This window comes from Pygocentrus nattereri, chromosome 22 (genome assembly GCF_015220715.1).
Source record: "Pygocentrus nattereri isolate fPygNat1 chromosome 22, fPygNat1.pri, whole genome shotgun sequence".
Taxonomy (NCBI): domain Eukaryota; kingdom Metazoa; phylum Chordata; class Actinopteri; order Characiformes; family Serrasalmidae; genus Pygocentrus; species Pygocentrus nattereri.
Window position 1 is genome coordinate 15,079,770 of NC_051232.1, and position 144,179 is coordinate 15,223,948.

The window sequence follows — 144,179 nt, forward strand, 5'->3', positions numbered from 1 at the left end:
ATGGTTTAAAATAAGAGAGAAGTTCACTCAGGTACTGAGGGGTGAAGCCTTTTAGAGCTGTATATATCAGTAAAAGAATCTAACTGAAAAAAAGTGTAGGTTTGATAAAACTGGGCTGATATGGTGAAAGTTTCTGGTTCTGGTGTTCTGGACTAGCTGAAGCTTGTTAAGGCTTTTGCTGGAACAGCAGGGCATTACATTGATCTAGCCTTGAAGTAATAAATGCATGAACTAGCTTTAGAGAGCATTTCTTAATTTAGCAGAACTGTGGAGGTGCAGGAAAGTTTAATAATATTTGCTATATGTACAAAAAAGGACAGATCGGGATCTATCGTGAAACCAAGATTTTTTGCAGATGTACCTCATGCAACTGAGAAACTAAGTTTGTGTTAAATTAGTTTTTGTAGCAGCTTTTAGACCATGAAGAAGAACCTCTGTTTTATCTGAGTTGAGTAGGAGAAAGCTACTCAACATCCAGGCTTTTATGTCTTTTATACAGTTGTCAATCTTGCTGTTTCATTTTGTCATCCTGTTCGTTTGATATATATAGCAGTGTGTCATCAACGTAGCAGTGAAACTCGATGCAGTGTTTACTGATAATGGTGCCCAGTGGTAGCATATATAATGTGAATAATATAGGTCCTAAAACAGAGCCTTGTGGAACACCATACTTTACTTTTGCAAGAACAGATGATGCACCATTTACATTTACCATCTTATAGTGTTCAGTGAGGTAGGACCTGAACCAGGAAAGAGCTGTTCCTGTTACCCCTACAAGGTTTTCTAGTCTATCTAGTAAGATAGAATGGTCTATTGTTAGATCAAGGAGTATCTAGCGTAGAAAAATTTTCTTGGTCAGAAAATAATAAGAGATTGTTTCACTAATTTCACTAGTGCGGTGTCTGTATTATGTTAAACCACTCTGCCTAAAACCACACTGAATTATTTCATGTATATGATTCTTATGTAAATATCAAATCAAATCAAATTTATTTGTATAGTGCTTTTTACAACGGATGTTGTCACAAAGCAGCTTCACAGAACTCCAGAAAAGACAAAGTTTTAACAAAAATGTAAAAAATGTAAAGACCCCCTGGCGGGCAAGCCAGGGGCAACAGTGGCAAGGAAAAACTCCCTCAGAACTGAGGAAGAAATCTTGGGAGGAACCAGGCTCACCAGGGGGACCTATCCTCCTCTGTTCAAACTACCTACAAGTATTTTTAATAGCAGTAGTATTGGTAGTAGGAATAGGAGTCTATGAGAACATCAGTGTAGGGTGGGCAGCTAGTCCAAAGCAGGTGGTGGTGCTGGGGCGTGGGCAGCTGGTCTGAAGTGGGTAGCAGGAGGGCTCAACAGTCAGTCGTCCTTCAGTGTCCGGCTGGACATGTGGGCGATTGTATACTCGGAAAAAATAGCAGGGAGAGGGAATTAGTTATATTCTTTCTGTTTGTACGTAAAACAGGGGATGTAAACATTTACAGAGTGTGGCTAATGACTCCGGCAGATCTAACTATGACAGTTTAGCTAAAAGGAGAGAACCAGAAGGACACACAGACACGGCAGCATTCTGAAACAGTTTGGGATCCCTCCGCTCCACCGTCCACAGACCTGAGTGACCGCGTGCAAGCAGCGGGGACGACAGCACCAGCGTCTCAGTTTACTATAATTCCCTGTGTCCATGGACCCCTGGATCTGCTGCCTTTATCTAAGGGGGAACATTACCTACCAAAAGCTAAACTGAACAAGTGAGTTTTCAGCCTAACTTTAAAGATTGATACTGTGTCTGAGTCCCAAACATTTTCTGGAAGATCATTCCAGAGTTTGGGGGCTTTATAAGAAAAAGCTCTTCCCCCAGCTGCAGCCTTCTGAATTCTGGGAACTATTAATAAGCAAGCACTCTGGGATCTGAGTAGTCATGATGGCTCATAAGGGGAAATAAGGTCTTGTAAGTACTCAGGAGCAAGCCCATGTAGGGCTTTATATGTCAATAAAAGAATTTTATAATCAATACGGAATTTAACAGGCAGCCAATGAAGTGATGATAGCACTGGACTGATATGATCAAATTTTCTAGTTTTAGTGAGGACCCTGGCTGCGACGTTTTGGACTAGTTGAATTTTGCTTAAATTCCTGCTCGTACATCCTGACAGTAGTGCGTTGCAGTAGTCTAGCCTGGAAGTAATAAAGGCATGTACTAGTGTTTTTTTTGGTTTCCAAACCAAGATTTGGTTTCTTGATCAGGGGTTTGATAACTGCTAGTTTAAAAGCTTTGGGAACATGGCCCAGACTAAGGGACATGTTTACTATAGTTAAAATAGGGTTTATAATAACTGGCAGTACTTCTTTGAGTAATTTTGAGGGAATTGCATCGAGTATGCAGGTTGTGCAATTTGCAGAGGAAATAATCTTCTCTAGCTCTAGCTGTGGGAGTGGGTAAAAAGTTTCCAGACTCTTTTCTACAACTGTGTTTTGTTTTATATCAGCCACGTCAGATGACAGCCAAGTTGGGTTTAATAATGTGGGTTGAATTTGTTGTCTAATATTTTCAATTTTATTATTAAAGAAGTCCATAAAAACCTCACTGGTGAGAGTTGCTGAGATTTCTGGTTCAGTACCTGCCTGATTTTTTGTGATTTGGGAAATCACACTAAACAGAACTCTAGGGTTATATTTATTATTCTCAATCAGCGAGGCCAGATATGCTGAGTGAGCTTTTGTGAGAGCATTTCTATACTCTATAAGGCTGTCCTTCCAGGCAGAGTGGAACACTTCCAACTTGGTTTGTCGCCATTTCCGCTCTAGTTTCCGAGCTGTTTGTTTTAAGGTACAGGTTTTATCGTTGTACTATGGGGCAAGCTTTTTCTGCCTTATTCTTTTTATTTTAAGTGGCGCCACATGTTGTAAACGTGGATCTGGCAGATTTTCTATAAATTGTTGGGCGGTAAATGGTTTTATTGAGCGCTTTGTAGAATAACGAGGGCACGTACATATATTATGGCTAAGACGTAGTTCATATGAAATTAAGTAATGGTTGGAGATTGCTGAGGTTTGCGGTAGGATATTAAGCTTGTCTATGTTAAGACCTAGTGTCAAAACTAAATCTAACGTGTGACTGCAGTAGTGTGCAGGCCCTGTTACATTTTGGGTAAAACCAACAGAGTCTAGAATTGAGGTAAATGCCTTTTTTAGTGGGTCATCTACCTTCTCAAAGTGAATGTTAAAATCTCCTACAATTATTATTTAATTTTGGTGAATTACACATACTCCACCTCCCTTGCCTGATAATCTTGGCCTATGTGTATAATTATAGCCTACAGGCGTGGCTTCATTTAAAGCTGAATATTCATCTGGTCTAACCCACGTTTCAGTAAGACAGAAAATGTCAAATTTATGATCGCTTATAATTTCATTTACGATGACTGCTTTGAGTTTAGTGATCTTATATTGAGCAGTCCAAATTTTAGATCTAAGGCGTTAGTGCTAACACGGATATATGTTGATTAGGTTGTTTAAACGGGCTAATTGAGTTTTTCTATGATTAAATTTAGTTTTAATTCAGGGCAAAGACACAGTCTCAATAGAGTTGAACTTGGGTGACGCCTCAAGACGAATCACAGACGGTTGGTTTAGCCTGTCTGTCTGCAGCCTGGTCCCAGCTCTGGACTATTAGCAGCTGTTTACACTACTCTGCCGACTAACTAAAAGACTATGAGCTATGCTGCACGAAAGTAAGGCAGCACCCTCCCGCGTGGGGTGGATCCCTACCTATAAGACCAGGCTTGCCCTCAAAACGCAACCAATTATCTATAAAGCCCACTTGATTTTCGAAACACCACTTGGACATCCAGCAGTTTAACGCCGAAAGCCTGCTGTAGGCTTCAGCGCCGCGCCGCATTGGGATGGGGCCATAGCAGATTTAGGCATCGGACATCGTCTGGGCCTGTTTAATCACCTCTCTAATATTAGCCTTAGTTATCTCAGACTGCTGCAGACGGATATCATTGGCCCCTACATGAATAACTATCCTCGAATATCTCTTATCAGCTAACAGTCTAAGGTTGCCACTAATGTCCGGCGATCTGGCTCCCGATAAACATCTAACAGTTACTGCTGGCGCCCCTAAAGGAGTAGCTAATTTCGGACAATAGAGTCTCCTATAAACAGAGTACTTTTTAAAAGGGGGTTAAACTAAACATGCCACACTCTGAGCAGACGAAACAACCAGTAGAAGCCATGATATTTCAGCTATTTACCGCTTTTGTTCGATTTAGAAGCTAATAGCACAAAACGTTGCCGCAGTCCTCAGCCGCTCGCAGTGACGCGCTCTCAGTCGTTCGCAGTGACGCGCTAAATAGGAACTTAATTGTTTTGCCGCAACTTTTTCCAAGGAATGAAGATTAGCTTTCTTAATCAGAGTCTAAGTAATGCTAGTTTAAGAGTTATTGTAATATAGCCAAGGCTAAGAGAGGAGTTTATTATTGACAAAATAGGCCTGGTTATTTCTGGTAAAAAAAAATTTCGAGTAAACCTGTAAGAATCTAATATGCAAGTAGAAGATTTTGATGAGTTTGTTGAAACAATTCTGGCCTCTCTGCAGTAGTTACAATATTCTCAAGATCTGGATTGGCATTGTAAGCCAGCAGGTTTGTAAAGTTTAACTTAGTCAATTTAGAAATTGCACTAAATAATAATCTAGGATTATTCTTATTGTTTTCTATGAGAGAGGAGAGAGGCTGAGCTGCAATAAGTGCCCTTCTGTAGTCTATAGGGCTCTCCTTCCATGCAGCCTGGAATACTTCTAGTTCAGTCAGGCACCATTTTCGCTCAAGTTGTCTGGCAGTCTGTTTTAAAGCTTGAGTTTGATCACTGTACCACAGGACAAGCTTTTTTGCCTTATTACTTTACTTTTTAATGGAGCCACATTAGAGTAGAATGAAAAGTATCATCTTAGCACTTGGCCATAATATTTAATTTCGTAGCAATAGAATAGAATTTGCAACCATTTGTCACTGTGTTTGCACACTGTAAAATTATACCTTTGCATTTAACCCATCTGTGCAGTGAAACACCCACATACATGCACGCTAGTGAGCACACACACTAGGGGGCAGTGAGCACACTTGCCCAGAGCAGTGGGCAGCCATATCTATGGCGCAGTATGCCCAATATTGCAACATGGCCCAATAACTGAAATGGAGACTTTAATTGGTTTTGCCTCTAAATTTGACCATATCTTTGTGCATATATGTCAGTGCTCCATAAAGAGAATATAGTTCTTATTTCCAATATAAGCTGTCTCTATCAAAAAGTGCTAGAATATCAAAGTACTGTGTCATTTGCCAGCTTGCTTCTGTTCCATATTATTGGCCAACCAACTTCTTAGTCAAGCCCTAATTTGTATTGGCTGTTGTTTGTACTGAACATTGTTTTAGCCCTTTGTCACTGAGCCTTTCTTGGGAAGATCAACCAACAGGTCTGCTATGTGCCTAGTTCTTTACAAACGGACTCAAACACATGAGTGAGAGGTTTTAGTGGGAGAGAGTTAGAGCAGAAGAGGTCTGGCTTTAATGAGAGCCTGGAATGGCTGGCTTTAATTTACAACCCCCCAACACAGAGTAGAACAGCACATAATTCAGATTCTCAGAAACTGTCCCCCACATCAGTAATTTCAAGGAAACAGTTGCGAGTGTGAGTGTGTCTGTGCTTATCTTACTATGTGTCTCACCTTTGCTGTTGTACTACATGTCAGTGTTTGATAAATTGTTCACAAGTGAATGGATACATTTAACATTTGGTCATATTTAAAGGTATGATTGCCACTACTATTTAGTTAAATTCAAGTTTTATGAATGTAGTGCTTTTATGTAGTACTATATGAGACATTCTGTCCACCTACTGTCCACTCTCGTAGACACTCCTACTTTGTGGGTCCACCTTGTAGATGAAGTCCGAGACAATCGCTCATCTGTTCCTGCACACTTTGTATTGGTCGTCTAGTTCATCAGTGGTCACAGGACGCTGCACATGAGACGCTATTTGCTGGTTATTTTTGGGTGGTGGAGTCCAGCAGTGACAATGTGGTGTTAATGTCCATTCGTACCAGCACAACACTAATACACCACCAACACGTTAGTGTCACAGTTCTGAGAATGATCCACCACCCAAATAATACCTGCTCTTTGGTGCTGTCTGGGTCCTGACCACTGAGAACAGGGTAAAAGGGGGGTAACAAAGCATGCAGAGAAACAGATAAACTACAGTCTGTAATTGTAGAACTACGAAGTGCACCTATATGTTAAGTGGAACTGATGAAATGGACAGTGGGTGTAGATACATGGTGATGTACTTAATGAAGTCAATGGTTGGTGTAGATTAAATTATGAACTTATTTTAAAACGCAAAACATTGGTCACTGGTTATTAATATCAGGTGTTATAAACAAGGTTTTAATTATTGGTTGTCAGCACAGAAATTCTTTATTGGTGCACCTCAAATGGCCACTGATTTCTGTATTTATCTCATGATGCAAGAGGGGCTAATTTTACAGCAACTGCAGTACTTTAAAATGTAAGATCGTTTACTCTCTCTGGCCAAAGAAAACAGTGTCTGCAGTGGTGCACATTAAGCTCTCATTGCTTTGATTAGAGAGCGCATATAGAGTGGAGAGTGTCATGCCCTGCTTATGCTTGTCATGTTCTCCTGCAGGATAAAAGACTTCTTTGATACTGTGTTTGTGAAGATGCAGACAGAGTTGTACAGATTAGAGGAGATTAAATGTTCTCACTTTTCATAAGCATGCTGAAGTCATTCCTGACTGAAGCGATGTTTATGTTCATGTAGGTATGGGCTTATCGGATTAATATGATTACACCAATAAAAGTGAATTATTTTGTAGACAGAAAGTTAACAGGAAGTGAATGAGGCTGTTGTTTTGAAATACTTTTTTTTTTTTTTTAATAATTCTTGAAAGTAGATATTTATGCCAGAAGCATTTTAAGCCATCAAATGTGTGTAGACATGCTTTAATTTGTTTATTACTGTTAAATTCTGTAAGGCATCATTATATATATATCTATAATTATAAGGCAGTTCCGCAGGGCAATGCGATGACAAGCTTTCCTGGAAAAAATAAATTTAAGGTGGTGGATAGAAGCAGTTTCATTTGTCATCAAGTGTACAAAGCATTTAATTTACAGTTTTTGTGATGTTGATGTTTGTTTTACAGTTATAGGTACATCCGAAGTATTGATAGATTCTCATGCTCGCTAACCATTGCCTCAAGTTATTGTTTAAAATGTGTTGATGGCTAGCTTACCTATTGGGTAGCAAGTTCTTGTTGTTATTATCAGATCATAAGCTATGTAATGTTACCTATTGTTAGCGTGCTGACTTGGCATTAAGATAACCCCAAAGCAAAAAAAAAAAAAAAAAAAAGCTCCCAGTTCATTTCCTCTGCTTCAGGGTCATCCTCGTGATAATGTTATGTTGTCTTGTTGGGCCATGCCGCTACATTTCATAACCACTTAGAAAAGGTCACCCAGATGTTAAATAGATCAGTCATGTGCAAATATTGTTTCAGGTGGACAATGAATAGAACGATAAGACACACTGCCGGCTTGGCCTGAGCTACAGTTATGTATCAAAGTGCTTCCAGGAAAGCCCAACTCTCGGTTTTCATGTGGCCACACACACTCCACTCCCCCTGCAATCTTACCTGGCCTAGTTAAAGCAGAACACAATGGAACATATTTCCTCAGCAATAATGTAACTTTTTAAAAAGGTTGTTTATTATTTATTTTTTAAAGAAGTCTTTGCTTTCAGAAGCTCTGGAGATACAAAAAGAACCTGTATTAATTGGTTCAAAGTCAAATTGAATAGTCCATTTTAAATGACTATAAACTATAATCTATATAAGCTATAATCCTTTTGCAATGGAAAGTTAATTATTTTCATTACTTTAAACATTACGTAAATGGAAGGAATGTCTGCCGCTTTTTAAGACTCTCCTTGTATGTTTCATTTCAGATTGTCCTCTGCATTCTTTTGGTTTGTCCTCGTTTATATATATATATATATATATATATATATATATATATATATACATATATACATATATATATACATATATATAAACAGATGTATAGCGGCATAGATTTCAGCTCTGGCAGTGTATCTGGATAGCCTGTGGGGCGACATGTTGTGGTGATGTCTTGTGGTGGATTATGATGGAGCAACATATTTCAAGGTCAGACAGTTCATCTCCCATGTCTCTTCTATGAACATTTTTTGTCTTTCTCACAGTGGCAAAATGATGTGATGGCTATACACATAAACGACCATGTTGTGCTTTTGCTTAGCAAACTGCGTGGGTCTGTTACAATGACATTGTGGTGGACCACATTAATATTCCAACCTGCATGACACTGCCAAAGCAGACCTGACTGAAGTAAACAATCTATATATCCTCAGCTGATTAAGTGTAGTGTAGGCACTTATTTTTGTTAAAATAGAGACTACTTGCTCTCAAAGAAAGCATTAGGTATACCAATAAAAAGAAGGCCAAAAGATAGATCATTGATTACAGAGGAAAGAGGAAAGTCATTGCAAACATTTATATAATTAGCAGGTACTCTTGTTAAGAGGAACTTGCAGTGACGGAGGAATGTTGCCTTAGGAGTTGTGCCTGTGGCTTTCCCGTCTTAACAGGGAATCAGACCTTCAAGCTTCTGCATGAGGAAGTATGGGGTTATCCACTGTGCTTTTTAGTGGGTGAGTTGAAAGGAGATGTTCTGTGGTACAATGCTACTAGTTTATTTCTCTCTTTTTATTTTTGTGATGACCCTAATCCCTGACATGGTAAATATGATTTATTTTTCTCCATTCTAGTGACAAGCCAGCAGTATGCAGATGGACAGTATTATAGTGCTTTGTTGAAAAAAGGCTTTTGGGCTCAGAATTTGATGAGTCAGAGGTATTTTATGAAATTGAGATGAAACTATAATTTTTAATTGTTAGTAGGAAATGAGTAGTTGCATTTGCATTTGAAATGTTTTGCAGTTACTTGACAATCGTTAGATTATTATTTAATTTTAATAATTAGTTCTAAGTTTGTATATTTGTGTCCAAGTTTATAAAACTCTGAAATGTAACCATGTTGCTGAAACTCTGCCTGACTCCTTGCAGTTGTTTAAAAAGTCTTATTGTGTTAGAGTTTATAAATATTAAGCCTTAAAGGTAATTAAATAGTGAACATTTGAATTGATGGGGTCTTAACTACCACATAAACGCTGATTTAATACCTTCATCTGGCTTTTTTCCCCTTCTTTCTCCCCAAACAGAACTTTCTTGTTTATTATTTGGCTTATTATTATTATACTTAAACAGCAATGCTTCTTGAATAAGAAAAAGATAATTTGTCCTAAAACATAAAAAAAATAAATAAATGACATAAAAATATCATTAAGGCATTAAATTTAATGTTCTGTCTAAATTTAATTTAGACATTCTGCAACAACACTATTTATCATTTTAAAACAGATTTTGAGTAACCTGTTTGTGATCCTTGAAAATCATTGCTTCTTTTCATGTTTGGTCAGATAGAACCTTATAATTCCAAGTAGGAAATGAGTTCTTAGGATTAGAAGGTTCTACCTGCAATCGACCTGTTTGAAAAAGTCATTTTCATGTATGACACAGACTTGTTCTATATAGTTTTGCTATTTAGAAATCTTTGAACCTCAATATCTCAAAACTGCTCAGAACGCAGATAGAACCTTATAATTCCAAGAGGATGATTTCCCATTTATATTTATATTCACAAATATATTGACTGTCCATGGATCATGCGTACCTAAAGAGCACCAACAATCCTTCAAGGAGCATAAGATGTGAATGCTAACACTTGCCTAGCATAAGAGCCTGGGCCAGAGTCCAAGAGCAATTCACAATTTTTTTCCCCCTTTAAGGTCGAACAACAGCTGATGTCTCAAGTTGTGCCTTTCTGTGGTTCCCAACACTGCAGCCAGACATCCTAGTCAGCCTGCCCTCGGAATTGGCTTGCTTAACTCACTGGGGGGTGGGGCTTTATTGGAGGAGAGAATAAGGCTAGGGAGGGAAGAGTGTAGAAAAGTTCAGCAAGTCTGACCAAGAGAGTTTTCAGAAACATAGACATGATTAACAATGAAAAGAAGCTATTTCCTCCCTTTCTGGTGACCTCAAACAAGGGTACAACAAACGACGGATTGATGCCAATCTGCTTTCGTCTGAGGGAAGGCATCCAGAATGGGTTATTAGAAGAGAGCAAGTGAGAGAGGGGAAAAGTGCCTCTGGCTCTGGCTCGCTCAAGAAAAAGACAAATGTTATGACTGAGGAGTTTCATTTTTCCCATAACTTTTAAAAGCCCTGTTTCTGGTAGCAGAGCCGAAGAGATAAGGCCATTGATGTATAGCTATGTACACTCTCCTTTTGTTTTTTTTTACATCTTTTTTATTGACCCTAAAGTCATTGCTATCTTATCTATAACCTGGTGTTGCATTTCTGTCCCCAAAAACAAACCTTTCTCAATGAATCCCTGAATTTGATATTAAAACCTTATCCACTCTCACTGACCTTTTTCATTTGACGGAATCGGTGAGGAGTAACACCTGAGGGTTCATTTGATTCACAGTAATCTTAATCTATGCCTGTCACAATGCTCCAGGCCGCAGTCTTGGGTAGAAAATTCTGGGAAGGTCTTTTGTTGTCATCCCTAATGCTATCTGGAGCATGTGGGAACTTTCTTTAGCAGAAAAACACCCATCAGCTGGAACCAGGACATAAATATCTACTGCAGAAGCCCGTTTGCCAAGTTAATTACTTTCGCAAGATAATTACTCTTTCTATTATTCTCTTGGAAAAATACTCATACATGCTTATTATGTAGTATCTTATCTACATTGACTGCAGTTTGAAGTTTCATCCCTACAGGCCTTAGTTTTAACGGTTTTCCTTGCAAATGTTTTTCAGCTTGCTAATAAGTAAAGTCTTGTATAGAGAAAACGTTTTGAATGGAATAGTAGAAGTGCAAGAGAATACAAGTGCTTGGGTGCAGCATTCTAATCAAAATCCTTTCTTTATCTTGAGAAATTTAATCATGGTTTTTATAGTGTAGAATTCTCATGCACTATACACTGCAAGAATAATTAAAGCTTCATAAATATTTTGTTGAGCTGCAGCTTGGAGATGACGTTTGGGGCTGCTAGAAGCTAGAAGCCACTTGTCAGCAGACTGAAATAATTATAGCCATTTCAAGTCATTTTGTGGTGTAGAACTCAAATTGAAAATGAAAATTGAACAGTCTGCACACTGCAGCAGTCTTTCAGGATAAGATACACACTATGGATGCATCCACTCTTCAAAAGTTATTCTTAGTTTCTTTTTGTTGTTTTTTGTAAGTTGGTAGCAAATGGCATATTTAAATGTGCATTAAGAAACACCGTATTCTGAATGTTAACCACAAGTATGCAAATGTTTGTTACCTATTAATGCCACATTTTTCTTTTTCATTTAAACTTGACAACAAAATAAACAACAGAACGTGAATTTTGAACATTTTAAAACAGTGAATAGTTATGTCACGTAAAATGAAGAGGAAATATTTGAAATACATCAGATTAATTTAAAGTAAGTAGTTAATTTCTCCTGCCCCCCCCCAGACTGAATGTAATATTTTTGTCTTTTCACTATCCCCTAGTGTCAGTGTTACATCAGTTTAGTACATAGATTTATTTTTCTTTCTTTAAATCATTGAGATATGAACAGTCATTCAGAGTGGTTTGATGTGAAATGCTCAGTTCCAGAGAGACTTACTGAGTCAGAATCATTCACATTAGTGGTGTTGGGAACCAGGGGCCATATTCCAGAAACGTCCTGTCCTTTTAGGAAGATCTGACAGGTCAAGATAATATTTTTTTTCACAAATCTGTATTACAGAAGCCAATCTTGTCTTGATTTAAGAATCTTATCTCAAGTTAAGAAATCTTAACTTACTCAATCGAAATCTACAATCAACTGTCATGTCTATTGCCTAGCAACCGGCCATATGCAGACAGCTGAAACCATAGATATGAAGCTGAACCATTTAAGGTGGAACGGGAAAATTTGAACAAGATGCTGGCAAATAAGCTAACTCCAGCTTCATATGAGGTGCTAACATTGATCTATTATGAATACACAAATTAAGGAATCCTATAATTTACTGAGCTACAAAGTAATAACCATTATCGTAAATAAATTACTACTACATACACGTGGGTTAAGATCCCTGAATAGACTATTAAATGAAATAAGCTTAATATAAAACCAGAGGAAGAACGATCCAACAGGTTCTCTGTGCATCACCATCCACACGGCCATATCTACACACAAACATCACACAAACATCAGGAAGGATCCCTGCGTTTGCTCTATCCCTTTTTCTGAGGGATAATATTCTTGAAATAGTTATAGTTAACACATAATTAAACTAGTCAAAAAGGCAGCTAGCTACTGTTACTGATGTACAAAATGTCAAACAAACAAATAAAGTGCAATAAACAAAGTTAGTAATATTGTGTCAGCACTTTGGAGGTTAGGGAACAAGCCCTGTGACCAGAACGTCGCCGGTTCGATCCCCTTGACTGACAGTCCACGACTGAAGTGCCCTTAAGAGACACCTAACCCCCAATTGCTCCCCGGGTGCTATGGATAGGGATGCCCACTGCTCTGGGCAAATGTGCTCACTGCCCCCTAGTGTGGGTGTTCACTAGTGTGCATGCATGTGGGTGTTTCACTGGACAGATGGGTTAAATGCGGAGGTCTGATTACACAGTTGGCAAATGGTTCTAAATTCTAATTCTAAAAAGGTCAAACGAAACTAAAGTGTGAGGAAGCGAAAGTTAAGTATATTGTTCCAACCGCTTTAGCCGAGCACGTTATTCCTCCTAATGAATAGTTACCCATTCATCTATGTCTCCTCATTATTCACCACCATCACTGTAATATCCGGAATATTTTGGCAACTTAGGATGTTTCGGTAATACCGTTTTCTTACCTGGAAATAAGATTATAGACTTAAGAACTGTTGTTCTGCAATAGCTTGCGTACTAGCTTCAGTCTTAACTGAGGTTGCCATGACAAAAAAGCAATTCTCAGACTTTAGAATGTTCTGTAATATGGCCCCAGACATCTGAAGGGCCTCTAAAAGCTACATCACCAAAAACTCTTACACAAAATGAGCATGAATACGCTGCCTGGTGCTTTGTTTGATGATGACATTTTGGCGTGGGTTTAATCCATCCCTTTCGAAAGCCTGTATAATGAGTACTTGGCTAGTCGATTACTCCTGCCCCTCACTAAACTGAATCTAATATTTTAGTGTTTTCAGTATCCCCTAGTGTCAGTATTTTATCAGCTCCTTACTGTACATACTTCTCATGCAATCAAATATGAAGATTCCTTGTGATTCACAACCTGTTACTACTTCACTTTTACCAATAAGTTTCAGGACATAATTTATACTGGTACATGGTGGGTTTGTATGTATGTTTGGGGCATTATTGATGCCTTTATGGTTTGTTACAGTTTTTCGCAGTAGACAGAGTGTCTGGGGAAGTGTTCAAGGCAACTGGGCTGATGGATTCCCATACCTCTTTGCTTGTTTACAGCAGCACCAGCAGATAGCTTGCATGGTTCACCAGGGCCCTTTTCTTGCAGACAGATTCCACTCAGATTAGTCAACACTAGTCTGTCTTTGTCCCAGTTTGCCTTGCATTCCTAGCACAATGACAAACAGAGCCTGGTTAGAAGATTCTTCTCTCTCTGCCTGGTGCCTCTTAAATTAAAACCGAATGAGTGCATAGTTCCTCCTACAACAGCAGGCTGAATGAAGTCATTTTGCAGGCCTCCTCACAGAGTCAGTGGTTCAGGGAACATAATGAGCAAAGCACCCTTCTGGTTGCCAGGTGGATGAATACCTTACTGAAGAAAGTTTCATGTTCATCTGAAACAAAAGTACAAATAATAATATGAAAAAATAGTGTTTACTTACTTAATATCACTATGTGTAAATGAACCAGTGTGAATGTGTGTTTTGTTTTTTCACTAGAGGCATTCGATGATTCAGTTGTGGATGTTCACAGTATTCTAATTCAGTTTGTTTTGATATCCATATACACAAATGTATAGTACAACAAAGTTTTTGATATTCTTGGGTATATAAAACATTTACAAAATATGTTTAGTCTTTTTAATTCACATACAGCATCATGGGGGCAAAAGGTGGCCTTACCTCTGTAGTGGCTTGTTTACAGCAGCACCAGTAACATTTTCTTTATTCCAATAATGATGCCTATACTGAAACCTTGAGTGTTACTTAAATCTTCTAAACTTATGTTTAGAAGATTCTGTGTACTTCAATGATTAAGTTACGAAATCAGTGAGAGATGTCTGATGTGAAATGCTCCATGAATGCTCCTAGAGAAACCTACCACGTCAGACCTCTTTATATATAAGATGTCCAAAGTGTTTAATGGCTCTAAAAGCTACATCACAGAAAGTTTTTACATGAAATGTTTAAAAATACACTGCATAATGTCCCGGCCATAATTTTAAGATAGTTTTGAGAAGATTTTGGCCTAAATTGCATTTTTAAAAGCTTTTAAAGGCAGAGAGTTACATGTAGGGTCTTACAAGGCCAAATAGTCCCCAAAGAAATCTTGAGTTGCAAAATTTATCCAATTAAACCATTTCACTTCAAACCATTCGACTTTTGAAAAATCAGGGGAATTCTTCTTTAAGATTCTGAAAGTAGACTATCAAGCTTAAACTTCTTAAACACTTCACTACTCCAACGGAATAAATTCACAACTATCATATCACACATTGTGAGGATGAAGTCTTACAGGCTAGATTTGTTACAGGACTGAACTGGATTGCACCCCCCCCCCCCCCCCCCCCCCCGCCCCAATAAAACAAGCGTTTCTGCTGGTATGAATCTGATATTTTTACCTGGTCATGAATCACACCTCCATCTCTAGTAATAAAAGTACTAGTAAAAATTTTTGATTGAAGTTATTTAAAGTGTCATGTTCCTCAGTTTTAATTAGTGTTACACATAACAAAAGTATTTATTGTATTTATCCAATGTTCATTGTCACATTGGACTTTGTGCAAAGTATAGTGTCATGAGTTCATAAAACACTCTCTGGGGGTGGGGGGGGGGGGGGGGGGGGGGGGGGGGGGGGGGGGGGGGGGGGGGTTGTAAGTACTTGAAGTGTTCAGTCAGCCTTACGGTAGAGTTCAGAAGGCAGGCTGTCCCAGGAATATCTGAGTTCTTGCTGGAGCTTGTGAGGCCTCTTCTCTCATTTATTTAAATGTTATTTTTTTCTCTACACCATGTTGCCTTTGTGCACTGTATGCCACTTGTGAGATCCACTTCTTTGAAGAAGCTGTATTTATGTATAATATTGACCTGCTTTGCATTTGATATCTTACCTGTCCCTCATAGCACTCTCTCTGTTTCTTCATGCGCAAGTGAAGATCATTTGAATGCCGTATTCTATCCTACCACAACTGTTATCGGTTTTTGGAAAAGTATGCTATGAAAATATAACTTTTCCTAGGATTGTTAGTCTTCTGGTTGTTTGAAGAATCCTGTGCAGAATGAAATTTGAATGCCACAGACTTGTGTCTTTAGGTCTTGACAAATATGTTGAATTTGACAGGGCAAACCCTTCGCCTGGCAGCATATTTCATGAAGCGGCATGTCAATCTCCGATGTGTTATCAGACAACACTACCAAGGTGAGTTAACTCACAGTAATGTGGACAGCTCATTGAGACTTGGGTTCATCAATTTTGACAGAAGTTAGCCAAAGCTAAAGTCAACAGCCAAACCAATCCAGTCCCTCCTTTCAGTGTTCTCACCAAAGCCTCATCCCCAGAGCATGTGCACACGTTACATAGGACAGAATGCCTGAATGCTGGTGTTAAAGCATTTGTGATGGATTTTGTCATTTTTTTCTTAGAAGAACTGTGTAAGTGAAAAATCATAGAATATAAATAGCCTGTATTAATAAAACATAAGAGAGGCCTGTCTCTAAGAATACTCCATCAGTTATTTGCAACAGCAATAATAAACTGATAAAAATACAGTATAAAATACAATAGAGTGCTAGCCTTGCACTTCCCAGGGGTAGGTATCAGGAAGAGTATAATTTCAACAGGTGTTAACATAGCATTGCCAAATTTCTACTACCTTTGATATAATTCTTCCTGTTGAACTTCATACACGCTAAGCACACCAAGATAAGTCACCAGAATAAGTTTGATTTGAATAAGACCGTTCACCCCAGAGATAAGGGGGGAGGGAGTATTATTTTGGCAGGTGTAAAATACTGACTATGTAAAATCTGATATTTTAGAAATAATTAGGGTAATTTTGTTCAGTATGACATTTTCAAAGAATCTGAAGAGAAACAAAAGTCATGTGTCAATAATTATGAGGAAAACAATGATACTGTAGTGTCACAAGATCAGAAGTGAACTTTGTTCTATGTAAGGGCTCTTAATACTTATAGTTAGGAATGAAAGGCATTCAGTCCCCCAAGTGCTGTGCCAGCAGCCAACATATTTAGTTAATGAAGGAAAATTAAAGTTGTTTACGTAGAAAACACTGAAATCGCAAATGGAATCTGTAGCATCTATATGCCTGAACATGCACGCAAATGGAGAGGGATACCCCTGGTGTGAAGACCAGTCTCACCCCCCCCCCCCCCCCCGCATTCTCTGTTAATTTTTCAAAAACCTTCAGCAAGTTAGCACGTTTCACTGTTATGCAGTCCTGTAGAGAAAACTGTAAATCGTGTCACCATTTTAAGTTGTGTGCTGATTTTGTTGCGTGAATATATTTGAATATATTTATATTGTATAGTTTAAATACAAGCATGATTCTCTTGCCCTCTGTTGCACACTGTGGCCACTACCAGACAGAAGCTTTGCTGTGTTTAAATATGTTCTGCATATATGCAAATTTATTTGTGGTTCTTTCCCTCCCATCTGTGCAGAACTGCGTGTTTTTCCTGAGCGATTTATTGTGTGCGTGAGCCTTCCCGAGAATGACATGGCACTCTTTGGAAACTTGAAGATGGTAGGAACTGTTTATAATATCCACTTGCCTAGTAGCACAAAATATAGAATGTCTTTCTGAGCACTGTTCAAAAGCCAAAGTGATGCCACTAAATGCCATATTTGCATGAATGTTCATGTGGCCTCAATCCAAAGTTTTACTCTTTTATCTCAAAGTTTTACTCTACTTTTATCTACTTACAGAGTGTGAGAAATAATGTGAGAATGTGAGCACAGTACCACTCTTTCTTTTCTGATAGAAACGTGTCTATTGACTTATTTACTGATACCAACTGATCTGATATTTATTCCTTTAAAATCTTTTAAGCACTTCACTTAAAATGGCCATTTGAAAGTATTGCTCAAACACTCTACATGAAGATTGACACAGCCAACCACATCACATAGCATCACATTTCTTCAGTTCAGTCATAGTAATTCATACATGCAAAACAGATATCACCATGTAATGCACACGCACACACCTCTTCTATGCTGCTTGTCCTTCTGGGACGCGGGGGAGCTGGAGCCTATCCCAGCAGTCATTGGCGGAAGGCAGGATACACCCTGGACAGACCACCAGTCCATCGCAGGGCAGACAGACAGACAGTCAGACATATATATTCACATCATACTCAGAGTAAACCAACTCAGACACAGGGAGAACATGCAAACTCAACACAGAAAGGATATTGGTCAGTGGGGTGCTGGAGTCACTCCCAGCGGTCATTGGGCGGAAGGTATAATACAAAATGAGCCAATTTTAGAATAAAAGAATTGTAATTTTAGTATACTTAGATAGCTACTTACTGTTCTTATGCTATGATTGACTGAAGCTTATAACTTTAAATGTTGAGTAGGGAAAAAAGGAAAACACTTCATCAACTGGGAATTCCTACTCGGAATGTCGGAAAAGGCATTCACAAAGCAGAGTTCAGCATTAGATTGTTTTTTTCAATATAACTGTTCACACTGTCAAAACAGTAAAGAGCTGGTACAACAATTATGAGGTACCTTTTAAATGAGATTGTTGTAGTATTTGCTTTTGATCAGTCAACATAACCACTGTAGTTTTTTTAAATCTATAACATTGATCTTCAACTTTAATGTTTTTTAGAATGTAGACGGATCACAAATGTTGAATTTATCACTCATATCACTAATGTTGCTATCTAGTTACTAACAGCCCTTGTGGTTATGGAGACATGTTTTTCCCATTCAGATAGGATTTTTTTAATTTTTCTTCTAATATTCAATGTTTGATATATTGTGCAACAATTGACTGAACTCTTTGTAATTGAAGAAAAAACACTGCCCCCCTAGGACTGGAGACCTGGTTTCTGTGGTAGCCCTCAAACCTTAGCCTTAATCTGTTCATTTGCTGAAAGTCAAATACACTGTGCTCACTGCCTATGGCTGTGGTGATGTTCATTTTCTTGCATGGAGCCTGGATTTTCTCAGCAGGATGTTTAATTGTATAATTGGCTACCTAGGTGAACAGTGTAGTTCAGTCAAGCGGCAGACATGGGGTCTGTATCACATCCCTCCCTTAGACACCCTGTTGTTTCCTTGTGTCCTTAAACTAATGTTAACATTAAGGTCTTTTCAAATCCTGCCCTTCTATTAAATCTGTGAGGAGCCACCCAAGAAGTACAAAATACATGTCTCCCATTGATCCCGGTACTTTTTCTGTTAAATCATTTGTTATTGTTTTTCTTCAAGGCATTTTCTTTCTTTCCCTCTTTTTTCCATGTCTTGCTCTGGCTTTCAATGAAAGCAGCAATTGTCATAATTTGAGTAGAGAGATCCAGTTTGAGAGTGCAAAGTTCAGATTGTGTAACCAAATTTTCCAGTGGAGAGAAGCAAGGCTCTAGTTTTCTTGTTCTCCTCCCCAGGATGTGGTTCTCTGGGCTCGTATGTGTCGTGGGGACTGGCTGGTTGGAGGCTTGTGGTGGCTTTTTCGCTCACTCATCCTCTCTGGTGGTTTGGAGGAAAGAGAGAGTGTTAGCTGGACGTTCTCACATGACAAAACACATTTGTTTACCTTCATTTCTCTGCTCTTATTTGTCAGCAGGCCTGTTTTCTACTTCGCTTTCTACTTGTCCAGAAACACACACACATACACACACACACACACACACACACATACACACACTTCTAAACTTATCCTTCTGGATCAAAGGGGGGAGCTGGAGCGTATCATTGGCACTATCATTAGTAGGCATCATGACACCCATGGCCAAGAGAGCATATATGGTCTGGCTTTCCTTGGCCCCCTTCTTTCATCATTACTGAGCAGGATGCTAGTCTATGCAGAAGTCTATGTAGATGTATCAGAATTTAGCTGTCTCCTCTAAATGTGTTAAGCTGTCCAGTTTCATTGTATTAGTTGCAGTTTGAAAAGATGCAGTGGCTGACTTTCAGACTATGGGGAAACATCTGTCAGCTTCATGGCATTTTGGGATAGGGCGAGACCTGGCTATCAGGTGTAATTGGTCATGACTATGTTGGGGACCAAATTGGGTATACAATAAAACTAATAAAAATACATTAAGATGCCTCTTGCTGCCACTGTATTTAAAGCAGGTGATTGTCGAACTAAGCAGCCTAAAAAGGAATCGTAGCATTGTTATTGCATTTGTACTGTGAGTAAAGCACAATATACGGTATTTTGTAAGTGTAAGTATACCCTTCTCTTTATTTTTTTTTAAGACCTCATCAGCAATTAATCGATGTTGACTCAACTTTCATCATTTAATTGTGTCATGACTCATCATGACAAATAAAAGGGAAGCACACTGAATAAATAAAAAAATATATTTTAATAATAAATAAACTTAAGGTTCTGATGCAAAAATCTCAAGGACAAAAACCTAAAATCCACAATAACTCCAAAATAAACAAACAAACTGAACCATAATACCCAGAAGAACAAAAGAAAATGGCCCAGGACACAAACCACAAAACAAAAGAGAAGCTGTCCCACAAGCACACCACACAGGTGTAAATAGTGTTCTTGATTAGGCCTTCAGCCGCACCCACTACAACACCACCTGTAATGGCACAGGCCTGTAATGGCACAGGTCTGTCACAATTGTAAAATTTTGCAAACTCCTACATTCAAAAAACTGTAAACTCCTACATTCAACTAATTATCTATTCATCTGAATTTTCTCAAACCCTAAACCTTAAGCTAACCATAACCTCAAACCCGAACCTAACCCTCACCCCTGACCTAAGCCTAACTCTGGTACTAAACTGAGCATGTATAAATAATCCAGTGGTGGCTAATAATCCAGTATGAATAATCCAGTGGTGACCTCAAATACACCTTTTCTGTATGCATGTTAATTTTTCATTTTTGAGTAATCGATTACTGGTCTTTACTTTGGGGAACTACACCACAAAATTACTCTGTCACTAGTGGGTGGTTTGCAAAATGTTAATAGTAGCCATAGAGTTCGGTCATGAGGCCAAAAGATCCAAAGGTCATAATTTGACAGCAAATGGTGACATAATGTGTGGTTTCTTTGTGCAGCCATAGCTATTGTGACACTCCAAAACATCAGTATGTTTGCCATCTATACTGTGGGTTGTAAGATTAGTCACATCCTGAGTTGTGGTCTACAGAATGCGGTTATAGGAGAAATGCAGTCATTGCTAATGTATGATTGATTCTGGTCTGTTTCTCAAGCCACAGAGGGACGGAAAAAATTATCATAAAAAACATTCTAGTAGAGATGCACTGACATGAAATTTCTGGGCAGATACGTAACACCTAGTTGTGATCAGTAGTGATACACATAACTAGTTTTTATTTTTTTATTCTGCATATTAGTGCTCACTGGACCATAATTCATACAAAGTGCAGGGAGAATAAGACAGTTTAAAACTCTTGATCACTGATTTGTTTTACATACATTGTGACAAAAGTATGTAAACACCCAAATATCATGCCCTTACACGTCATTCCATGATTTGGTTCCATTAGTGTGTTCCTCTGCTGCTGCTGTAGCAGCCTCCACTCTTCTAGGAAAGTTTCCGCTAGGTTTTGGAGTATTGCTGCAGGGAGCATTAGAAAGTGCATTAGTAGGATTGTGTACTGATGTTGGCTGGCACTGTGCAGGCCAGTGAAGTTATTATCCCTCTTCCCAACTTCATTGTAGGCTCCTAAGCATTTGGGCAGGGGGTGTTCTACTGGTATGCACCAAAACCAGATTTGTTTGTCAGACTGCCGGGTACCGAAGTGTGATTCATTAATCCATAGATCATGTTTCCACTGCTCCAAAGAAGTGTGCCTTATGCCACTTAAGATGACATTTGGCATTACCAAAGTTGATATTAGGCTTCTGTGCAACTATTTGGCAACAGTAACTCAGTCCATGAAGTTCTTTTTGCTGACTTTGCTGCCAAGCAGTTTGGAACTGATGATTTTATTGCTTACATATTGCTTACATAAGCAGACTTTTCTGACATTATCATTAATGGTTGATGGCAGCTTAACTGCTGAGTGAAAACGACATTTGTTTCATCAGAGTATCCATAAATGCTAATTGGTGTGAAGTGTATTCATATACTTTTTTTCTTGCTCAAAATGGCAGTCTGTGACAAAGTCTAAAATTGGTCATGTTCTATCAAAGTAATCATGTGTATCAAAGTAAATGCATTCATTCCCCCCAAAACAAGTACTGTATTTGCATGATGTTGGGGACAGTCCTACTTGCATCAGCCAATCACTTGAAGTTCTATCTATAATCCGATATCTCACTCATTTTTCCACAACTTTTGCCACAAAAACAATAAACGAATGGCTTAACTTGCTTTTTGTTAAAGTTACTGACATGATGCATATATCAGACCACTCAACGTCATTGAGCTCTGATGACAGCATCAGTAGATAATTCAACTCAGAAAATCACCCAAAATCCTGATAATATTGCTCAGATTTTTGGCCTTCATATTCCAACAAAGGGTTAAAAAAGCGATGTGTTTCACACACCAGATCACTCATCTGACTGTCCTCACCATCCAGAGTGATTTCATCTACCTGTGATCATCCAGCCAGCAATCCAGCTCCAAAATCACACAAAACCCATTTGCTATTGCTATATCTCTGCTTTTAGTCTTCATTTATAAGCAAAGGGTTGAAAATGGCAACATGATTTACGCACCAGAACACTCAGAGGAACCTGCCATTACTAACAGAGAAACCAGCTCTAACATCCCACAACCCAGAAATACAGCACAAACTCACCAGATTACTGTAAAACCTGCAATTAGCTCTCTGCTTTAGCCTTCATATAGCAACAAAAGGATTAAAACAGCGATGCAGTTCACACATCACAATGACCATTAGGGCGTGCCCTGTGTCCAGAGTGACTCTGTAAAGATTTGATGATTCGGTCAATGACCTGGTTCAGAAATAACACTGTTCAGATCCTGTGTTTACGTCCATTTAAATGCCCATTTAAATGTCTAAACTCTACATGTACGACCTAAAGCTTCTCCTTGTGTCTCAAAACAGTCCTTTCAGTCTTCAGTTTACATTGATTTTGAGTGTTACAAATATCTATCAAATATGCTATTCAATTTGTAATTAAAAATGAAGCCTGTCTGTGTATCAGAGTTTAAGCACTCAGCATGAATCCAAGAGGACTTCAATAAAAAATCAGTAAAAAACATGGCCACCTTGTGCACCTTTATTTTTACTCATAATAACCAATAGAATGAATCACAATCAAAATTATTGCACTTTCAGCTCACAGACACTCCAGACTAACAATTTCTGAAAAGATATTTGAGGTGTCACTTGTTTTCAAAATCTCTATAAGCAAAAAATAACAAAATTATTCAGGCACTACGTACATTTTGATCAAAAATTACCCAAATTCATAAATATATCAACTTTCTGTTAGCATTTACATGTCAATAATGGCATATCTGTGTAGCCCAAGGCATATCTGTGTAGCTCCTGAAAATGACTGGCCTTGTAAATACTTTATATTTATAATTGTAGTTTACACAAAATAACAAACAGTTCCCCTGTATTACTGAATGCTTGAGTCTGTGGGTACATGCTTCTTTCCTACACAGCTTTTCACTGTTAAGGTCTTCAGCTAGTGTTAAGATTTATACAAGGTTTCCACTGTGCTATAATCATGATGATAAAGCTATGGTCTAGGCCAGAATGTCCAGTCTTAACCTGCAACCACACTGGCCCTTTGCGGATTTCATTGCAAGAAAGCAAGAGCACACATGATCAGTTGTTTAAAGACTGAGACTGACTGAGTAAACAAGTGGAATCAGGTGTGCTCTTTTTTGTTTGGATAAAAACCTGGGCCTTTGAGGATAAGATTGGACACCCCAGGTCTATGCGAACTTAACCCCAGGAATTTGCGGTTCTTGGAATCATCAACTGAAAGAAAGTGCAAGAGTAAGCTATGGTATCTTTCTGAAAAATACTGAATGGAATAATGTCTCTGGTAATGTCGCTTGGCACTCACAGTTTAGAAAAATCGAATTAATCAGCTAACATTAACCATTACTGAACTAACGTTACCTCCAACACAACCTCAAATCAGGACTGCCCATACTCTTCTGATTATTTTGCTCCACCGCACAAACAAAATAAAGGCTGTTGCAGGAAAAAATCACAAATAATGAACAAATTCTCTCAGTTAAATAACATTTCGAAAACTTTCAGCCCAATTTGACCAAATTTTGTTGCAGCCAACAAATTTCATGTACTGGGCCCGAATAGAGCGTTGGGAATAATGAACAGGTATTGCAGTGTGAAATAATCAGAGAACAGTGATGTGGCATCTGGTGCGTCCCACGCCAGGCTGACAGCATTTTTGCATGTAGATGTAAACACAGCGAAGAGAAAGATGGACGCTGCTGTTGCAGTTGTAGAATGGAACAGTGAAACAAAGGTTTGTTGAGCAATGTTACGTGCAGCAAACCTGGTATCTGGTACATTTATATAAGGTTCTTGATATATTAGCACATTTGTTATCTCAGGTTCTCTTTGAAGGAACAGACATAATAGTGTGTACTGTCCTCTTTTTGACACACAGGAATGGGTCCACAATTGCTCACTTTGTTTTCTTTTTCTCTTCAGAACACAAAACTGGCAGCATCACACTTCTGTAGCCAAGACTGACTGACAGTTTCTTGTAATGTATAATGTTGCCAGTCTCCTGATCAAAACACAGCACCAATTTATGGCCTAATCTGACATAGTGACCATGTGTGTGTGAGAGGGGGATAAGGTATCTGTTGATCACAAGTTTAAGAATACTACCTTATGTTATTGTTCTCGGGATATCAGCCCTCAATTCACATATAGAGTGCCCTGCAGTGAAATAGCAGAGCTGGCTACCACATAGTGGACAGAAAAATTAGCCTACTGACCAAGTTCATTCCATGTGCCCCTTTCCCAAGCGCTGAACAGTTTGAAGTCTCTTTTGTAGCCTTTTTTTTCTTCCCTAGACAGTGGATTGCCACTACCATGCAGAGTTTTTTCCCATGCGTGGGCATAATTTTTGGCAAAAAAAAAGAAAGAACATGCTGAATGTTGGTAAATCTGTCAGGGAATATATATATCTTTATAAATGATTGGTTTACAAAAAAGGAAAAAGAGCATTAAAACAATAAAATAATTTACAAAATCAGCTAAACAGTTGAAAGTTCACTGGAGGTGGGTAGAGATAAGAACTTTAAAATAGTGGTTTATATGAGCAAACAGAGCTTTAGAGTGTCCTGTGATAAATTCCATTTAGGTCACTGTTACTAAAAAGATTTTTCTAGTTTTGTGCAGCTATAAGCACCTGAAGGGTGATCCTATGACTGGAGTCTGATCATTTACATTATTTTCATTCTCTTGCAATATAATTGGGTCTCAATAAAAGTGTCTGCCAAATAATATAAAATGTTTGCAAAAAATAATGAAGCGATTACTCATAGTAAAACGTCTTATAGTGGAATCCTGTTTTTGAATGTATAAATAAATACATTTTTAAAATGACCAATTATTGGTATTAGTATTGGCCACAAGGTGTAACTTATTGTTTGTTAGGCTCCAGAAACGTCCTTATTAGAAGCTGTGTTTTGTTCCCACTTTTGTACTGGACTGTAGCTGTAAGTTTTAGATATTTTAACCATAGGCCATCTATGTGCCAGATGTTATTGTTGAATTTCTAGAGTATTTCATGTTTTGAATGTTCCAGTTTCCTTACTATTTGCTTTAGGACAAACAGTGAAAGAGCATGTAAACTCTTAAATAAGTTAATCAAATGATTTTTCAAATAAAAGTAATATTGAAAGCTTGTATGACTTGATATACAATGTAAAGTATGTATGTGTAATGTAATGTAAAATGTAGAGAATATTACATACTTCTGTTTAACCAAGTGATCTGTACTGCTTAAATGCTTAAATACATGAAACTTTAGATTTACTGGACTCTGCCTATCAAAGTCTAACAGATCTTGTACTGATCTAGGTATTTAATTCTACAATAAATAGTCTGTCTTTACCCTATCATTAGCGTAGCCCTTTAGTCTAGTCTTTTATGAAATCAAATATGTTTGGGCTTGGGAGCTTGTTTTTGTATGGGTTAAATGCTGCCCAATGATCCTATACCTGTAGAGATTGCTGTCTTAAGGACCTGCTCTGTTCTTGCTCAGTCAAGTATTAGGCTGTTGATAGGGCTTCATTAGCTTTGTTGAAGGCACATTCAGTAAGATTCAATAAGCTGCTTTTATCTTTGTGTTCTGTCCTTCTTCTCTTTCACCTTCTTATGGCTGCTTTTCCTTTAGGATGGGGAAAAATGAATGACAACTTCAAAGCATTGTATTTGTGTGTATTTTTGTTTTTTCGTAAAGCTAGCAGGGAATTTGTTTCAGTGGATTTGTCGGCATTGGAAATCCCATGAATAAAACATAAAAACACATAGTAAAATAATCTAATATAATTCAAGAATATCTTGTTAATTTGAAGCATGGATAGCTTGTGAAAAAAACATTCACTATTCTAAAAATGGAGATTTATCTAAGCCATTGTTGACTTCATTGCTGAAAGGGAATTACAACTTACTCATTTGTAATGTTTAGACAGAACAGTGCCACTGGCCCACACCTGGAAGAGCAGAGTTCAAGTTTTTTACCTTTTAGGATATGCAGTATCACCTGTGCTCACGGTGTGTGCATTTTCCAAACATGCATCAATTATATATGCATGAAATACGATTGCTTTTCTCAACTTATATCTGTTTCTCAATTTGACTGAGCACTTCTAGGCTTCCTTTAGAACTTTCCATGTGAACCAGACCTTTTAACACTTCCAAGTCAATGGGTGTAAGATGTCAGCATCAGATGTTTGCAACACTGATGACTCTGAATTGTCAACCCCAGATTACAATATTAAGAACTAAAGTAGGACTTGATACTTTTCCTAGTTCCTCTATGCATGACTACATATGCATGTGACAGTTATACTTTTTAATATATATATATATATATATATATATATATACATATATATGTGTGTGTGTTACTTCAGAGTGACTTATTAAGAGCAAGAAAAAACAACTGCTTAACTCATGCAAGCATATCACATTAAATATGATGTTTTAGGCTGAGAGAGCAATGAAATCATTATCATTTTTTAAGTGCAGGCAAATAAAAAGAGGGATTTGCCTTTTTGTTTTAAAGGCAGTGCTGTACAATCCCCATGGCCTGTTCTCATGACTACACCAAATGTCTCCAAGTATTAACAAGTCAGTACAATGGATTTTGTTTAGGGCAATTTCTATCCTTTTCCCTCCTTGCTTTTTCTCCCTTCCTTCTTCTTTTTTTTCTTTGCTTCTTGGGGCAGTCATGGGCTGGAGGTTAGGGAACTGGCCCTGTGACCGGAAGGTTGCCGGTTTGATCCCCAGAGCCAACAGTCTGTGACTGAGGTGCCCTTGAGCAAGACACCTAACCCCCAACTGCTCCCTGGGCGCTGCGGATAGGGCTGCCCACCGTTCCAGGTAAATGTGCTCACTGCCCCCTTGTATGTATGTGGTGCTTCTCTTCACAGATGGGCTAAATGCGGAGGTGAAATTTCCCTGTTGTGGGACTAATAAGGGTCACTTAACTTCTACTTCCTTGTTTTTCATGGCAAATCTAGTTTGTAAGCTGCATGAAACTTACTTTCTGTGAAACTTTTTAGTTTTACAATGCAATTCAATAACAAAGTTGCAGGCAATGTATTTGATTACTCCACTAGTTCACAAGATCAGTAGTGTGCATGATTAGATATGTGTGTGTGTGTATGTGTGTGTGTGTGTGTGTGTGTGTGTGTGTATTTTTGGCAATACACACACACAGACACTATATTGCCAAAAGTATTCAATCACCCATCCAGATCATTAAATTCAGGTGTTCCAGTCACTTCCATGGCCACAGGTGTATAAAAATAAAGCACCTAGGCCTGCAGACTGCTTCTACAAATATTAGTGAAAGAATGGGTCGCTCTCAGGAGCTCAGTGAATTCCAGCTTGGTACAGTGATAGGACACCACCTGTGCAAGTCCAGTCGTGAAATTTCCTCACTACTAAATATTCCACAGTCAACTGTCAGTCGTATTATAATAAAGTGGAAGCAATTGGAAATGACAGCAACTCAGCCACAAAGTGGTCAGCCACGTAAAATGACAGAGTGGGGTCAGTGGATGCTGACTAGCATAGTGCGCAGAGGTCACCAACTTTCTGCAGAGTCAATCGCTGCAGACCTCCAAATGTCATGTGGCCTTCAGATCAGCTCAAGAACATGGAATGAGTTTCATGGAATGAGTTTCCATGGCTGAGCAGTTGCATCAAAGCAGTATGTCACCAAGTGCAATGCAAAGCATGGAATGCAGTGGTGTAAAGCGCTGCCGCTGGGCTCTAGAGCAGTGGAGACGTGTTCTCTGGAGTGACCGATCACACTTCTCCATCTGCCAATCCGATGGATGAGTCTGGGTTTGGCGGTTGCCAGGAGAACGTTACTTGTCTGACTGCATTGTGGCAAGTGTAAAGTTTGGTGGAGGGGGATTATGGTGTGGGGTTGTTTTTCAGGAGTTGGGCTCAGCCCCTTAGTTCCAGTGAAAGGAACTCTTAATGCTTCAGCACCAAGAGATTGTGGGCAATTTCATGCTCCCAACTTTGTGGGAACAGTTTGGGGACGGCCCCTTCCTGTTCCAACATGACTGCGCACCAGTGCACAAAGCAAGGTCCATAAAGACATTGATGAGTGAGTTTGGTGAGGAAGAACTTGACTGGCCTGCACAGAGTGCTGACCTCAACCCAATAGAACACCTTTGTGATGAATTGGAGTGGAGACCTCTCTGTCTCTAATTCTGACCTCACAAATGTGCTTCTGGAAGATCTGTAAAAAATTCCCATAATAAACATACTCCTAACCCTTGTGGAAAGCCTTCCCAGAAGAGCTGAAGCTATTATAGCTGCAAAGGGTGGGCTGACATCATATTAAACCCTGTGGATTAAGAATGTGATCTCAGTCATTTCCATATGCGTGTGAAGGCAGATGAGCAATTTTTTTTTTTTCACAAGTAAAATTGTGCTTTCCCTTAATTTTCAAGCATTTGAAGTTGCATGAAAGTTTCACCATCTAAAGCCAGTCTCTCCCTCGCCTTCTTCTTGTTCTCTTTCTGAATCTATGTACTCTTTACTTCTACCCATGTCAACTGTAGGGATTGTGTTTCAGGTGCTGTAGTAGTGACAGAGTTTTGCCATCAAGCAAATTAAGTATTATTAATAATATTAAGTATTTCCATAGGAAGCCAGTGAAAATATTTCCTCTTCTTTTCATCATGGTTTGTCTTTTTCAAGGCTGAGCAGAGTGGACAAAGCAGGTCGGGGTATTTTTCTGGCCCCAGAGAAACCATAGACCCATTAAACAGCTCCACAATAACAAAGAGGGCTGCCCTTCAAAAGATGTGAGTATTATTCTGATGCAAATCTTTCAAGTTTGGGATGCTGCTAAGACTCACATAATTTTATTTATTGTTTTTATTTACAGAACCAGGCAGGCTGATGCCCGTCCGGAACCTGAACATAAAATCCTGGTCCAGAACCAGCTACCAAGGGATGCAGAACACTTTGTCCTGCAAGAAAAAGAGACTGATGAGGATGAAGTCATGGATGTGTCCATGCAGACAGCTTCCAAGGGAGATAAGGTGAGTGCTACTGTGCTACATACACTGCAAAAGTGATTTAATGGCAAAAAGAGTATCTTACAATGTAGGTAGGAATATCATATATAATATGGTAAATATAATAAATTGTTTCTTGTTGTGCAATATTATATGATTGTTTTTTAATAATATTATGATATTATGATTTTAATAATATTATAAATAGATTATTCAGTCCAAATAAAAAATATCCAGGATGGTAACTTTATAGGAGAAAGCTAAAATGTTTGTTTTCTACTTTTAATATAAGTTAATGTAAAATGATTTTATTCTAAGCAATTTTGGAGTATCTATTTCCATTGTTATCAGTTTCTATTGGTCCATTCATTATCAGGCATCTCCTGAGCTCAAGTCATTTAAAAAAATAAAATATGCAAAAAATGTGTATTTGTACTTGCCTCTATTTCAAAACACTTTCACTTGCCAACATATAATTATTTAAAGTGTGTCTCTTTTAGACAGGATGCAGTGATCATAGTGAGCAGGTCGAGCAGAACTTGGAGGCTGAGGATTGTGCAAAGAAGCATGACATGGACCATGACTCTGAAAGCAACCCACAAGACCATCAGACAACTGGGAGGAGGAGAAGACGCCTCCCAAGCAGCCCCATGGAAGACTTTAACCATCGCGAGGCCAAAAAGGCATGTGTTCGAGAGCTTTTCATTGGCGCTGAAACACACAGTTGTTCCACCATGGCCCTGATGCAGAGCTCCACACTGGGCCCCTCTCCCAGTTGCCCTGGTGCTGCTGCTCAGGCTTCTTCTGAGGGCATGTTGGAAGAGGAGCTGCTTACACATGGAAAACAGTCCCCACGCCTCCCCCTCAGCAACAGCAACGCCAAGCACACTAACCAAAGCAGACTGGCCGCAAGTCTGAGAGGCCTATCTGTCAGGGCTGTATCCTCCAGCTCTTCTATTAGTTCCAGATCGGCCGCCAAAGAGGAGAAGCCGAGTGTGCCCAGAATATCCCGATTACGCCGACTCAAGAAATCCTAAGGGGGACCAGCGGCATAAAGCAGGAGAGGATCCCTGACGCCACTGAGATAGATGTTGCCATACACCCTCCCACTGTAATGCTGTCTGTCAGTAGGGGTGCATCAAACATACACACACATTTGTATTTATACAGTGTCAGGACAAGGGATCATGCATCCATTCCATGTTTAATAAATACATATACAGTACTGTACGAAAGTTTTAGGCATGTAAGCAAATTTTTAACAGCTTACCTTAGCAGTGAGTTTATCACAATATACATTAAAATAAAGGCATATTCATAATTCAGATAAACATAGAGACACAGAGACTTGTTAATATCATCAATTACATCATGAGCACAATTTAATGAAGCACTGATTGGTCAAACCAGGAGTTGCTTTATAACTACATATAATACTGGGCTTTCTCGAAGAGAGGTTTGAAAATGGTTAAACATCCAGAAAATCACTATTATATATGTATATATATATATATATATATATATATATATATATATATACAATCATTATTCATTAATATTCTATAAATTTTGTTCATTCAAATATTAACATTTTTCTCTTTTCTGAAAATGTGTCTTGGGTGCCTAAGACTTTCGCACAGTACTGTAAGTAAATATAATTATAAGTCCCATATATACACCGCAGGTACCATTTGGGTGTTGGCTCATTCTCAGCACTGCAGTAACACTGATGTGGTGGTGGTGTGTTAGTGTGTGTTGTGCTGGTGCGAGTGGATAAGACACAGCAATGCCCTTGGAGTTTGTCCACTCACTGTCCACTCTATTAGATACGCCTACCTAGTTGGTCCACCTTGTAGATGTAAAGTCAGAGACAGCTCATGTGTCAGCATAGTTTGTGTTGGTCATCCTCTAGTCCTTCATCAGTGGTCACAGGATGCTGCCCACAGGACTTTGTTGGCTGGATATTTTTGGTTTGTGGACTATTCTCAGTCTCAAAAGAAAAACTGACCATATTGTACAAAACAGCCCTAAAATGTGGCCTGTAAATAGGACAGAATATATATCTTTTAGTCATCATTTTTCTTTGTTTGAAAATTTTCTGAATTCTACAGCGCTCTGTTGTTTATTTCCTGGTCTAGATCGAAAAAAAAAACAGATTTTGCCAAACTAAACATGAAAAGTGTGTTTTACGTCGTGAACGTGGTTTCCGATTTCGACATCTAATGAGAGCAACAGTGGCCCTATGTTCCACCCATTGAATATATCGCCCAATTAGTGGTGCATCTGGTTACTCCATAATTGTCACGCTTTGTTCATACATCTTGTGCATTTTTGTTACATTTAAGGCTTTCAAGGATAAGTTTTTCAACTTTTGAAAGTTTCAACTTTTCAACATAGCTTTCAACTATTGCTGCTCGATGATTTATCCATAGATCTCACATGAGCACTGCATAGTCTGCAGAAGAGATTGCTTAAAAGATTGTTTAAAAGCCCTTTTTGAACAAGAAGGCTACAGTCATGGATTCTATTTTAGCAACAGACGATTTGAACAGCTGGGATTCAGCCTGCGCTACTTCAGATGGTTCAAACTAGAATAATTTGTGAACGGAGTTCAAAAAATTAATGGTTTTCATAATGTATAAATTTGACAGTATTAATACATATAGCACTGTGCAAAATTCAAACACATAAGCAAATTTAACATATTAACATTTCTCTCAAGTGTTTCTGCCAATTAAAAAAAGAATTTCAGGTTTTAAAAAGTAGTTGAGATGTCATGAGCTAGCTGCGTATTCTCATTCAAATCCGCCACCAGCACTTCTGATTTAATGTAATGAAGGGCTGATTAATCAGACTAAGTATTGGATGATAACTACTAAAATTGGGCTGCCTCAATGAGAGATTTGGAAATGGTTATGTAATTTTATTATTGCTATATAATATTTTAATAAAATTTTATTATTAGTTTCTACTTTAACAATAAGGCTGACCTCTCTTGCCTTGCCAACGCAAAACAAACAAAAAGTCAGAGAAACTTGAAGCTAACCCAACATAGCCAAAAGCTAGCAAGATAGACCACCTGTCTGTAGCTGCCTGTCTCTCAGTCTTCCGTTTATCTGTAAATAAACATTGTTCTTTCTCCATTCTTTCATTCATACATTCCTTCATTTGTCCATTTATCCAGTCATCCATGGCTAATAGTGTTGAAAGGAGACCTTTCAGAGAGGGTAATTTGCCACACCCACACAGTTCTCAGATAGAACTGGTCAGCAAGTCTGTTTTATCATATTTGTGTCTTGCATTTTCCACTCAAGCTTTGTTAGATGGTTAAATTAAGTTTAATGTCAAACATTTTTAATATTGTATTCTGTGTTCTCTGGGTCTATAATATAATATCTATTGTTTGACCCTACTGTAAGAGATTATGGACATCTGAGTTCAAGCTCACAAAAGACTGGAAGCGGTCTACTGTGACAGCTTTATCCTGTGAGAATAAAATGCTTCAAAGGGAGCCACACAAATATAATAGTGCTCTAAACAAAAACATGCATCATGTTTAGATTGAGTTTTCTGTTCAAGATCTGAACTTCAGACAAATAGGAGCCACCAAGGACACCATGGCTTCAAGCCCAAATCACTGGCTCCATCTGTCTGAAGTATCAAATCTTCTAGCTTTAGCTGAGCACATAATTGATTTCTGTGCACTCTCACAAGCATGCTCTCTGAGTCCTTACGCGAGCTGTGTTTTTCACTCTCGGAGTCAGCTGTCTACTCCCTGTGGTTGTAATTTGTAAATCTGTTATTACTTTTTATTACAGCCAGAATGTTTTGCAAAAGGAAAGCAAGTAAGTTCATGTCACTGTTAAATCTTTGGCTGTGTGGAATGCATTTTTGTTTGGTATAATATACTGGATGTGCATAATAAATTCATTTGCAAAAACATAGACCTTCATTGTCTGTGAGATATTACCATCTTTGTTCATGCAGAATCTCAAGTACAATTTTAATGTTTGAGTAGTAATCATAATAAATCAAATGTGTATGCCAATTACTAGTACAAATAATTTATACTTTTATTTGGTGGCTAACTGCTAGAACATTTGAAATAAACCTTGTCAAACTGTGCATGAGGATATCAATTTTACTACTTTAATATGTGTCTGTCACTCATGTCAGAACAATATTTGCTTCATAAATAGTAAGTGAAACAAAATAGCAGTTGATGGATGAGTCTGGGTTTTTGGTGGATGCCAGGAGAATGCTACCTTCTAGAGTGCATAGTAACAACAGTAGTTTGGTGGAGGAGGGATAATGGGAGTGAGAGTCCGAGAGAGTAAAAGTCAGAGACAGCGAGTGTCTGAGCCTGCTGGTGAGAGTCTCAGCTAGTGAGTAAGAGTCTGAGCGAGCGAGTGAGAGCCTGAGCCAGCAAGTGAGTCTGAGCCAGCTAGTGAGTCTGAGCAAGTGAGTGAGAGTCTGAGCGAGTGAGAATCCGAGCAAGCGTGCGAATGACTGAGAAGTCTGAGTGAGTGAAAGTCCAAGTGATCGAGCTAGTGAGAGAGCGAGCGAGTGAGTCTGAGCCAGCGAGTGAGAGTCTGAGCCAGCAAGTGAGAGTCTGAGCCAGCGAGTGAACGTCTGAGTCAGCGAGTGAACGTCTGAGCCAGTGAGTGAGTCAGATTGAGCGTGCAAGAGTCCGAGTGAGCGAACAAGAGTCCGAGTGAGCAAACGAGAGTCTGAGTGAGTGAATGAGCGTCTGTGCAAGTGAGTGAGAGTCTGAGCAAGGGAGTGAGAGTCTGAGCGAGCGAATGAGAGTACGAGTGAGCGAGCGACAGTCTGAGTGAGTGAGCGAGTCAGAGTGAGTGAATGAGAGTATGAGTGAGCAAACGAGAGTCTGAGTTAGCCAGCATCCAAGTGAGTGAGAGCCCGTGTGAGCGAGCAAGAGACAGAGTGAGCGTCCGAGTGAGTGTCCAAGCGAGTGAGAATCTGAGCAAGCGAATGACTGAGAAGTGTGAGTGAGTGAGTGAAAGTCCAAGTGATTGAGCGAGTGAGAGTCTGAGCCAGCAAGTGAGAGTCTGAACCAGCCAGTGAGAGTGAGCGAAAGAGTGAGTCTGAGCCAGCGAGTGAGCGTCTGAGGGAGCGAATGAGAGTTCAAGTGAGTGAGCGAGAGTCTGAGCGAGTGAGCGTCCGAGTGAGAGCCCGAGCGAGCGAGAATGTGAGCGAGTGGGAGTCTGAGTGAGCGAGTGAGAGTCTGAGCGAGCGAGCAAGAGAGTTTGAACAAATGAGTGAGAGTCCAAGCAAGTGAGAATCCGAGCAAGCGAGCGAATGACTGAGAAGTCTAAGCGAGTGAGTGATAATCCAAGCAAGTTAGTGAGTGAGAGTCCGAGCAAGTGAGAGTCCGAGCAAGTGAGGGAGTGAGAATCTGAGCAAGCGAGCAAATGACTGAGAAGTCTGAGTGAGTGAAAGTCAGTGATTGAGCAAGCGAATAGAATCAGAGCAAGCGAGAATCCCAGCAAGCGAGTGAGAGTCCGAGCAAGCGAGAGCCTAAGCGAGCCAGTGAGAGTCCAAGTGAGCGAGCGAATGACTGAGAGTCTGAGTGAGTGAGAATCAGAGTGAGCGAGTGTCCGAGTGAGAGTCTGAGTGAGTGTATGAGAGTTTGAGGGAGCAGGCATCCTAGTGAGTGAGAGTCCATGTGAGCGAGCAAGAGTCTGAGCGAGCGTCCGAGTGAGCGAAAAAGAGCCAGAGCGAGAGAGAGCCCGAGCGAGCGAGAGTGTGAGCTCTTGGGAGTCTGAGTGAGCGAGTGACAGTCTGAGCGGGTGAGAGTCTGAGCGAGCGAGCAAGAGAGTTTGAACAAGTGAGCGAGAATCCAAGCAAGCGAGCGAATGACTGAGAAGTCTAAGCAAGTGAGTGAGAATCCGAGCAAGTGAGCGAGTGAGAGTTCGAGCAAGTGAACGAGTGAAAATCTGAGCAAGCGAGCAAATGACTGAGAAGTCTGAGTGATTGAACAAGCGAATGAGAATCAGAGTGAGCGAGAATCCAAGCAAGAGTCCCAGTGAGTTAGTGAGTGAGAGTCCCAGTGAGTTTGCCAGCGAGAGTCTGAGTGAGTCAGTGAGAGTCTGAGAGATTGAGTGAGACCCAGAGTGAGAGTCCGAGCTAGTGAGGAAGCCTGAGGGAGTCCCGGTGAGTGGGTGTGAGTCCAAGTAATCGAGTGAGAGTCTGAGCGTGCGAGTGAGGGCCCAAGTGAGTGAGACTCCCAGTGAGTGAGTGAGAGCCCCGAGTGAGTGAGAGAGAGCCAGAGTGAGTGAGACTCACAATGAGTGAATGAGACAGACTGAGTCAGTGAGACTCTCAGTGAGAGAGAGCCTCAGTGAGACTTCCAGTGAGTGAGTGAAAGCCCGAGTGAGAGACAGCCCGAGTGAGAGAGACTCCCAGTGAGTGAGTGAGAGAGAGCCCGAGTGAGTGAGAGCCCAAGTTAGACTCCCAGTGAGTGAGTGAGTGAGAGAGAGCCTGAGTGAGACTCCCAGTTAGTGAGTGAGAGAGAGCCCGAGTGAGTGAGTGAAAGCCCAAGTGAGACTCCTAGTGAATGAGTGAGAGAGAGCCTGAGTGAGTGAGTGAGAGTCCAAGTGAGTGGGCGAGAGTTCGAGTGAGCTAGCGAGCGAGGGAGTGAGCGAGTAAGAGTCCAAGTGAGAGAGTGACTGAAAGTCCGAGTGAGTGAGTGAGAGTCCCAGTGAGTCAGTGATGAGATAACAACAACAGGCCCCTCACTCAGCTGGTCCTGAAGCACAGTTCAACACACACACACACCAACACATCACAGAGTAACTCTTCACAGGCTCAGGACCAGAACTCACCAGGAAACCTAATTAAAATGAACCAAATTACAAAACAGCTTAAACAATATAATCTCACCTATTGGAAAGCATAGCTTGGACAGCATAGCAGGTTATCTGACCACACTGACTGACCCTAAACAGGTCTACCCTGACGAAGTACAGACTCAGTCAGCACCGCTGGGACTGTAGAGAAGGGCAGACCCAGGAAGTCTTGGCTATCCATGGATCAAAGACAGCAGAATAGGCCTGAGACAGAGCTGCACTTTTTGACTGAATGCACCAAATTTACTAAGATTACAATAGAATTCTTTAGTAAAATCAGCAAAACGTGCTGTATTTGAGAATCATCCCCCCACAGAGAAGCTGCCATACGTTAGAGAGCATAGGAGAGATAGGAGAGCATAGAGTTCTGCACACTGGCAGCGCAGTATGTTCACACCTGCCACACTCTGAGGGAGTCCCAGTGAGTGAGAGAGTGTTCAAGAGTCAGAGTGAGAATCTGAGTGTGTGGTAGGATTGAACGTTTATTTTATCTTATTTACAATTGGTATGAAATATTTGTCTGCCTCTGTGTATTTTGAACTGCAACCAAAACCAAATTCTTTGCATACCTGACTAGTAAAGCTTGATTCTGATCCTGACATCAATTTATCTGCTCAAAACAAATGAAGATTTGGATGTAATTTGAATGGGTTGAGGGACATTTTTGGACATTTACCAAGTATTTGGTATTTACCAAGATGAGTTTGATGACAGTCCAAGTCTAGTGTTTGTTAGCAAGTTAGCTTAGCATCTCCAGATATAAACAAATGAAGCAAACTTAAGATATCAAACATGTCTTAGCTGATTGACTGTATCTAGGGTAAGTGATAAATCATGTTAATATCATATTTGTCTTTCAACATGGGCTTTCAGAGTTCACAAGCAAACTCATGGCCATAATGCTCCACGCATTTAAACAGCTACTGCATGCTTAAAAATAATGGTTGTTGGATGGCTCCAAAAGGTTTTACAAAACCTTAACATTATGTGGAGGTTCTTTAAAAAGATGCAAGAAGCACCCAGGGAAAGGTTCTTTAGGGAAGCATAGATCATTCTTCTATGACATAACATCACCCCAAAGACCCTTTTGAACTTTTTTTTTTTTGGAAGTGCAAAGTTTGAAGTTTTTGATCTGCAGTGTTTTGAACTTCATCAGCAGAACACATGTTTCTGCTGTGTGGCACAAGAAAGAGGAGATCCAATTTAAACAAGATTTAATTATTTTCATACAAAATATTTAATAAATATGACTGTCAAAAAAAATAGCCAGGAATGATCTCTTTACAAGCTCAAATGTGGATGCTGAATGTTGCCATAATTTCATAGAATTAACAAAAGAGAAGTACACTGGTTTGTCTTTTTTAGAGAGCCTCATAAAAAAAGAATAAAACAAAAATACAATGTGCACAGCAACAACAAATGGCCTTCTAAGAGCAAGGCAGTCATGTACAAAAGGAGCCCAGCTATCATCCTTTGGTTCAGACCTTAGTGTGATGCAATTGATTCTGCTAATCAAGTCTTTAGGAGATAATCTTATAGGCCTAGTAATATGAGTTGACTGTGTTGTTCGTTTTTTTTTTTTTTTTTGCTTTCAACTGCAAGGAAAGAAGAGGTATCAGTTTGGGGGTATCATTGCCACAGTGTACACACAAAATGTATACATATCACATACTGTACAAGTTTTCATGCAATGCCATGTTCTCGTGAAAAAAAAAATTAATATGAAGCATATTGGGGGGAAAAAATCATTCAAATACAACCCCAATTCCAATGAAGTTGGGACGTTGTGTAAAACATAAAAACAGAATACAATAATTTGCAAATTCTTTTCAACCTATGTTCAATTGAATACACTACAATGACAAGATATTTAATGTTCAAATGGATAAACTTGTAAATATTGACTCATTTTGCATTTGATGCCTGCAACATGTTCCAAAGAAGTTGGGACAGGGGCATGTTTACCACTGTGTTACATCACCTTTCCTTTTAACAACACTCAATAAGTGTTTGGGAACTGAGGACACTAATTGTTGAAGCTTTGTAGGTGGAATTCTTTCCCATTCTTGCTTGATGTAGAACTTCTCAATTGCTCAACAGTCCGGGGTCTCCGTTGTTGTATTTTGCACTTCATTATGTGCTACACATTTTCAATAGGAGACATGTCTGGACTGCAGGCAGGCCAGTCAAGTACCTGCACTCTTTTACTATGAAGCCACGCTGTTGTAACACATGCAGAATGTGGCTTGGCATTGCCTTTCTGACATAAGCAGGGACGTCCCTGAAAAAGACGTTGCTTGGATGGCAGCATATGTTGCTCCAAAACCTGTATGTACCTTTCAGCATTAATGGTGCCTTCACAGATGTGCAAGTTACCCATGCCATGGGCACTAACACACCCCCATACCATCAGAGATGCTGGCTTTTGAACTTTGTGCTGATAACAAACTGGACAGTCCTTTTCCTCTTTGGAAAATGGACACGACGTCCATGAGTTCCAAAAACAGTTTGAAATGTAGACTTGTCAGACCACAGGACACTTTTCCACTTTGTGTCAGTCCATCTCAGATGAGCTCGGGCCCAGAGAAGCCAGTGGCGTTTCTGGGTGTTGTTGATATATGGCTTTCACTTTGCATGGCAGAGTTTTAACTTGCACTTGTAGATGGAGCGACGAACTGTGTCCACTGACGGTGGTTTTCTGAAGTGTTCCTGAGCCCATGTGGTAATATCCGTTACAGAATGATGTCGGTTTTTAATGCAGTGCCACCTGAGGGATCGAAGGTCACAGGCTTTCAATGTTGGTTTTCTGCCTTGCTGCTTACTTGCAGAGATTTCTCCAGATTCTCTGAATCTTTTGATGATATTATGGACTGTAGATGATGAAATCCATAAATTCCTTGCAATTGCACGTTAACAAACGTTCTTAAACTGTTGGACTATTTGCTCATGCAGTTGTTCACAAAGTGGTGAACCTTGCACCATCCTTGCTTGTGGACGACTGAGCCTTTCAGGGATGCTCCCTTTATACCCAATTATGACACTTACCTGTTTCCACTTACAGTAGTGCTCAAAATAATAGCAGTGCCCCAACAGCAGCAAGATAAATCAATGTTTTTGTTAAAATTTCAACCTCTACACCACAAGTAAGTTTTTGGAGGGTATAATAAGGGTATAGAAAACCAACAAACCCAACAGGCCACCCATGCATACTGCAGATTCTGTGAAATTGAATGATTAACTGAAAAGGGTGTGTTCAAATAAATAGCAGTGGTGAGTTCAATTAGGGAGGCCGTCACTTAGGGTGGGCATTCTGGGAAAAAAGGGTATAAACAGGTGATCCTTATTTAAGGAGCAAGGCAACTGACATGCTGGCTGTGCATTTGTCCTGAAAAAACAAGAAAAATGGGTCGTTCAAGACACTGTTCTAAAGATGAGCGTTTTTTAATAAAGAAACTAATAAAAGAGGGGAAAACCTATAAAGAAGTACAGAAAGTGATTGGCTGTTCAGCTAAAATGATCTCCAATGCTTTGAAATGGGAAGAAAAACCAGAAAAACGTGGAAGAAAAAGAAAAACAACTCCTCGAATGGATAGGAGAATAGCCAAACTGGTAAAGGCTCAGCCAATGATCGGCTCCAAGAGGATCAAGGAAGACCTTCAGTTGACTGTGAGTACTGGTACAATCAGAAGACGTCTTGTTGAAATCAACCTACCAGCAAGAAGCCCCCGCAAAGTCCCACTGTTAAATAAAAGACATGTGCAGAAGCGGTTAGAATTTGCCAAAGAACACATTGAGTGGCCTGAGAAGAAATGGCGTAACATTTTTGTGGACTGATGAAAGCAAGGTTCTTCTTTTGGGTCCAAGGGTCACAGACAGTACGTCAGACGTCCTGCAAGCACAGAATACAAGCCACAGTACTCAGTGAAGACGGTTAAGCATGGTGGTGGAAGCATCATGATATGGGGATGTTTCTCCTACTACGGTGTGGTCCTATTATCGCATACCAGGGATCATGGATCAATTTGAGTACATCAGGATATTGGAAGAAGTCATGCTGCCATATGCTGAAGAGGAAATGCCTTTGAGGTGGACCTTTCAACAAGATAATGACCAAAACATACCAGCAAGCGAGCAAAGCATGGTTCCAACGAACATGATTCAACTGATGGAGTGGCCAGCACAATCCCCGACCTTAATCCCATAGAAAACTTGTGGGCTGACATAAAAAATGCAGTGCATGAGGCAAAACCAAGAAACGCAGGGGAATTGTGGAATATAGTACAATTGGCCTGGCTGCAATACCTGTTGACCGTTGCCAGAAATTGGTTGACTCCATGCACCACAGATGTGAAGCAGTTATCAGAAACCGTGGTTTTGCAACAAAATATTAGTTTAGGATACTCAACCAAGTTGACTTATCAAGAATTTCTTAGTTTGTGCAGTACATTTTTGAGTTTCCAAGAAAAGATGTCAACGCTGCTATTTTTTTTGAACATTACGTTTCTGACTTTCTGTGAAATATCATTATTATTATTTGAGTTTTAATTACTTTTCCCAATTGTCCTGCTTTGGAATAGAATGTGCTGTGTCCCCAATGCATTGTGTTCATTAAAGTACAATTTGTTAGAAGAATTTTGACATTTACTCATTTTTTTAAAGACACTGCTATTATTTTGAGCACAACTGTACATGTTCCCAATTAACAGGTGTTTTTTGAGCATTCCTCAACTTTCCCAGTCTTTTGTTGCCCCTATACCACCTTCTTTGGAGCAAGTTGCAGGCATCAAATTCAAAACGAGTGAATATTTGCAAAAACAATAAAGTTTATCCCTTTGAACATTAAATATCTTGTCTTTGTAGTGTGTTCAATTGAATATAGGTAGAAAAGGATTTGTAAATCATCGTATTCTGTTTTTATGTTTTACACAATGTCCCAATTTCATTGGAATTGGGGTTGTACATCCTGAAACGGCACACGCTCACATTGTGTGATATGATGTTAGCTGTATATTTCTTCCTGTAGAGTGTTTGAGTAGTACGAGCATAAAGCATACTTTTAGATGCTCATCTTAAGTTCAATTAACAACAGCTCATTTTAAAACTTAGTTGTTTTTAAAGAAAAAAAACATTCAGTTTGTTACAGTGTTGGCCAATACGCAAGAAAAAAAAATAGTATCATCCATCTCTATACACAATCTATAGAATTAATTACATGGAAACTAAGTAGCTTTGATATACAGATCTCTCTACACCAAATAAGAGTGAAAGAAGCTTCCTTCACTCTTTTCTCGGGCTATTAGATCAGCATGTGACTTGTGTAATTAGAAAATCTTTCAGGGCTGTAAGGAGAGGTGAAATTGGCCTTGTGCGATGTGTGAACTAGAACTGGAACTAAATTCTGCAGCATACACTCTTAAGAATCAAGGTTCCTAAATTTGGCTAGGATGTATGGTTCCAGGAAAAAACTTTACTTGGTTTAGAACCTTTAGTTCTTTAAACTTTCTCATTTAGATCTCATTTACAAACATGGTTCTTTGAAGACTTCTCCACAGTAAAGTTCTTCAGGAAAAATAGTGCGATTCTTCTAGGGCATCATGCCAAAGAACCTTTTTTTGGCATCTTTATTTTTAAGAGTGTATCGATCTCCAGGAGCTGGTTTGGGTGTTCTCATTGCCCCCCCCCCCACTGTTCAAGTATTTAACACCTAGCTTATGATGTCATGCAAACTAAATCGGAGGCAAAATCATTTATATTAGCAATGTTTTAAAGACATTCTCTAATTTCAGTAGGTTAACCCATAAAAAGAAAAACAGATAACCAAAAGCAGATTTGTTCCTTTACATTGCTTTTCATTTGTGACAACCAACGTGTTTGCCACCAAAGCCATGTAATAAAACAAAAGCAGCTGTTTTTCTTACGTTCCTCACCTCACCTGTCAAAATGGATACAACAGAGTTTTCAAAATAATATCTAACAATATACCAAAGGAAAAAAAAACTTTCAGGCTCACACATGCCCAACCTATTCTTAAAAATAGCTCTTTTTCTCTTCAAAATTTTGGCATCTATAAAACATGAAACTAATTTGTTGTCAAAATAAGAAGCCATAAGCTTAAAAAGCTTTCAAAACCTTCAAAACTAGACAGTACACATAAATAAAAGGAATGATATTTTAAGGCTCTTGATTATTAAGTTAATAAATCAAATATACACAGTGATTAATTAAGAACAAATGTACATATCTACACAACATTTCTAAATGAACAATTCTTCATATTGGCAGCAGCTGTGAACAGACCCTTGCCTGGGGCCAGACAGTGCCAATTTCTTGCTACCTGCCTTACAGTCTAGTGTTGCTTACATTTGGCCATGTACTGCCCCTGGTCGTACTTACTGTTGCAGACATAATCCACTGCATAATCATCTGTAAGGTCCTTGTAATGTGGCATACACATGTGAAATGAGTGACAAGGCTACTGCTGTTTACAATATAGAATCTAAAACTGAGGTTTCATTTATGAGAGGACACAGCGCAAGTCCATAAAAGCTTCAGTACTGAGAAATCGTTCTCCTGTAGCTTTTCACTGGAATTAACACTGGGCAATTATTTAAACTAGAGGTTAATATCCAATAAATCTTTGGTTGAAAAGATTTCAAGCTAGACCTGTCACAACTATTACATAATCGCCTGATGACCATTATTGTCCACAGTTGTTAGATTTCACAGTAATGTTTACAGTGCAACAAACAGAATCTGAATCTTTAACACTGACACCTTTAGTGGGCAGTGGTCAGTAATGTTTATTTATATGAGCTCCATATCAGTTGGAGCTACTAGGAAGTGGTTATATTAACAACTAGAAAGCAAGATTGGCCACATTAGTTGTGTACTTTAATAGCTTCATAAAATTAGCAAAAAGACAATTACTTCATTAATCAGGCTTAATAGACCTTTGTTGCATTTCTGACAATGCATTCTCTTGGTTGCATCTAGTGCTAGAACAGGGAGTGTTGTTCCCACTGGTATTAGAAACACAGACTATTCATGCTTTTTGAAAGCTTGAAAGCCGAAAATAATAGTAACATCTCAGGGCTAAAGCTATCAATGAACATTGTGCTTTGTATCCTTATAAATGATGGTAAGAAGAATTTTAATTAAGGTCTACTGAGCCTAAGCTCTAAGGCAGGAATTAACTACATTCTGGACAGTCTCGACCCAGGCAAGACAGACACATCCTGCACCAAGTAAAGAAAAATAATAAATAATATTTTTTCTGTGTATTTTTCTGCATTTGTCTTTTTTCCTTTGTCATGTTAAAAAGTCTGTTGATGTGGTGAGGAGCTGCACAGGCACTTTTAGTACACAATAATAGTAAAATCTAACCAGAGAGAGCCCCAACAATCAATAGAAAAAACTACTTGAGCAGTGATATTGTCATTATAATAATAATAGTAAAAAAAAACCTTAAGACCATCTGAAAATAGTACAAAGACTCAAAGATACTCAAACGTATCCACAAAAATAGACATTGGAAATGTATGTGGTGCTGGTAGTGTTGTCGTTTTTGTAAAGCAGGAAGACACTTGCAAACTAGTTTTTGCATGGACGTGAAATACAGCACTTTGGTTTTTCCAGCCAACCACAACAACTATCAGTTGTAAGCCAGTGTAAGCCAGCTTGTCGAAACTTAAATTAACACAGGGACTCCGCAAATAATAAACCTTAGAGTCAAAGGTACGACACAACAGTTTGAAATGATTCAGCCTCCTCAAGCCTCTGTGCTATCAGTACATGGGTACTGAGGAGGGGTTTGGTCATGTGGCAACACAGTTGCCTGCTATACGATGTACTCCATCCTATTTAAACTGTGCACTGTCTCCAAGTCTCTGTTGTCCTGTTTGTTAGTCCAGTTGGGGGTTTTGGTAGGTGTTCGCTCCTCCTTCTCCACTAACGTGTAGGCTGGTTGCTTGGTGAATCGCGCTTTCTGCATGTGCTTCTCCATCTCCTCCTCCTCAACCTCTGTATTGTGTGTCCTAATTTTGGCAATGATCGAGTTCTTCCCCTCGTAGTCTTTTATGGCAACACTATGGGCTGCATGTTTTTCAATTGGGTTCTTGATCTGGTTTAGCTGCTCACGCACGTTGTTGGTGGTGTTGTCCTCGGTGGCCGAGGCTGCTGTATTGCCATGGGCATTCTGTTTCCGACGGCGACGAATACACCACAGGAAGGACATTACAAAGGCCATGATCCAGAGAATGATGAAGATGGAGCTGAGCAGAGGAACCAGATAGTCTAGAAAAAAAGGCAAAATTATGTTACTAAACATTAACAGTATGTCACACAAGTTCACAAGTCTTTAAAGACCATCAAAAGGTTCTTAAAAACTGGTTCTTTTTATTGTCCTTGCAAATAACCCTTTTTGTCACCTACATATCTTATCTTCTATAAGTCTCCCACTACAGTTGAAATATTTGGAATTACTGTTTTCAATTATATAAAACCAATGTTGTTGCAAGTGCATTTATAAAACGATTAACACTGCAGGAAGCTGTTTAGAAATGTTTTTTTAGATGTGTTCAGAATGAGATGTACTGAGATGTATATATTTTTAATGAATAAGAAAGAAGAATATTATTGAGAATTAAGTTAAGATAAAATTGATATCCAGAATTCCTCATATCTCAAGGCATGTAACTTTTCCTCAAAAATGAATTACTGTAAATCTATCATTATAATCTAAAAACTTCCTAAAACTATTGAATAAAGTCTCTTTAAATACCTTCTGGTGTCTAGCTGACCATTTTTCAATACACTGTATAAGATTGATTTAAATAAATAGCATCAATATGAGCAGAGATTCCAAACTTTAAAACTGTGCCATGTGATAAACACATCATATATAAAGTTGTTCATTCCTAACACTGGACAACAGAATGCTCCTGCCATAATTTAGGGCAGTTCTACGTTAAAATAAAGGATCATAATCAATCCTTATTCAGGATCTATGTCCATTTATGTCCAACTTATTGGACATGATTATTTTCTCAGTAACAGCTTTGTATTGTCGAATGCGACAAGCAATTTGCTCATTCTCACTTAACATGGCCAGTCTTCATGGAACACTAGCAAGAATTATTCCCAAGTTACCAAGTAAGTATGCCATTTGGCACAAGTTGAAGCAGCACAACACTCTGCATTTTGATGAATGGCATGCATGAAGAGGACCCTGATGTCAAATCTCTGCTCTGTCCAGCTGGCAAAGCTGATGTAACGTTCCACAGCCCGTATGACTGAAGACTCCTTAGAGCTTCTGGGACCCAGTTGGCTATGGCTGTGGAAACACCTTTAAGCCATCATTTTTATGGTGTATACAGAATTACTCTCAAGGACAGTTAATGCCTCTGAAGCTCAAAGTGATGTTTCTACCATGCAGGAGTAAGAGTTTTTGATTCCATATAATGAAAATATAAACAGTTTCATACTTTTTTAATCCACAGAAATGCACATGAATTTAAGATGTCTGGCAGTTCATTTTAGAGCTTGACCAAGATGGCAGCATGGTAACATACGCAGTGTCCTCTCCGGGTCTGTCTAATGGTGCTGTGTACTGCCTGTGTTCTGGTTTGTATTTATTGTTAATTTTTTTATATTCATTTATTGCAGTGCATTGTATATTGTATTGCTGTGAACTTGTTTCACTGTGTACTTGTACATGGCTAATATGACAATAAAGCCTTGATTTGAAGAAAATGAGATGTGGTACATTTGAAATAATGGACATGCTTGGCATCCCTCTTTTCTTGACCAAATGTTACTTCTCAAGTCTAGTGAAGGACCAAAGTTTATACACTGCAATGCTGTATCTCCGGGAATATAGTTTGAATAACTGGACTGGCCCTTGAGAACATTCAAGTGTATCATAAAGTGAATGTAAGTTACATTTCACTTGCAGCATTGTTATTTAATTCTACTATTACTACTACTAATAATTATAATAACAATAATAATAGTACATGATACTTATATATCACTTTTTAAGGACCTTTACCTTTGCATTTCTGTATGAGTGTGTGTAAATATAAGCATAATATTAGAAGAAAATTTTAAGAAAGGAATGCTTAATTTGTGGTTGAATCATCAAAATCTCATTAAAATATCAGTAACAACAGAAATACTAAATTTCAGTGTTAATAAGTACAGATACAGGCATCCATGTACATGATAATCAGTTGTGTTTAAATACTGTCAACATGTAATTTGAATCAAAATTTGCTAACCGAAATCTTTATCAGCTCACTAGTCTTTCAATTACAAGTAAGTACAAATAGCAGCACAAGAAAGAATTCAGTGACAGTGGATCTGTTAAATGGTTTCATTTTATTTATTTATTTATTATTGCAAAGTCTGATTGAATTAAAACGTATAAATCGTACACTATATTGCCAAAAGTCTTCACTCATCTGGCTTCACACACATACAAACCTGAGTGACGTCCCATTCTTAATCCATAGGGTTTGATATGTCGGCCCACCCTTTGCAGCTATAACAGCTTCATTTCTTCTGGGAAGGCTTTCCACAAGGGTTAGAAGTGTGTTTATGGGAATTTTTGACCGTTCTTCCAGAAGTGCATTTGTGAGGTCAGTCTGAGGTCAGACTGTGCACTGGTGCGCAGTCATGTTGGAACAAGAAGGGGCCGTCCCCAAACTGTTCCCACAAAGTTGGGAGCATGAAATTGTCCAAAATCTCTGAAGCATTAAGAGTTCCTTTCACTGGAACTAAGGGGCCAAACCCAACTCCTGAAAAACAACCCCACACCATAACCCCCCCTCCACCAAACTTACACTTGGCACAATGCAATCAGACAAACACCGTTCTCCTGGCAACAGCCAAACCCAGACTTGTCCATCGGATTCGCAGACGGAGAAGCGTGATTCTTCATTCCAGAGAACATGTCTACACTGCTCTAGAGTCCAATGGCGGCACTTAACACCACTGCATTCAACGCTTTGCATTGCGCTTGGTGATGCAAGGCTTGGACGCAGCTGCTCAGCCATGGAAACCCATTCCATGAAGCTCTCTACGCTGTTCTTGAGCTAATCTGAAGGCCACACGACATTTGGATGTCTGTAGTGATTGACTCTGCAGAAAGTTGCCGACCTCTGTGCACTATGCACCCCAACATCCGCTGACCCCACTCTGTCATTTAACGTGGCCAACCACTTCGTGGCTGAGTTGCTGTCATTTCCAATCACTTCTTTGTTATAATACCACTGACAGTTGACTGCGCAATATTTAGTATTGAGGAAATTTCACAACTTAACTTGTTGCACAGGTTGTCCTATCACGGTACCACGCTGGAATCCACTGAGCTCCTGAGAGTGACCATTCTTTCACTAATGTTTGTAGAAGCAGGGTTAGGTCTAGGTGCTTGGTTTTATACACCTCTGGACATGGAAGTGATTGGAACACCTGAATTTAATGATTTGGATGGGTGAGTGAATACTTTTGGAAATAAAGTGTATACAGTTGTATAGAAAAGTTTGAAGTGAAAGGTTTGAAAAGTTAACATGTTCTGCTATATCAGGCTACAGTTGCTTGTTTCAAATGTTGCTGAAGTTGAATCAGTATACAAATCACTGCATGTTTGGTGCCATTTGGCAGTGTCATGAATTGGGCATGGACCAGTCAGTGCATTATTCTGGGCTCGTTGCTAAGTGCACTACAATTTGGATTGTTGTCACCCACTGTTTTCCTTCTTTTTTCACTGTTTATTTACTGAGAGGTTTGTACCTGTTTTGCTGGGGTTTTGCCTCTGCTGCAAACGCACTCCTGTGACAGCTGTAATAATAGAGCTGTTGCCAGTCCGCTTGCTCACCAGGTCTATAATCCGATCAGTGATCTCTTTAATAGGGCTCCTGTCCAACCTTGGCTCTTCAATAAACTATAGACAAGAATTTGAATAGTAAAATAATAAGTAATCAATCAATCGCACAGAAATCTTATCTACAAATGGCAAGTGTAAAGGTTAGCAAGTTTTCTAACCTTTAGAACTAATCACTTGTTTGAAGACTGAGACCAACTGATTAATCAACTGAAATAAGGTGTGCTTCTGCTTGTTTGAAATAAAAACTGATCTGAATTACATCATATCTAATGCAAAAATTCTTCAGAAAACATGAAAGAATGTGTACTCACTATGCTGACATGAATCTCATTGCTGGCAGAGAAGGACGGATCGCAGGTGATGGAAACACCATACTCTGAGGACAGGTTCTTCACCACATACACCTGTCTCAGCTCATTACACACATGTTCTATACTCAGACCCTGCAGAGACAGAGAAAAGCAATGTCCTTTGTCTGAAACTGGAAATACTGGAGAAACTGACGTGAAGATGAGGGGACAAAACTAAATAAGATGAATGGGTTCTAAATTCCATAGTCTTGCTTTCTGTCATGCTCAGAATGGTTGGCCGTAAGAATGCTTGGCTGTTTCTCAAGACTTGCATGATTACTGCCTTGGTGATACAGTGGTGCATTTCTATCTGTGATGCTACGGCATATTAATTAAGGAATGTCTCAGTTCAGACAAGAATACTATGTCTATGCGTAATGGCCAAAGCTTCAGCAATGCAGAGTGTAACCTTCTATAGGGACCTATGTTTAAGTCCAGAGAGTGCTTTAAGTGATCACATGTAGACAGCACACTCATCTTTAAGTGATAACATGTAGACAGCAGCCTTCCCCCTGAAGCTAAGCCGCCTACAGCCCCAAGCAAGTCAAGCACATCTGCTCAGTAGCCAGTGAGTGTTCTCCATGATGCAAAGCCTGCCTTTACAGGCATCAAAAGAAAGCATTTACAACACTGTGTCTTTTTGCATTACAGTAGTGTGTCATGATTCACCCCTCCCAGTCCTGCCCATGTGCGTTTGTTTTGTTTCTTCCTGGTCCTGCCCCCTTGTTTCCAGACCCTGCCCCTGATTGTTACCACCTGTTTTCCATCTGTCCCGCATTAGCCCTTTTGTATTTAAGCTCCGTGTTTGTCCTGGTTTGTTGCTGGTCTTTGTTTGAGGTGTTAGTATTGTTTGAAGTGTTTGGTCTTGGATTGGATTGTTTGTTTATTCTGTGTTGTTTGTCATGTCTGTACCCCAATCTCTCCGTGTTGGCTACCTGACCCTGGACCGTCTTGACCCTGAGTTTGGATTTGCCCATGATAAATCTCGCTTGTCTTCACACGTGTCTGCCTCCTCATCGCTCCCAAACGTTACACAGTAACTGCAAGTATTTTGGTGCCTTGTCAAAACTGAATTTGCTAACTTTTAAGAAAATACATTTTTACAAAATTTGCAAATATCAAAAGCAATCTGTCAAACTCATAACTTAATAGAATTTTCAATTAAATTAAAAGCCTTTTGGCTGACTAATGTGGCTGAGGTTGTGCCTGTTGCGATAAAATTGTGTGGCTCACTGCTCACTGCATTATGTGGAAGAGACTTTCAACAATTTAACAATGAAAAGATGGGCTTAATAATATGACAGCAAGAAAATAAGTCAATCTCTACTTCGAAAGGATGACCCACTCGAGGCATGGTCTCTTTACTGAAGGTGAATGTGATGTTGGCACAGCTGTTGTCCTGGTAAGGGAAGCTATGCTGGCATTTGGAGTTTGGTGGAGGGGGTGCGGAGGGCCAGCACTCTCCCAGGCCATGGCAGGGCTTCACAAAACAATGCTCCTCTTTGATGGAGATACAAGACTGGCCCAACCGGCATCCACCATGGCCTTTACCGATCCGACAAGACTTCGGCCCACACCACATCTGAGGAAAAACGGACCAACAGAGCATTTCACGTTATGCATTCAACAAGAACAACACTGTAAAACCTAACAAGAATTTAGCAAAGTGACCCATTGCTAAATCTGTGGCAAGCTTTAAAACTCTCCATGCCAAATACAGACCAAATTTGTGGAAAGGAGTAGCAAGAAGTTTACAGCATATGTCTGAAAGCTACATCTATAACATCATAATCATCACTCTAAAGTTGCTCAAAGAATGAAGTCTACAGATTAAATTAAAAAAGAGAGAAGTCTCAAATAGCAGGGGAGCTACATTATACCTCTCCAGTAGACCAGGTAATTGTGCAATTATTAGCATGTTAAGCATAATGTTATATATGTATGGCCTCCTTGGCCTTTAAATATTTAGGTACCTAGTGACTGAGCTGGTCCCCATTTGCCTGCTCTAAAGCTCAAAAGGATTTAATCCACGATACTAAATAATATCACAATAACAAAAAAAAAGACTATATTAATTAGCCAGATTTCTTAGGTTAGCAAACTTATAAACCTTGGATCAGATGTACATGCTCTCTAACATTTTTGATAGCTTTAAGTGGTTTTCATATAGATCCTCTTCTTGTGTTGAAATTAATCCCTTTTTATTCCCTTATGATGTGTCGCAGCACCCCATGCACAGCATTGCAGCATATTGAAAAATCCTGAAAGACTGAGTCTAGTTACGTAAGCTATTTTAAAAAATACACTGCTCAAAAAAATAAAGGGAACACTCAAATAACACATCCTAGATCTGAATGAGTGAAATATTCTCATTGAATACTTTGTTCTGTACAAAGTTGAATGTGCTGACAACAAAATCAGACAAAAATAATCAATGGAAATCAAATTTATTAACCAATGGAGGCCTGGATTTGGAGTCACACACAAAATTAAAGTGGAAAAACACACTACAGGCTGATCCAACTTTGATGTAATGTCCTTAAAACAAGCCAAAATTAGGCTCAGTATTGTGTGTGGCCTCCACGTGCCTGTATGACCTCCCTACAATGCCTGGGCATGCTCCTGATGAGGTGGCGGATGGTCTCCTGAGGGATCTCCTCCCAGACCTGGACTAAAGCATCCGCCAACTCCTGGACAGTTTGTGGATGGAGCGAGACATGATTGTTTGTTTTGTTATGTTTTACTTCTGGTATGTATACTTGCTTTTGTATGTCTCTGTTTTTATGTGCCATGGTCCTATTTTTATTGGGGCCTTTCGGCCAGATCATGTTTGTAAATGAGAACTGGTTCTCAAACATTTTACCTGGAAAAATAAAGGTAAAAAAAAAAAAATGTCCCAGATGTGCTCAGTAGGATTCAGGTTTGGGCAACAGGCGGGCCAGTCCATAGCTTCAATGCCTTCATCTTGCAGGAACTGCTGACACACTCCAGCCACATGAGGTCTAGCATTGTCCTGCATTAGGAGGAACCCAGGGCCAACCGCACCAGCATATGGTGTCACAAGGGGTCTGAGGATCTCCTCTCGGTACCTAATGGCAGTCAGGCTACCTCTGGCGAGCACATGGAGAGCTGTGCGGCCCTCCAAAGAAATGCCACCCCACACCATTACTGACCCACTGCCAAACCGGTCATGCCAAATTGGTCAATTTTCCAATCCTGGTGTTCTCTGGCAAATGCCAAGCGTCCTGCATGGTGTTAGACTGTGAGCACAACCCCCATCTGTGGACGTCGGGCCCTCATACCACCCTCATGGAGTCGGTTTCTAACCGTTTGTGCAGACACATGCACATTTGTGGCCTACTAGAGGTCATTTTGCAGGGCTCTGGCAGTGCTCCTCCTGTACCTCCTTGCACAAAGGCGGAGGTAGCGGTCCTGCTGCTGGGTTGTTGCCCTCCTACGGCCTCCTCCACGTCTCCTGGTGTACTGGCCTGTCTCCTGGTAGTGCCTCCAGCCTCTGGACACTACGCTGACAGACACAGCAAACCTTCTTGCCACAGCTCGTATTGATGTGCCATCCTGGATGAGCTGCACTACCTGAGCCACTTCTGTGGGTTGTAGAGTTCGTCTCATGCTACCACGAGTGTGAAAGCACCACCAACATTCAAAAGTGACCAAAACATCAGCCAGAAAGCGTAGGTACTGAGAAGTGGTCTGTGGTCCCCACCTGCAGAACCACTCCTTTATTGAGTGTGTCTTGCTAATTGCCAATAAATTCTATCTGTTTTCTATTCCATTTGCACAACAGCTGTGAAATTGATTGTCAATCAGTGTTGCTTCCAAAGTGGACAGTTTGATTTCACAGAAGTTTGATTTACTTGGAGTTATATTGTGTTGTTTAAGTGTTCCCTTTATTTTTTTGAGCAGTGTATTTAGGGAACAGCATTTAGCAATAGGTCAGTTATCACCTTGTATGTAGGCTAAAATCATACACACCCTGGTGCAGTGGACCTTTCCATTATGACACTGACAGGTGTTGCAGTCTTCTTCCCATTTTACACCATCAGCGGTAATTTGACCTCCGTCAGAAATGCAGGGCCTCCCCGTGACTAAGTGAGAGAGGAAGATAAAGGAAGGTAAGAAAAAACAACTTTCAATGAGCACTTGCAGACAACTTTGTGTTCCTTGTGGATTGAGCTTTGTAATTGTCCTCCCTGCACCCAAATGCATCAGAGCAAGTGGTCTGTGATCAGTCAATTCACAGCTTGGGATTTTATGCTCCCTGGCTAAAAAGTGTATTGTTACCCTAGTGCTTTACTGGATTACAATATATTTCCAAAAGTATTCACTCACCCATCCAGATCATTAAATTCAGGTGTTCTAATCACTTCCATGGCCACAGGTGTATAAAACCAAGCACCTAGGCCTGCAGACTGCTTCTACAAACATTAGTGAAAGAATGGGTCGCTCTCAGGAGCTCAGTGAATAACAGCGCGGTACTGTGATAGGACGCGACCTGTGCAACAAGTCCAGTCGTGAAATTTCCTCACTACTAAATATTCCACTGTCAACTGTCAGTGGTATTATAACAAAGTGGAAGTGACTGGGAACGAAAGCAACTCAGCCACGAAGTGGTTGGCCACATAAAATGACAGAGCGGGGTCAGTGGATGCTGGGGTGCATAGTGCGCAGAGGTCGCCAACTTTCTGCAGTCAATCACTACAGACCGCCAAACTTCATGTGGCCTTCAGATTAGCTCAAGAACAGTGTAGAGAGCTTCATGGAATGGGTTCCCATGGCTGAGCAGCTGCAGCCAAGCCTTACATCATCAAGCGCAATGCAAAGCGTCAAATGCAGTGGTGTAAAGCGCCACCACTGGACTCTAGAGCAATGGAGACATGTTCTCCGGAGTGATGAATCACGCTTCTCCACTTGGCAATTCGATGGATGAGTCTGGGTTTGGTGGTTGCCAGGAGAACGGCACTTGACTGACTGCATTGTGCGAATCTAAAGTTTGGTGGAGGGGGGATTATGGTGTGGGGTTATTTTTCAGGAGTTGAGCTCGGCCCCTTAGTTCCAGTGAAAGGAACTCTTAATGCTTCAGCACCAAGAGATTTTGGACAATTTCATGCTCCCAAATTTGTGGGAACAGTTTGGGGGCGGCCCCTTCCTGTTCCAAAATGACTGTGCACCAGTGCACAAAGCAAGGTCCACAAAGACATGGATGAAAGAGTTTGGTGTGGAAGAACTTGATTGGCCTCAACCTGACAGAACACCTTTGGGATGAATTGGAGCGGAGACTGCGAGCCAGGCCTTCTCGTCCAACATCAGTGTCTGACCTCACAAATGCGCTTCTGGAAGAACAATCAAAAATTCCCATTAACACACTCCTAACCCTTGTGGAATTCGTTCCCAGAAGAGTTGAAGCTGTTATAGCTGCAAAGGGTGGCCTGACATCATATTAAACTCTATTAAGAATGGGATGTCACTGAAGTTCATATGCATGTGAAGGCAGGCGAGTGAATACTTTTGGCAATATAGCGTATGTGGTAAAAGAAGATGGTGTGTAAGATTGTGCTCACTTTCTTGACAATGAGGCCCAGTCCGTTCAGGTGGACAAAGGCAGTGATAGCCGTCGATCTCATCTATGCATGTAGCACCAAAGGCACAAGGTGAGGACTGGCACTCGTTAATATCTGAAGGGAATCACAAACACTTCCTTTACTTTCTTAGAAGCACAAACAGGAACATTTGGGAGTAATTAGGTAGTAAGGCTAGAGAAAAAATACGTTCTACAGAAAGCATCTGACCAAGCAACTACTTAATTAAAGAACTTTAATAGCCTTGATCTAATGTATAGCTATGTTCAGCTGATAGTAATTTCATTAGTGCAGGCTATATTTACAGTTATGCCTGCATCAAACAGCAAAGCCTGAGGAATGCCTCATAATAAGGAGCTAAGTGGCCAGATGAAAGTTTTTAAAGGGGACAAATGAACTCTAATCAGTGCTGAGCTCATAATATGAGGACTGAGCTTGGCACTCTGCCAGAAATGGCCGGCTAACTGGCTGTCTAGACAATTATGTCCCAACGCTGACTTTTTTGAAGGACAGAATTATTGCCAGGACTGACTATGGTTGAAGGACCCCATCATTCAAAAGGCTCACACTCACTTATGCGACAGTCAGGGCCAGCAAAGCCTGGGGCACACTCACACCGGTACCAGTTCTCTCCATCTACACAAGTCCCACTGTTGTAGCTAGAGAGGGAAAGAAACAAAGAAACAAAGAAAGAAAATGATCACGGCAATGCTAAAACTTTCTCCCTTATACATTACAATTCAGGAAGACATTTCAACAAAGCTTTTACCATTGCATGCATGAGTCATTCTAATGTTGAATTCGATACTTTACAGTGGAATTCCCCCTTAAGAAGCAATGCCCAAAGCGCAATGAGCTATTTTTCTTTCTCTTTTTTTCATGTTGAACTGAACTCAAACGATCTCTTGATCAGTTGAAGCAGAAAGTCGAGCGGGGGGCACGGTAGACGGCAGGGCTGAGCACACCTTTGGAATGACAGCAAGAAAAGGGCGTGCCTGTTTCCCAGCACACTGCCTGCAGAGTGTGAGAAAGTTCGGCACAGCTGTACAGGCTTGTTTACAGGAGCAGGCTGCGTGCACAAAAAAACTATTTGCCTGGACTTACCATGGGTGTGGACTGCAGTCGTTGGTATCTGAAAAAGAAAGAGACAGAATGAGTTTTGCTTTTTTTTTCACGTGTTAGTGCAGCAGAGAACATGTCAAAGCTTGCGTGTGTGCAAAGAGGTTATTATTAACGGACCTCCTTTGCCTTTTAAAAGTACTAGAGTCTGACTGATATAACTGGCTGAGCAATAAAGTAGTATTTAGCAGCTTGTTTTATATTGTAATGAACAGGCACCTTAGAGGACAGTTATGTTTTTTAAATTCCTAAAGTGCTAAATTGACAGTCACCACCTGCATTCTTCTATCGTTGTAATACAGGTGGAACTGGTTAATTTTAGAGAAAAAAAAAAACTGAATTGTTGCTGCAGTCACACCTAACCTTTAGCATGAGCATAATGTTATAACACCAAAAAAACCTGACATGAAGAGAACAGGGAAGCTCCAACCCTGGCACTATTTATATTATTTAAGACATTGCAAGTTGGTATTTAAACATTGGGACTGTTGAGAACTGATAATCACCTGTGGCCTTTTACAGTTGCCAATCACCTCAACAGTAACCATTTAACTAAAGCTATTAGTGTTAAATTTTTCATCACATTAAATTACATTAGCTGATATTATCAGTATTAACCAGTATTTGCAGCACCTTAACATAGGCATCTATGTTAGTGACAAAATGTACATATTAACCTTCAATGACAAGCACTTCACAACCTTTTATCACTTTTACACATGACTAGGCTAGAGTGAGAGTCAGAGATGTAGAGGAAGACAGGAAATGAATGTGCAGAGAAAAAAGAAGCATAGGGGTGGGCTGGGGGTTGTGGACATCTGTCTCTACTTTCCTCATTTAATTTTTTTTCCTATTCTCCTTCATTGCCAATGGCAGTCTACAATATTTAGACAGAGAGAGAGAGAGAGAGAGAGAGAGAGAGAGGAAGGTGAGCAAAGAAGAAGAATGGAAGCAACAAGCAAGTAAGCCAACATCTACATTGCCAAAAAAGGTTTAAGATTTAAGAGAAAACATCTTAAATGTAGACTATACATCTAATATTTGTCAGAATGAGACGGGAGTATACTATAATGGAGTATACTGTAATATAATGGAGTATATTGTAATACTAGATCCATTTCTAGATACTGTTATGTATATAAAGTAATGAGTAAAATGATCTGCTTGTGCATTAAAGAAGGTCTAGAAATAGACCAACCAAGCTTCCCATATTGTTAGAACAAGATAAAAGAGAGAATTATTACAAATTTGGCTTGCATTTAAGAGGCATTGCTTTACTCAACAACTGTTTCAGGAGCAGAGCACCTAAAGAGAAGATTAAAGACAAACATCAGATTATCTATTTCTATTTTAGCATCTTTCTCCTTTACCCTCAAAACTCTGACTTTCTTGGTGTTTCCTCAAGGAAGCCATACTTACTCTGAGAACAGGTGGCACCCTCCCAACCTTCTTTACACACACAGGTGAAAGATTCGCCACTGACTACACAGGTGCCTCCATTCTCACAAGGGTTGGGCAGACAGCTGCTGTTCTTGGCTGTAGAGGAAGCACAGAGAAGAAAAGGTCAGAGCCTTCCAGTCAAAACCTCTTAACTTCACACCTAAACAGCTATTATTTGCACTTTAACTACTTGATCTTTGTGATTATAAGGGCAATTGAATTTTTTCAGTTCACACTCATTTTTTTTAGTTCACACTAGAGTTTGACATACGTTATATGTCTCCCATCTCTGAAAGCATTTGGGCTGTCTTTTCTCTCTTCTTTTGTTGTCAGTTCACTTTTCTTACTAAGAGTGAACTGATACAGAATTTACAATATGATAACGATAACAAGAACAACTCGTTGATAAATATCACTGACATTGCTATGGCACAACTAAATCAGTAATATAATGATTGCTGTAAGCATTTACATTATTCTTGACCAGATCCACTCACAAAAGCATGTGAACATAACACTGGAAGTGTTACCCAGGGACTCTTTTTGGTATAACAGTGTGCATGTACAGTCGTATGCAAAAGTTTTAGAACCCTGGGTCAAATTACATATGAAAACAGTTAACATATCCACACCTAAATATAGCATTTTTCTGCACAATTTTCTTTTTATTTGATGAATTTAACATGTTGACAGTATTACTTAACAGTAATTGTACAAAATGTGCAAAAAGGTGTTCTCTGTAGAGGATTTTCACTTCACTTCACTGTTTTCACTTACACAATCAACACCTTGTGTACATGACTGCTTTCTCTTACAGGCATGTTAGTGGCATTTCTGCCTCAACAGGGAATCAAACTTCTACTCTCTTTTGTTTAGGGTGATGCCGCTATGCCATCCATTTGAATTTGAGTTGAAAAAAAAATGGAAATGCCCAGCCCACTTTAATGACATGTTGGCTGCCAATATACTTATTTAAACGTTTTTTTAAATGTGGTATGGTAGATTAGTTAACCTTTGAATGAGTCAGTGACATTTAAACTGAATTTTGGATAGCTGATAATTAGATGCTGCTTTTTGTGGTTCTTATTGGTGTCAGACTGAATTTTGTCTGAGTATATCTGGGCTCTGACCACATTTTCAGGCCCACATAAAGCTCTAAGGGAATACTGATGAAGTTCAGCTTACAGAGATGGTGTTTATGGCATTTTGTGCACCAACTTTACTGAACTCACCTATGTTGCAAGTTGCACCCTCCCAGCCTGGTGAGCACCTGCATGTAAAGGTATCCCCCTCATCATGGCAGGTACCACCATTGTTACATGTGGCTTCATCACACTGGCTCTCACCTGAAATTAAAAATTCTTACTGAGTTCGAACAGTGTGTCAAAAATTTCAGTGATTTTTTTCAGTATTGCAAACTGCTAAACAATCCAATACTTTAACTTTCACTACGTTTTTACATAGGCTAATATTGATGTTATATTTTTCCTATTCTTGCATACTGCTGCATTATGAATTTGTTTTATTAAAATTTAAAGAATTCAGAGGCATTAAAGAGTCAGAAGGAATAAACACACTACAATATGGTGTGCATGTGCTGCTGCAAGTCACCCTGTAAAGTATGAAATAATACTATAAAATTCAGAGCTGTCAAGTCAGGAGTTTTTTTAGTCCACGTCATGTGTCTTTACATATTAATGTCACACACACAGGCTCAAAAAGAAAGTCTGCTTCAATGTTTAGATCAGAAATGCAAAAATCAATATCATACTGATAAAGATATGATGATAATTCACTCAAATCCTCAGAAGACATTTCCTTCAACAACTTATCTTTGTATGCTCTTTCAATGCACTCGCACATGAGATTCATCAGGGAAGGGACCCAAAGCACAGCAGCATTAATGTTAAATGATTTAGTTCAACATGATTACAAGATCGATTGTTAATCATTTCAATATTTGTTGAAATAAATAACACTGCAATGTTCATGATGACTACCCCATTCTTATTTGGATGTGTTAGAGAAAGACTCTTACGGGAGTGGCAAGTCTTTCCCTTCCAGCCATTTCTGCATTCACAGTAAAAGTCATTCACCAGGTCTTGACATGTTCCCTTGTTTAGACATGGATTCAAGCTGCAGTCATCTGTGTCTGGCAGACAGGAAGAAAGATGTTTTAGTTAGGTCTAAATGCACAGGTATAGGGGAAAAAAAGAGATTCATTTCAAGAAAAAAAGACATACTAATTTCACAGCGTGCTCCTTCCCAGCCATCAGCACAAATGCACTGATACACATTCACTTTGTCAATGCATGTTCCACCATTTTGGCATGGATTACTCTCACAATCATTTATATCTGAAAAATAAAATATGCGTTAGTCATAAGAAAGTAGTTTAAAAAGTAGTTACTGATAAATAGGCAAAAAGGTTAATCAAATGTGTAAAATTCTTTTACCACTTATCCATTTTACAGTCATGTTGCTGTTTGATAAAATTATATATTACCATAAATTCTGGATAAATTTGATTATAGATGTCACTTAATTATGTGACTTAAATGGAAGCAAACGTAAATGTAATGTAAAAATTCTGCATGGAAATAGGATAGCCTGTAAACGGTCAAAGTAATTGTTTTGAGTTAATGAAGCTCTAATGAATACACACGCTTTCTAAACCGCTTTTCTTTCTGGGTCATGGAGGTGCCAGAGAATATCCTAGCGATCGTTAGGCAGAATGCAGGACCCTGGACAGGTCACCAGTTCATCGCAGGGCACACAGACAGACATATACATCCACACACACACTCACAACTAGGGGCATTTAGTGTGTCCAATTGACTGACTGCATGTCTTGCAACTCCACACAGAAAGGACCCTAGTCACTCTACTCAGGAATTAAACCCTGGCTTTGTTTTCTGAGAGGTGACAGCGCTACCCACTGTGCCACCGCACTGCCCTAGTTCTGATGAATAGTGCAATGGAAATTCAGTCTTACTCTCATGGCAGTAAGTGCCTCTGAAGCCTTCCTGACACTCGCAGGTGAACTGGCCCCCTGCCTGGCTCCTGCAGCGACCATGAGGTCCACACACATTGGAGGAGATATAGCGTACCCCCTCTGGTGTACTATTGGATGCAACAGCTACTGTGCAGCTGTCAATCACTAAAGGACAGGAAAGAAAAAAGAGGTTAAAGATTGTTTTTTTCTCTGAATGTCTGCATAGTGAAATTGTTAAGCTGTAAACCTGAGTCATTCAGAGTGGTTTGATGCGAAATGCCCCACTCAAACTCACAGAGTCAGAACTGTTTGCATTATAAATTTTGCAATTATAAGAATTACAAAAATCATAAAAGTTCACAAGACACCTGTAGGTTCATGAGTGGTTTAGGATAGCAAATAAAATGGCTATACTTGCACTGTAGACACTGTAACCCCTGGTTCATATCTCTGTTGTTCACAAAAATATGAGTTTCTTTACAATGCATCATTTTACAACAAACCACTCTAAATGACTCAACAAATGACGTGCTCAAAACTGAAAAAATATTGAGAATTTCCCTTTAAAGGAGTACTCCAGATTTTTTCAAGCTAATCTCAAATGGCTGCATCTACTGCATTTGGCTGATTACCACAGACACATTTATTTAAACACATGTAGCAACTGCCCAATGGCTTTTATAGTAATTGTGTATTAAGTAAATTACTTTTCTGCTCTTCTAAGTACAAGGAAATCCATGGAAATTATACTCTGTAATCAACTGCACAACACAATTTGGCAAATATAGATTAGGTCTAAATATTCCTTTAATTTATTTTAAGGAAATAATAGTAATAGTAATCTTAAACTGCTTATTCTCTTGTGAAATCTGATGTGACTGATTGCGTGCTGCCACCTTGATGATTTACTAAAATCTTTTTCTGCTTCATTCTAATAGCAATCCTCTTTTCTTCCTGTCTGCTCCCACAGACATGGGAATGGATAATATGGCTATATAACAAACATTAGTGATCTTCCCTGGCTAAGACAAAAGAATGGCACAACAGGCTTATCTAGCTGTGTGGTTGGTCTGCCTCACACAGCCACAAAACCACCAGCGCCGCAACCAAAACACATTACCCACCAAGGCATTAGCCATTACCAGAAAGAACACACACAGAGCTGTAAAGACACTGCCAGACCTTCAGGAAGATCTTGGAAAGTATGTGTGTGTCTGTGTGTAGAAGAGTTCCTGCAAAATAGCTCATATTGGCAGATTGAGGCTAAACACTCTTATGAAACCCAATATGACGCCTCCGCCGTGTTTTTCCCTCAGGAAGCAGCTTAAAAATGGCACGCAACAAACAGATCACCTTACTGCAGGCCTATGAGGGTATAAGGAGGGGGTGCGGAGAGCACCCGGGTGTGCGGAAAGCCTCACCTTGGCATGAAGTGGTGCGGCAATGGTCCTTGAGGTGAGAGCAGTTCTTGCCCTCATAGTCGTCCGAGCATTTGCAGAAGTAGTCAGACGCCAGGTTGAAGCACAGCGCGCCATTTTGACAGGGGCTGGGCCGACAGTAATCAATATCAAGCTAAAGAAGAGACATTTTTGAGAAGAAATAAGGGAAACTGAGAGAAAGAAGGCCTAAATGATGAGGGGAAAGCGATATCCAGACATTTTTCAAGGCTTACAAAACAGAAAAACCCACAGCATCCTCCCTACTGGCTCTGCCAGGAAACAGCACAGTGAAATGCTCAGGAGAATGAAAACAAGTAAGAGGAATATTTTAGAGAAACAGGCAGAGTCTGCTGCTGTCTCTCAAAGCTTAGGGAATGCTTGGTGAGTGTGTGATTTGTAAGACCTTTGAAAAAGCTACAAAATAAAGGTTCCTAAACAGTTCCAAGTTAAAGATACAGATATCTAAATCACGTAGATGTACAATTCTAGGAAAGTTCTAGAATTTCCATTATGTCACAGTTCCTTAAACTTTAAAAATATTCTTCATACTTTTATACATTTTATTTACAAAAAATGCTTCTTTCAAAAACCATCCACTGTTTATTCACAGAATCTTCTATAGTACTGCTCCAAAGAAACCTTTTGGGTTATTTTTATAGTATTCATACAGCAGAACCACAGAGGGGCACATCCCAGGCTGTACCATACGTATGTATGTACTGTTCTCAACAAGTTTTGTCCTCTTGTTCACACCAGAGCTTTTGGAAATTACTCTACAGGTTAGAGATTTTTCAGAATTCAATGCATGAATGTCTCTTTCTGAAGATATGTGTTGTTCTGTGTTGTTTCTGTGTGGTTTATATGAATTTATATGATTACATAATTTATCATACGTTACCATTAACTCATCAGTCTGCACATATGAATCCCCCTTGTTTACACTGTTCTTTATTTACTTAATACACCATTGTGTTGTAGTGTCATGCACTCTATGAAACTTAGTGTTTATATTTCAACTAAATATCTCTTCACTTCAAAACGTTCGACAAGTTTTATGCTGTATTATCACCTACTCCTCCTGGCATGATCATGTGAGGATTTTCAAATAATCTTGTGTTCTTGTGTGTTGCAGAAAACAGGAAAACAATTGTGTCTTCAGAAATTCTGATATGTGTGAACAAGGCTGGAGTAGTAAGCTTGCCAAAATTTTTTGTTACCTGACAAAGTTGACCAGAGAAGCCAGCAGGACACAGGCACTGAAAGCTATTCATTTCATCCTCACATCGGCCTCCATTAAGGCAAGGGCTACTAGCACACTCGTCAACGTCCTTCTCGCAGTGCTCGCCCGAAAATCCAGGCGGACAGACGCAACGGTAGCCGTTCACTAAATCCTGAGAGAAAAGAGATGAATCATAATCACCAAATGGGATAATTTAGGAAGCCACTCTAGACAGAGAGGGAACAGAGCATTAATGATGGAGTCACATTTTCAATGGTATAATGAAAAACAGACAACAGATTACAACAAATTTTCAAACTTTTGGAATTGCCTGATAGCTAGGGAATTTAGTTAAAGCTCAATTTAAGAATAAGCTTAATCTCCAATCTTGCAATTCATTTTTAGTACTATTGCAACAAGACAAAAAGGGAAAAAGCTAGAGTGGGGGAGTCGTCTGAAGAATTAAGCAACGGAAAGAACACACTCTAAATGCCATAAACATCGACACATTTTCCTGTGTCAACATTGCCACCAACAATGATGTTTATAGTAAGTTAAGGGGCTTGAAACTGTCTTACCCTGCATGTTCCTCCATTCAGGCACTGGCCCTGGCAGTCATTGATATCTGCAAAACAAAAGTGACAGGATTTGAACACTTTTTGAATTTAATATTATAAATCACTGAAACTCTAACTGCCATACAGCTCATCTACTCTGCATTCCAAGCATGCGGTTTCCATCAGCCAAGATACACATAGACACTAGCTAAGCTGCTTATCCTCCTGGGACATAGGAGTGCTGGAGCCTATCCCAGCGGTCATTGGGCAGAAGGTAGAAAACAGGTCACCAGTGCATCACAGGACAGACACACAGACAAATACACTCAGATGTATTCACACCTAGGGGCAATTTGGAATATCCAATCCAATTCGCCTGACCACGTCTTTGGTCTGTTTCAACCTTTCATAAATTATCTTTTGTAGTACTTTCAATTAGCGTTGCATTCTATTTTATTTTACATTTTGCACAGTGTCCCAGAGAAAGTTATTGTCAGAGAAAGATGAGTCAGGAGAGGTCCCAAAAGTCGTTTTTTAGTTCAAAGTACTTCTGCATTTAGCTTTGTTCCATTTGATGATTACATATATTAGTCCAGCTTACACATCATCAGGTGGTTTGATTATGAGTACCGTCCCGTGATGCTGCGTTTAATGTCCCATTAGTTTCATCACTGGATATGACTAACATGCTTCTTCTGTTTAAATCACTGAAAGGCACAAGTTTAGGGTTTAGCCAACTGATTGATAAAGCTGAAAGACATGAGACAGAGAGGAGCCAAAGCTCGCCAACTCACTGATGTCGCAGTTCTGACCCGTCCACCCTGGGAGACACTCGCAGAAATATCCACCAATCAGGTTGCGGCAGGATTTTGCGTGCACACAAGGCTTGTCGTCACACTCATTGGCATCTTTATATATATATTAAAAATAAATTAAAAGTATATAAAAATAATGCAAACCTGATGAAATCTGCACATTTAAAATATCAAGAGGGAGTTTTTAAAGAACTCACATTCCACATTTTTCTTGCATTTTTTGTATTGACCCTACTGACTGAGTAGTGAACAGCACATTTGAAACCTACAACATTAAAGTGTTTTATTTCAGAAAAGTGAAAAAATGGGCCCTTTAAACTTTTCAGCACAAGGCTGAAAAGATGACCAACCCTTTTTTGTTTGTTTGAGCGCTCTCACCAATCAGACATGTCTTGCCAATCCACTGTGAGGGGCAGCTACATTTAAATCCATTAACCAGATCCTGGCAAGTGCCTCCATGGTTACATGGGTTTGGTGTACAGTCATCTACATCTATAAAGTAAGAGGTCAGGTTAGACACAATATATATGCAAGCCAAGTGTGTATTAGTGAATATAGGGATGTTTATCAACTGTAGATTATCATCAAAATAAGGGCACTTAAGCTATGGAACTCAATATATTTTACAGAATATAGCAGAATCTTGGTTAGGATGTATTTACTAATAGGATACAGTATTTTGAGAGAAAAACAAATCAAAATACTACATCCTATTAGTAAATACATCCTAATCAAGATTCTGTCAATATATTGAGTTTCACAGCTTCACTGCCCTTATTTTGATGATTATTTAAACATTTTAAAAGGTAAAACAATAAAAATGGTTGTAACTAAACCATAACAAATGCACAGTCTCACAGTCACAGTCATTCACAACCCTAGATATACATATATATTTAATATGTCTTATTTTGAGATTGTGTTATATTTTTTTAGCTTCTGCAGATTAACTCAGTTTAAAGCACCAACAGATTATCTACAGAGGTTTCAATTGCTAAAGAATCCGGTCATATCTCAGGATTTAGTTGATTTAGTTGAGTTAGGGTTATGATCAGGTTTAGATTATGTTTAGGATTAGGGTGAGGTCCAGGGTTGGTGAAATAGCTAATTTAATTGATAATTAGTTGAGGTTAAATGCAAAGTAAGCATCTACAGTGGGCTTTTTTAGTGATACGTTTTTATTTAGTGATACTGCCTTCTTCTATTGGCAGAGCATTCTTCCCTGAGGCATTATTTTCCTGACAGAAGCTAAATGATTTGCATTATGTCTTCCAATACAATTAGCTAAAGATGAAGCCAAAAACATCTAGAAATACACTGAACAGTCTTAAAAATACTTTTAAGAAATATTAGATATATTGACTAGATTTACAATGGTGTCATTTGCCAAGATATCATTTTTTGCCTGTATGTGAAATTAAATCGACAGGTGAAGCTGAGAAAGCAATCCTGTTTCTACTGCATATTTTCACAGGGTTCTCCCCTAAGCAAAATAATGTGCAACTATGAGAACAAAAAAGGAAAGATGAATCACCAAGCGCACAGTTGCAGAGACAGTCATACTTGTTTATGGATACATATCTAATATTCTTACTGATATTGCAGGACGGGCCGCTCCAGCCAGCTGCGCATGAGCACTCATAACCCTGACTAATCTCCTTACAGCTTCCACCATTAGCACATGGGTTGGAAAGGCAGGCGCGTTCCGCTGTAAACACAACACATCCATGCTAAACTCTTACTTATTTCATTTATAAAGATGACAAAACGTTGCTCATTCATTCATTTAGCCATGCTGAAGTTATAAGGAGTGTGACTGCTAATTCACACACATACACACACACACACAAACATTCCAAATACACATATACATATGCAGCTGAGATCATATGTATATATGTATTTGGAATGCACTATTTGTCCCATTTTCAAAATAGTGAATACAAAATGGCTTTCATTCACTTATATATATGGACCATAAGGACTGTAACTTTTTTTTATTACTGACTGTAATTATTGAAGGGGAGGAAGCATTAGAAACTAAAAAAATGGCTTCTCCTCATCAAACAAGCTCCTTGTTAATATGCAGTTTCTAACACTGAATTTTGGTTACTGTCTAATCTGCCTAAATCTGTACACTACTTGACAGTGTTCTAAAAGTACCAACAATAGCTGAGTAGTGCCCAGAAAAGTATAAACTGTTGTTCTGATATCTTGATAATGAACATACCATCATATCACTTAACCACACCTTTTCCTCTTAAAGGCATTTGTGCTAATGAAGGCTTCTGTCACTCACACAGTAATTAAATAATTTTGCCATACATGCTCAAGCTGACCTGACCAATGCACTGTGACTGTCAGCCTATGGCTCCCTTTTCTTCTATGTGAAATGAGAAGGAGATAATCTTTCATCACAGAATGAATGCTTAAACTCTACTGACTGGCAGAGACCTACATTGACGTGGTTGACCTTGCTGTCAGCACTCGGAAGGCTTTAGACTAGGTCATGTGGTGGGAGGAAACGAAGGTTTGAGAAAAGAACTGTGATGACCTATTTGGCAGATTTCATCACTACACCCATCCTGCCACTTGACTGTCAAAAAAGATCTACAGGCAGGCCGGATCACAACAGCAGATTAGCTGATCTGAGAGCCCTAAACCAGGGGCTTCAAAATCCTGTCTTGGACCGCCGGAGTCCTCCACAGTTTGGTGTTTTTCTACACATCTAAAGCAACTCAGCAGCCAATGCTAGGTTTAGCAGGTGTGTTAAAAGCAAGAAAATCACCAGACTGCACTGGACTCCCACCTACCCCCCAGACTCCCTGGACTCCCTGAAGGAACTGTCAGAGCAGACATCTAACAACTCCTGAGCTCTCACTGGAAAATAGGAGTGGGATTAAACAATGCGGTAGCGGAACTAAAAAAATTGGTCCTGCTCAGACTTCTGCTACAAAGCTGGGTGGGTGACGGTTGGCACATGTTGTTTACAAGCTTTCTACAACTGGTCTAGAGCTTTCTATAATGTGTCTTAAGAGCACAGTACGAGCTTTTGACACAAGCATGTTCTTGAGGGACCAGTGTTCCATGCATGTTTTTGGTAAATTAACAGAATGTAAAACCCGTTTTTCTTATTAAAACTAAATATTTTCTATAATATATATTCAAAAAGCAACAATGGTTAAAATGCCTCTCACTACTGTTACCGTCCTGGCCAGGAAATCCAAAAAAGTCCTCTTCAACTGGACCAGGTCGTTTTCAGAACTAGAACACCCCTCACTGAAGTACTGCATTATTAGAGCTCTTCTGTAGTCATATTTCAATAAAAAGACATAAATGTATGAGCTCACCTCTCTCACAGTTGGTTCCAGAGTAGCCATCAGCACAGGAACACTGATATTTGTCTGGTCCTGTGTTGCTGCATGTCCCTCCTTTCAGACAGGGCTGGTAAGTGCCACAGTAGTTCAAATCTGAGAAAATAAAACATTGTTATATGTGCTCTATAGTTGTCAGTGGTTTTCATATATCTCTTTATCATGTTACTCTCATAGGCCTCCAACTGTAGTCATCGGTTGTCCTTGCGTAATCTTAATACTTTAGTTCAATGACATGATGATGTTTTTATTTATTCAATATTCACTGTAGTAAATGCATTACCTTGTTCTTTATTCACACTGCTTGTGATGTATTATTGGTTTGCTGTGTGTTGTTTACCCAAGAAAGATGGGCTCCCCCTTTGAGTCTCGGTTCAAGTTGCACATTTATTTGGCACACCTATACTCACTGGTCATTTTATCAGAAACGCACTCATAACTTCTTAACACCTATTAACATGGCACTGCCATGTTGGTATCACTATTATGCTGAAAATGATCACCTAAACAATATTTGGTGATGCTAAGGTGGTCCATTTGCACTGCTTGATGGGGAGGCTGAGAAACTGTGCAGCAACAAATGTAACTGTAGATATACAAAGCAACTATTTGGTAGGTGTGCCTGATAAAGTGTTCAATGAGATTAAATTTTCAAAAGTAAAGATGGCAAAAAGATTTTGATGGATTAGTATCAATAGCTTTCATTCACTGAAAGTTTTTTTCTTTTAGGGAACTCTTTTAGGGAACTAAACTCTTGCATTAGCATTGCTCTAGTTACACACAAGAGAAATCAAGCACCTTTATTACAGAGTTGTCCGCCCCAGTTGGTGTCACAGAGGCACTGCCATGGTTCTACACATGTTCCATGCACACAGCCAGGATGAGGGATGCACTTATCACAATACAGGCCCTGCCAGCCATACAGACAGCTATGGAGGAATGACACAAACATATGCACAATCGTTCATCATACACTGGCATACACATTGATGCATGGCTACTATGAACAGTCAACAAGAACACTTTGACTTTGACAGAAAAATCTTCAGAGCGAGGCCTAAATGGGGCCATATGACAATCCTACTCAAAAAAAAGAAAAAAAAAGAAAAAAGGCTCTCTTGAAGCATTTCTCACACCACAGGCCAAGATGTATTATTTCAAGACATACATAGAAAGTTTACGGCTTCCCTTTTAGACAACAGACTTAAAACACCGCCATGGTTCACTGGGGGGAAACAAAGGGTTGACAGCTTCTACTGGTTTGTAAACTATTTAGCACCAAACCATGCAAACAACAAACACCAGCTTTTAAAACTCCTCTGGGCCCCTTAACTGAGTTAATATTAGCCTGTGGCAAGACACTTTGTTTCAGTTTGAGTGCGGTTTCTTGGCTCTAGGGCTGTTCTGACAGCTGCGGTGATGTGTGTGTGTGTGTGTGTGTGTGTGTGTGTGTGTGTGTGTGTGTGTGTGTGTGTGTGCATCTAGAGTGACTAGAGATGTTGCAGTATGTTAAATTAGACAGACAGGCAATAAATAATGTACAGAATTTATGCACAATAGTACTTACTGTACTTAACACTGGGCTTGGTGGGCACTACAAGCGTTTTGTGGGGTTCTTGATAACAGCTGACACTAAATGGGGCTTCAAGCTGTTCTCTCTCATATTCATGCATTGTGAAGAGCAAGTATCTATGAATATGACACTGCCCTTGCCCCAATGTCCTTGTGTAATTCGAACTCTGCCTGTGCATTTATAGATGTGTGACGAAATAGAGCACAATCGATATATTGCATGGCCAATAACATCAACCAATACTGATGACCTGCAGTTTTACCAGTAACCACTCTTCATTTTTTAAATAAGGTGAATTTATTCACTGTTTAGGAGACATAATAAAATCCACTTGCATAAGGAAAGGACTAACAAAAAAGATAAATGAAAAAAAAAAGTTCAAAAAAGACAAAGAGAAAATGGGACTTCTATGTAAATCCATGCAAGACCTAGTAGACCAAAATTGTCACCATCAGAAAAACAGTTCTAAAGCTTTTGTCTTTGAAAATCAACCTCTTGATCTTGCTTCAGATCTCAAAAAATCCACAGGTGCTTCTGTCCATATTTCCACTGTGGGAAGACATCTCAACGCTACGGGTCAGAAACCATGTGTAGCTGTCAAGACGACTGCTTTGACTGAAAGTTAAATAAATGGAAGAAGGTTCTGACTTTCACAGGGTAAGGTAAATTGTATTCAAACCTAACCTTTAGCATTAAAAATGCACATGAAAATCACACAGTATCTGCTTAGTTGCAGTTGTATATTTAAAGACAGCCCATTGGAACTCCACCTCATTCCCTTGTAGTGAGTCCCCATCAGGACAAGGCAAGAGAAAGACACTTTGACCACAGGGTACCTCTTAGCTCCTAATTAAAAGCCTTCTAAAAAAGCTATAGTGACAGCTTTTCAATGCTCTTCCTTTTAGGCCAAATGCAACTGTAATTAAATAGTGCTTCTTTGACCAATTAAAAATGGAAAAAAAGCTCTTCTACAGAGTATACTGATGAGTTAGTGACTCTCTTGAGAATTCTGCAGCAGGAAAACAGACTGCCCTCTGGGATAAAAAGAAAACAATTAGCTTGGGGCAGCGGCTCAGCTGTAAAAATAAACACGGTGGTTAAGTAAACCTCAGTCACTGATTAAAGAGGGCTATTCTTAAATGTTAGCAAAGCCTTCTCCATGAGAAAAAAAAATATTTGAAAACGTTTCCGGTCAGCGGTTTACTCACTCTTCCTTTTCTCTCACCAAACTCTTCAAGAGTGGGAAGTGTACAACTGGTAGTAAACTGGCAGAAAAAAAAAATCACTCCAAAAGGCCTTGACATTTCAAGTTTAGGATGGACTGAAGTGCCTTGCAATTCAATGGCTGTGCAAATAACTTTAAATATGGAAATTACATTGCCAAGTGCAACCCAGAGCTGTTACTGCGTGCATAATCACTTTTTTAAAAGGTGCCTTTGCACGCAGATTAAGTAATACTAAGGATGAGAAATTAACTTAAGTAAACAGGGACGCTTTCAGCAAAGTTGGACAAAGCTGGCCTAGACCAAGTTCTAACCCTAAAGCTTCATTTGCCTGAGGCCGCTGACCAGGTCAAACAAACACTATAAATTCAACCACACATCACCAGTATGACTTCTAGGCAGTGGTCAAACAAATGACACATTAATGGTGCTGCAAGTCAGTTTGAAAATAACAGTTACCCAAAAATGCATTCAGCTTTTCCTGATTATAGACTTCAACAGCTACAAGACAACAGCCCAGGATTCTGCAGAAAGGACAATGTAAAAACTTTGCTGGCTTTAATCCTCTTGCCTGCAGTTAGTCAACTTTTCAACATAACAGCCAAGTTGACAATTAGACTGTATCACCCTTGGCTGAAGATGTGTAATTGCTTTAGTTCAGCTCAAAAGACAATGCTAAATTCTTATTTATTTTTAACAGTTCTCAGCAATAGTAAGTCATGATAGCCAAACTGTTGATTACCAATCATTTGAACATTTACTGAAATAGGGAAAACTCTTTAATAACTAAGGCAGAGCATGCCACAACTTGCGGAGAACACCCAGCTTGCAAGTTGCATAAGAAGTTTATGAGCTCACAGTTTCTCTTCTCTCCTTGACACAAACGAGTTATACATGACACGTCTTTATGACTGGATCATTTACTTTGATAAGTATTCTTTGAGGTATGCAGAAATTGCCTTCTGAACACATAGTAACAGCCACCTTCTGAGTGAACTAAATATTAAAAAGTTGGTTCAGCCCAAATTTTTACACCATTTTCTCCTTACCCCAGAAGTCATATATCTGCCATGACATGTTTAGCGTCCAAAGTTTGCTTCTTTAATCTTTGACTGGAGTCATGGAAGTCATGGAGGTCATGAAAACTTACGGCTACCATGGTAACACACTGCATGCTTGAATTTTTTTAGTGTCTCAGAGAGAGCTTAAATGTTTTTTTTTTCTATAAAATGTATACAGTAGTAGCAGCAACCTTGAAGCCTGAACTTTGTCTCTACATTTTTACAGATAACAGCATGCCATGTCAACAGTATATTTGACACTGTATGTCAACCTGAGCAAGTTAGTTTGAGATACTCAACATGGTTGAAATAAGATGGTTTAGGTAAGCAGTTTGCCAATTCTACTTACATTACATTAGTCTACATAACATAGCTTCAGCACACATCTGAAGAATCAGTGGTTGGACACCAAACATATCTTGGATGGCAATTTTGGGTAATTTGAATATCAAGAAGTATGTGCAGTTAACTGCATGCAAGTTAGCAGCGTCTTAATTCTGTTATCCTAATCTACAACATTAACCATAAATCATTGCTATGCTGCATTCAATGACCCAGTAAGTTTGAGTTGTTTTCGTCATGGATCCTTGTTTCATATGAAAATAAGCGCAAGGTTTAGAACTAGAACACCACAAACTCACGTACACTCAGAATTACTATACAATTTCTTTAGGGCCGAATTCATAAACCATTAACTGAACAAGCAGTGCATTTTAAAGGCCAATTAAGTATTCTGCTTGACCTACTGATAAATGTTGTGCATTTGCCATAAAGAAGTGGAAAAATAGACAACAAACCAACAACAATGTTGGTTAAATTGGACCACATTTAGTGCTCTCTGGCCCACTCAACAACATGCCATTACTGACACTACCCCAAGTGCCATTTTGCCAGTGCTAGAATAGAATGTCAACAGGCTGTGCTTTTCATTGTCTTTGGACAGGAAGAGAACTGGAGCTGCTCTCAGAGACTGGCAGAGCAGGCAGGAGACAACATTCTGTTAGGATTTGACCATGACGCACTCTCTGGAGCTCTACAGCCTGGCAGTCAGCTGCAAGAGGAGACTCTGAGCCTGTACTGTTTCTACTCCCACTCTTCAATAAGGCTTAAATTACCCGAAAGCTCAAAATGTCAAGTAGCCAAGCAACATGGCCAAGACGACGAACAAAAAAACCCATACAGACTGTCTGGGAACTTGCAGACAAGAATTCTTTCAAAATGTTAATTGTATCATAAAGAAGAGGCGGATAAAGTGACTCACTCGCAGTCTCCTGGTAGTTTGCAGGATCCATGCTCGATGCTACATCCCTGCCTGCAGATAGCTGGTGAAAAAGAAGTAGGGAAATCAAGGAGAGAAGGAGAGAAAAAACATAAGTTTGTGGTCTGTCCATCTGCATTGTACGATGTCAGACCATGCTGTTCTCCCCTCACCCATGGGAATGTTTCTGGAATGTAAGGGGGTATCTATCAAATCCCTAATCCACCCACAGAGCCCATTCAAGCTCAATCTAATTTGAGGCCTGTCGTCAAGCCTTGAGGCACATTAACCTCAGCGTTCTCCATTGGCAGGAGCTTTACATAATAGAATCAGAAGCCAAACCACCCTCTCCTGCCTTCTAAAATGGCTCCTGCACCCACTTAATAGCTTTTTTTAAGGAATAACACAGGTCCCAAAACTATAACTACTTTGATCCTTTTTGTGGACTGATAAGATTTTATGAGCAAAAAAAGAACTGTGGAGAATTGTTACTTTTCAATTGTGGACAGATTTACAGTGAGTTTCAGGAGACTTATACTACATTGACATACTCTTTGTAACACACCCGCACTGACACCAAAGCAAAAAGCACCTAGCACCTACCAAATTAGCTTGCTCAGCAAACTTAGTTTTGTTTTTGCTTTGTCTGGCATTTTGCTTTGTCTGGCATAACCTTCAGGTTAACTATGAGAAATGTGCTACATTCCTCTTCTTTCTTTATTGTTGCTAACTGTAGCCATTCGCTTGCTAACTAGCAAGTTAGCCAAGCAATGTAACAAAATTACTTTTAGCTTATGGAGTAGTTTTCTACAGTAAGCCAAATTTAGTATTGTAAATTAAATGTCTGGCTTACAAACAGCTTAGTCTGCCATTTTTTTACCTGGTCTGTAAAGATGGAGTCTTAGATTCCCCCAAGGCAGAACTAGTGAGAGCAAGCTGGTGAGGGCATGTAAACAGGACTGAAATAGGGGACTGGTTCAGACTGGATCTCTTTGCCTAGCTTACCTGTGTTGCAGTCAGGGCCCATCCATCCTTCTAGGCAGGTCTTATTGCCATTCTGGTCACAAGTGTAATGTCCAAAGAACTCGTCCCGTGGCCGGCAGAACTTGTTGCAGCCAAAGCCATAGTAGTGTTCCTCACAAGTTACCCGGATTTGATACTCAAACTGGGCAATGGGACCGTTGTGTGTCAGCTTCTGCCACTGGTGATTTGGGTTGATCATTCCAGAGTGGTAAGCCTTCTCAATGAGTCTTCCAGCTGGACCTGCATGGTTGATATGTTAGTGTAAGAGTTCAGCAGGACAACAAAAAGTCTAAAGACTCAAATAGGGTTTATAAGGCCCTTTAATGTTTCTTACTGTTTATATGCTGCTCTTATTGCCAGTTCCAAATGTCCTAAACTAAAGGAACCACAGTTACCAAAATTACAGTGCACAAACACCAAGAAGGCTTTTGAATGCCAGCAGAACTCTAAAGACCAACACTTTCACTCTCACACATGTTCCCACACGCAAATATTTCCTCAAGCTCTTCCACACCCCAAAAACTGTATGCTTAAGAGGAATGAGGAAGCAACATGTAGACTCCAATGAACAAAGATGCATTTTATATACACTGAAAGTTCGTATGGCCTTCAATCAACAGAGTCCTCCGTCTTTTAGCGACTTTATTAGACATACCTACCTTGGCGGTACACCTTGCAAGCGTACATTTAGAGATTATAGCTCACTTTTTGCCATGCGCATCTTGTTAGTCAAGTCCTAGCCTTTCAATTGAGCCACTGTTGGCTGGACAGTTTCAGTCGGTGGCCTTCAAGTGACATTAAAGTGTGTAAAAACCCCAAAACAGTGCTGCGTCTGATGAAGACATATTAACTTGTCAATACCATAGTGGTGTCACTGCTGTATTGAGAATGATCTACCACTACGTCTCGGCAATATGACAATATTTATCGTTTTTCATGATAAATTATGTCACAATATGCTTTTATGAGCCTATCCTCAGTACTTAAAACTTCCCACCTCTATTTTTCATTAGAAAGAGAGCATAATCGGTCCTGTAATAAGATTTAGCACAGCACAGGATATGAAATGATAAATATAAATCATTATATTCACAGTATTTTTTTGAAGGGGTATTTTTTTAAACGTGGCACTTTTTGTTTTTTTACAAAATATATATCTTGACATATTGTGTCACAACATGTCATAAAACTGATAAAATGGCTAGTGAGTGCAGGTACAAGATAGTGTGCCTAATAACCTGGAAAACACAGCATATGCCCACAATATTCAAGGAATATTTACAGCTTCAACCACACTCACATTTCCCCTCCATTTGGTCTCCTCCCAAGTGTATAAACCACACAGAAGGTAAAAAGAAGCAGCCCACATATCTTTCTGTTTAATTCCTATGTCAGGCTGAAAAAGAGAAATTGCTGGCACAACATAATTTTTATCCTTCACAGCACCATCCTAATTTTCATTATTATTTTTAATTATTTTAATAAAAATTAATTGGTTTACTTAAGGATGTATCGAAATTTCAGTTATCAAAACGTTTCAGCTTAAAATGATCAAAAATGACACTTTCAGTTTTCAGCTGAAAATTTTAATGATGATAAAAGTGAGGAACACTGATTAAAATCTGTTTTTTTACCACTGCTCTCTGGTTATTTGATTGTCTAGAAGTACTTGAAGGTAAGTTTTAATAGACCTCAGATGGGGGGGGGGGCAAAAACAATAAAACTATTTAAAATTTAGATTTAGAATCTTTTCCTTTAGAGTGTCAAACCCCCAATAACTTCTGCACTACAGGTTTGACACCGCTTAAAACAAGGCATTCTGCTCAATACGACTTCATTTTTATAACCAGGAATTTTCATCTTGGTGCATCACTAGCTTGAATCACTACTTTAGTCATAGATTAATTAATACACTTATGCACAATAGTATATATTAAACAACAAACTACATGTACTGACAATGTAAATTAGTTGGCTCAATGGTTTTAATAAGTATGAAATTTGTGTGCCCCCACTATCCAATGTCACTAACGTTCAAGATCTCTGCAGTGGTCTCTTCAAGCCTTTGTCCTAAAACCTGCTCAAAGTACCAAAAAATAATTCTTTAAAGCATAAAAAATCAGTTGATACCATTTTTATAAAAAAACTAAAATTTAAATCAATCATTCTTATTTTATTTTACATTCATTAAGATCTGAAACACTCTGTATAGACATACAAAGACAACAACCTGACTCAAATTGCAGCGTTTTTTAAACTTTCATTTAAAAAAGAAAACTAAAATGCATGAATAGTGAAAATGTAATGCACTAGCATGATATTTAATGCTAGATATCTTATAGAATCAGAGGGGATTCTCTTTTATCCTACAAAATCCAGTTCAACATGTTCTGCTGGATATTAGTTTAGTGCCATGTCTAATTCTCGTCAAAAACTAGCAATGGGAATTTTTCACTTACATATATGCTGATGTTGATACATATTTATATAATGCAAAAATTAGGACTAAAAATGTGTATTTTTATTAAAGTGTAATATTAAATGTATTTCCGGAGAGTAACAAATATAGTAAGCTAAACAAAATGCAGACATTTTAGTAAGTAGCCCAAAAGTCATGGGCAGTCATGGGCTGGAGGTTAGGTAACTGGCCCTGTGACCAGAAGGTTGCTGGTTTGATCCCAAGTGCCAACAGTCCATGACTGAGGTGTCCTTGAGCAAGACACCTAACCCCCAATTGCTCCCTGGGCGCTGTGGATAGGGCTGCCCACCGTTCCGGGCAAGTGTGCTCACTGCCCCCTAGTGTGTATGTAGTGTTTCACGGATGGGTTAAATGCAGAGGTGGAATTTCCCTGTTTGCGGGATTAAAAAAGTATAACTTAACCTAAAATGCTCTTCCAGAGAACAATAAATATATTACTAAATTTCACAAACCAGTCAAGCATCTGTCCCATTTTTAAAAGCAATTATCCAATTACAGATATGATTTTGATATCAGTGGCCAATGAGACATGAGAGCAGTTGATATGGAAGAGCATAAGCAGGCCTATATTTCATAAAGTTATGGAATGTTGAAAGTCACTGTGGCATTTCGCTAGCAGTCTGCAGCTTGTGGCCAGAGCCAGATTTCATGTCCTTACTACCTGCAGCCTGCTCCACTTCACCGTGAAGTGAGGAAGTAACATTAAACAGACAAAAGAGCCTCTCCTCTTTCAGGACATAGAGCGTAAAGGTTACATCTCAAAAATAAAAGTGTCCTTGTCTTCTCATCTGCATTTTAATCCTAGAGCGGTAAACATACACAGTACATTCAGCATAGTCACATAAACTCCATAAATGTTAAATTAACTCCTGTGTACTCTTATTTTAGCAAGTATGACACAAATGTAAATATTCTAATAGCATAAGTGACTCTAAAGATAGAAATTGTATGGCCGCCAATGTAAATTTACTAATAGCATAAGTGACTCTTAAGATAGCAAATAGATATTAAAGATCACATTCTACAAATTTTGTGTTTACTATTTATATATTTTATATTTTTTCTGCTTACAAACTAAATGAATAAATAGTCCATTTATTAATTTAATGAATAATCCAGTTTTCTTTATCTGCTGTATGTAGCATATGGTTGATTATGACAGACAATAATTTCTTTGTTTCAACAATTTAGTATTGCTGTTCTTTGAAAAGAAATGTAAATTGTTCACACATTTATAAAGGAAGACAATCAGCAAATGCAAATGCTGAAGCTTTTTGGGTTTTTATTGTCTTTTTTTATAGGGAAGTTACTGTCCATGGCAATCAACCATACACTACAGATTACAGTGGATATAAAAAGTCTACACACCCCTGTTCAAATGCCAGGTTTTTGTGATGTAAAAAAATGACAGCAAGACAAATAATTTCACAACTGTTTCCACCTTTAATGTGACCTATAACGTGTACAATGCAATTGAAAAACAAACAGAAACCTTTACATTGGAAAAATATAAAATAAACTGAAAATAACCTGGTTGCATAAATATGCACACCCTTAAACTAATACTTTGTTGCAGCACCTTTGGCTTTTATTACAGCACTCAGTCTTTTTGGGTAGGAGCCTATCAGTGTGGCACATCTTGATGTGGCAATATTTGCCCACTCTTCTTTGCAATACGCTCCAAATCTGACAGATTGCGAGGGCATCTCCTGTGCACAGCCCTCTTCAGATCACCCCACAGATGTTTGATGGGATTCAGGTCTGTACTCTGGCTGGGCCATTCCAAAGTCTTAATCTTATTCTGGTGAAGCCATTCTTTTGTTGATTTAGATGTATGCTTTGGGTCATTGTCGTGCTGAAAGATGAAGTTCCTCTTCATCTTCAGCTTTCTAACAGAAGGCCGAAGGTTTTGTGCCAACACTGACTGGTATTTGGAACTGTTCATAATTCCGTCCACCCTGACTAAGGCCCCAGTTCCAGCTGAAGAAAAACAGCCCCAAAGCATGCCACCACCATGCTTCACTGTAGGTATGGTGTTCTTTTGGTGATGAGCAGTGTTGTTTTTGCACCAAATATACCTTTTGGAATTATGTCCAAAAAGTTCAACCTTGGTTTCATCAGACCACATGCGTTTGGGAGATTTCAGATGTCTTTTTGCCAAATTATGACGGGCTTGTATGTTTTTCTTTGAAAGACAAGGCTTTCGTCTTGCCACCCTACCCCATAGCCCAGACATATGAAGAAGATGAGAGATTGTTATCACATGTACTGCACAGCCATTACTTGCCAGAAATTCTTGCAGCTCCTTCAGTGTTGCTGTCGGCCTCTTGGCAGCCTCCCTGACCAGTTTTCTTCTTGTCTTATCATCAATTTTGGACAGATGTCCTGTTCTTGGTAATGTCACTGTTGTGCCAGGTTTTCTGCACTTGATGATAGTCTTCACTGTGTTCCATGGTATATTTAATGATTTGGAAATTCTTTTGTAGCCTTCACCTAACTGATATCTTTGAATAATGAGATCCTTCTGATGCTCTAGCAGCTCTTTGCGGACCATGGCTTGTGCTGGAAGATGTGGCTATAAAAATGTCAGGACAAGCCTACTAGAACAGCTGAACTTTATTTGGGGTTGATCAGAGGCACTTTAACAGGTGTGTGCTGACTCCAATTTAACATGAGTTTGAATGTAATTGGTTAAATCTCAACACAGCCACACCCCCAGTTATAAAAGGGTGTGCACACTTATGCATCCACATTATCTCAGTTGTTTATTTTTACTTCACCTCCCTGAAAGATTTCTGTTTGTTTTTCAATTGCATTGTACAGGTTATAGGTCACATTAAAAGTGGAAAAAGTTGTAAGATGATTTGTCTTGCTGTCATTTTTTTACATCACAAAAACCTGGCATTTGAACAGGGGTGTGTAGACAAACAGTACATACATGTACTAAGCATATTTTTTAAATGAACAGGTCTGTGAGTCTACTATAAGCTCCACAGCTCCACAGAATATAGCCCTCACATTTCTGCAAATATTTTATTCTATCTTTTCATGGGACGACACTATAGAAATGAAACTCGGATATAACTTAAAGTAGTCAGTGCACAGCTTGTATAGCAGTATAGATTTACTGTCCTCTGAAAAGAACTCAACACATAGCTATTAATGTCTACACAAATGAGTCCACCTGAAAGTGAACATGTCCAGATTGTGCCCAGTTGTGTCGTTGTCCCTCCCTGATGTCATGTGACTCGTTAGAGTTGCAAGGTTCCAGTGTAAATTAGGTGTTTTGGGTATTATTTGTATATTCAACATGGCACCTCATGGCAAAGAACTCTCTGAGGATGTGAGAAATAGAATTGTTGCACAAAGACGCCTAGGCTATAAGACTGCTAACACCCTGAAACTGAGCAATAGCACTGTGGCCAAGGTCACACAGTGGTTTTCCAGAACAGGTTCCACTTGGAACAGGCCTGGGCAGGGTCGACCAAGGAAGTTGAGTCCATGTGTTCAGTGTCATATCCAGAGGTTGGCTTCAAAAAATAGACACGAGTGCTACCAGCATTGCTGCAGAGGTTGAAGAAGAGGGAGGTCAATAGTCTACTCAGTCTGCATGGCCGTAGTACCAGAAGGAAGCCTCTTCTGAAGCTGATGCAGTTCATTGAGGGAAACATGTATTGTGACGTTCTGAAGCAGAGCATGATCCCATCCCTTCAGAAACTGCGCTGCATGGCAGTTTTCCAACACGACAATGACCCCAAACACAACTCCAAGATGATAACTGCCTTGCTGAAGGTAAAGGTGATGGACTGCCATCAGTATGTTTTCAGACCTAAACCCAATATAGCACCTGTGGGGCATCCTCAAGCAAAAGGTGGAGGAGCGCAAGGTGTCAAACATCCACCAGCTCTGTGATGTCATCATGGAGGACTGAAAGAGGATTCCAGTAGCAACCTGTGCAGATCTGGTGAATTCCATGCCCAAGAAGGTGAAGGCAGCGCAAGATATTAATTGTGGTCACACAAAATATTGACACTTTGAGCACAATTTGGACATGTTGACTGTGAGGTGGACTTGTATTGCCAGCTATTTAGACATCAATGGCTGTGTGTTGAGTTCTTTTCAGAGGCCAGTAAATCTATACTGCTATACAAGCTGCACACTGACTACTTTGTTATAAACAAGTTTCATTTCTATAGTGTTGTCCAATCAAAAGATGTAATAAAATATTTGCAGAAATGTGAGGGGTGCACTCACTTTTGTGAGATACTGCACATGTAGTAAATGTAACATCAGCCAGAAGAGCATGTTGATGTCTATGACCATGTTGAAAAAGCTTTCATGATAGCACTGCAACTAAGTTTCTGTAGGCTTCTGTTGTCTGAAGACGGCATCATGCTGGATCCTTTGTCTTATGGAGTAGTTTAGTAGCCAAAATATAAATAATGCCATAGATATGCTAGAAGCAACCTCCTACTCCTTTGCACTGAAAAAAATATTGCACAAAATGAAGTCTTCTGTTGAACTTAAACACTATTATATAACAACAGCAGCCACTCTAGCAGTTGGCTACAACAGCCAAAGCATATGAGTAAATCCCATTGAAATTAATACCAGCTAATGCTATTGACTCTATGGGTCAACCATTAAACAGGCATCTCTCAACCCACACAGAGCTACAACTCTGCCAGGGCTTAACCATGTTTGCTCCTACAGAGTTGTGTTGCAGCTCACTGTGGACATTAATGCAGAAAGAGGTCAAGGGGTACAAATGAACATGTGCTGAAGCTATGCAGCAGTAATAGTATGGCTATGCACCTGCCATAACTCATCAGCTGTGTTTAAAAAACATTTTTATAAGCATGAGGCCACTTCAACTCATGCTCTTTTTGTAAGCCCCTCACCACACATACATAATCTTAACCCCCCCAACATACACAGAGTCACTCGTTCCCCTTATCCTCTTCCCTGTCCTGTAGCACCTGTCAACACACTTAGTTTAATGGCCAGTGGGCTAAGAGAGGAGGGGGTTTAAAAAAACTTAGCTGCACTTTCTGCCTTTAACTCCTAAGAGTCCAGAGTTATTACAATTGTTTTGCTACATGCAAACACAGTTAAGTACACTGGCAAAAATGTAAATAACAGGTTTTCTTTTTGCTAATTCAAATTATAAGAGAATAACTATAAAAGAAATAGGGATGCAAGATGATTTCAGAATCATGTCAGTAATGGCAAACAACAAATAAAAATAGATCAGTATTGGATGACTGTTTAGATTTGACCTATCTGATGAAGTATTGTATTCTGGAAGAGCAGAACATTTAGGAGATGCTAGTCTTCTGTGTTAAAAATGTCTGCAATTGATACATATAATGAATGCAATATTTCTCTGTAATGTTAATACATATAGATGTCTTACCAATATTTATTTATTGGCATAAGTAGATAGAAAAGGGTCCAACAGTATTAGAACACAGCTGAAAATGTGTTAAAAGCTGAATCTTTTCAATTTTAACATGATTTTTTCTTAGTATTTGATATGTATTTCTTTTGTTTTAATGATGGTGTGAACATCAGCTGGCATGAACTCCCTAAATTCAGATCAAAGAGATCAAATGGGATATGGATTAAAACTAGAATCTGCATTTACGATCAGATTTATCTGTTTGCTTCAGTGAGCTACAAGTGAGAAACCACTTATAATGGCATATAAATAGCATAGAACAGAAAAATGAAAGGCACTCTCTGGCAAAAATTAAAGTATAACTTACTTTCACCAGCAGTATCATTATGGAAGTCCAAGGCCTCCACTATCAATGTGTAGGACCTCTGTAGGAAATAAGAAAAAAGATGCTGGTAAGCAATTAAACCGAAAAAAAAAGACACATCAAATATCATCTGAGCAATGGCAAAACCTAACCATTAGAACAGATAAAAATCTAACGGGTTGCACCAAAGCAACACACTCCACCAAAGCTTTTCTGGCCAAAATTCTTTACTGTGAATGAGCAGTCAGCTGAGCAATAATCATTGTTACACTAATCTGTTTTGAATGAGGCTGGCCCCATTACTGAAGATTAGAACACAGTCAAACTTAACAGACGCTCCACACACAGCAGGAAGCTGTCTGACTTGGGCCAGTCCCGGTCAAACTGTCATCCCATAGATGACATCTAATCCCTGTAAAGCACCAGTGCACACAATACTGGATGACAAGGTCAATAAGGTCACTGAATAATTTTTACGGCACCTGGAGGCTGCAAAAAATAAAGGTGTGAAGGTGTTCTTTGGAGTGATGCCATAGAAAAGGGGTGACCAATCTTGGTCTCGCATCAACCCAAATCCAGGTACCTAAACACCTAATCCAGGTAGTGAAGGCCTTCAGAAGTATCTCAATATTCAAGCCAAATGTATTGGATCTTAACTCTCCAGGACCAGGATTAGGCATGTCTACCATAGAAGAACCCCTTTTGGTTCCATTAAGAGCCTTTCAATTGAGTTTTTTGAAAAAAAAAAAAAACTATTAAAATTAAAATATTCTTTAAGGAACCAACATGTGTTATTTTATTGCACTATTCCAGCAAACCTTAAGAGTGACTTCTTCCAACTCGCTGTTCATATGAAAACTGGCAACATTTTTTCAGATGAGAAACACCTCATGAGCCTTATCTGTATCTTTATCAAAAATTCCCATTTTGCTGGCTCAAGTTTGTTAAATCACTCTGCGCTGCCCGCACAGTTTCATTAGCAGCTGCCGCTGACTCAGAAAGTGCTATCAATGCACATGCAGGTAAGACATGCTGTAGCCTATATCTTCTTTGTTGTCATTCTGATAGGCAAAGGTGTAAAGAGTACTGAAAATCCCTACTCAAGTATGAATACTGTTACTGTAATGATAATTTACTCAAGTAAATAAAATTTCTCAAGTAAGAGTAAATAAGAAGATCATTAAAAAACTACCGAAGTACTGAGTTACTGAGTTACTTTTTTGTATTTACACGGTCACTGAAAAAAGTTCTGAGAGTTGAGACTCATCACAGTTTGCTCTGCTAGAGCACATTAACACACCTTTCTGTAAACCTGGTTTACATTAAACTGCATGCATTTCATGGTTAGATGATTATACAAGATTTCCTAGTTTCTCTGTTTCCAATAAATTATTTTAAAAAGTGTTGCTGTTTAATTAAGTTAATTTAAGAGAAAAAACAGACCAAAATTACAAGTTGATTTTAGTGAGATTCCCGCTGGGCACCAACTCTCTGGACTCTAGCTTACATTAATAGCTGTAACCCTCTACTGAAAGTAAACACATTCACAGCCTTCGAGCTGTATATTTTCACTGATATCTGTTCAGAACACTTACACCATTATAATCAGCAGCAACATAAGCAAGTTACTCAGCTTTGCTTTTTTACTTTACTATATTTCACTGGTAATCATGCTGATCACTTCAATCAGACAATCAGACATTATTACTGCATTTACCAACTACACAGCTTCTCACAGTTAAAGACAAACACCACAAACAGGCAGAATGGGGGGGTACAGAGAGGAAGAGAAAGAGAGAGACAGAGTAAGAGATAGAGACAGAGGAAGACAGAGAGAATGAGGGGTAGGAAGAGAGAGGAAGAGGGAGAAAGAGAGGAACACAGAGAGAGAGGAACAGAGAGAGACAGAGAGAGAGAGAGAGAGAGAGAGAGAGACAGAGGTGGGGAGGGATCAGGCCAATCAGCCTAAATAATGACAGCACTGACCAGAGTTGATGAAGATCCTGTATTAGACTAGATTTCTTGTCTAAATAAACAACCATTAATCTCCAATACAGCACCTAAACTAGGCTGCATAAACAGGTAAACTGTAGTCTAAAGCAGCTGTAATAAAATATACACAACCGATTTCAATTTTAATAAACAGAAGCTTATAAAAGACAGAATAAAAACCGTAAACATAGTACCTGTTTAGCTTGGATCAGCTACCTCTGATAATGCTGCCTCAGGCTGGAGTCAAGCTGTGAGAGTTGATCTCAGCAGGTTTTGTGTTTGGCCACTGATAATAAGGCCGTTTTCTTTAGTTCATGTGAAAATTAATAGCTAAACATGAACATTTGGACATGGTCTGTTCACCGTGTATGCTGGTTAAGAGCTCTTCTATCTTTGTCCACTGGACATCTCTGTAGTGTTTTTTTGGTGAATATTTTCAATTTAACCGCTTGTCGTTCATATTGGTTTCTGAGCTGATATGGTCTTGATTTATTTTTACTCTGTAACATTATGAAAATTAAAGTAGTGAAGTAAAAGTAAAAGAAGTAAAAGCTATTTCATCAAGTATATCAAGTAAAAGTACTATGATTTAATTCTACTCCAAAAAGTACCATTACAAGGAAAACTGTACTTAATTACAGTAACAAGAGTAAATGTAATTAGTTACTTACACATCTGCTGATAAGTTAGCTTGCTTTTTCTGGGTTGATTTTGGTTATAACTACAAAATATAATCTAGCCTGACTGAGCAATTAAACCTCGTAATAGCCTGTGAAACACCAGAAGGTACTGGAGGATTAGTTACACAAGGGTCATTTTTGACTGAAAGCACAACCTCTAGCTTGCTAGCTGGATAACTTTTGCTTTGTTGAGCCAGTGCAAAAGTTTCCTACAAATATTTATGAAACCTATACAAAAGACCTGCTGCAACATAAATGTTAAGCATTCAGGAAGGATATGATAATCATATGATGTTAGCTAATCAACTGAAAATGTGCAGTCTTTGTCTTTTTTAGCTGTATCAGGCACATCACTGGGCTGCAATGAAGTATCTCCAGATGATGTTATGTGAACATAAATCTTTCCACCCAAGCCTCTATATATTTACCACAAAACAGCTAGGTTAAACTGTATGTTTATTACACTGTATGTTCTGTTTGTACACAGATTTTTATTTAATGTCACAAACTATAATTTTAAGCTAGCAAATTTATGAATATGAATATACTTCAGACTAGAGTTGTTACAGTGCACTAAAACTATTACTAAAACAAAAACTAGCAATGAAAATGCAATGTGCTTATAAAATGTAAGAACACAAGAACTAAATTAGAACAATAACAGTGACTGCAAAACTAACTGACAAGTAATAGTATTAATGGGTAACATGTTTTTTTGTTTTGTTTTTGTATCTTCAGTGTGTGAACAAGACTTTAGAAGTGGATCCCTTGAGTGTTTGGTTATCTGAGCAAAGTGTTTATAATTATATCAAAGACTGATACTAATTAAACACTAAACTAAAACTATTAACACATCCTTAAAACTAACTGAAACTAACCTGAAAAAACCTAAATGAAAAACCAAACAAAAATAAAAACTAATACAAATTTAAAAACTATCAAAAACTAACCCTGCTTCTGACAACTTTTAGTCACCTTAAACTGTTCTTCTGGTGGAAAAATGACTAATAAGCCCTTAGTAATCTGAATTCCATTCTGAATGTGTGTGTTTGCTCAGAATTTATCACAGTGCATCTAACAATAAAGGCAGCATCACACTTCTTATATACAGAGACAGAAAACACATAGCACACAATTCCACATCCTTATCTATACCAGGGGCAGATTTTAATGAGTTAAAGAGGTCTCCACCAAAGTCTCTGAATGTATCTCTGATGATATGTTAGGTAAGACAGAACTGAGCATTTTAATTTATCCTGATCAGGTCAGTTCCCTTGCTTTTGGGGTCATTTGTGTGCAGCATATTCTTCTTTTTCCCAATGGAAAAGAATGTGGAGCAGGGATCTGAGAGTTGGGTGGATGTAGGTGGGGGGTATCTGCTTTTAGAACAACTCTCATGCAGAATGAAATCTCTGGAGGGCCTGGCTAAATTTCAGCACTTCTGAAACGCTTTGTCTGACTTAAGGTCATCATGGCTCTCACCGGTATCAGGTAACAAGAACCAGAGAGAGAGAGAGAGGGAGAGAGACAAAGCGAAACAGAGCTACTGCCTGAGAGCAGAAAGAGAAAGAGAAGGAAAAAAGCAGCATGCGTGTGTAAAAAGTTAGTAATATAGTAGTTTAAGTAACATATTAGATTTCTTAAAATGTAAAGAAAGTCATTCAGGGTGGGTTTGTGTGAAACCCTTGTCCATTCCAGAGAAACCTAGAATTGTTCACAGTGATCGTGTGTTTAGAGTCAGCACAGTGATGGTGATAGGAACCAGATGTCCACCTCTTAAAGCTCCCTCACAGAAAGCTATGACAAATTTTTGTTTTTAAAAGCCATTCATGCTTGAGAGGTACATTCAGGATGAAACAGCACAAGAAAACTCATCATCAATATTACATATAAACTCAGAGGATATGTGTAGGTTCACTTGTGATTTTGGATAGCAAATAAAAAGTTTCTGTTTGTGTTGTAGACACTGCAACCCCAGGCTCCAATCACCACCACTGCAAAGACATCTGAGTCGCTACAATGAACCATTTATCACCAAACCACCCTGAATTATTTTGATGGAATTTAATACGGAGACTGAGACCCCTGGAGTAGGTCGGTCTTTGTTCGCTTCAAAACGAACTTGTTTGAAGTTTGAAGACAATCAAAGACATCTAAACAGTGCAAAGACAAAATGAACAGACATCTCCTCTCTGCTCAGCTTCTTTCTTTTCTTCTTTTTGCATGTTCTCCCCGTGTCTGCGTGGGTTTCCTCCGGGTTCTCCGGTTTCCTCCCACAGTCCAAAGACATGCAGTCAGGCCAATTGGACATGCTAAATTGCCCATAGGTGTGAGTGTGTGAGTGACTGTCTGTGTCTGTCTGTCTGCCCTGCGATGGACTGGCGGTCTGTCCGGGGTGTATCCTGCCTTTCGCCCGAAGACTGCTGGGATAGGCTCCAGCACCCCCCCGCGACCATGATGGAGAAGCGGCTTAGAAAATGGATGGATGGATGGATGGATGGATGGAGTTTTGGATGCTGTTTTAACATGTGACATTTGTTTTATTAGTTCTTCATAAGCTCTGAATCAGTAATTATAGAATAGCACAAATGCTTAATTTTCTGTTTTGGTCCAGAATCAAGAGAACTGAACTACACATATAAACGCACCCTAAAACAGCTGAGGACCAACGTCATATAAAGCATTCTGAAGGCCAGAGGCAGGTAGCATGTATGAGAGAGAAAGAGTATGTGTGTGTGAATGCCATTATCTCCTCTTGCACAGCTGAAGCACCTCCTCATAGCACTTACTTGCCACATTCGCACCCTTTGCCCTCTCTGCACAGCTTCATGGAATTTCCAGCATAACCATGGTCCTCAAGACATGACAGAGGCTCATCCCCGAGCCATCCAAATAAACCTTTTTAACTACCCTTAACTCACCTTCCAGAAGCACACTACCTCATAGGCATTGTCATGTTTCATTTAGTAAAAGAGAGAAGGATATATATATATATATATATATATATATATATATATATATATATATATATATATTATATATATACAGTACTGTGTGAAAGTGTTAGGCATCTAAGCAAAAACCTCAGCAGTGAGTTTATCACAGTATACATTAAAATAAAGTCATATTCATAATTTAAATAAACATAAAAACAGTTAAAAAGTAACAAGAATTTCTTGGGCCCATATTTTTCCTTGACACCTTCACAGCCACCACAGAGACTTGTTAATATCATCAATTACATCATGAGCACAATTTAATGAAGCACTGATTGGTCAAACCAGGAGTTGTTTTTTAACTACATATAATCCTCGAGGAGAGGTTTGAAAATGGTTAAACACACAAACGTGTGTGTGTGTGTGTGGTGTGTGTGTGTGTGTGTGTGTGTGTGTATATATATATATATATATATACACACACAGACACATATACACACAAACACACACACACACACACTTCTTCTTCTTTCGGCTACTCCCTTTAGAGGTCGCCACAGCGGATCATCTGCCTCCATACACATATATATATATATATATATATATATATATATATATATATATATATATATATATATATATATATATGTACACACGCACACTATACTTCCAAAAGTAATCTCTTGTCTGCCTTCATATGTATATGACATTGAGTGAGATCCCATTCTTAATCCATAAGTTGTATTATGATGACACTGATGTTGGACGAGAAGGCCTGGCTCGTAGTCTCCGTTCTAGTTCAGCCCAAAGGTGTTCTAGGGGGTTGAGGTCAGGACTCTGTGCAGGCCAGTCAAGTTCTTCTACACCTCGCCCGTCCATGTCTTTATAGACCTTGATTTTTGCACTGGTGCGCAGTCATGTTGGAACAGGAAGGGGCCATCCCCAAACTGTCCCCACAAAGTTGGGAGCATGAAATTGTCCAAAATCTCTTGGTGCTGAAGCATTAAGAGTTCCTTTCACTGGAACTAAGGGGCCGAGCCCAACTCCTGAAAAACAACCCCACACCATAATCCCCCCTCCACCAAACTTTACACTTGGCACAATGCAGTCAGACAAGTACCGTTCCCCTGGCAACCGCCAAACCCAGACTCGTCCATCGGATTTCCAGACGGAGAAGCGTGATTGGTCACTCCAGAGAACACATCTCCACTGCTCCAGAGTCCAGTGGCAGCGCTTTACATTTACAGCATTTTGGCCGATGCTCTTGTCCAAAGCGACTTACAACTAGATTTTTTTTTTTTTACACAGGTAGGCGGAGGTGGTGTTAGGAGTCTTGCCCAAGTTCTCTTATTGGTAATTCCATGCTTCCATTCAATTCTCTACGCTGTTCTTGAGCTGATCTGAAGGCCACATGAAATTTGGAGGTCTGTAGCAGTTGACTCTGCAGAAAGTTGGCAACGTCTGCGCACTATGCACCTCAGCATCTGCTGACCCTGTCATTTTACGTGGCCAACCACTTTGTGGCTGAGTTGCTGTCGTTCCCAATTGCTTCTACTTTGTTATAATCCCACTGACAGTTGACTTGCCCAGGTGGCGTCCTATCACGGTACCATGCTGGAATTCACTGAGCTCCTGAGAGCGACCCATTCTTTCACTAATGTTTGTAGAAGCAGTCTGCATGCCTAGGTGCTTGGTTTTATACACCTGTGGCAAAGTGACTGGACCACCTGAATTCAATGATTCGGATGGGTGAGTGAATACTTTTGGAAATATAGTGTGTGTGTGTGTGTGTGTGTGTGTGTGTGTGTGTGTGCATATATATATATATATATATATATATATATATATATATATATGAACACAACCCCCTTTCAAAAAAAGCTGGGACACTGTGGTAAATGTAATAAAAACAAAATGCAATAATATGCAAATCATTTACACCTCATAATTTATTGAAAATAGTAAAAAGACAACATATCAAATGTTGAAAGTGAGAAATGTTATTGTTTTTTGAAAAATATATGACTATTTTCAATTTGATGCCAACAACACGTTCCAAAAAAGTTGGTATCAATGGGAAAACGTTCCACTTTTAAAACCACAGCATTGTTCTCCTCAGTTCCCAAACACTTACAGTTAAAACTGTTATTAAAAGAAGAGGTGATAGAGAACAGTGGTAAACATGCCCCCCATCCCAACTTTTTTGGAACGTGTTGTTGGCATCAAATTTAAAATAGGCACATATTTTTCAAAAAATGATAACATTTCTCAATTTCAACATTTGATATATATTTTTTAGTATTTTCCTTTAAAACATGGTTTATATGATTTGCATATCATTGCATTCTACTTTTATTTACATTCTGCTCAGCATCCCAACCTTTTCATAATATTGCTATAACCAGACATTTTTTAAAAAAATCTGCACCATTTCTGTTGGTCCAACAATGTAAAGGGTAACACAATACATATACCCACTCCTTCTCATGTCTCCAAAATGGTAATGTTTAATGAAACTTACTGTAAGCATTATTTGGGTAATTGTCATTGGTCCATTCACCATGAGTCAGAAGTGTACACAGTGGTGATGATAGGAACCAGATGTCTGAACCCCTTAAAATCCCAAGCTTATTACATACAAGTGCTATTATTCAGTAACTACATAGATTGCAGTACAAACACTTCTCTCGTGCAACTCTTGCAAACTATTCTCTCTTGCGACTCTCGTGAAAATTCCTTGGTTATAGAAAAGTGCAGTAAAACTTAGACCCACAGGTGGTTCCAGGCCATTTAAGGGGTTAAAGGAGCAATATGTAATACTGACAACAAGCGTTTAAAATAGGTACTACAGTTGAAATTTAAAATATATAAAGTTGTCTGCCTCCGCCTCTCATCCCCAAACTCAAAACATGCGCGGGTTGCCAGCTTGAAGACACTGAACCTACATGAACCAGTGCAACATTAAAACTAAGAAGTAAGCAATGACGAGTCATATTCTAAGTTGATCAGCAAATGCACATGCTTGCAATGTTTTATACTGTTTGCAAATTATGAATCAGTTCATGTGGATTTTTTTAACCTCTTTCAGTGTTAGATAGATGCATGGCTGGCTATGTACTGTAGCCACCTTACCTGGTGCTGCAGTTATGTTCTGGCACCCCAACTTCTTGTTTGAATTTTGTTGTTACAATTTAAATAATGCAGCACTTCTGGCGCCTCAGCCTGTTCACTAGATTCATGTTTGAATTTTCCTGTTCCACATTAAACATTGCAAGCTGGCGAACAGAAAGCCTTGATAACCCAGCAACACACGAACCACAGTAATATCAATGTTTGTTTTACTGTTTCATTCATTAAAAAGATTAGGAAAGCTCTATCTAAATCCTACAACATCATGGGGTGGGAACTGGCAAAAATGGGAAGTTATGAGTAATTCTGGCAGAAAGACTTAGTCCGTCTATTTTATAAATGAAAATAAATAAGTAAACAGACATGCACCTGACATAAAAAAATAAAAATTTTCATAGTGTGCATAGCAGACTGAACTAGGTAACTGTACTTGCACATACAGACTAACATCTTGTATGTCTTCTATCCATATCTTGTACAATCTAGAAGATTCTATATCAATATTCTATCCTCTGAGTACCTGCATATCATTTATTATCTCCCTCAGACTAACTGCACATATGGAATGTATACAACAGCACATTTTATAGTTTTATTTCAGAACTTATTACTGTACAGCTATACATTAGAATAGGGCAATACTAGTATATATTGTGAATATGTGTATATTCAGAGTCAGTGTGTATATATATATATATATATATATATATATATATATATATATATTGTATTTAAATTCTATGAGAGGGCTATGCACCTAAGATTTTTCACTCACTTTCCACCAGTGTAAATGTGATTTTATTTAAAAGTCGAACTTTAACGTCTAGACTTTATATTAGGGGTGGGCAATATGAATTTTATTGTTACTGTAATAAATCATGGCACATTATGCTTTTCTGAGTATATTATAGATATCATCACAAAGTAGAGCACTAAACAACTACATGATTCATTAGGAAGACCATATTATTAGTCCTTTTAAACTGGATTTACTGTACTGCAACACTATACTCATAATTTATCGCAGAATTTGGAAAAATGTCATGTATTATGACATTTCATTGTTTCATTTTCATTGAATTTCATGTATTATGAAAAGGTCTTCAAGTAGTGTGACATTTTATCATATGTTATTTGATATGATATTTCTATCCATCTTTCATCCATGGAAAGGTTTTTTTTGGGAATCAAAAGTGGTTATTCACTGGCACACCTCACAAAGAACATTTCTGGCACCTTTATTGTGTATGCAGGTGCAACACTTGCACATCTTCCAAGGCACATGTTCATAGCTGAATGTAGAATGTGGAGTGAAGAGCTTTTACCCAAGCAAAATATATAGTTTAAGGAAAATGACACAAAAATACCAAGAAAAAAAAAAACTAATTTTCACAAGAGATGTATTAGGCCACAGTTACCACCCAGCTTAAATAAATAAATAAATAAATAAATGCCTGCATAATACTACTTCAATCCATCTCACTCCATAACTCACAATCTAGTTATCAGTTCTGGATGCCTGCTGCTGCCAGGTTCATTTTTCCCATGCTCGCCACTGACCTCTGTGTTGTCTTTGAACTCTCTCAACCCCCCTCCACCCCAACCAGCTACAACTCCTCCCCTCTTCTCATCCCAGCTAGCAACAGCCCCCGAAATAGCTTTGTGTTTCTCTTATCATCCTGGGTCTATGCCGGCTCTGTCTGTCCAGGCCTTCATAGCACTAAACACACTTCATCTGAGCTGCTAGACAACACTCCCTTCTTTCCCTCAAGATTTGCTCTGAGGACATGACAGTCAAAAATGCATCGCTGTTGCCATAAATGGCTAGGCCTGCTCTAGAGGTGGCCTGTGCTTGGCATGGTGTAAGAGAGCGTGGGAATCTGTCGCTGGCTTGCACCTTCATCGATAAGACTAAAAGCATGTGATAAAAAAGGCAAAGATGCAATGGAAAGTGAAAAATGTCAACAGAGGTTGGAGATTGCTATCAATCACTCCAACAGTTTCAACATTGCCGGCTTGGTGAAAGTTCATCATGGCCCAAGGGTGGATATGCTTGCTGTTTGCCACAATCTCAAATCTTTGCACAACTGTCCTAGTCACTGAAGTTGTAAAAACTAGATATTTACTTATATTGAAATTGTGTTCAAATGCTAATATCCGATCATTTTAATGTATATACCGTTAAATGCTGATACATACACATTTACAAAATGTAGAAACTGGGACTAAATCCACTTGTACTAGTTTTACAGAGAAATAACATTTATTTCTAGAGTGTTACAAATGTAGTAAAATGGATAAAAGACAGATATTTCAGTGCATTAGCCCACAACGACCTTAACTTTCTGCTCTTCTGGAGTACAAGAAATACTACAATTGAAATAACTGGCACACTGATCAAATCTAAACAACTCTCTGAGGTTTTCAAGCAACTATCTGCATCCCTAGTAACAACACACAATAAAATGCAATGGCACTGAGAAGCTTCTGCTTTCAGCTAAAAGAACAGACCATGCACCCCCTTTTTTATGAACAGGGGAAGGACTGGGAGATTGAACTGAGAAACAGGGAGGAGATAAGCTGGTTGTGGGCTGTGAAAACTGAAGGAAGAGGTAAAAATGCATAAGATGTTTGAAGAAAAGTGAATTAATGGCATATCCAACAAAGCAGACCACAACTGACAATTCTGTCAATACTCATCAGAAAATGGATAAGTTCTCTGCCCCTTCAGCCAGCGAAAAGGAGCCTAACATACCCAGATCAATCACTTCCTAACTTTGCTAACTTTTGTACTGATGATCTTAAGAGTGTGGAAAGCCATTCAACTGCAAAAAGACTGCTTAAGTTGGATTGCTCAAAGTACTGGTTAGCTCTCTGGCTTCCTTCCCCAGTAAGCCCAAAAGCATTAGCCAACTAACAGAAAAGATAAAATAATCAAGTAATCCACACTTGCCTGTAAAGCGGCTGTGGACTTCCAAATGTTCCTCCCATTCAACATCTGTCATCACAAAGGGGTTTCCTCAGTATCTCACTCTAGAGACAGTGTGTTACCAATGTAGGCATGTTTACAACAAAATGTAGTGGTGGTTAAATTTTTTGCTTTAACCCAGACCAGCATGATGCACATGACACATTCCCAGTTCCAGACCTCCTGCCTCCAAGCTCGTTATATCCCTAATGGCCACTGAAGAGAATCAGTAGCAGGTTTTGTGGGAGATCCCTATCAGTGCTACAAGATAAGAACCTCCTGAGAAAAGCTTCTGACAGTTCTCTCTTTGCTCTTTCAGCCATGAATACAGTGGAAATTCCTTCCTCTGACATCCTCTGTCACTCGTAGGTACACACACAAGCACAGCAGTCCCTCTTATAATCTCTACAGCAACAATAATTAAGTAATGCAACAATAACCAACAATAATTAAGTAATACACTGTTTCTTTTTAAACCACTGCATAAACTAAACTAGGGAGCATTTAAAACTACTTTACAGTACATACACAGTGCTGTGCAAAAGGCACTTAAGCACATTATTTCAAACCATTAATCTCAACAATACATGTGTTTTTGCTTGTAAAATTATCATATATCCTTAGAATAAATTCAAGTAAACATAATACAGTAAAATGTAACAAGAAGTTATTTTCTTTTTTCTTTAGTAGTTATCTTGTGAGCTAGTTTATATATATATATATATATATATATATATATTTCTTTTTTTAGGGGCCTAAAATTATGCGTAGTATCGTCTATAAATACTCGGTGGGGCTGTCCATCTGTCTAGGTTTCTTTCTGTAAGAGAGACAATTTGCTAACTAATCATTGGCAATTCTTAGATTAGGGTAAATTATTAATCAAACATGTTTTTTAATAGAGTAATCAAGTATAATTGCTCTAATTATATCATATCATTGAAGACAGTGAACACAAGCAAGACTAAGTAAACCAGCAGAGGTTGAGCATCGCACATGAGCTGTCAAATAGGTCAGCTTGCAACTTTTTGGGAGAGCAACAGAACATACAACACTTCTCACCATGTTCTGTTAAATCAGGGCAGCTTCGGCAATGGTATGCTCATTGCTTACTCAGCAACAAAAATACTCGTTTAAGTACAATACTCTCAGTCTGCAATGGCACTCCACAGAATGTCATTTAAGCCACAGAACATTTTCGGGAGAAAAAAAAAGACACATGCAATTAACCCTTACACCAAATCAAAACAGGACCATAGAAGCCAAACATTATTCGAAAGTGCCAGTAGCATTTTCCCCTCAGGGGCTGCACACAGACAGCGCACCTGTGTACTATGGACCACTGATTACCACTCTCAGAAGTTTAAATAGAGTAAACACAAGTTGAGAAACCAAAACAAATGACATGTTTTGTTGACTTTCTAAAGTGAAAATAATTGAACACATCCTCTGCTGTGAACTTAAATATGGCATTTTTCTTATTTTGCACATCTTAGTGCACAATCTCTATTTATTTGTTTAACATATTGGGAATGAATAAAACAACCTGTGGTACCCATGTTAATTCACCAAGCAAACAGTAAATGTGGATTATTATAAGTGATTGAGGATGTGTGCTTATTTCCACTTACAAAACGTTGTTTTTAACAAATCATGGGAATTTGGCAACATGCTTTTGCATACAACTGTATGCATACATACACTATATTTCCAAAAGTATCCACGTAAAATAACAGAGCGGGGTCAGCTGATGCTAAGGTGCATAGCGCGCAGAGGTCACCAACTTTCTGCAGAGTCAATCGCTACAGACCGCCAAACTTCATGTCGCCTTCAGATCAGCTCAAGAACAGCATAGAGAGCTTCATGGAATGGTTTTCCATGGCCGAGCAGCTGCATCCCAGCCTTACATCACCAAGCACAATGCCAAGCATGCAATGCAGTTGTGTAAAGCGCTGCCACTATACTTTAGAGCAGTGCAGATGTGTTCTCTGTCTGGAAATCCAATAGATGAGTCTCGGTTTGGTGGTTGCCAGGAGAACGGTACTTGTCTGACTGCATTGTGCCAAGTGTAAAGTTTGGTGGAGGGGGGATTATATTGTGGGGTTGTTTTTCAGGAGTTGGGCTTGGCTCCTTAGTTCCAGTGAAAGGAACTCTTAAAGCTTCAGCACCAAGAGATTTTGGACAATTTCATGCTCCCAACTTTGTGGGAACAGTTTGGGGACGGCCCCTTCTTGATAAAAACATGACTGTACACCAGTGCACAAAGCAAGGTCCATAAAGACATGGACGGGCGAGTTTGGTGTGGAAGAACTTGACTGGCCTGCACAGAGTCCTGACATCCCCATAGAACACCTTTGGAATGAATTAGAGCAGAGACTGTGAGCCAGGCCTTCTCGTCCAACATCAGTGTCTGACCTCACAAATGTGCTTCTGGAAGAATGGTCAAAAATTCCCATAAACACACTCCAAAATCTTGTGCAAAGCCTTCCCAAAAGAGTTGAAGCTGTTATAGCTGCAAAGGGTGGGCCGACATCATATTAAACACTATGAATTAAGAATGAGATCTCACTCAATTTCATATGCGTGTGAAGCCAGACGACCGAATACTTCTGAAAATATAGCGTATATCTATATATACAACAAGAGAATAAGAAGGCTGGATGCATTTTATATGTTTTTGTTCAAATTTACCAGTGACATCACCCATAACAATACGCATACAGGGTACCAGAGTCCATTGTTCTGATTAGCCCACTGAGGTATCAATCAGGCCTTATATTGTTGCTGTCAGAACAAAACATCATATCTCCATAATTTTACTTTTCAGAAAAAGAAAAGCACTCTTAACTCCTAATAGAAGTCAATTTAAAAAGACTTCATTTCTAAATAATAAATGGAGCATTTCTGTTGGTACAGTACCATGACATTTTATCATAATCTAAAGGGCAACTGGTGTTTACAAAAACTGAAAAAACAAACAAAAAAACAACAAAAACGGAGATATAACTATATAATATGTATACTCAAAAGAGTAATGAATAAGAGAGGTTACAAGTTAAGCTTTTTGCGGTATTTGAGGTACAATTAATAGATTGAAGAAAAGCAGAAAACCTAATTTTGACGTGTTTTTTTTGTTGTTGTTGCCATGCTGTTGTCCTCTCTCTGCAGGCCTCAGGTGTATTCAGAACCCCGGGGCCAGAGAGCCGCACTGCAATGTGCTGAAGTGGCCAGTATGTGAAGTAAGGCCAGGGACGGGTTTGTCTAGAAGCCGATCTCATCACTGCTGAGTCCAACGGCGCTTCCTGTTGCTTGTCCTGGGCCGGCATTATTCCTGGACCAGCTCCATTATGCACAGTAATCCTCCCTGTAGCCAGCTTGGCCAAGCCATTGTTCACTTGCTCCATGTTCGCTGGAGCTGACTCTAGCTGGGTGGGCCATACCCCAACTCTTTTTTTTCTCTCTTTATGTCCATCTCTGTGCTTCACTAAAAAACCAAGACCAATAAGAAACAACAGCTGCCTGCTTTTTCAAAGGCACTCAGAAAAAAGAGGCTTGAAATAGCTGTGAATCATCTGATGGACCTGATGGAAAAGTGTAGCTAGGTCAATGTACCAGCTATGGAGCCTCCTTAAAAGTGATTTTTTCTTCATAATTTCTGCATCAGTCAGTTGTTACCATATAAAATAAGTCATCTGAAGTGTTTTTATGTGAAATAATAGATATAGAACACCTTAATGAATCATATTACTTTACAATGATGGTGATAGGAACCAGAATGTCTACAATGCCAAAATGTCTACAATGCAAATCTAGCAATTATTATGCCATCCAATATGACCCCCTGTCACCTGAGTGTTTATATGCAATGTTGATGGTAAAGTAGTGGGAAATCTGAAAACAAGTTTTCATTGGGTTTTGCTTTCCAGCACCCTCTAAGTACCTCTGCATCTTGCATAACACTGTTGTCGTTTTTCAGTTGACATAATTTGAAAATACCTGTTGTCCTTTACATAGTGTTTTAAGTTCATGATGAATGAACCAAAAGAAATGACATAACATGGAAAAAAGTCTAGTTCCATTGAATTACATTAAAATAAAGTATATTTTTTCTTCTGTGAAATTACCATTTTGGAGATCCAAGGTTTTGTTCCAACAAACTTTGTGAAATAGCTTTCTTTGAAGTAGCTTTTAGAGACATTCAATACAATTCATTAAATGTCTGGTTTCTATCACCACTGTAACAATTCTTACTTCACAGGTTTCTCTATAATGGCACATTAAACCACTCAGAACACTCACGTTAAACCACTCTAAATGTCTCTATTTACATCTTGATGACTCAATTATGCAGTGGAGAAAACACATGGTGCATGTGGCATGGTTAAGAGGCAAAGTGTCTGCTGTTCAGTAAGGGATAACTCAAAGTCCAAGCCTTTTTTGGTACACCTAAAGGGTGCACTTACTGACTGTAGCCAATCTGTTGTTTTGTCAGCTCATCCTCTACTCTGTGCATTAATGTTGCCCAAATAAAATCTGGTCAGGGGTGGTCCTTTTCCATAAATGAAAATAGCAGGGCTGAGAAACTATATATACAGTCAGTAATTGTACAAACTTACAAAGTTAAACTTACAGAGTGCACCTATAGTGTAAGTGTATCTGATAAAATGGCCAAAAAACATAGGAACAATACTGGCAACAAAGTGTTGTTGGTAATGCCAATGAATATGAATGCTTTATGGAATTAACACATGAAAAAAGTAATTAAGAAAACATACATTCTTCTTCAATTCCTTAAAGAACTGATCACAAAAAAGACTAGGAAATCTGGCGAGTTAGGAATTAGGAATCTCATGATAGTTCTTTCTCAACTACATAGCAATGTAATTTGCAGTGTTTCAGCTATGTATATATATATGTATATTTCACTGCTGTTGGCCTGACACTGCTGCTGAAAAAACATTGCAAGGAAACATTGCATTCATCTAAAGAACACAGCATAAGACTCTACTTCAGACTGTACAATGCAGTTCCTAAAGGATTTTGTTCCATTACATTTTATGTTCATCATGTGCTGCTGGCTTATGGAGCAAGCAAAGAATAAAATATGTAAATTTGAGGAAAAGCCATGCAAAGAGGTCCAGTTATCTCACCTTTGTTGTTTGTATTAAGCATTCTCTATTGGTATCTTGTTAAACCAGCTAAACATTTTTTGTGCCTTTACAACTGTTCTGCACTTCATTATTAAATTAACAAATCTTATTATCCCTTTAGCACTACTAATGTAACCATAGGCCAGTTCCCCTCATATTAGCTTCTTTATCCTATTTAGAGTTATTCAACACAGTGAAAATCTGTAATATGATCAAGTAACAGCCAACATCACCTCTGAGAGTTTTAGCTGCATGGAAAATATTCAATGGGCAAAAGGGGAAAAATGTAACCAACAGACAAATATGTTGAATGAGTTCAATCCAATGAATGCATTGTGTCAAACACATTTGCCTATCATAAGAAAGACAATAAAATAAGTCCTGTCACACTAACCAAAATCAGTCTACTGAGGAGCAGTCTACATCACAAACCTTTTACTGCAGCATGTACCTTAGAATGTAGCCTTCTGCATTGTTTGACCTTACAAAAATTAAATATATTAAAGTGCCATCCATCCATCCATTCTCTAAGCCGCTGGAGCCTATCCCAGTGGTCATCGGGCGGAAGGCAGGATATACCCTGGACAGGTCGCCAGTCCATCGCAGGGCATTAAATTCTATTTAATAATTGTATTAAAATAAAATAATATTAAAGTGGTTGATCATATTCAAAAACATCACCTCTTCTCTTTTGACATGGACCAAAACTTCAACATGCATGTGGGAAATCCTGTCAGCAGATGCAGATGTTAATACCATTGCTCCTGCAGCTTCAACAGGTCAGCCTATTTGTAAGATGAAACGAAACAGGCCAAAATGTATCTGAATAAGATCTCAGTAAACTTCACAAAGCCTAACCTTCATTAGTTTTTGTACTTCAAATGAACATTCACCCAGGTCTAGCATCAAGACTGAATTCATGTCTAATCTCATTAAAGGTTCTTTATTTAAATGCATAGTTCTTTAAATGTGTGTGTGTGTGGGGGGGGGGTAGCTCTTTCACATCACACTCACACATTTAATTTACAAAAACAGGTCTTTAAAGAAATACTCATTGCAAGGTTCTTCAGGCACCAATCCAAAATTTTCAACTTTTACTGATGATCTAGAACCACAGAACGGGCTGTGCATTGCTAAAGTCAGAGTGTGTTTATGATCCAAGCTGGGAACGAGAAAAAAAAGGCCATCGCAATGACTATACAGCACAAGTAATATATTCAAGAACTATCACTTTCCCAACTTAGAAACTGGGCTATGTCTTTACACCGGTTTCCTGAAAAGCTGATTGAAGCCAGACGACAACTTCTAACCACACAGATTAAAACACTTTCTTGGAACTGCCAGTTAATCCTTTAGGGCATACTCTTTCCCATTTCACCTAGAGTCCTAGAAGGTCAGGCAAAACATTGACCATTCATATCTGAAAAATGCCATAGAAAGTGCGAAAACATATGAAGCTAAACTGTGTTTTGAGATATAATTCTTAAACCAGAATTCTTCTGGTCGTTTTGCATGACTCAGTCTTTGAGATGTTAAGTCATTTAGAGGGGTTTAATGTGACATAATGTACAACCACAATTCCAGTGAAGTTGGGACGTTGTGTAAAACAAATAAAAACAGAATACGATGATTTGCAAATCCTTTTCAACCTGTATTCAATTGAATACACTACAAAGACAAGATATTTAATGTTCAAATGGATAAACTTTATAGTTTTTTGCAAATATTCACTCATTTTGAATTTGATACCTACAACACATTCCAAAGAAGTTGGGACAGGGGCAACAAAAGACTGGAAAAAACACCTGTTTGGAACATTCCACAGGTGAACAGGTTAATTGGAAACAGGTGAGTGTCATGATTGGGTATAAAGGGATCCCTGAAAGGCTCAGTTGTTCACAAACAAGGATGGGGCGAGGTTCACCACTTTGTGAACAACTGCGTGAGCAAATAGTCCAACAGTTTAAGAACGTTTCTCAATGTGTAATTGCAAGGAATCTAGGGACTTCATCATCTACAGTCCATATTATTATCAAAAGATTCAGAGCATCTGGAGATATCTCTGCAAGTAAGCAGCAAGGCAGAAAACCAACATTGAATGCCTGTGACCTTCAATCCCTCAGGCGGCACTGCATTAAAAACTGACATTATTCTGTAACTGAATTCAGGAACACTTCAGAAAACCACCGTCAGTGGACACAGATCGTCGCTCCATCTACCAGTGCAAGTTAAAACTGTGCCATGCAAAGTGAAAGCCATATATCAACAACACCCAGAAACGCCTGCCTGCAGTCCAGACCTGTCTCCCATTGAAAATGTGCAGCGCATTATGAAGCGCAAAATACGACAATGGAGGCACCGGACTGTTGAGCAATTGAAAAGTTCTACATCAAGCAAGAATGGGAAAGAATTCCACCTACAAAGCTTTAACAATTAGTGTCCTCAGTTCCCAAATGCTTATTGAGTGCTGTTAAAAGGAAAGGTGATGTAACACAGTGGTAAACATGCCCCTGTCCCAACTTCTTTGGAACGTGTTGCAGGCATCAAATTCAAAATGAGTGAATATTTGCAAAAAACAATAAAGTTTATCCGTTTGAACAATAAATATCTTGTCTTTGTAGCATATTCAATTGAATATAGGTTGAAAAGAATTTGCAAATCATCATATTCCGTTTTTATTTATGCTTTACACAACGTCCCAACTTCACTGGAATTGGGGTTGTATTTTCAAAAGTGTTTTACACTGATGGTTATAGGAATGTGAATACAGCCATTTTATTTGCAATCGCAAACGATCACCTTACATTTCTTAGTGGTCTTGTTTTTCATATATAATAATGATAATGGAAAAATAGTAGTAAATGCAATAAAGCAGGTTTTCTTTGAAGACTACTGCACCTTCCAGAACCCTGCATGTACCTTTCCACGATTAATGTATTTAAAAAAAAAACAATTTTGGAATTTACCATAAAACTATTGTAAAGCCATGTCTCAGGCATCAGGCAACACATTCATAACCAATTCAAAGTTTCTATAGAATGGTGCATTTTACTTCAAACCACTCTCAATGACTTGTGTTTACATCGTAACCATTTATTGCACTGACAACTTTAAAAAAATCATGGTTCTTTTTAAAGAAGATGCTGAGATAAAAAAGTTTGTGAAACCATTAAAGAACTCCATACACTACCAGTTCCAGTATAACATTAACTACGTTGTCTTGTTTAGGACTGCCCTGTTACTCAATCAGGTCATGCAGTGAAAGCCTAAATTATTGCCAGACAACAACAGCTATCGTCACATTTGTCACTGGGCCAGTCATTTTCACATTTGAGTGTGGGAAATATTATCTAACTAATAAACAAATTTGCTGACTAGCTGCAAACCAGTTGATTGTTGAGGCATTGGCCTGTAGTAGTGGTTCCCTTGTACCCAGTGACCTGCACATTTAGGTGTTTTCTCTGCCCTCAACACACCTGATCCAATTCATCAGCTTGTGAACAACCCCTTCCTACACATTCGGAAAAGAAAGGCATCTCAGCTTAACTGACTGCACTGCTTGTCTTGAGCTGAGACCTTATCACAGGCACTTTCTCCTCTTGGGCGTCTAGATATGCACAGTGGTGGCATCACTGGGGTTCAAACTCACAACTTACTAATGTTGCGGTGAATTCTTAGATTACTGCATCATTAAGGACACTGAGCAAGTGCAGGAGCTTGCAAGTCTAAGAATTATTCCCCTACCAAGAGGTTAAGAATTTGAACCCCAGAGATGCCACAGCTGTCCATTAGGAGAAAATGCCTGGTGGGCTTGTCTAATGCAAAGACATAGTAACAACAGCAGAACAAAGAAAAAAGGGATTCTTTATAGAGCTCATGGTTCTAAACAGAACCATTCCCTTCGTGTACGAACAATCTATTTCAAGAGTGCATTTACCTTATAATTGTAAGTTGAGCTGGCTTTTTTTTGGATCATGCAAAGTTACATGTAAGTCCAGAAAAGAGGCTCCCATCCAAAGCCAGCCACTCTGAGATAACACGAGCATGCCGTGCACACACCAACAGAAGATAACTGGAGCCCGCCACTTACCGGCCACGCGAAACTGAACCGTAAAACAATCCTGGCCTTGTCCGCGACTGCCGTGCCCTTGGTGGTGAACGTATTACCCCCGAGAATGGGCGTAGACCCGGTGCCGAAGCTGCACGGGCCCGCGGCGGACACGCGCGACTGGTATTCCTTGAGGCAGACCCTGAAGTACGTGTCGCATTGGTCAGGCGCGCACGCGCGCTCAGCGCCGCCGCTCCGCGCGCCCCCGCAGCACGCGCCGCTTTGAAGCTCGCCGCGCGTGTTCTGCATGGCCAGGATCTCCAGTTCGAAGTGTCCAGACGCAGTGCACACCTGTTCAGGGGAGGTCAGAGACACAGACGTTGGAGGAAACACACTTAAAAAGTCGAGAAACCGCGCCTGCCCACTTTCAGACTCTCTCCAGCTGTTCTAACAATGCACTCCAGAGAGCATGCGCATATCATTATTATAATGAAGTAATTAAATATGAACGCGATACAGACACCGCTTACTGGTGATATTTACCCAGGTAAGCTGATTCAGCTGATCTAAATATCGTAAATATTCTTTAAATTCTGGTAATATTTTCTAAAATCTAGGCTGTCAAACTATCCTATACGTTTCAATGCTGATCGGTGGACTTAGGCTAACAGAATACACCACCTGAAGTTTTACACCTACAGAGTTACAGCAGGACATTCCGACCAGACGCCAGCCCCGCTCCCTGAGACCCTAACAACATACTGCTCGCTTTCTCAGATCCGAGAAACACGTCCAAGCGTTTGCTGCGGCGTCCGCTTCGGAGGGAGTGTTTAGAGCCTGTAGTCTGAACCTGAAGTGCGCACAAAGCGCGGCTGAATCAGCGCTCTAAAGAAAGAACGCAGCTAACTCACACCGACAAGACGTCGACACAGAAGTAAAGAAGCGCAGTATAAACGAGTCCAAAGCTCACAGCGCAAGCATGGACGTGAAACATGAATAAATAAAAGATTGAGGCGGAGAAAGAAAGACAGAACGTACCTTCGTGCGCCAGCACAAGAAAAAGACATGGAGGCAAAACGCTGCGAACGCTGAGCTCCGTGGCAAAAGCATGCCGCTGCCGCTTCACTTCCGAACTACACGGGTCTACTACAGCCGCCTCACGGCTCTCACGCGCTCCTCGCCTTGAACATGCACGGGTAGACAGCACCACACTCTTTCAGAAGAGTCCGCTCAAAGTTTGTTTCCTCCTCCTTCCAAGTGAAAAAAGGAGACTCCTGATGCAGCCTTAACTCCAGCGGATCAGAAACGCCTGTCTTCTCATCCGCTGTTGGTGTCTTTTCTTCGCTAGTTTTCTCCTCTCTCGGTGGAAAGGGTTCGTTATACAGAAGCCATTAGAGCGAGCGTCGTCCGCGAGCGGCTGGAGAAGTGAACTGTGCTCCGTGGGCAGCGGGTTCAGCGCGCAGTGAGCAGGGCTGCCGAACGCATGCGTCACTTTAATATTCAAGAGCTGTTGGAGGCTGGCTGGCGTAGAGTCCCTCCCAGACTCCAGAATACAGTACGGATCAACTTCATCTTGTTGGAGTCGAGGTGCCTTCTTATAGGGTACAATTTATATTATATATTATATATATATATATATATATATATATATATATATATATATATATATATGATTATATAGTTGATTATATATTATATATATAATCAACCAGTGACACAGTGTTATTAATTTATCTCAGCACTCTGGAAATTTCTCTCCGTTTCCTTTCTGATCAAATCATTTTTTTAAGGAGAAAAGTTTTAAGGTGGAATGTCAGGGAAATGGCATCCAGAATAGACCTTATTTTTTAATAATGTTTGCGCTTTGGTTTTGTCATCGTCGTGCACTCTGTTTGCCTGCTAAAGGGCAATGTGTAAGAGGAAGGAAAGTAAAATGTTTGTCGTTACTCCAAACTTAACTTTGTCTTGTCAGGCAGAACAGAGTGCTGCACAGGTCCAGCAGGCGTGAATGTTAGTATAGCAATGTTATAGTAATGTTAGATAACTCCAGCTTGACTGAAAGACTGCTGCTTCCACAGTAAATCAGTGCTTTAATTCAGCTCATTTCATATCAGAGATTGTCAGAGTTGACACAGCATCATACAAAACTGAGAGTGAGAGAAAATAAATGTCATAAAGGTATGATAGTACAACCCCACCTCCAAAAAAGTTGAGACGCTGTGCAGAATGTGAATGAAAATTCAATGCAGTGATATGCAAGTCATGTAAAACATATTTTTAAAGACAACATATCTAATGTTGAAATTGAGAAATTTTATTATTTTTAAAAAACACATGCCCATGTTGAATTTTATCCCAACAACACGTTCCAAAAAAGTTGGGATGGGGATATGTTTTCCACTGTGTTTCATCACCTGTTCTTTACACTCTGTAACCATTTGGGAACTGAGGAGAGCAATTTCTGTAGTTTTGAAAGTGTGAAAATGTTTTCTCACTCTTGTTTGATATAGAATTTCAGCTGCTCAACATTTCAGGGGTTTTTTTTTGTTGTATTTCTTGTTTCATAAAGTGTCAAGTGTTTTCAGTGGTTTTCAGGTGGTCTGGATTGCAGGCAGGTCAGTTGAGCACCTGGACTATATTAATATGGAGCAATGCTGCTGTGATACATGTGGTTTGGCACTGTCAGGCTAAAGTAAGCAAAGCCTTCCTTGAAAAAGACGTCATCTCAATGGCACCATATGTTGCCAAAACATGCATATATCATTTAGCATTAATGGTGCCTTCATAGATGTGCATGGCACCCACACCTTGTGCATAATGCCCCCCCTAAACTATTGTGCCTGAACTAAACTATACTGACTTTTGAATTGTGCGCTGATAACAAGCTGAGTTGTCTTTATCCCAGAGGACACAGTATCCATGATTTCCAAAAGGAATTTCAAGTGTTGATTTGTCGGGCCATAGAGCACTTTTCCGCTTCCCCTCAGTCCATTTTAAATAAGCTCCGGCCCAGAGAAGGTGGCAGCGTTTCTGGATCCTGTTTATATATGTTTTCTTTTTTGCATTTAAGAGTTTTAATTAGCATTTGAGGATGCAGTGCCAAACTGTTTTCATAGACAGTGTTTTTCGGAAATTGCAGTGATTTCCACAGAATGTCTTTTTTTTAATGCAGTGCCATCTGAGGGCCCAAAGATAATGACCAGCAAATACTATTTTTCGGCCGCGTCCCTTGCATACAGAGATATCTCTAGATTCTCTGAGTCTTTTAATGATATTATGTAGACAATGAAAAGCAAAAGTTCTTTGCTGTTTTATGTTGAGAAACGTTTTTCTTGAATTGTAGCACTATTTGATGGTGCAGTCTTTCAGAGTCTTCCACTTGTCAGAGTGGTGAACCCTCCTTATCTTTACTTCTGGAAGACTCCGCCTCTCTGGGATGCTTTGTATACCCAGTCATGTTACTGACCTGTTTCCAATTAACCGCCAGGTGTTTTTTACCAGCCTTTTTTTTTGGAAACGATGTTAATCAAATTCAAAATGGTCATATTTGTTTAAAAAAAAAAAAATCCTCACTTTCAACATTTGATACATTGTGTTTGAAGCATTTTCAATTAACTACAGGGTTTATATGTTATGCCGATCATTGCGTTGTGTTTTTTTAAAATCATTTTTCATACCATCCCAACTTTTTGGGAAATGTGGTTGAATATGCAAACAGACCCTGTTAGTATGTTTACATTTTGTTATTGCTAGCATTACTTGTTAGCATGGAATGACTTGCCTTTATAGTTGGCCAGTTTGTTTATCAATTCAATTCAGTTTTATGTCTATTGAGCATTAACAGTGCATTATACAAAATTGTGAGTGAGAAAGAACAATGAATATTATAATTAATGTACAGGGGTTGGACAATGAAACGGAAACACCTGGTTTTAGACCACAATAATTTATTAGTATGGTGTATTGCCTCCTTTTGCGGCCAATACAGCGTCAATTCATCTTGGGAATGACATATACAAGTCCTGCACAGTGGTCAGAGGGATTTTAAGCCATTCTTCTTGCAGGATAGTGGCCAGGTCACTATGTGATGCTGGTGGAGGAAAACATTTCCTGACTTGCTCCTCCAAAACACCCCAAAGTGGCTCATTAATATTTACATCTGGTGATTGTGCAGGCCATGGGAGATGTTCAACTTCACTTTCATGTTCATCAAACCAATCTTTCACCAGTCTTGCTGTTGGTGCATTGGTGCATTGTCATCCTGATACACTGCACCGCCTTCAGGATACAATGTTTGAACCATTGGATGCACATGGTCCTCCAGAATGGTTCGGTAGTCCTTGACAGTGATGCGCCCATCTAGCACAAGTATTGGGCCAAGGGAATGCCATGATATGGCAGCCCAAACCATCACTGATCCACCCCCATGCTTCATTCTGGGCATGCAACAGTCTGGGTGGTACGCTTCTTTGGGGCTTCTCCACACCGTAACTCTCCCGGATGTGGGGAAAACTGTAAAAGTGGACTCATCAGAGAACAATACATGTTTCACATTGTCCACAGCCCAAGATTTGCGCTCCTTTCACCATTGAAACCGACGTTTGAACCTAATTGAACCTTCACACTCTCCTCTTACTGGTGCAAACTGCCATTAATGAAGATTGGCCACCAGGCTGGTCCAATTTAGCCACGAAACCTCCCACACTAAAATGACAGGTGTTTCACTTTCATTGTCCAACCCCTGTATACTACATATTAACACAGAGCTCATTTCCCTGCTGGAAAAAACAGCATTGACCATCATGAAAGGCTTGCTAGTCTGTTCACCCAGCCAAGAAAGTGTTTTGGGAGACTATTTTGCCTCATCATGGCCTGCATGTATCCTTCCACCATGAATGGATTAAAATAAATTGATTAACATGACATTTTAGGCCAAAACTTTCACCAAACTATCATAAAACAATGTGTCAGTCATTGGGCATCATAACCAGCGACCTATCAGCAATACTGTTTTTTTTCTAGAATGAAGCATTTCATATCAAACCAGACTTGTTTACATCTTAATGTTTTATGTAGAAATTCTGAACCTCTGATGGAGTTCCACTTTAAATTGAAATACGCTTCTTTGTGGCCCCCAAAATGGGGATAACTGGCTTATATGTCATTGGCCTTAAAAGTCAACATGATGGGTGCTTAAAAGGTACTTTCACAGGCCATAGATTTCTCAGTTGTGGTGTGAACTTTGCCGCATTAATGTGCAGCCACTCCTGCAGCATATGTGAGTACACCAACCACAAAGGCATGAGTTTATGGCCCCAACAGCTCTTGTTGTCTTCTTGTGGATATGGGGAAAAAGCCTATGAAATCGTCTAAAATATAGGTACTATGGAACTGTTAATATAGAGTATGGAATTTCAGTCACCTGTGCCATGGATAGATGTGTTTACGAGTACAGTGGATTGTCTGCCTTTTCCGCAGTTATGCGACAGCCACAAAGAGCATTCCCCCAGACCCTGATGTACACAAACAGAAGGCAAAAGAGTAGTTAATCTGTAACTAGAACAACATTTCACCTTCTTATTTTATAACTACTGTGGTGTGAGGAATGAGCAACCTATTGCATGATTTCTTCTGAGAAGTAGCCAGAATCGTCTACAGGACACTTCCAGATATCTCTCACATAGCTCAGTAGTTCATGCTCATGTGAACTGTCTCCCTAGTCTTGCTCGTATTATCTCTGCCAATCAGATCAGAGTAGATTAGGACAAAAAGAAAAGAAATTTGGAAGAATAACAGATTATTTTGTTGTCTTGTGAACTACAATGTAGATCAACAGAAACTCTGCTGATGCAAAACATATTACTACGGAAAATGCCCAATAGGTGTTTAGTAGGGTTATGATTTTATAGAGCTAAAAATTCTGAGTACTCAAAAAGGCTTATGTAGTTTTCTTTTTATATTTTAGTTTTCAGGTCATATCTCAACATATTTTGTTAACTCAAATCAACAGCTGAAATAGTCTTAAATAAAATAAATTAAATATTAAATAAATTTATAAATATTTTAGCATCGAAAGCGGAGCTGCCCATTATTATTTATAGTTTCTGATAATTACCGTGTATATCTCTTTTTGTTTCATTAGTTCTCATCATACAGAAGTTTTTTATGCATATTATTCCCATGCAAAAGATTAGACGTGGATATATTTTACATGATTGTTATTTAAACCCTGCTCAAGGTTTTGCCCTATAATCAGTAGATCATTTCTTGAGTTTGAATCCCACAAGCTGCCACAACCAAAAAGCTAATTATGATAAAGTTGCTGTTGACACTTTCACTGGGTCACCAGTATGGGCCAATATTACTGGCCAACCAATACATCAGTCAGGCCCTAGTTTTACAAAGTATGTGGAAACGTGTCTATATTATTGTCCATGGTAAGAGACTGTATGCTATTATTACTAAGTGCCACTAACTTTTCAGGCTTCTAAATGGGTGCTGGTCCATGATTGTATTCATCCATCTTGTTGTTGTTGCCCTCTTCCTCTTTATCTTTCAACTATTCCAAGCATAGACTGGTGACCTGTCCAGGGTGCATCCTGCCTTCTACCCAATGACTGCTGGTTCCAGCTCCCCCAGCGACCCAGAAGGATAACCAGCTTAGAAGGTGTGTGTGTGTGTGCGTGTGTATTCCAAACATAATGGTATCTTCTGAGTATATGTCCAAAATAAGATTCAGTTTTGTTATCTTTGCTCTAAGTGAGATGTGAGGCTTGATTCGTTTGAGGACCCAATCCATTGTATGATAGTCTAATCTAAATCTTAATTTGTTACTTATCTGACTCTGATTTGTGTGGCCACTTAAACGAGAGCATTTGCATGTTTAAGTCCATGTGCCTTACTGATATTTCCTGTCTGTGAGGTTCAAGATTAAAGGTGAGCTAGCCCCTTTGTCCTGGCTGCAGTGCCTCTGAAACATTCCAAGCCCTTGAGGGATCTCACATTACTCACATTATTCAAACGGTTGCTCTGTGTAATAAGGGTTAATTAGGCTTACTCTTTAAACTTTGAGACTTGACCACTTTCTCATCCAAAGGAATTTTTTTTGGGATGAAATTATATGCTCATTTCCTTTTTTGTCCGAGGGCTTCAGATTTCTGAGTCAGAAAGACCGACAGATCATACCGAAGGATGTTGAGCACCGTAGGTTTTTGAGGCTGTTCACAAAAGGACCGCTGATCATACATTCATCAGACCTATACTTTTAGGTTCTGTAAAACGATTTACTTTTGGTGATGAATTTGTGAGCCAGCTGGTATAATTTGTTTCCCAAAAAAGTTTTTGGGAGCCATATAAATATTCTTAGAACATCATTCTCACACTCCTAGTACCCACATTTAGCAGTCACTTTAGGTTGGACATTTCAATCCACACAGTTTTGTCACATTGCTGTGAAGTTTGGAATTGCTGGATAAGATGTGTACCATGTTTTAGATCATATTCTACACCGACTGCTTCACATATTTGTGACATTTTCTCAACATTTGAAACAGAAACAAATAATTTCAGCTTCTTTACAGTGTGAAGGCAATTTACTTCTTTTGGTTAATTACATCTTAGTCATCGATGGCTGGATTGAAGCTAAACTATGTAGGGTCGATCTAATGATCTGAACTGGGCACCCCTGATTTAGCACAATTTAACCAAGAAAGAATATTTTAATTGAACATGCTGGAAATGTTTTGAGATACATGAACACTCTAGGTATGTTACCAGTGCTGCTGGTTTGAGGAGTGTCTGGGGAACTGTAATGAGGAAAACTCCAGTTTAACTAGACCTCCTCTGCTGAAAAACTGAGAGAGGGCTGGAAGAGTTAAGGAGAAACAGGGAGGAGACAGGGTAGTTTGCAAAATTTTGGCTGCCTTTGTTCAATTTCCCTGTTTTGTATGTGTTTCTGTGTGTAAATATGTGTAAAGGTTAACAAATTTAGAGAGAACATATGCAAGCCCATTTTAATGCACAATTACTGTTTACTGGTAACAAGCTTATCTTTAGTACAGAGGATGCAGTTTCCTTGTTTTCCAACAAAAATAACAAATGTCAGACCACAGGACACTTTTTTACTTTGCTTCAGTCCGTCTTTAATGAGCTTGGGCCCAGAGAAGCCTTTAGTGTTTCTAGATCATGTTTATATATGGTTCTTAGCCAATATTTTTGACCTTTTCCTTTGCATAGAGAGATTGTTCTGTATTCTCATAATCTTTGAATTATGTACTGTTTAATTATGTAGTTATTATGTACTGTAGGTTCTTTGCTATTTTATGTTGATGTCTTTGTCTACTTTATTCTTGAAGTCTTTTCCCAAGTGGTAAACGCCTACACCATCTTTACTTCTAAAAGTCTCAGCCTTTCTGGGATGCTCTTTATACCCAATCTTGTTACTAACCTGCTGTTCGATGTTCCACCAGGTGTTTTTTAACATTACACAAATGACCAGTCTTCTGTTGCCCCTCTCCCAACTTTTTCTGGGATGGGGGCGTTTCCCCAACATTTTCTCCCCAGTTTAGTCATGACCAATTTCACCCACTAGCAAGCATACAATATGAGCTATTGGGGGACCGTTAGGAGGGAGAAAGCTTCCCCAGAGAATTGCTGCACATGCAATTTCATTGGACAGCCGAATGTACTTGGAGGAAAGTGCCAGGTCAGTTAGATCAGCTAACAGATGCCTGTGCTGACTAGCATCGTGCTGAGTGATTAGGGGAGAGCGGAGCCTTCCTACCCACCCCTCCAGAGGGGTGGCCAATTGTGCTCTCTTGGACTCCCAGCCACAGATGGCTGTAGCATCACCAGGGATTTGATGAGAAGGCCAACGCTTAGACAGTTGCATCACTTGGGAGAGTGTCCCAACTTTTTTTGAAAAGTTATTTGTAGATTTATTTATGAAGGTATATGAAGGTTGTGTATAATTAGCCAAGGTGGAACCATGAAAACCAGATGTATGCTGGTCAAAAAGATCGTGACACAGAGAGAGTCTTTAGAGGAAACTTTACAGAGACTATAATTTGTTTTCAAATAGGACATATATCCTAGCATGACCTAACATTATGGGTAGCCCTCTTCTAGTATTAATGCAATTAATTAATGTATTAATGACCACACATGAGTGAAGTGAGTGTTTAAGATGAGATTCAGCTAAGGATTAAAATCCATTAGTATAGGCTATCAGATTGGACCATAATTTATGGAACCTCTTCCTTAGCCCTGTGCCTCAGCCTTCCAACAGGATCAGCTAAGGCCCTTGAGCATAACTAAATCAACTCAAGCTGCAGGAACAAAGGGCTCAGCGGCTGCTGGAGAGATGGCTATCTATTGTTGTCGGACACTCAATGCCATATACCAATCCAATTACTTAAGCCTGTTGCCACCTCTCCTATTACAGTGGCCCATTGAGGCAGGCTTGAGTGCAGCTTGAGTCCCTTTGACAAGAATGTGGTGGAACAGATTATGTCCTTAATGAGAAATGCCCTGTGCTTTCATTCAAAGCTTACCCTTTATGCTCTCAGCACCAATGATCATTCTTGGACCAGACAATCGGTACACTCTTACACTAATACACATACATACAAATAAAGTAGACACAAAAATGAACTTTACAACATTACACTATATTTGCTTACTAAACTACCTAAACCACACAAAATTTGAAGGGCCCATTGATTGAATTTTCCCTGAAGTCCTTTTCTAACATTTCCTGAAACTCACGCATTTTGGTAACAGGATTTCATGCATATTTATTTTTCTATCAATTAATGTTCTTGTTCTATGAGAAGTGTGTTTAAGCTGTTTTTCTGTGTTTTAACCCATATTCTTTCACAGCCATCTCCTTCTTAGAAAGGACTAACAGTGTATTTTACACATCATTTATAAAATATTGTTTATGGAGCAAATGACATGCAGCAAATATCAATGTAGCCAAGCCAAAACAAACATAGGGACTCATAAGTTAAATAGTAAAAACATAACATATGCTTAAAAGTTATAATAATCATAATATTGAATAAAAAAATCAATAAACCATAAAAAACATAAAATTACAACAAAACAGTAAAGAAGAAGAACTAAGGATATATGAAAACATAATGAATAAAATAAAAATAAAATAATAAGAAATAAAAGAAATAAAGAAATAAAAGATGTAAAACAATAGCTTGGCAACATAAAAAACAAAAACACAACAATAAAAATGAAACAATAACTCAAAACATAGTAAAACAGTTGTAGGCCGATTGGAGGTGGGAAGTCCTAGCCAATGGACGGAACTAACTGCGAGGAAGAAAAGAAATTATATATGGTTATTATGGAGAACAAGTCTTGGGAAAAAACTAACTGTAAAAATAAATAATAATAAAAACATGAACAAAAAACAAAAAAGCATGAATAAATAAATAAATGTGAGTTATAAAATCATGAATAAATAAATAAGTAATTAAAAGTGGGTTAGAAATTCATAATAAATAAATATGTATGTGTTTATGAGCTGCAAATGAATTAACATTTTATTAATTTATCTATTTATTTATTAATTTATTTATACATTTCTTCCTCCAGTCCATGCTAATGTGGAGGGCAACACTAATGTAACTCTAACAAACAATTTTCTGAGGCTGGCTTGCAAGCCACTAGTACTGTTACTGGTGCGTTTCATCCTCCATGGGTTAGAACTTGGTTCTACATTTCAGTGAAAAAGCTTTGAAGAGCTTTTACGTTATGTGAAGGTCATTTCAGATTCATTGCGCTCTCACATAATGCCTCTCTGAAGAAGTCTTATGGGTTCTTCCACAGTGGCAGCTTGTTTGAGAATGAGGGATTGTTAGATCATTAGACATACATCAAATTAATATAATATTCCAGCAAATACTGTAACTTGTCTTTTTTTTGTATCTGGCTTTTCGGAAAGTTTTTTATCGCTGCAGTATTTGTGTGCGCACAAACCACAGATTGTTAGAATCCTAAATGAATAAATACCCTTCGTAAGTTTGGCTTGTCATTTTTCAATCTCAGATATAGGACAGGCAGCGAACACTGTGACATGTCTCACAGCATCAGTAAAAGTGCAAACAGCTGGGTTCTTGGACCATTCCACATTTGGACATTTACTGGCAGACAAACAGAGAATGTGGAGGAGGATGGGGTTTAAAGAACTTCAATGCTTTTCGGAAATAATGACGTACTAATGTTGTTCCAAAAATAATACTGTTGTGGACAGTCAACATGTGCTCTCACTTGGGAGAGAAGAAGGGAAAGGATGAGAGATTCTGAGTGAGGGATGGAGGGAAAACAGTAAAATAAAATGGGAAAGGCAAAGAGACATTAAAGCTTTTGGAAAACTTCTGCTAGTTGGACTTTTGTGCCTCCTTTCATTCCATCTTTGTGCTCAACAATGTATTTTCAGATGTGTGCAGAACTGTACATGTGAACACTGTGTTCAAATATTTGGAATTACTTATCATGTTAGCAACTGCAATTGTTTTACATGCACACACATTTTCTAAATCGCTTATGCTTCTGGCTCGCGAGTGGTGCTGGAGCCTCTCGCAGCGGTCATTTGGCAACAGGCGAAATACACCCTGGAAAGGTTGCTAGTCCATCGCATGGCAGACAGACAGACATATATGCTCACACTCATCCTAGGGTGCACTCACACCAGTTGGCCTGACTGCATGTCCTTGGACTGTGGGATCCACACAGATATGTGGACAAAAATATAATAGTGATTCATTGATCGACTTTGACTTACATTTGAATTAAAACAGTAGAAGGACAAGATATGTAATGCTTCACTTTAACAACTTAATTTAACTTAATGTTTTATAAATCTATGCTTATTCTGAAATTGATGCCTGCAACATGTTGCAAAAAAGGCAGGAGCAATTTTAGTCTAGGAATATTGTGAAATGTTCAAAAAACCTGTCATCTTAACAGGTGATGCAGTCAATTCTGAGTATAGAAGGAGCATACAGAAAAGGCCTAGACATTTATGAGCAAGCATGGGACGAGGCTCTTCACACATCACACACAGCCAGAAACATTGCCGACTTCTCTTATTTTGAGCTTATCTGAAATAGATGATGCACAGTATAAACATAATTATATTACTGTCAAACTTTTAGACTATCCAAGGAAATAATGGATATCATGTTCTCCAGGCCAAAGAATGAAGGGAACATCCAAACTGTTACCAGCATAAAGCTCAAAATTGTAAAAAGTGTAGGCACCAAGTGAACACAGAAGACACTTTTTGGAGCAACAAATACTGCCTTCTAGATGATGTCTTTTTCAGGGACATCTATGCAAGTAATTGGACAAACTAACAATCTTAAACGAATCTGGCATTTTTATTGATCTGTTGCAATCCTTTGCAGTTAATGACTGCCTGAGGTCTGGGACCCATAGACATCACCAGGTGCTAGGTTTCTTCCGTCTTGATGCTCTGCCAGGAGTTTCCTTTAGAACCTGCTTATTCTGTTTTGCCTTCAGTTTCACCTTCAGTAAGTAAAATCTTCTGTCATCCAATACATATCTTTTGGGCCTTCTGGTGTTTCTGAAGTAACCAGTGCAACCTCTTTTAAGAATGTGCCTTGGAATTCATATTGAGAGTTAACACCAACAGATTCCAAAATTTCAATTTCTTAAAAATGAGTGAGGGGTGTGTGTATGAAAATTGTTGTAACTCCCACATCCTTCACCTGATTTGAATGTAATGTTCAATTAAAGCTAGAAGTACTTATAGAGATTATTTAATTTCAACTCCAATTTGCCATATTAGGAAGCTAAAATAGCGATAACATTGTAGATGTCCAAATATTTATGAACTGAATATTTATTTTCAAAGTCAAGTCAAAGTTTATTTATATAACGCTTTTCACAACAGGTGTTGTCACAAACTAGCTTTACAGAAAAATCTGGGCCAAGCCCCCATGAGCGTTGCCAGTGACGACAGTGGCAAGGAGAAACTCCCTAAGAGCGGGAGGAAGAAACCTTGAGAGGAACCAAGACTAAGAAGGGAAGTTTCAACACAAATTACAAATTACAGTGACATGCTAATAATAAAATAACGATAGTGGAATTTATCATCAACCACTTGCTCAAGATGTTAGATTTTGTGGCAAGTTTTGAAATAAGTTCAGTAATATTATACAAAACATTAAAACTCAAAATAAGAAAAAGTTGCTATGTCAACTATATTTAAGACATTATGTTTCTCAGTCAGATATGATTTTATTTAAAAAGTGTACTTTTTTTGAAGTTTTATATTTTGCATACATACAAACAACATAAATACAAACAGTACATAAATAAATACTGACCAAGTATGATTTTTTTTAAAGTTACAAATATCTCAATAAGAAGACAGTTCCAGACGTTTTGCTTCTCTCCAGTCACTGCATGATTTATTAAATTCCATCAGCAGCACCTGATTTTACCTGATTAAATTTAATGAAGGACCGATCAGCTGAAGCAGATATTGGCAACTGTAAATACTGATTTTCCTTGAGGTGAGCTTTGGAAATTCTCAAGCCTACATGTTTACATACATCAAATTGTAACTGTTTATTTGTATGTACTCTCATGTTAATTGTTTATTTGAACAAATAGTTGCTTACTGCCCATATAAAAGCTCTATATATTATATTCAACTTCTGTACAGAACAGCAATGTTTCGACTTACATTTGTGTTTGCATGTGTAACATGCACACGTATTTATATGCACATTCAGACTGTGAAGGAAGCGGTCCAGAGTTTTTGAGCTTTCTTGCTGATAATACTGCTCAGACTTTTGGGAGGTGGGGGGATCTCTGGTGCTGATCCTGGCCAGATGACTCACGCTAAAGCCAGCGGTATTCGGGGGAGTGAGACAGAGTGAGAGTGAGTGAGTGAGTGAGTGAGTGAGTGAGAGAGAGAGAGAGAGAGAGAGAGTGCTTGGGAACATTTCTCTGCTCCATGCTCCTCATACAAGCTTTTGGAACATTTACCCCTTTTTTGTTTACAAAACCAGCTTTTACTGAGCATGGCTCAGGCGACTGAAACCATCAGCCCTGGAATAAATATTATTCTCCCCTGAGATGTGGTATCTCCGTTGTTATTTTCAACATTTATCTTAAACCTGCCCTTGTGAAATGAATAATGGCTGTTTCATTGATGTTGGAGTGTGTGGGGTGATGGCAGCTACATGTCTATGTATAATTGTGCAGAGAGAGAGAGAGAGAGAGAGAGAGAGAGAGAGAGAAAGAGAGAGAGAGAGAGAGAGAGAGATGGGTAGAAGCACAATCTGGGTAATACTCTCTTTCTTATCTGCTGCATAACGGCTCATAGAAGGATCCAGAAATTTGAGTTTCCACATCACCCTTTAGAAGTCACTGTCTTCCCCCTGGCAATAAGAAAACCACATCATAATTTGATAGTGAAAGCGTCTAATTTTTCACATTTTCAGTACGATTCAGTAGATTCATTTGCAATCCAAAACCCACAGTGACAGTACACGTGTCTTCCGAGATGTAATGCTGATGTTGGTAACAGTGGCAAATCAGAAAAAGTATGTTTTAACTGGGGACTATTTTTCTTAACAATGCCCTGCATGTACCAACTCACTATGAATAGATTTCAAAATCTAAAGGTGTCACTTCATTTAGTACACTGTCTTGTTTCTATACTCATTGCCCATTTTCTCAGCTCTTCTTACCATATGGTAATACAAAGCTGCCCTCTGGAAAAATCACACACTATAGTCCATCTCTGCATTTCTCTGCATACTTCATTCGCCTTAATCCTTAAAAGAACTATTTTAAAATGAGTGCACAGCATCAACAAACATGCTTGTTATACAAAGTCTAAAGAGGATCTCAATTATCAGCTTCTTTACACAGAGTGAATGAGTAAAGTCCTCCTCAGAGAGATTGTGGGAGTAGCAGTAAAATGAAGCAGGCATGAGAGAACAAAAATGGTTGAGTTTCAAAACATGTTTTAAACAACAAGGACATTTTTCATGACATATTAATAGAACAGCATGAATAAATCTTATGTGCTTGGAGTGTATTCAGTATTCAGCCATCACTATTTTCTCCAGAGTGAGTGTTTGTGTGTGGTGCACTGGTATAAGTGAATCCGATATAGCAGTGCAATGGAAGTGCAAACCCAAACCGATTAAAATATGACAGTGTATAATTAAGTGTTTAATTAAATACATATTTACACTTAGCAAAACCCTGATTTACCTTCAATATGAGTATGAGTATTAATATAGAACAGCTTCTCATCATAATACTACAATACATTATTAAATAACTCAGAAATATGTTTACTGATTTAGTTTCAAAATCATGTATAGCCTCTGCAAGCATTTATGGAATGACACAGAGGGTCAGGGTCAAGGCAACAGACTTCTGTGGCCATGTCAGCTAAAACAGGAACTGACCACACGCACCAATCTCCCTGACCCTCACTCCGGCAGACAGAGGGTTACTAGATAATGTCATGTAAATGGTCTTAATGGTCAACCCCTCATCCCTCTACTAGAATAGGCACATTCCAACCCACAGAGTTATAGACTAAAGATTCAGAGGTCAAAGGGAGAGGTTATAACCACAGAGGGCGAAAGGATTCCACCTCTTCAGTCAGACAGCTTTATTTGTTTTAACAGGCAACATGTAAGCAGGAATGTAAAAGGTACAGGCGAACTGTACTAAAGTGAAAGTATTTGTGGTTTGTGTAAATTAAACATAGAGGAAAGGTGAACTACTATAACAGCCTGGCTTACTCCTTTTACAAAACAGAGAAACCCTGACACATTAATGAAAATTGTAATTTGTGTGCAGTCAAATATATTGTGTATTTCAGGTATTTTAGAACAACTTCAAACACACCTCAGCCTCTTAAGTGTTCTTAAAACCCGAACCGTCCATTCTATAATTACTATTTCAGAGCTATAGTTCATCTGTTTCTCTGCATACTTCTCATTGCATACTACATGGATACCAAAATACGTGTAAAAACAGCATCAGAAACATACTAAACAAGTTCAGTAGAGAGGAGGCGATGGTAACAAGCATAATGATTCTACTAAATAAAAGTGAGCTAAAATTACCAACGTATTTTTTTCAGTTCCCAGAAATCATTAAGTCTTTTCTGAAGGCCTACAAGACTCCAAGTGTTCCCCTATGTTAAACACAACAAGCAAATTCCTGATTTGTTGTTTCTTTGATTCCTCAGCATTTGTCTATGTCCTAATCCAGGGTCAAACAAGATGTGGCTAGTTGTGGTCAGTGACTGTGGTTCCTCCCATACATCCCTGTGCGAGCATGTTTCCCACATGAGGAATCATACAAAATACACATTACCAAAGGGGTGTGGCAAAGAAGCCTCTGATGTGTTGTCAAGGCACAAGGACAAAGAGCCAAAGAGATGAGCTTGTTTTTACTGGTTTTCTTCCCCATACATACAAGGATATTGTGAGCCATTGCTATAGTTAAGTGCTTCAATGATGGCAAAGGCCTAAAGCAGATTTACTCATTTGTAGCTGTCAGGGCTATATATACTGTCTCTGAATAATATATGTCTGATCCCCATGACTGAAAGGGTGAGTAAGCAGCTAAGACCTGGTTCTCTGTCGGTACGTCAACACAGTTAGCGCAAGTGAAGCAGATCAGCACTTCAGGGCTCGGCATGGGGCCGACAGGGCCAAAAGTGGGTTTTTGTGTTTGTGGGGCAGATAAAGTGAGAGGGTGTCAGTGGAGAACATGCTCAATAATCAACTGGCACCTGCTGAAAGCTGAATGTGTTTTGATCCTGTTAGTGAAGGAGCAGCAATGGGAAAGCCTTCTACCTACGCACTCAGAAAGTCTGATCCGATTATCTCCCGCTAATGCTACCATAATTACGTTAACACTTAATGCCCTGGCGTCATTTTCCCCCTCAGCCTGATGCCTCATATCAAGTGCTGAGTAGAGATGTACGTATATAGAGTATGTACTTTATTTCATAAATCATACTTGGCTGAAATCATTGAGTGACGTGGAGAAACGACAGGTGAGGGTGAGTGCTTAGATGCTGTAAGACCCATTCATTGCTGTGAGTTCAAGTATTTCATTTTATCCTGCGGTTGTTTTAAAGCCACAGGGAACCAAAATCCATGGTTGCTTTTTAATTGGGTTAATGTTGGCCTTGTAGTCACACAATATGCATGTTCAAAATAGGCCCTATGAATATCTTATGTCTAAATGTACTTCACCAGAATTTCTCCCCTTTTTAATGTGAATTAAGAGGGTTATCTCCTTGTTCCCAGGGTCCTAGTTACCCAGAGCCTTTAATTCATGTTTTATATTTAAATTTCCAGGACACTGCCCCATGTTCTTCTGTATGTATCATATAAAGGTTTGATGTACCTCTGTATATTACACTAAGGAGACCTATGGAATGGAAGTTCTAATTTTTAATAAGTTCTAATGTTTAATTTTTAATAAGTTCTAATGTTTAATTTTAGCCTGCTGTTGTTTTAAAGCCCCAGTGAACCTAAGTGATTGCTTTTTAATGTTTTTAATTTGATGTTGGATTAACATCGCCTTTGTGGTCACACTATATGCACGCTGAAAAAAATGATGTCAAATATACAGTCTATACTTGGTATTATTGTAAAGTTATTATAAGATTATTTAACTTATTTCTAGACATTTTTACTTGTTTTTTATTTTAGTAAATCACATTATCTCACTACCCCTCCATGGATCACCACCTTATCATGGTGGAGAGGTTTGCATGCTTGCATGCTAGGAGCTATGTTGTCTGGAGCAAAAGCTCCTGGTAGGGTCTCCCAGGGCAAACTGGTCCTAGGTGACAGGTCAGAAAAAGTGTGATCCATAAATACCCTTATGAAAACAAAACCAAATCAGGACTTGTGTACCCTGCCCGGATCAGGGTTACCGGGGCCCCACCCTGGAGGTGGCCAGCTCATTTACTCATGGTGCCCGGGCCGGGCCCAGCATGAAGGAGTTACATGAGTCCCCCCTCCCATCGACCCACCATCGACTGCCGGGAGGGGCAGTAGTAGGGGTTTGGTGCTTTGTGGATCGGGCAGTGTCCGAAGGCGTGGGCCTTGGCGTTCTGATCCTCGGCTGGAACTTGGAATGTTACCTCACTGATGGGGAAGGAGCCTGAGTTGGTGCGCGAGGTTGAGAGATACTGGCTAAATATAGTCGGGCTCACCTCAACACACAGCTTGGGCTCTGGGTCCAATCTCCTTGAGAGGGGCTGGACTTTATTCCCTTCTAGAGTTGCCCATGGTGAGAGGCGGCAGGCAGATGTGGGTTTTCTCATAGCCCCTCGACTCGGCACCTGTATGTTGGGGTTTTCTCCGGTGGATGAGAGGGTAGCTTCCCTATGCCTTCGGGTTGGGGAACAGGTCCTGACTGTTGTCTGTGCTTATGCACCGAACAGCAGTTCAGAGTACCCAGCCTTCTTAGAGTCCTTGGGAAGGGTGCTTGAAAGTGCTCCTCCTGGAGACTCTATTGTCCTCACAAACAGCATGTTTGAACACAAGGATGTCCATAAGTGCACATGGCACCAGGACACCCTAGGCCGCAGTTCAATGATTGACTTTGTAGTCATGTGTTTTGGACACTCGGGTAAAGAGAGGAGCTGAGCTGTCAACTGATCACCACCTGGTGGTGAGTTGGATCAGGTGGTGGGGAAAGATGCCGGTCAGACCAGGCAAACCCAAACGTATAGCGAGGGTTTGCTGGGAACATCTGGCAGAAGAACCTGTCAGATTGATCTTCAACTCACACCTCCGTCAGAACTTTGACCAGATATCGGGGGAGGTGCGGGACATTGACTCAGAATGGGCCATGTTCCGCTCCTCCATTGTTGAAGTGGCTGATTGTAGCTGTGGCCACTAGCACTGTATATGGTGGAGATGGTGTGCTGCTGACTTCGACTGAAGACGTCATTGGGCGGTGGAAGGAATACTTTGAGGACCTTCTCAATCCCACTGACACGTTCTTCAGTGAGGAGGCAGAGTCTGGGGACACAGGAATAGGCTTGTCCATTACTGAGGCCGAAGTTGCTAAGGTAGTTAAAAAGCTCCTTGGTGGCAAGGCTCCAAGGGGGGATGAGATCCGTCCTGAGTTCCTCAAGGCTCTGGATGTTGTGGGGCTGTCTTGGCTGACACGCCTTTTCAGCATTGCGTGGACATTGGGGGCGGTGCCACTGGATTGGCAGACTGGGGTGGTGGTGCCTCTTTTTAAAAGCTCCAACTACAGGGTAATCACACTCCTCAGCCTCCCTGGTAAGGTCTATGCAGGGGTACTGGAGAAGAGAGTCCGGCTTATAGTCGAACCTCGGATTCAGGAGGAGCAGTGCGGGTTCCGCCCTGGTCGTGGAACACTGGACCAACTCTTCACCCTCTCCAGGATTCTGGAGGGTGCATGGGAGTTTTCCCAACCAGTCCACATGTGCTTTGTGGATTTGGAGAAGGCATTTGACTGTGTTCCCCGGGGTATTCTGTGGGAGGTGCTTTGGGAGTACAGGGTACATATCTCTTTGCTACAAGCCATTGTACAAACAAAGCAGGAGTTTGGTTCGCATGGCCAGCAGTAAGTCAGACTCGTTCCCAGTGAGAGTTGGACTCCGTCAGGGCTGCCCTTTGTCACCGATTCTATTCATAATTTTTAAGGATAGAATTTCTAGGTGCAGTCAGGGGATGGAGGGTGTCCGGTCGGTGACCTCAGGGTCACATTGCTGCTGTTTGCGGATGATGTGGTCCTATTGGAGACATCAGGCTGTGAACTTCGGCTTTCACTGGATCATTTGCAGCTGAGTGTGAAGCAGCTGGGATGAGAATTAGTACCTCCAAATCTGAGGCCATGGTTCTCAGGCAGAAAAGGGTGGAGAGTTCTCTCTGGGTCAGGGATAAGCTCTTGCCTCAAATGGAGGAGTTTAAGTATCTCAGGGTCTTGTTTACGAGTGATGGTAAAAGGGGGCGGGAGATTGACAGGTGGATTGGTGCTGGGTCAGCAGTGATGCAGGCTGTTTACCGGTCTGTTGTGGTAAAGAAAGAGCTGAGCCATAAGGCAAGGCTCTCGATTTACCGGTCGATCTACGTTCCCACCCTCACCTATGGTCATGAGCTTTGGGTAATGACCGAAAGAATGAGTTCGTGAATACAAGTGGCTGAAATGAATTTCCTCCGCAGGGTCTCTGGACTCTCCCTTAGAGATAGGGTGAGAAGTTTGGTCATCCAGGAGGGACTCAGAGCAGAGCCGCTGCTTCTCCACGTTGAGAGGAGCCAGCTGAGGTGGTTTGGGCATCTGGTTAGGATGCCTCCTGGATGCCTCCCTCGGGAGGTGTCACAGGCAAGTCCACCCGGGAGGAGACCCCAGGGAAGACCCGGGACATGCTGGCGTGACTATATTGCCCAGCTGGCCTGGGAGCGCCTCGGAATCCCCCCCGGGGAGCTAGTGGAAGTGGCTGGGGAAAGGGAGGTCTGGGCCTCATTGCTTAGGATGCTGCCCCCGTGACTCGAACCCCGGAAAAGCGGAAGATAATAGATGGATGGATGGATGGATGGATGGATGGATGGATGGATGGACATTATCTCACTTTTATCGGCAGATAATTTTACTTGTTTCAAGCATACTTCTTACAACAGGGAAAAATGATCTGTTAATATAGTGAAAGAATCTGACTTAACAAAACCACTGAACCCAGTAAAATGTTTAGAAGTAAGTTACATAAATGTCTGCTTAAATTTCACTTTGAATAAAAATTCACAAAATGCAAATTTTCACAAAGAACAAATTTTTTTTGCAGTGCATATTCAAAGTGGCCCCAAGAAAAGAGACCCATGGCTACAGAAAAAGCATCGCGGTAGCAATAGCAAACTGTAGGTTTATATTTGACGTGCTGTAAGTGCATGCCAAAAATGTAAGAAGAAGCTAGAACAAAGCTACAAAATGCTAACATAGCAAGCCTACTTTGATAATTCTCTGCATGTAGGCCTGAGCAATCAGGATTTCCCTGTACCTTTGTCTGTAGTTCTACTTGAGCATAACAGCAAAGTTGGAGTCTTGCACAAAGGGATGTCAGTCAATCAATTAGAATATTAGGCCACACCTAGAGAGTTCTCTGGTAGGTCTGATGAGCTGTTTTTTAAGCAATGTTTTCTCATAATTCTGTCTTGCACAATTAAAGATTGTAAGATTTGGAGATTTGGAAATGTGTAATTGCACAAAACAAGCAGAAAAACATTTTGTAACATGATTGTGCTTTGTCCCCCTCCTCCAAGTGGATGAACATGATGATTGTCAGTGTGCTGAAAGAGCATTCAATGAGGAGTCAAAACTTGGTGAATTACATGTCTTTCGAGAATGTGACTGAATTTTCTACTATTGTCATCTTGTTTTTATCAGTATAATGTTGCATTTGAGACTTAAACATCCACACTTTTCATAGGGCCTGTGACACTAATGCATAAAGATATGTGTCCTTGTCAGAAAAACTTCTCGCTTGACACTTCTGACTTTCAAATATATTATTTAGGGCTTACTGGGCGACTTGCAGTACACACACACACACACACACACACACACACACACACACACACACACATTTTAGCTGGTTTTTCTTTTAACTTTAACAAAATAGCCTGAGACTTTTTTAAACTCTGAACCTCTTTTTAAGTAAATATTCATATCTAGATTCAAAGCAAATTACCCATAGCCTTGCACTCTTAAAATAAATTTATGTATGCACACATGTCTTGGCTTCTACTCTCATGTGGCACATCCTGTCAGACAGGGAGACAAAAATGTTAAACTGATTAGACCGCGCTGGCTGGGGGAATGCAACAGCGTTTCCTCAGTGACAAGTAGGCCATCTTGAGTCGTGATGAATGCTCTCATTTCATGCTCGCAAGTACCCTCTCTATGTCCGCTTGAAGCCTCCGTGAAGAGTCGCATTACCACAGCTGTGTGGGAACCCTACGTCATGGCTAAGACTGCTTGCGTCCAGCATAAGGGCTAGCGTTAGCTGTAGTGTTAGTGTGAGAGCCTACTGACAGTAAACTTTGGGGGTGGGGGCGGGCATGATCAGGAGTTGCGGGTTGGGGGGGTGGGGGGTGGGGGGGACTTGGGTTGTGCCAAGTGTGGAACTGCTGGCATGATGTGGTCATTTCATGAGGAAACAAGAAGGGGGGTGGATTAGAGGATGTGAAGACGGCTGAATGAATTTCTGTCCGCTTTCTGAAACAACATGAGCTCTCCTGGCCTGGCCCCTTTGGTGGGAACGCTATGGGACGGGGGGGAGGGGGGGGGTGTTTGGGGGTCGGGGCTTCACTTGCTCAGTGTGCCATGTGACAGGCGCCCAATGAAGTGGAACCGTGTCCTCTTCAAACAGGAAAAGGGTCGCTGAGGCTCGTGAGGCCAATTACCCACATTTCCCATGCATAGGAAAAGACGTTTTGATAATCCTCCCCTCCCCTTCCTTGTTTTAAACACTTCCTTTCTCCTTTTACTTTTTGCCTTTACTCCCCCAGCCTTCCAGATGTTAAATTTGACCTTAGACTACTAAAAATATATATCTTACGTTGCAAGAGACATTAAACCCCCAATGAAAGTAAAGATAAAAGGTTGAGAGGTTTCTTAAAAATTACACATAGTACATCATTTTAATATTAAACACAAAAAATTATGTTTCTCCTGCTGTGTCAGAAAGGCATGTGTGGAACAATTTCCCCATGTAATGCAGTTTTTTTTTATTTGTTTTAAGTATGTTAGTTATTATATATATATATATATATATATATATATATATATATATATATATATATATATATATATATATATACATATATTTTTTTTTTGGAAATATATATAATATATTTCAAAAAGTTGGTATGGGGCATGTTTACCACTGTATTTCTCTTCACATAACAAAACTGTAAGCATTTGGGAACTGAGGAGAACAATTGCTGTAGTTTTGAAAGTGAAATGTTCTTATTTGATATAGGATTTCAGCAGGTCAACAGATCAGGGTGTTCCTTGCTGTATTTTTCATTTCATAATGCATGAAATGTTATCAGTGGTGACTGGTCTGGACTGCAAGCAGGTCAGTTTAACAATCAAACTCTTTTAATAGGGAGCAATGCTGTTGTTATACATAATGTGGTTTGACTTTGTCTTGCTTGAATAAGCAAGGCCTTCCCTGAAAAAGACGCTGTCTGGATGGCAGCACATGTTGCCAAAACATGTATCTGTTGTTCAGCATTAATGGTGCCTTTACAGAGGTGCAAGTCAGTCATGCCATGTGCACTAATACACTTCTACACTGACTTTTGAACTATAATATATTTTCAATAAATTTATATTCATAAATTTTCAAACTTGCAATAAATTTCAAGGTGTTGTTGGTAATATGTCTTAGACATCCTCTTCCTCTTTTCTTCAGTTGTTTATACTCCACGCAGTCTTAAGCAAGTAAAAAAAGTAATTACAGATTTCTCTCATGCAGCATGCCATCTTCTCCAGCAACACTCTTTCTGGGAGGTGTTACAGATCTTTAGAAACTAAATCAACCTGATGACTTTGTGCTTTGTGTTTATCATATCACATGTCGTTTGCATGTAAGATTGCAAGTAAGATTTCATACCTTTGTTAAAATGCATTAATGAAACAATGTTTTTTTCCATAGTTCTTCTACATTAAATGTTGGCCTTTGTGTTATATATTGTATATTGTATTGCGTACTGTTTACTATATGATTGTTACATTGGAAGGTCATTGTCACTGTTGGAACAAAACCCTCCAATTGCATCTGTTTATTTTTAATCATTAAGTGAAAATTTTGATCAAAAAATGTTGGAGATGGAGCTGCTGGGTAGAAGGAGAAGAGGTGGACCTCAGAGAAGGTTTATGGCTGCAGTGAAGGAGACATGGAGATGGTTGGTGTGAAAGTAGAGGAGGCAATGGATAGGGCAAGATGGAGGCAGATGATCCGCTGTGGCGACCCCTAAAGGGAGCAGCCGAAAGAAGAAGAAGAAGAAGAAGAAGAAGTGAAAATTTTGATGATGAATGTATCAACATAATTGTTCAAAAATTACTTGCAATGAAATCTCTTTACATTAATTTAACATGTCTATTCTTTCCAAGATACAAAGTAAAAATGTTTTTTATTATTATTTTTTGCAAATTAGCTAGCCAACTTAGTCATATCATTTAAGTAGAATTGTTGTTATCTATTGATTTATGTCATTTTGGTTACTTATATAGAATGTTGCTACTACAGCCCGATCTATATATTGATTGGCCAAAAATATCAACCAATGCGGTTTTAGCACTGTCGTTCGGGTCATGCAAAATCCTTGTATCTTTTTGTTATTTTATAATATAATATTATAATATTATAATATAATATTTTATAATAACTTTTGTTATTTTTTACTCAAGCTACCCATTGCATTGTATTAAGATTTAATGATGGACAGACCAGCAGATATGATTCAAAATTACTTGGAAAAAATATTTACAGTACATTACATTTATATTAACCTCCATTAAAAATTAGGAATGTTTGTACAAAACATATTATGTATTCAGTGAACCCAAACTTAACCTTCAGCAATACATTATAGCATAATTTGTCACAAATGGTTTTTGAGCAATGCCATACCACTTTCTTTTCTAGGGCATCGTTTTGTAAAAGAGATGTGTAAACTTTAAAAGATTTTAAGGACACATAGTATAAAGACTCTTTTCATCCTAGAACCTTTACATGACGTAGAGATTCTTAAAATTTTAAAAAGGTTCACACTCACACATCTCTTTTACATGAATGGTTCTTGAAAGAACCATCCACTAAATGGTTCCTCTATCATGGAATGTAAAGATATATATATATATATATATATATATATATATATATATATATATATATATATATATTCTTTATGGATTTGCAAGTGAATATTACACAAGGAAAGTTTACCAGTGTTTAACAATTATCAAAATTTACATTTACATTTTTTTAATTTAAAAAAATTGTCCATTTAATTCTAACAATTCTAGTCTATTTCTAATAAAGAGAGGGCGCAATTGAATAAAGGGATATAAATGAATTATGATAACATAATAGCTATACATAAGATACATGACAGATGTTAAAGGATGTAGCCCCTTCAAAACAGTTTTAACATGGAAACTTATAACAGTATAGCCATGAAGGTAGAAAATATAATGAATGAATATGACTTCAGCTCAAAACTTGCTTTATGTAGGTTCACCACAGAAGAGGTAAGTCAGTCAAAGTTTACTAATGTAGTGCTTTTTATGACAAGTGTAAAAAAAAAGAAAAAAAGAGGTACAACAATGGCTATGATTATGTGGTTTGAGTCTATGCATGCAGCAGTATCACCCAGAGGGTCAGTTCATTTAAATGTTGTACAGCAGGAATCTCCAGTGTGGTCAAACTGGTCCAAAAGGTGGGTGAGCAGTCCAAATGGCACTGTACAGCCTGCAACTTTGGCAAGCTGGTACAAACTGTTGCGCTGATGACATTTGCATCTCACTGCTGCCATCTCAGTTTGTTTCCTTGAGGGACCTAATGTATTTACGCATGTTTGGCAAAAGAAGGCTTTGTGCCTGTGTCAACATTGGTTCTGGACTGTATGTGTGCTTTGCTCAAAAAAGTATATTTACACAGTGATTGGTCTGCAAGGAATGAACAATGTGCTGCTAATTAAGTGTTTAGCAGTGGGAAAGTCTCAACAATTCCAGGCTAACTAATGATGCCACTGTTTTGAAGTTACAGAAGCTGCTTTAAGGTGCTGGTTTATCGGAGGATATGTTCAAAGACCTGGCTGTTACGAGCTCCCCTCATGACTTCTGACACAACTCTGCCCTCCCTGACCCTCTTTAGCAGCCAGGGCGGGAGGCATGAGAAAAGTCAAACAAAACAACCTTTTGGCATTCTAAGCCATCTGAAGCAGTGCAGCTTTGTCACTTGGCATTTTTCATGTGCTATGAATTTCGTGTCTTATTTTAAAGTGTTGTGGGTCTGTAACTTTATGGTTGAAAACTGCAACTGTTTCTGGAAGAGCTCTGGCTTTCCTGTCACTGATATATTGGGCGAGATTCATAAAACTTGGTAGTAACAGCGCTGTGCCACAATAAAAAAATGTGTGGAAATATTAAATAAGAGCTATTCATAAAGACGTAGGCAAACTTCTCTTTTTTATTGCTGTGGTATTTTTACCCATGTCTTCAGCAAGTGCCAGTCAAAATCAACATGTTAATGAGGTCATACATACTATTTCCACAATATTTGTGATTTCACAAAAAACAGTGCATTGACATTTATCCACCTACTCAGCTTACAGCTGTTTAGACCTGTCTTTTCATGTTGAAGATGGAGGTGGTTAGTGATTTAAACTTACAATGTCTACTGGCCTCCATTTAGCCTGCAACTGCCTTATTTAGTTATCTTAATTAGTCATTTTTTTATTTTGGTGTTTTTTTATTTGGTGTTTTTTGTTTTCCTTTTGTCTCTTCAAGGCTACAATTTACTCATCTTCTAATGGCAACTTCCAGCATGATAATACAACATGTCACAAACCAAAAGTCATCTCAAACTGGTTTCATGAACATGACAAGTTGAGTGTTCTGCAGTGGCCTTCGCAGTCACCAGATCTGAATCCAATCGAACACCTTTTGGATGTGTAAGAATGGGAGATTTGCAGCATGAAAATGCACCTGTACAAAAGTATTCATTTTTATGCTATTTTCTTTTATTATTTTACCTATTTGAAATGGCATAATTCTCTCTAGTTTACAAGTTATTTTGTCTGATATGTTCGTATGTTCTTCATACACCTCAAAGAAACACAAAGAGCAGCTCTTTTTGGCTGCCAAAATGGCCACAGTGAAAGAAATGAAAACAAAGAAACAAAGAAAACCAAAATAAAAATAGAGCTATGAATTTTACTGGGAAAGAATAGTTCATTTTCTAACAAATAACAGTGCATTGCTTGGTATAGATGGTTTTATCTATTAATCCCGACCTGTATAAAATCTTAAAATGAGAAATTTGACATACCTCAACTAAATTTAGAACAATTTCAATTTCAAAAATATTTTGCATTGGCTCTCAAAAAAAGTGTTAACAAAAGTTATTCCTAGAATCATTTACTTTCCTAGAAAGTCCAAGCTAAGAACCTTTTAGGAATCTGTATGATTTGAAAGGGAAACGTCTTATGTTAGACTTCTTATGTTAAACCTTCACATTTTCACACAAGAACCAACATAATTCAGATCATTGTAATGTAGCACCAATGTCTTTTTTAAAACTACACATACTAAAAAACGGCTTTAAAAACTGTCGTCACACATTTTCTATCTTTATAACTGTGCCTGAATTGTCAGGCCTTTATAAAGTGAATTCTTTGTGTGTGGGAAAAATGAGGGGGCAGAGGGAGGGGGAGGAGGGAGATCAAGGGGGAGGGGTATAGTGAGAAAGAGAGAGAGAGAGAGAGAGACTGTGAACGGAAACTGAACCTTGACTACATGTTCTACAAGAAAAACTCTGCAAATCACTATGAAACTTAAACATGTTGTCAAACGACCCAGTGTGACTTAGTGAAAATATTGATGCTGGCGAGGCAGCCAAGTCCACAGCGGCCCATGACGTAGCGCTTTTTTCCATGACACTTTTGATGATTGTTTCCAAATGGCCCTGTCAGTATTAATAAATCCAAATCCAGAAGGTCCATTTTGTTTCAAAGTAAACTCAATCCTTTGACCTACAAGGCCAGACGGCTCATATGAACACATAAAAGCAATAAGTTGAAGTGGAACAGGCAACACTGAAAGATGATGTATGCTTTTGTGTGTGAAGGAATGGAATGTCAGGGGTGGTGGTGGTGGGAGGACCACATTAATTCTGTTTCCTAACACACAAATTGAAAAGCAAAATGTTTTTTTTTTCAGGGAACCAAAAACTAAGCAATAAATTCTGATGCTGAATAACGTTACACATGAGGTCGAGGTACTGAACTGATTAATCCAGTTTGGATGAAAACAAATACTGTTAAAGAAGCAATGTGTTCAATGTTTATTTGTATTTGTTATTACAACCCCAATTCCAATTAAGTTGGGATGCTGTGTAAAACATAAATAAAAACAGAATACGATGATTTGCAAATTCTTTTCAACCTATATTCAATTGAATACACTACAGAGACAAGATATTTAATGTTCAAACGGATAAACTTAATTGCTTTTTGCAAATATTCACTCATTTTAAATTTAATGCCTGCAACATGTTCCAAAGAAGTTGGGACAGGGGCATGTTTACCACTGTGTTACATCACCTTTCCTTTTAACAACACTCAATAAGTGTTTGGGAACTGAGGACACTAATTGTCGAAGCTTTGTAGGTGGAATTCTTTCCCATTCTTGCTTGATGTACAATTTCAGTTGCTCAACAGTCCAGGGTCTCTGTTGTCATGTTTTGTGCTTCATAATGCGCCACATATTTTCAATGGGAGACAGGTCTGGACTGCAGGCAGACCAGTCTAGTGCCCACATTCTTTTACTATGAAGCCACGCTGTTGTAACACGTGCAGAATGTGGCTTGGCATTGTCTTGCTGAAATAAGCAGGGACGCCCCTGAAAAAGATGTTGTTTGGATGTCAGCTTATGTTGCTTGAAAACCTGTATGTACCTTTCAGCATTAACGGTGCCCAAGTTACCCATGCCATGGGCACAAACACACCCCCATGCCATCAGAGATGCTGGCTTTTGAACTTTGCGCTGGTAACAATCCTGACAGTCCTTTTCCTCTTTGGCCCGGAGGACACGACGTCCATGATTTCCAAAAACAATTTGAATTGTGCACTCGTCAGACCACAGGTCACTTTGCATTAGTCCATCTCAGATGAGCTCGGGCCCAGAGAAGCCGGCGGCGTTTCTGGGTGTTGTTGATATATGGCTTTTGCTTTGCATGGCAGAGTTTTAACTTGCACTTGTAGATGGAGCGACGAACAGGTTCACTGACAATGGTTTTTTGAAGTGTTCCTGAGCCCATATGTTAATATCAGTTACAGAATGATGTTGGTTTTTAATTCAGTGCCGACCAGAGGCATCGAAGGTCACGGGCATTCAATGTTGGTTTTCTGCCTTGCAGAGATTTCTCCAGATTCTCTGAATCTTTTGATGATATTATGGACAGTAGATGATGAAATCCATAAATTCCTTGCAATTGCACATTGAGAAACGTTCTTAAACTGTTGGACTATTTGCTCACGCAGTTGTTCACAAAGTGGTGAACCTCGCCCCATCCTTGCTTGTGGGCGACTGAGCCTTCAAGGATGCTTCCTTTATACCCAATCGTGACATTCACCTGTTTGCAATTAACCTGTTCACCTGTGGAATGTTCCAAACAGGTGTTTTTTGAGCATTCCTCATCTATCACAGTCTTTTGGTGCCTGTGTACCAACTTCTTCGGAATGTGTTGCAGGCATCAAATTCAAAATGAGTGAATATTTGCAAAAAAAAATAAAGTTTGTCTGTTTGAACATTAAATATCATGTCTTTGTAGTGTATTCAATTGAATATAGGTTGAAAAGGATTTGCAAATCATCGTATTCTGTTTTTATTTATGTTTTACACAACGTCCCAACTTCATTGGAATTGGGGTTGTAATAAAATTAAGTATACAAACCCTATTTCAAAAAAAGTTGTGACAGTAGGTAAAAATAATAAAAGAAACATAATAAAAGAGAGAGCAGTGACCTTTAAGATGTATTTTTACAGGTATTTAATTGAAAAACACACAAAGAAGAGATATATAATATTAGCTTATCAATCAATTATACGCTAATTCCAAATTTAATGCCTGCAACACATTCTAAAAAAAGCTGAGACCGGGGAAATGTAAGACTAGGAAATTTGTGGAATGATCAAAAACACTTGTTTTTTTTTTAAACAGGTGAATAAGTAACATGTGAGTATAAGTATGAGTATAAAAGGAGCATTGACAAAATGATCAGTTTTCACTTTGCAAAAAACTGCATAAATTGTCCAACAGGTAAAGAACAACATTTCTTAATGCACAATTGCAAGGCATCTCAGGCTTCCCCATCTGTAGTCCACAACATTTTTAAAAGATTTAGAGAATCTGGAAAAGTCTCTGTGTGTAAAGGACAAGGCCAAAATGCCTGATAATCAACAGTTTGTTGTTACAACTACAAATAAAATTTAAGTCTCTCAAGCTGGAAACCACATTTATCAATCAATCCAAAAAGGCCTCTGTATTCTTCTGCAAAAGCTTGTCTAAGATGGACGGATGTAAACTGGAAATGTGTGCTGTGGTCTGACAAGTGCTTTTAAATTGTTTTTTGGGAACAACACTTTGGACATTGCGTTCTCAGGGTCAAAGAAGAAAAGGACAAATTGGTACCAGAGTTCAAAAGTTCAAAACTCAGCATATAGTATGAAGGTGTGTTAATGCCAATGGCAGGGGTAAAGTGCATATTTTTGAAAGCAGTATTAATGCTGAGAGGTACAGTGTTTATGAACAACTTATCCTGCCATTTAGACAACATTTTTTCATAGACATCCTTGCTTGTTTCACTGGGACAATGCCAAGCCACATTCAGCATGTGTTACAACAGTGTGGCTTTGTAGTTACAAAGTACAGTAAGTAGAGTGCAGGAGCTTGCCTGGCCTGTTGAGCAGCTGAAGTGTTACATTAAGCAAGAATGGGGAAAAATAATATTTTTTTAGAACATGTTGAAAGTATCAAATATGGTGCGCAGTCATGTTAGAACAGGAAGGGGCCATCCCCAAACTGTTCCCACAAAGTTGGGAAAATGAAATTGTCCAAAATCTCTTGGTCTGCTGAAGCATTAAGAGTTCCTTTCACTGGAAAAAACAACGCCACACCGCAATCCCCCCTCGACCAAACTTTACACTTGGCACAATGCAGTCAGACAAGTACTGTTCTCCTGGCAACTGTCAAACCCAGACATGTGATTTGTCACTCCACAGAACACGTCGCCACTGCTCTAGAGTCCAGTGGAGGTGCTTGGTGACGTAAGGCTTGGATGCAGCTGCCTGGCCATGGAAACCCATTCCATGTAGCTCTCTACACTGTTCTTGAGCTCATCTGAAGGCCACATGAAGTTTGGAGGTCTGTAGAGATTGACTCTGCAGAAAGTTGGTGACCTCTGTCTGTCAACACACAGCCATTGGTGTCTAAATAGCTAGCAACACAAATGAATCCACCTCACAGTGAACATGTCCAAATTGTACCCAATTTTGTTGTCGTCCCTTCCTGGTGTCATGTGACTTGTTACAGTTACAAGGTTCAGGGTGTGAATGGGGAGCAGAGCTGTTAAATTTATTGTTTTGGGTACAATTCGCTCATACTGGCCACTGGATATTCAACATGGCACCTCATGGCAAATAACTCTCTGAGAATGTGAGAAATAGAATTGTTGCTCTCCACAAAGACGCCTAGACTATAAGAAGATTGCTAACATCCTGAAACTGAGCGATACCATGGTGGCCAAGGTCATATAAGTGGTTTTCCAGGACAGGTTCCACTCGGAACAGGCCTCGCATGGGTCGACCAAAGAAGTTGAGTCCATGTGTTCAGCATCATATTCAGAGGTTGGCTTCAAAAAATAGATGCATGAGTGCTGCAAGCATTGCTGCAGAGGTCGAAGAAGGAGGTCAGCCTGTCAGTGCTCAGACCGTACGCTGCACAATGCATCAACTTGGTTTACATGGCCGTCGTCCCAGAAGAAAGCCTCTTCTGAAGTTGATGCACAAAAAAGCCTGCAAACAGTTTGCTGAAGACAAGCAGTCCGAGAATATGGATTACTGGAACCATGTCCTGTGGTCTGATGAGACCAAGATAAACTTGTTTGGCTCAAATGGTGTCCAGCATGTGTGGTGGCACCCTGGTGAGGAGTATCAAGACAGCTGTTTTTTGCCTACGGTCAAGCATGGTGGTGGTAGCATCATGGTCTGGAGCTGCATGAGTGCTGCTGCCACTGGGGAGTTTTAATTCATTGAGGGAAACATGAATTCCACCATGTACTGTGACATTCTGAAGCAGAGCATGATCTCCTCCCTCCTGAAACTGCGCTGCATTTTCCAACTCAATAAATGACCCCAAACACACCTCCAAGATGACAACTGCCTTGCTGAAGGTAAAGGTGATGGACTGGCCAAGTATGTCTCCAGACCTAAACCAATAGAGCACCTGTGGGGCATCCTCAAGCAAAAGGTGGAGGAGTGCAAGGTGTCTAACATCCATCAGCTCTGTGATGTCATCATGGAGGAGTGGAAGAGGATTCCAGTAGCAACCTGTGCAGATCTGGTGAATTCCATACCGAAGAGGTTTAAGGCAGCGTAAGGTAATAATGGTGGTCACACACAATATTGACACTTTGAGCGCAATTTGGACATGTTGACTGTGAGGTGGACTCACTTGTCTTATCAGCTATTAACACATTAATGGCTGTGTGTTGAGTTCTTTTCAGATCTGTACTGCTATACAAGCTGCACACTGACTACTTTAAGTTATATCCAATATATATATATTTCTATAGTGTAGTCCCATCAAAAGATATAATAAAGTATTTGCAGAAATGTGAGGGGTGTACTTACTTTTGCAAAAGGATTTGCAAATCATTGCTATCTGTTCTTATTTTCCTATGGTCCCAGCTTTTTTGGAATAGGGTATTTGGTATACTATACTAGGCAACAATACTGTCCTCCACGCTGCTAACTATGGTTGCCCTGTCTGGGCAAGCACCCCACACTATACAGTTATATAAGATTTCATCGCCTACTTGTGTAAAAAGATCAAACTGTAAGTCACTCTGGATTAGAGTGTCTGTCAAGTGCCATTATTGTAAAGAATTTAGCTTGTAATACAATATTTTACGGTTCCCCTTCCCTTTGTAACATCCTGGACTGTATGGCACTCCACAGCATTTTTTAAAGGACTGTTTGAAGATAAACTTGAAATGTCACTGTGTGGAGAAAGATTTGGATTTGACTCTTGATTTCTGAATGCCTGAAAACAAGGAATCAATTTCTTTAGAGTTATCTCTCAGCTTGACTTTCCAGAGACAAAGCTGTAATAGCAAGGTGTAATGACAGAGTGCAGTTATACATTGCCATCCAGCCTGTTACACTGCAAAAAATATTATTAGCTTTAAATAAGTTTATCTGGTGAAACCATCTTATTCTACTGGCAGAAAAATTTGCTTGTCTGAAGAAATAATACAGATCATTTAGCTTAAAATTATCTGCACAAAGCCAAGCAGAAATGTGCGGTAAACAGATATATTGTTAATTTCTTAAAACATTTTACATTTTGATAGCATGAATCTTAATTCTGGCACCCTATGTGCAGTTCAGTTTCAGCCCTGAATCAAACAACCCATAGCCCAGTAAAAGTGGTTGGGAACCTCTGCATTATTTCACTAGATACTATTCACTGGCTGTTAGAAAACAGAAAGCAGTGGAATGGAACATTATCATGGCATCTTACTGGGGTCAAAGACTCCAGGAAGTGCTCATGTTCATGTAGTGTGTCAACAAGCATTTAATAATATGCTAATGACCTTGCTCTTCCTGCCAAGGGTCAGTGCCCTCATTTAAAACATATGAGTGAGCTCAAATGAGATAGTTTGTCTGCAGTGGCAGACTTACTGAAGAAAAATGTATACTCCACATATTTAACACAACTCCTAGTCCAGACTTATTTCTAACAGCCTTTTCCTGCATCTTTGATGGACTTCTAAGATCAGGCTTTTACATGACGAGGAAACAGGTTACAGGTTGCAAGCTCCGTGAAACAATTTCAAAGTAACCCCTTAAACTCTGCTAGGATTTGTGTTTGAGGTGGTGATGGTTGATCTCCAAGAGTCCTGTAGCCCATGTACAGAATGAGTGAGATACTCAATAAGGAGTAACAGTTTTTTCAGGATTCTAGAAGTACCAATGTATTTAGGATTTCATTTCTTGCAACCTTCACTTAACCTAAAGTCCCTAATCAAATGCCAAACCCGATCTCCTAGTTGATAGGAGGATGTAAGACCCTGGTGTTGGTCAGTGTTCTCCTTAAAATGCCTCAGTGTAGCTGAGATCTGTTGATGCGTCTTCTCCCAAACCCTCTTGCTACTGTGCATCCATGCATCTAAGCAGGAAACTCAGTGACTGGAACTGCCCTGGGTGCCACCAGGGTTGGTATCTTGACACACACTGGAATGGTGTCACCCCCATGGATGAACAGATGAACGAGTTTTGGGCCATTTCAGCCCAAATGAGATAACGTGACCAGTAAGAGAGATTATTATGACAGTACAGTCTCAAAAATTTTCCCAACTCCTGGACAGCCCTTTCACACTGACCATTCAACTGAGGGTAATATCCTGAGGTAAGGCTAACAGATACCAGAAACATGCCGCCTAGACTTGTGGGACTGGGGACATCTATCTAATAAAATATCTTCAGGAATACCACAGGAATTTAAAAAAATCATGATAGAAGAGTTTCTCTGCTGTTTGAAATGCAAAATGGAAAATTCCCAAAACCATCAAGACAGCTAAAAAGTCAACAGCAACACGTAATTAGGCACCAGAAGGGGTGTTAGCTTATAAGGGGGGAGTGTTTTAAGGACAGTACACTGTGAACAAATGGAAAATAAGGCAACGAACTTATGGACTTCTCTACTGAGCGACTCCCAATGTCTCCCTGATGACAGTTGTTGAGTTCGAGTATCACATGGGTGACCTGACACTAGAAAGGAGTGAGCTCAAGTGATTAGTTTCAGCAGGATATTGGCTGTGAATAGTAACTTTATTGAGAGCTTTTCCTTACCAAGCTCCTACCTTATGAAAGTGACTCACACCTAGGTGGAATGTTTAGGCTCAGAGTCAAGTCGAGTGTCTACTTCACCCTGAACAACTCTTAATAGGCCATAATAGGGGGACCATGCTACTACTTTGTGGTCTGACAAGGAGATAAGGGGGTTAGGTTTCTTTAACCAGGTCAAACCTAGAAATTAAAACAAAAAGGTGAGAGTTAGGGCACTAGCTAGGAGTTTTATATACTTAGTAACCAGTGACAGTGGTTCTTTGTTACAGGTTCTCCATCCAATGCAGCAACACAGAGAGGGATCTCGAGGTTCTCCATTGGAATTTGTAACTGATGAATCAAAGACTTGTCGATCCCTACTATTGACACCATTACAAAATGTAATGAGCAAAACAGGCTTGTTCTATCTGCTACTACCTGCCAGAGTATAAAATTCCATTGCATATTCTACTAAAGATCAATTTCCCTGATGGAGTCTAGACAACAGATCCCCACATGCAGTCACACTCCCCTTATGTGACTGATCTAAAACATTAAACGTGACTCTAAACGTGACAATAGGAATGCTGATCTAAACTAGCTGGAGAATTGTCTAAGAATCCAGAGCACTGAAGCAAAAATCCACAGCAAGTATTAGGAGTTCCATCATATTCGTCAGGCTTACTGACTGAAAAGGTGCCATTAGAAATGTTAGGCTTTACAGGTGGACTAATGGGGTTATTAGTAGCCCCAGCACTAGTATTACTAGCACTAGTACACTACAAGTATTAGTAGCACCAGCTGGTGCTTGAATCTGAACAGTGAGCTTTTTCATGTTGGTGACTAACCGAGCCATCATGTGCCTGTTGTTCCAATTGTTGATGAGCTATAGAAGTCTCCAGACTCCAGCACAATTTCCAGCAGGTGTTGGTGTCACCCTAACCATTGGCCTTGTTTGGAAACAGCCTTCTAAATCTCTTCTGCATTGTTGGCAAGGTACTATGTAACGCACCCACAGAGATCAGACGGGTGCAGACATGATAAAAGCACAGATACTTTACTTGGGTTGTGACAACACAACAACAAAAGATAAAAACACAGAGCAAAAAGGGAGAGTCAAGAAACCAGTCTGAAATACATGGGATAGCATAAAGGAAAAGGCAAACAAACCAGAAATTCGCAAAGACAAAATCGTAATCTGAAAACCAAGCAAAGTAGAAAAAAACACTGCAAGAACAAACAGCCAGAAACAACACTTTGCAAGCACTGAACACAATAGCACTACCTCGAAAAGTGTATTGTCCTGTAATTTACCATGATAATTATATAGTCATATTGCCCAGTTCAATTTAGAACTTATTTAAGCTGTGATAGGGTTCTAGCATTGGTTAATCTTACCTCTGTCTGATTTTTCTTTGCCACTCTCACACTTAGCTTGCTCACTAATTGTATCAAAAATTTGGCCGTGAGTTTGAACACTGTGATAAAACATCTTATGTTGATTTTCTAAGTGAAAATAAGGCAAAGCGTCATCTACATTGAATGACATGACTCTATGTTGTTTTTCTCTATGGGAAAAATACATTGCTTTTTCAAAATTCACACCTTGTAGCATACAAAATGTTCAAATGCCAATATTATTTTACCTAAATTGACCCTGGCTCTGTGATATTATAAAGCAAACACGAATATTGCATACAAGCATCCTAAAACTCCTACATATTTAATAGGTGTCACTAATTTACATGAAAATAATTCATACAATACTAAACAGTCAACACATAACTACTTCCAAAGCCACTAAACTATTCACAACTGAATTCCTGTGACCTTTAAACCTTCAGACAGCAAAGCTGAATAAACTAGGATGTTTCTGTGATCGATATCACTACATGGACTCAGGAATACTTTGACAATGTCAACAAATACAGTTTGTCACTGCATCTACAAATGCAAGGTTGTATTATGCACAGTGGAAGCCATTCATCAACAATGTCCAGAAATGCTGTTGATTCTCCTGCTGATTGGATTGATGCACAGTGAAAATGTGTATAGTGGTCTGACAAGTCAACCTTTCAGATTGTTATGTAAATATTGGACATAGTGTTTTCCAGGCCAAAGAAGAAAGAAAAAAAACCCCACCCACATTGTTACCAGTGTAAAGCTCAAAAGCCAGTGTCTGCCATGGTATGGTGAGTATTAATGGATAATATATATGCACTGTTTGGAGCAACATATGCTGCTTTTCAGATGCTGTCTTTTTCAGAGACATCCATGCTTATTTCAATATAACAATGGCAAGCAACATTCTGCACGTGTAACGAGGAGCGAGGTAGCGGACGCATGTGCGGAGGTAAGCAACTTTTATTGAGGGCAAATCCAAAATCAGGGTCATAACGGTCCAGGTTCATGTAGCCAACACGGAGAGATTCAGATACAGACATGACGAGAACCACAAACAACCAAACAGTTCTAACAACAACAAAAACCAATACAAAGACCAGCAAAGACCAAGTGCAAACACAGGGCTCAAATACAACAGGGATAACTAGGGACAGGCAGAAACCAGGTGGCGACAATCAGGGGTGGAGTCATGAAATGAGGGGGCTGGACCAAAACAAACACATATGGGTAAACCAAAACAAAGGAGCACATGGAGTAGTGGGAGGAGCCAAATGTGACAACATATAACAACAGCATCAGAGAGCGCGTAATCAGAGAGGGCAGGTCTCCTACAAAAACATGGTGCATTACAAAGTGCAAAGTATAAATATGAAGCCCCATATGGTTGTGCAGCTAAAGATTTGTACAACTGATTGGCAAAAAATTCTGCTTTCAAACTGGATCAAATGGGGTCATCAGTCCTCAAATAATTATTAAGTACCATGCTCTTGTTGTCAAGATTGGCCCCTCCCAGTCCTGTCCATGTGCATTTGTTTTGGTTTTCAAGTCCTGCCCCTTGTTTGGTTACTCCGCCCCAGATTGTTTTCACCTATCCCTCATCTTCCTGGTGTGTATTTAAGCCCTGTGTTTGCCCTTTTTTTTCGCTGGTCTTTGTAACGGTCTTTGTTTGATGTTTGCTTTGTTTCTCTGTTATTGATTGTATTCTGGTTTTGACATATCTGCCCCACGATCTCTCCGTATTGAATCAATGACCTTGGACTGTTTTGACCACGACCCTGGATTTGCCCTCAATAACAGTTGCTTACCTCTGCACATGCGTCCGCTACCTCGCTCCCCGTCAAACTTGTTGTAACATTGTAACGTCTTACGGGCATCAAATTTGGAATGAGCATATCGCTGTTGTCGGAAGAAAACCTCGTATCTCCAAAATGGTAACTTTACAGGAGAAGGAAAAAACCTACTTTACCTTTAATGTACATCAATGGAACCAGACATTTTCCCAAGTCATTTTGGGCCATTTCTTTTAGACCATTCATCATGAAATGTACATACAATGTAAAGAGTAACATGTATTTTCAAATTATGTCAAAAACTGAAAAATGTCAAAAATGGAGATACACGTTTTTCTTCTGACAACAGTGATGTACAAGATATGTTCATAAGGTGCAACATCAAATTCTGTCTTTTTGTACTATTTCCAATTAAATACAGCTTAAATTAAATTTTCTAATTACTGTTTTTTTTGGTTTTCTTAGTCCTTCACACACTTCCAACTTTTTTGAAAATGGTTGTATATATTAAACCAAGAAAACACAGTTGGAACCTAGCTGAACTCACTGGTAAACAATTTACTGTTACTGAATGCTGTTTTCATGAAAATGAAAATACAGTTTAATTTCTCTATTATTTGTGTTATTGTGGTTCACAATTTCTTAGAGAAAAAATGGATACAAATCTGAAAAATAAGATATAAAAAAATAGGAGATTAAAAAAATTCGAAATGTAAAATAGAAATGGAGATAGGAGAGGGTTTCAAAATGTATGGAGTTGAAAAAGTATCACCCTCAGAACTCATTGGTTGCATTGGTTAGTCCCTACAGGACTAAATGGTCATGTAATATTACATTGGCAACAATTTCTTAGAGATGTGCATATGGATACATAGAAGCTATTTGGTTACATAATAAAAGACATTATGTATATTTTGTCTACACAGTTCTTTGGCATTCCTCCAGAAGAAGCCAGAACTTGTTGTCTCTGGCTTATTGCTAGTCTGAGGACACAGATCAGTGCATGAGTATACAGTCCCCTTTCATGGTCACACACAAAAATGCAGCTCTCTAGGGGCAACTGTTTATCCTGGGTGATATTTCAGAAATGCATTTCCACTCACAAAGCCCAGGCAACAAAAACAAACACATTGATATATGAGAAATGCCAAAAAAACAGCCACAGTCATTTCTGAACTGGGGCTGTAGACAGCAACAGGCTGACACTCTCACTCAACACGTAGAACTGTGCAACAATTGTTGTGTAAGTTGTCTGGGGGCGCTGAAATAATACTACGCATTGAAGGTTGCTGAGTTTATTCTGAAGAAAGACACAGACAGTTTAAGTTATGTCTCATTCTCAGCCTCAGTTGTAACTAAAGGATAAAGAGCCACTGCTCTCAGGGAAGGAGACTCATGAGGTACCATGTTGAATATCCAGTGGCCAGTATGAGCGAATTGTACCCAAAACAATAAATGTAACATCTCTGCTCTCCATTCACACCCAGTGATATATGGTGATGCAGTGCTTTCAGAAGTGGCAAGAATGTAGCAATGTCTGTGAGAACATGGCGATACTCCAAGAAGATATCAAAGTTTGAGTCATTAGCTGTCCTGTAAAAAGTATCTACCCATGCTGCTGCTGCAAAAAACCCCAAAACAAACAAACAAACAAGAAAACATCTGCATCGGTCTGTTCATTGCTGACACAGGCACTTTGAACGTCTTTTTAACCAGGTTGTTAATCACCAATATTAGCCTACACTGCAAAAATAATATGTTGGCAAGTGAAAACATGTTAAGTCTAGTCGATGGATCTACAATTACTCACTATGAGATTGATGTTAGAATATTAGACTGAACATGTTTCCAGTAGGTGGACAGTAGGTGACAAGCAAATAAAAGCACAAAGAAAAAAAATTTGTACATTCACTTTGACATTTATTTAAATGTAAATATTTAAAAATATATTTAACTTCTTTATTTTTTTGTAAATACACATTTATAGTAGTGACATGCAAAGCAAAATTCATAAGTGATTCATAGCATTTTAATACACCATATAGTAAAATGACATGCAAAGCAAAATTCATAAATGATTCATAGCAGTTTAAGGAGCTGTTAATACACCTTATAGTAGTGACATGCAAAGCAAAATTCATAAGTGATTCATAGCATTTTTAAGAGGTGTTTATACACCATGTGCATAAACAGTGACAAAGTGATTTTCAATTAAACATCTACAATTATTTTTCCTACCTTTGCAGCAAGACGCAATGACTGTGACAAGGAGTCAATAAACACCACAAGTAGGAACACCTTTTCAATTGGCAAGACCAAAGTTCAGAACAGCTCAAACTCAAATCAGCAAACTACAAACTCTTAGCTTCTGAACCTGGGACTGGATAATACAGACGTGTTTGTTAAAATTCTTTTCTAAAACAAAGAACTAAAATACACCACCTCACATGACCATTACTTAAGTGGTATTACATTTACTTTGTTTCTTTTCTTCTTATATTGTTTTAAATTCTGTGAAAAACAAAACAAAAATACAAAAAATAAACAAAATGGAGCAAGTCACTGCAACTTCTTGAGGAGCATAACAGTATCAATCTGAGTGTGAAGATATGATACCATCACTGCTGCTGGTTGTCAGTCCTCTTCTGGCTATGAAAAAACCATACAAGAGCAGTCAAATTTGTGCAATTCTACATGTACAGGATAAGCCTATTTATAGTGAAAGTGCATGAAATCATGAATTAAACTTCAAAATCAAGGGTCAATAAAACTTACAATGAGAAGGGACACAGTTCTTCAGTTCATCTTTCTGAAGTTCTGTGATCCTGTAACATCTGTTCACTCTTTGTCCTGGTATTTCTGTTTGCCTATTTCTTGGTTTCCTAGTGCTGTGTGTTTTTTGTTTATCTGCCATGTTTTCTTTTGACATGTGCTTTTGTTGTCATGTTGGCTGCTTCCTGTCCTGCCCTGTCTGCACCTGTTCTTTGTCTCCCATCTCCGCCCTCTCATTAGTTAAGGTGTTTCTTGTTTTCTCTTAGTATTTATAGCTCTGTGTTTGCTCAGTCCCTTCGTCTTGCATTCTGTGACTTTATATCCTGTTGTGTGGTTCCCCTTGTTCTGGAGTTATCTGTCCCATTCTCCTATGCCCCGATGTTTGTGAACTCTGCACTGTGTGTAAATAAAAGCAACTCGCACTTGCATCCTGCCCCAGTGCCTCGTATGTTACAGTCCTTTCTTTTAAAAGGGCCACCTTCTCTTTCTCCAACTGCAGCTGAAATTTCAGGGAAGACACTTCAGCACTTGATGGTGTATAACTCTCAGGCCAGGGCGTCTCTGTAGTACAAGATCAAATTAAATTACCAAATAGTAAAAATGTACCAGTTCTGCATCATTATATCTAACAATCAAGTTGGCTTGGCAAACAAATGTTTCTTCCTGCTTAACTAAAGGTGAACAGTTTACAACACTTCAGCTAGCACTGGTTATAGAAAACAACTGTAATTTATTTGTGTTGCTCTCACCCATGGAAGCATACTATTTGTACACTTATCAAAATTTTATGTCTTAAAATAAATAAATGTATAGTAGTGACTAAAGCTACCATCAAAGTCCTTATTAAACCAAAAAAAAAAAAAAAAAAATATATATATATATATATATATATATATATATATATAATTTTTTTAAATATTTTTTTTAAATATATATATGCTCCTTCCAATTTGTTCTTTATAAATTCATTTCATGTACGTTTGATTTTTTGAAAAATATAATACCATTTTCTGT

The 144,179-nt window shown here is 39.2% G+C and overlaps 2 protein-coding genes across 2 annotated transcripts in view; one reads left to right on the plus strand and one right to left on the minus strand.

The window, feature by feature from the left end:
* Nucleotides 1-30,698, plus strand: part of LOC108413826 (SLX4 interacting protein) — a 109,902-nt gene extending 79,204 nt beyond the window's left edge. Inside the window, exons 4-8 of the mRNA XM_037533069.1 lie at nucleotides 15,741-15,818; nucleotides 17,081-17,163; nucleotides 29,014-29,120; nucleotides 29,204-29,360; nucleotides 29,837-30,698. Coding sequence (XP_037388966.1) covers nucleotides 15,741-15,818; nucleotides 17,081-17,163; nucleotides 29,014-29,120; nucleotides 29,204-29,360; nucleotides 29,837-30,373 — 962 coding nt within the window. The 3' untranslated portion in view covers nucleotides 30,374-30,698. The remainder of the gene's footprint in view (nucleotides 1-15,740; nucleotides 15,819-17,080; nucleotides 17,164-29,013; nucleotides 29,121-29,203; nucleotides 29,361-29,836) is intronic.
* Nucleotides 30,699-41,797: 11,099 nt separating this feature from the next.
* On the minus strand, nucleotides 41,798-103,724 carry jag1b (jagged canonical Notch ligand 1b). Its single transcript, XM_017721545.2, has 26 exons — nucleotides 103,318-103,724; nucleotides 102,322-102,630; nucleotides 81,380-81,437; nucleotides 73,115-73,372; nucleotides 72,113-72,173; nucleotides 67,793-67,923; nucleotides 66,971-67,090; nucleotides 65,215-65,328; nucleotides 63,999-64,112; nucleotides 63,600-63,713; nucleotides 62,827-62,873; nucleotides 62,247-62,420; nucleotides 61,012-61,162; nucleotides 59,591-59,755; nucleotides 58,839-58,952; nucleotides 58,634-58,747; nucleotides 57,828-57,941; nucleotides 56,575-56,691; nucleotides 55,141-55,168; nucleotides 54,610-54,695; nucleotides 54,019-54,132; nucleotides 52,433-52,545; nucleotides 49,785-50,021; nucleotides 48,401-48,532; nucleotides 47,996-48,146; nucleotides 41,798-44,497 (listed from the first exon to the last, which is right to left on the minus strand). The coding sequence occupies exons 1-26, from the start codon at nucleotides 103,387-103,389 to the stop codon at nucleotides 44,043-44,045; spliced, it is 3,663 nt and encodes a 1,220-aa protein (XP_017577034.1). The 5' UTR covers nucleotides 103,390-103,724; the 3' UTR covers nucleotides 41,798-44,042.
* Nucleotides 103,725-144,179: the final 40,455 nt, after the last annotated feature.

Coding starts and splice junctions, on each gene's coding strand:
- jag1b (XM_017721545.2), bottom strand. CDS start 103,389: ATGCTTTTGCCACGGAGCTCAGCGTTCGCAGCGTTTTGCCTCCATGTC. Junction 57,942..58,633: donor GGGAAAGACTTGCCACTCCC/GTAAGAGTCTTT, acceptor TTTTAATTTCAG/GTGAGAGCCAGTGTGATGAA. Junction 55,169..56,574: donor GGGTGCCACCTGTTCTCAGA/GTAAGTATGGCT, acceptor TTTCTTTTTCAG/ATACCAACGACTGCAGTCCA.